Source organism: Jaculus jaculus, chromosome 1 (assembly GCF_020740685.1).
Source record: "Jaculus jaculus isolate mJacJac1 chromosome 1, mJacJac1.mat.Y.cur, whole genome shotgun sequence".
Taxonomy (NCBI): domain Eukaryota; kingdom Metazoa; phylum Chordata; class Mammalia; order Rodentia; family Dipodidae; genus Jaculus; species Jaculus jaculus.
This window is the reverse complement of record NC_059102.1, coordinates 244,782,319-244,922,750: the sequence shown is the minus strand read 5'-3', so window position 1 is coordinate 244,922,750 and position 140,432 is coordinate 244,782,319. Positions and strand designations below refer to the sequence as shown.

The window sequence follows — 140,432 nt, the reverse complement described above, 5'->3', positions numbered from 1 at the left end:
GGAGCTAGGACAGTTACCCATCTGGGCACCTTTCCCCCTAATTCCAGGCATGATCCTTCTGGGCACCTCCATCCCAGCTAAGGAAAGTACTAGACTGGAGCTGGGGGCTGCGGGCAGAGCCACAGTAAGATAGGGGTCAGCCTGTGAGAGGTTGGCTGGCCTTGCTGCTCCCCTAGCCTCACTTCTAAAGGGCTTACCTTGAACTTGAAGTCGTCATGGCTGGTGGAGCCTTTCATGGTAAATGACTGGGAGAAGCTGAGGAAAAAGTCAAGAGAGTTTAGGACTCTGATAGCCTGCACCGTTCCTCTAGGACTGGGTCCTGTGGGTCCCAAAGAGCCTGAAAAGTCCAGGCTCAGTCTTGGAACCCTACAGCAACCCCTCTTCTATCCCCAAGTGCAGTCTGTGAGGCAGCCTGTGGCTCCCAACTTGGAAACTCACCTCCCCTCAGAGAACTCTGAGACCTCCTCATCCGTACTTGCGTAGCCATTCTCTGGGGGAGGGCGGGAAGAAAGGAAGGATGACTGAGAGATTCCATCGGAGTGTGGAATCCCTCCTGCATCTCGCCCTTTAGAATCAGACCAAGATTTCTGGGAAAACAAATGCATCTGGGGGGGAAGGTCCCTTCAGAGTAGCCCTGGGAGCTATGGGACTTTCCCCACAGCCACGCTTACCTTGCTGGACATTGTAGATTAGGGCCTGCAGCTCAGGGTGCGCCTCGGCCTTCTCACGCAAAGCATCCAGGAGCAGGTGGTTCTGGGAGGAGTTCGCCATGTCTGTCTGCTTCAAGCGTCCCTCAAGCAGCCGGATCTGGGCCTCCTTCTGTGCTACTTGCAGCCCCTGATGGCAAGGAGTAAGACCTGGGGTAACCCTTTGTAGCCTTGGGTTGATGCTACGGCCTCCTTATCTCCCATACGCACGTTAGTGGATGTCACCTCAGGAAGATTCGTATGTTGGAAGTCTTAGCTCCTGTTCCCTCAGAATGTGGTTGCGTGTGGGGACAGGGCCTTTAAACAGCTAAGTCGGGTAACATGAGGTTATGTGGATGCACCCTAATCTAGCATGACTGGTATCCTTATAATAGGTTAGGACAGACCACATGGGGGAAGACTGTGTGGAGACTTCAGGAGAAACCACCTCTCCTGACTCTATGACCTCGGACTTTCCAATCTCCACAATGGGGGAAACAGCAAACTGCTGTTGCTCTGACCTCACGCTCTAACCCGCACACTCATGTCATCCCCTAAGACACAAGCAGCACTGAACGGAGTCACCGGGGGCTCGGTGAGGAGTCAGGCAGGGCAGCCTTCTGTCCTCTTTCCAGTTAACCAGGTGCTCACTAGGCAGTGTCTGTCCCAGAGACTGAGGCCCTAAAGGAGAAATCACATTCTCTGGCCGAGGGGCGGGGGGAAGAGAGGAGTCCAGGAGACACTGGCCAGATGATGGGTGGAATGTGATCTGTTTGTACGTCTCCTGCTCCCCAACCCCCTGTGTACACATACTTTCCCCCTCACTTCCAACAGATCCAAGCCCAGTCCTGCTGTGGATAGGCCTGGGCCAGACATACAGGCCACGGCTAATTGAGGCCCTGCCGTGTGCCAGAAGCCACGCCAACTCCCTTACATGTACCAGCTCGCCGAGGCCACGCAAGCAGCGGGCTTAGTATTGTCATCGCCCCAGTTTTATAGTCACAGAATCTGAGGCTTGGAGGTTCAATGCTTGCTCCAACCTGTGAGCGACGCAGGAGGGGAGGAGGCAGGTCTATGAGCTTTAGCACCAGGGTGTGTGACGCAGGTCCCTAGGTCCGGGGAGCTGCTGGTTCACCTTGTCAATGGACGCCTTGAGGAAATTGTCCAGCAAGAGGCGGGCTTCAGCCAGGGAGCACGAGCTGATGACCACTGATGTATCCGTAGAGTCCAGCTCCTCCTAGGACCAGGAGGCAGACAGCTCATCACTGGGGTCTGCCCAGGCCCACTCATCACTCCCTTCCCTGCCTGGCCATGCCAGGCCCTGTGCATGCCTTGGTCTCCTCCAGCTGCATGATGGTGGCTTGGCAGTCAGTGATGCTGTCGTTGATGTAGTCGATGTTGGCCGCTAGCACGTCGATCTCCTCAGCAAGTTCCTGTAGCCCCTTCTCCTCCTCGGGGCTCTCCGCCTGCAGCCGCTCGCGTCTCCTCCTCAGCGTCTCCTGCAGAAGGAACAGCTCCTCCCTTTTCTGGTGGGGGGGGGATGGTAGTGGAGAAGGTGTCTCAGGGGGCTTGCCCTGCCCTGTCCCATAGCTCCTACTTCAAGTCACCCACCCGCCCGAGGTCCTCTAGAGATCGAGCAGGCTTGATGAGCAGAGGGGAGGGGACAACCGGAAGGTGTGAGGAGCCAGGGAAGTGGTAAGTGACAGGATGGGTAGGAGAGTGGGGGTGGGCCAGGCAGGGAGACTGGGGCCCACCTTGATGAGCCTTTCCATGTCAGCCTCCAGGTTGACAATGGTCATCCTCTGCATGACAATGTCGATGATCCTCCGCTCCAGGGACTGCCACTTGAGCCTTGCGGCCTTGCTGAAGCTCTGGCTGGCCCCTTTCTTCTGGAACTTTTTCCTAGGATGCACATGCAAAGGTGACTGGGCCACTGCTCTGAACCTCGCTTGAGGCCCCACTCAGAGCCTGGAGCTGACAGTCTAACACACACACACACACACACACAGCACAAGCGACAACAAGACCACTTCCTAGATCTTTGCTCTTCCTCATCCTGGTCCTGCTGCTGAATTTCCACCCTCTGTCCACAGGCCAGGCTACTTCCGGGTCCATCTCACCTGGCTGGGCGGGTGCCATTGACGGAGGTTGCAGGGTGGTCCCCTAGGAAGTGGTTGATCTTGCGGTTCCACTGACGCACGATGCTGGAGACCGAGCGGGCCCCAGATTCAGCCTCTGATGAGGTAGTGCTGGCAGAAACCTCGGCCCCGGAATCCAAATTGGGTGGCTTCACTCCTACACGCCCTGCTACCCGCTCAGACATGGGCTTTGCCAGGCGCCTCAGTGCGGAAACCTGGAGGAGGAGGGGAAACAAGAAAAGGGGGGCTCAGTGAGCAGGGATGCCTGGAGCTACACAGGAAGGCCCAACTTGGGGCGCAGGAGTGAGAGAATGAGGCAGCTCTGTGCAGGCCGAGGCCTGGGGTGCAGAAGGGCCGATTAAACGTGTGATGTAAAATGCACAGGAAAGACGTAGCAATTTATTCTTTTCTTTTTGTTTATTAGAGTGAGAGAGGGAGAAAGGTGGGGGAAGGGGGAAGAATGGGTGCACCAGGGCCTTTGGCCACTGCAAACAAACTCCAGACGCATGTGCCACCTTGTATATCTAGTTTATATGGATACCAGGGACTCAAACCTGGGTCCTTTGGCTTTGCAGGCAAGTGCCTTAACTATTAGACTATCTCTCCAGCCCATTTTTCTTATTTTTTAAAATTGCATTTTAATTTTTATTTATTTGAGAGGGAGAGAGGAGAGAAAGGCAGATAGAATTTCTTTTTTTTTTTTTTGGTCCTTCCCACTTTTTAAAATATTTAATTTTTATTTATTTATTTATTTGATTAAGGGGAGAGAGAGACAGAAAGAGAGAGGGATAGAGAGAGAGAATGGGCATGCCAAGGCTTCAGCCACTGCAAATAAACTACAGACGCATGTGCCCCCTTGCGCATCTGGCTCACATGGGTCCTAAGGAATCGAACCTGAGTCCTTTGGCTTTGCAGGAAAATGCCTTAACTGCTAAGCCATCCCTCCAGCCCATTATTTTCTTTCTTTTTGTTTGTTTTTTATCTTATTTTTATTTGAGAGCGACAGACAGAAAGGCAGAGAAAGAGGGAGAGAGAGAGAGAGAATAGGCGCGCCAGGGCCTCCAGCCACTGAAAACGAACTCCAGACGCGTGCGCCCCCTTGTGCATCTGACTGACGTGGGTCCTGGGGAATCGAGCCTCGAACCAGGGCCTTAGGCTTCACAGGCAAGCACTTAACTGCTAAGCCATCTCTCCGGCCTCATATTTTCTTTCTTTTAAATTGACCAGTTCAGGCCTTTGGGGATGGAGTCTGTAGCCTACTCTCTAGCCTCGGCTCTCTGATTGCTAAGGCATTCCTCACAAATCTGCCAAAATTCAATGAGACTAGGTTTGCTAGCCAGGAGTGGTGGTGCAAACCTTTAATCCCAGCACATGGGAGGCAGAGATAGGAGGATCACCGTGAGTTCAAGGCCATCCTGAGACTAGATAGTGAATTCCAGATCACCTGAGCTAGTGTGAGACCCCACCTTGAAACACCAAAAAAAAAAAAAAAAAAACAAGACTGGGTTTGCTGTATGAAAGAAGGGAGAGCCAGGGCAGGGCCAGGGGCAGCACTAACTCCCCTCTCATCCTTCCCTGGGAGGAAGGTAACAGAGGGCCAAGACCGGCCTGTATATTCAGACTAGCCACTGCAAGTGCTCACCTCTTGAGTTTTCCTCCTCAGAACTATTTCCTGTTGCCTCTTCTGAGACTCCAGAGCCCGGATCTGAAACTGAGAGGGGAGGCCTGTGTCAACTCAGCTACTAACACTTTCACATTGTGGGGGCAGGGACAGCTTTGTAGCCACTAGCTCAGGATTTTCTCGTGTGGGGTGATTTTCAAGCGGCCAAACTACTGAGAAAACGGAGGGAGAGTTGCATCCTTCTTCCAGAGGTGGCAGCGGGGAACTCTCCTTGGTCTCATCTTCCACAGTGGACACGAACCTGGACTTCAAAGCCCAGCTGAGCCTCTGCTGCTGGGTCTGAAGCTGCTTGTGTTTGGGGCAAACTCTTGCCCCTTTTGGGGGTTTAATTTCTTCCTTGGACATGTCTGGGTGAGATGCTCATGGTGGTCCTATCCTTTTGACAGACTGAACTCTGCTCTAAGCATAACTGTCATCGCTCAAGCCAGCAGAAGAAGCTGGGGCCCACTTGACTGGGAGGGGCAGACAGGCTCATGAGGCAGCTGGGAGTTGGGGCCCAAAACGTCCTAGGATCCGCAGGGCCCCTACCTCCTGCCGCCTGTGCTCCTTCTTGAGCTGAGCAATCTCCCGGTTTCTCTTGGTCTCGGCCAGGCGCCGCCGCTGCTGTTCCTCCCGCATCTGCTTCATGAGGGCCACCTGGGGTAGCAGAGGTGGTGGAAAGGAGGTAAGGCTGGGCAGGGGTGGCCCACATGCTCCAGGGAGTCCTCTGGCTGTGAGGACATCATGCAAAGATGGTAGCCTTCTAGGCAGCACTGGGTCAGAGGTCTGAAGCTACAGGTCACCTTCCCACCTGGACAACCTGCTGAAAGGAGTGGCACCAGCCTTGCAGTACAGGTACCCCTAACTCTGTAAGCCCACCCCTGGTCCTTACTCAAAGCCACATCTTCAGCCTGGCTAGTCTAGGACAAGCTGGTTGTTGGAGGCTGGACTCTCCGGCTAACAGCCTGAGCTGTGGGCAGGGCTGAGGTGAAAGGTCAGGGCCAAATTCCAAGGCCAGGCTCATAATGATGACACTATTTATTGTAAATGGGCTGGATGCCAGGTCCTGGCCTCATGACCATCAAATGAGACAGCCACCTTCCTTGTTTTCTAAAGAAGGAAATGAGCCTTTGACAAAATGACTTAGAGTCATAGACCCAGATCAAGGCTGTTGCCTTCCTGGTCTAAGGCCCATTGGCACAACTTGCATGTACAGCCGTGTTCCTTGCTCTGGGAGGATAAGTACATCCGGTAACAGGATGGTGCTGAAATGGGCCTCAGTGCTTGAGCCCAATCTTGCGCTGCAGTTCTAAGATAGGCTACCATGCGCTTTCACCAGGAGACCCTGTAGCTGTGGGCCCTGACCAGTTTTGCTCTGCACACTGGCAGACAGGTCCTCAGGCACATAAACCCTGCTTAGACTCCTTGGCTGCTGTTCTCTATTCCCCTCCAGTGAAAAGCCTGGGCCTGCCAGGGAACCCCTGGGATGACCCAAGGCTGTTCTTTTCCACGTCCAGCCTTGGGATCACCAAGAGTACAATCACCTATTTGAACTGAGGCCCTGCCTGAAGGGCCTCGCAATCCTGAGGTCAAAACACACACACATGTATGTGGATCCTTCTGTCTTTTGACTATGCCCAGGGCATTAGATTGTTTTCCAGGCTTCAGAGCCCCATGAGAGTGTTCCTTTGTAAGGCTTTCCAGCTCTATTCTGGAAAGGTATGAGCTGGCAGGAGAGGCTGGGCCTACCCTGAAGAGGTACCAGCAAGAACTTTGGAGTAAGAATGAAGACAGGAAGACCCAAAGCTTCCCCAGCAGCATCTGCAGAAGGCAGAAGTTACTACTGTGGACGTGCTGGAGGGTAAGACCTGCCCAGTACCCGACCTTCCCTCTGCACCACTAGAGGGCGCTGGGGCCAAGGGAACCTGTGGGTCCTCAAATCCTAAACTGCTGATGGCATCTTGTCCACGGGGTGAATGCACTGAAGTAGAAGATGGAAATGAGTTTCTGTGGGGCCAAGCTGGTCTGAGCACAGCGGTGAAGGCATCTCTTCATTCTCAGCTAATGAAGGCCTTGGACCTGTGCCCCAGGCTAGGGTGCAGGTCCGCCTCCTCTAAGATTGACATCAGCCATGGCAATAACTACACTGCCTCCTTTCAGTGTAATCAGTACTTAACAGTCCTGTGAACCGCTAGGGGACTCAGCTGGCTGGGACTACCTACCACCTTCGAGAAACCTTGTAAGAAGTCTAGCCCCGGGGCTAAGGGTCAGGGCAGGAAAGCCCAGGAGAAAGGAGGACACAGAAAAGCATGGGTCTGTGAGCCTCAGGCAGGAGTGCAGACCACTTAGCCACCATAGGCCCAAGATCTGAGCCCATGACTTCAGAGGCACACTCCAGGCCCCGGAGACCAGCCATGGAAAAGTAGAACAGGGAGCCTCATGTCACTCAGAACACATACCAATTTGCAAGGCCAAGGACAGTTTGCACTGCAGAACGGCATTACCATCCGGTAGCAGGAGTAATCTTCCCTGGGCCCCAATTCTCCATGAATATAATGGCAACGATATTGAGTCCCTTTCCCAAGGGCGGGATATGGCCATGCTTATAAGTTGCCTTGTCAAGAGCCTGGCCTGGCCATTATTATTGATTAGAGGCAAGGAAGGGCTGAAAGAGACACAACCCCCTGCTTTTGTGCTGGAGGTAACTGTAGTACAGATTTCCACCACAGGGAGCAGCACTGAGCAGGGTATCTGCACTTGGGTCCAGCACTGGGATCTTAGCATCTTCTGCTAAGAGAGGAGTGTGCAAGCCTGGGACAAGGTTGTACCAAGCAATGCTGTGTGTCCAGAGCTTCAGCAGTGATTCTGTTTGACATGGGAAGTGGATTCTGAGACATAACCCTGCCCCTCACATGCTCAGCCTACCTTGGCTTTCTTCATCTCAGCCACCTCTGCCTGCAACTTCTTCAGTTCCCTCTCGTAGCGCGACTGGTTCTTGAGCAGCCGGGCGTGCTCCTTCTGAGCCGCCTGTAGCTTCTGTAGGTCCCGGTTCATCTCCCGTAGCCTCTTCTCATAGTCGGCCTTGATCTTGTTGGCCTTCTCCTCTGTGTAGCATTCCATGGTGCCTGAAGCAGAAAGAGGTGGTTATCAGTGCCATGGGCCCCACTGCTAAATACAGGCCCAATGGGGAGATAGAACACCTGGGTTCTAGTCTTACTGGCATTTACTGATATCTCCCTGAGCCTGTTTCTCTCATTCATATATTCATATATAATTTATTTGAGAGAGAGAGAGAGAGAGAGGGAGAGAGAGAGAGAGAATAGGCGCGCCAGGGCCTCCAGCCACACACACGAACTCCAGATGTGTGCGCGCCCCTTTGTGCATCTGGCTTACATGGGGCCTGGAGAGTCAAACCGGGATCCTTTGGCTTTTCAGGCAAATGCCTTCACCACTAAGCCATTTCTCCAGCCCCCTGTTTCTTTATTTGAACAATGATGGGGTAGGGTCAGCAGATTCCCAAGGCCTCTTCCTGCTCTGACGTTCTGTTAGGATGTGAAGGGGTGTTCCTGTCTTGAGAACTCTGAGCCCCTGGCTCCCACCTTCCCATGAGGACCTTGAAGCCTACTCAGGCTGGCTCTGTTCTGACCTATGCTCCAGTGTTTGAGGAGAGGGCAGAGCCAGTGGAAGAGGAGAGTTAATGAGGAAAAACAGAGTTGTATGGATTTCAGCAGAAGGAATAAACGGATTCCCCACCTAGACTCTTCCATCTGAACTGCAAACAGACATCCCTAACTGAACAGGTCCAACACCAACCCCTGACTTCAACCTCTCACCCAATCTCAGCAGACCTTATCACCTTCCATCCAGATGCTCAGACCCGGGGAACCCTTTGTCTCCCCTCTTCCCTGCCCAAGCATAGACAAAGCCTTTAGCCCAACTTTCAAAGTACACCCAGAAGTAACCACATCTCACATTTGAAAAATAATACTCATCAGCATTACTTCCCACCCAAGCCACTTTTCCTGGCATCTGTACAGCAGTTTCCTAAGCGGTCTCCACCTTCCACCCCCCTACATAGTAGGCAGGGTTTTAAAGATGCTTTCAAGCCTTGTGTTGCACACCTCTCTCAAAGGTTCATACTTTTTCATCTCCCTTAGAGTCAAAGTGACATCCTTATAATGACAGACATGACCTGTTCTTTGACTAATCTGGAGCCTGGTCATTCCAACATGCCAGGCACATGTCTGCCTTAGGGCATTGGTGTCTTCTAGTTCCTTGGCCTGGAAAGATCTTCCCAGTGTTCATCTGCCCTTGTACTGCCATGCCTCCTTCAAGTCTATTCCAAGGGCACTTCTCCATGGCTGCTTTTCGCAAGCACACAACTCACAGCTCTCTAGCCTCCTTCCTTGCTATATTTTTATTGACAACTTTTTTGGGGGGGAGGAGAAGTTAAGGTAAGGTCTCGCTTTAGCCCAGGCTGACCTGGGATTCACTATGCAGTCTCAGGGTAGCCTTGAACTCACAGCAATCCTCCTACCTCTGCCTCCCAAGTGCTGGGATTAAAGCTGTGCACTACCATAGCCAGTCCTTGCCCCCCCCCTTTTTTGTTTTTTTGAGGTAGGGTTTCATTCTAGTCCAGGCTGACCTGGAATTCACTATGTAGTCTAAGGGTGGCCTCAAACTCACAATGATCCTCCTACCTCTGCCTCCTGAGTGCTGGGATTAAAGGTGTGCACCATTATGCCTGGCTCTTGCCCTATTTTTAAAAACATATTTTCCCCTTTTTATTTATTTATTTGCAAGCAGAGAGAGAAGAGAGACAGACAAATGGGCATGCCAGGGCCTCCAGCCACTGCAAACGAACTCTAGATGCATGTGCCCCTTGTGCATCTGGCTTACATGGGTCTTGGGGAATCGAACCTGGCTCCTTTGGCTTCATAGGCAAATGCTTTAATCACTAAGCAATTTGCCCTATTTTTAAAAACAGTACCATATTGGCATTAGCTCTGCTAGCAGTTCTACTTATTTGGGGTATATCTGTCTTTCCCCACTAGTGTGTATACTCCATGTGAGCAGGGATTTTGCTCATGCCAATAGCTCTAGCATCTAGAGTAAGGTCTGCTCTAGGAGAAGACACATTCAACTAATATTGCTGAATAAGCAGATGAGAAATGAATCATGGAATGAATGGGCTACAAAGTACCATAAGGAGACAGAATTGGAGAAGGCATAAACTGAATGTAGGGTAAAGAAAAAAGTCATGAAGTATCTTGTACACATGCCTAGGTAAATAAAAGATTAAAGGCTTCTAACATCATAAGATGAAAACTAGAAAAACAAGTAAACTAAATGAGCGAGGTGGTGTATGCCTATGATCCCAGCACTCGGGAGGTTGAAATATTGCCACAAGTGTGAGACCAGCCTGGGCTATATAATGAGAATCTATCTCAAAACATCAAAACTAAAAACTAAACCTCAACTAAAAAGATGAACTGGCTGTGCATGGTGGCGCACGCCTTTAATCCCAGCAGTTGGGAGGCAGAGGTAGGAGGATCGCCGTGAGTTCAAGGCCACCCTGAGACTACTTTGAGTTCCACTGGGCTAGGGTGAAACCCTACCTCGAAAAACAAACAAACAAAAAAGGTGAACATAAAATGGAGCAGAACAACTAGATTCTACGTAAGAACTTCCAATGTGGGCCAAAGGGTCAGAAGTCCCTCGTGCAGAAAGCCAGGTATATTTCAAAGATGCCAGCTGCCACCTGTCTTGTGACAGGGCAGGCAAGGAGCGGGACAGAGCGGGCAGGCGGGGGCTCGAGGCTCACTGAGGTTCTGCAGCACCCGGTCGCGCTCCAGCTGCGTGTCGCGGATCTTGTTCTGCAGGAGGATGAGCTTCTCCTCGTACTGGTGCTTGAGGGTCTGCAGCCGCCGCTGGCTGTTCTCCAGCTCGTCAATCAACTTCTGCTTGATCTCGATCTCGCACGTCAGGTCCGCCAAGTCCGCCTGGAAGTTCACCTCTGCGGAACGGGCAGAGCTAGGCTCAGCCTAGTGTGAGGTGCCGGGTAAGGGAGCAGATTTGCCAAGACTGGGTGGTTGGGGGAGGTGGGTGGGTAATGCTTCCTCAGGTCAGTAGTGAGCATGTGGGTGGGTGATAAATTAAATAGCAGGCAAACTTTTAAAGAGCAGAAACTCATGGCTATAGGTCATGGAGCTGAGAGGGCGTCTATTCCTCTTCCCACCCCTGCTGGGCCCTGAAACCCATATCCATCCTCACAGATGACTCGGTTCTGTGACACAGGGAGCCCTTCAGGGCTGTGAGCCGGAGATGGCAGCAGGAGGGAGCTGAAGGACAAACGTCCCCACGTAGAGGAGGGGACCTTGGCACCTGGCAGGTCACAGTCAGTGCCCCGCTCTGCATGGACCAAACTGGGTCAGGAACCTCTCTAAGCATGTTCAGTGTGACGCAGGGAAACCCACCATCGATTCACAAGGCAGCAGTGAGTACCAGATGCACAGAGCCATGAGACGGGCTAAGCCACGGCAGTGGGCACGCAAAGGGTTCTAAGGAGCTGGCACCATTTGTCATTATAATTGATGCTGTCAGTTTCACATCTGGACGTCTGGGCCCTGGATCAGCACGGTCTCTGAGGACTCTAGTAGGCCACAGCCCCAGCCCCAAGCCACGCACCCTTCTCCTCGGGGTCTGAGTCTGAGTCCACCAGGCTCTCCTCGCTGCCCGAGTCCTCGTCCTCATCCTCACGCCCTTCCTCCTCCTCACAGCCACTCTCGTCTCGCTCTTCCTCCTCCTAGGCACCAAGTACCATTAAAGCTGTACCTGCCTCGTGAGAGGGAAACCCAGAGGCAGAGGCTGGGCCAGACAGGGCCTCAGGGGTGTCAGTAGTCTAGAAAGAGTGTCCTTCCCTGAGAGCTTGGGTACAGCCCCTCTGGAGGATCTGCAGCCCAGCGTCATCCACTTGGGATGAGGCTGAGGCTGAGCGATGGAGGTCACTATGGCAACCCCTTGGAGCTGCCAGGAAGCTCAAGGAGCAGCTGGAGGCAATCCTCAAAAGATGCTGAGGGAGTTCTCCCCAGACCCCCAACCCCCAACCCCAGCAGGGATACAGAAACAAAGCCACGGTAAGGAGGGCCAGGGGTACGCCTCACCTCCTCGGCCTCATTCTCATCAGTCTCCTCACTGTTTTCCTGTTGGAGTTTTGCCCTCTTTTTGAAGGCTTCCTTCTCTGGGCTGTTCAGGGAGTGAAGACAAGGCTATATTGGTGCTAACGCTACTTAAGCATGTGGGCAGGGGGTGGCAGGGCTGGGTTCTCGCTCTATAGGGAACTGGCTCCAATCTCTAGCCATTCACACCCCTCCCAGGATTAACCCTACAGGAAAAGCCAGGTAGCAGGAAATGAGGGGGGTTCGTGTCCCACAGTGAAAAAATTGTTCTATGAATTCTAAAGCCATATTGAGGAAGACCCTGGAGATGAGATGAGGTGAGGCTGGGCAGGGGGGGGGTCCCTCCTGAACCTGGGGTGGGCAACAGTTTTCCTTGGCAGTGGGTGGGGGTCCACCTGTGAGCTGCCTGGTTCTGGGGGAGATGGTGACACTCCACTCACCTCTTCCTGCGCTGCCTAACCTCCTTCTTCTTTAGCCGCTCCAGGTCCTGCTTGGCCCTGCGGATCACCTCAGAAGCATCCTCCATGGAGCTGGCAGGGCTGCCTCCAAAAGCTGGGCCAGCCGGAGACGCTCCCAGAGAATACGGGCTCCTAGCTGAAGCCCGAGAGAGGCTACGGCGGAGGGATTCGTTCATGGCCTCACTCTCCAAGAGCTTTGTCCTATGTGGGAAGAGCAAGTGGGTTGGGCCAGGTGAGCTGACATCACCCTGGCTGGACCAAGACTTTCCCTTTCCCCTGCCTGTCCATACAAAGCCTATAATAGGGTCACTCACCTCAGCTCCTCAATCTCCCGGATATAGTTCTGGATTAGAGCACCGATGGCCTCATTGCCATCTCCTGGAGGGGGAAAGCAGACAGAGGGTGCCATAAAAATTAGTAACAGAGGGCTGGAGACATGGCTTAGGGGTTAAGGTGCTTGCCTGTGAAGCCTAAGGACCCAGGTTTGATTCTCCAGGGCCCAAGTAAACTAGATGCACATGGTGGTGCATGCATCTGGAGTTCATTTGCAGTGGCTAGAGGTCCTGGTGTACCCATTCTTACTCTCTCTCCCTCTATAATAAATAAATAAAAATAAATTTTAAAGAAAAGTCAGTAACAGGGCTGGAGAGATGGCTTAGCAGCTCAGGCATTTGCCTGTGAAGTCTAAGGACCCAGGTTCAATTCCCCAGATCCACATAAGCCAGATGCACATGGTGGCACACCTCTGGAGTTTGCTTGCAGTGGCTAGAGGCCCTGGTATGCCCTTTCTCTTTCTTCCCTCTCTCTTATAAATAAATAAAAATAAATTTAAAAAGATCAGTAATAGAAAGGACTGGAGCCAGCACGCTAAGACTAATGGCATTTTCCAGAAAGTAATCTATTCGAAGGAAATGCTTGTACAGGAGCTCGGTCATAACCAAGCACTGTTGGTAACAGCATGAAATTGAAGACAATCTAAGTGCCCATTAACCGAGGCTGCTATAATAAATTACTCTGCATCACCTATGGGATGCCATGCAGTCATTTAGAAATTGAGTGGGTTTTAATATGGAGATTTATTAAGACATAATGCTAAGTGAAAAAGGGAAGTTATAAGTAGGATCTCATAGATGGAAAATGTGTGCATGACTACACACAAATACATTTTTACTCGAAACAAGTGTACAGAGAAAAGATGTGGGAAAACACGCCCTAAACTGTTCATGAAGATCCTCCTGAGAAGCAGAGAGGATGTGGGTGCAGTCCTGGCCATGGCATACTGGTGCTCTGAGCTGTCTTGGCCTGGCAAACTCCAACTTACCAGCCTTGGCCAGAAGCAGGTTGGCCTCCTGGCTCATGAGTTGTGTGACACGGTTGTTGATGGCGTCGATGGCCTCCTGCATGGCCTTCACCCGCAGCCGCAGGGCCCCGTTCTCCTTCTGTAGCATGGCATTCTCCCGAAACAAATCACTGTAGCCCTCGGCACCATCCTCCCCAATCACCCGCTTGCCCTGGGCAGGGAGAAGGCAGGAAAGAGTCAGATGTCAAATCTCACAGGAGGGGACAGAGTGACAGACTGCCTTTGGCCCTTCCTGGGATAAGGTGGCACTGGCAGTCTCCCTTTACCTAAATTCCCTAACACACAGATCCTGTTTCCTAAGGCTCAGAAACTTTATGCAGCACCAAGTGTGGTAGTTCATCCTTATAACCCCACTTCTGAGAAAGGAGGGTTATAAGTTCAAGGCAAGCTACATAGTGAGACACTCTCTTCAAAAAAAAAAAAAAAAAAAAGACAAAGCCGGGCACCACGCCTTTAGTCCCAGCACTTGGGAGGCAGAGGTAGGAGGATCCCTGTGAGTTTGAGGCCACCCTGAGACTCCATATAAATTCCAGGTCAGCCTGGGCTAGAGGAAGTGAGACCCTCCCCCCAAAAAAGACAAAAACTTTTAAATGCTTATGCTCACAACAAAAAAGTCCAAATTCTTGACTTACCTTTCTATCACCTACTTTCATTCTCCAGAGATGCTAACACAAGTGACAAAACCTTACCTGGGCCAGGCAATTGGCCTCAATGAGTCAGTCAGTCCCAATGGCAGACAGCAGGGCACGGTGAAGACTGGAGCTAACCGAGTCCTAGTCTGTCTAAAAGGGAGGCCTCTCTGCTACTCCCTGCAGGCAACTTCCTGTCAGATGTGGTAGAGCTTCAAACTTTCCCAGAAAATCTGGGTTTCTCTGATTTCAGAAAATTTGACAAATAGTCCTTCCTTCTCTCCTCTTGCTTGCTTTCTTTTCTCCTTCCTCCCTCCCTCCCTCCTTCCCTCTCTTTCTCAGAGTCTCGTGCACTCTAGGCTGGCCTTGAGCTCACTACTGTGCAGCTGAAGATGGCCTTTCTGATTCTCCTGCCTCCACCTCCCAAACGTGCCACCAGCTCGCCTGGTTTATGTGGTGCCGGAGATCAAGTCCGGAGCTTTGTGAATGCTAGGCAAGCACTCTATGAACTGAGGCACACCCCCAGCCCAGACTCCTTTTTTTTTTTTTTTCTTTTAAATACACAAGCCAAACTCAAAGCCATCTATGTACTAGACTCAGAATAAAAGCCATAAGCCTTGGTCATATAGAATTAGAAATGTCACCCAAAACACCCTTTTTTTTTTCTCATTTCTGTTCTACTGTATATGACTTGCTCCCTACCTAAAATGCCTGCCTGTCTCCTTCTGCGGATTCCTCCATTTGTTCTCCAAAATTCACACAAAGAGCCCCTTCCATGAAATCCTCCCAGGCTTCCTGCGGCCCGCTGACTCCTCCTGCATCCCTACTGTCAACAGTTTGACACCACAATGGAGCAATCTCATCTATCCAAATATGCTCACGGCCTTGCATCCATCTACTGAAAGTCGCTCACCCCTCGTGCTCGCATGGGCTCCACAGTTAAATACACTCACTGCCTTATACTCCATCAGCTCCATCTGCAGGCGTGCGATCTCCGCCCGCAGGGCGCTGATCTGCTGGCTGGTCTTGTCCTGGTTCACCACCACCTTGTTCTTGATGTTGCGAGCCCGATTGGCATATTTCAGAGTGTTGAGCGTCTCCATGAAGTCCCGATCCGAGGGGCTCACACAGGCAATCATGATGGTTTGGCTGGGGGTAGAGCCAGGCTACAGTGATGACGAGGGACACAGCCAATCCCCAGTGCACCCGCAGCAGAGGTCGTCCTCCTTCCTCTCTATACCCCTGTCTTAGCACCTGGAGAATGTGTGCATCTAGCAGGGTGGGACTTGGGGTTTGGAGCCGTGACCCACCCAATCAAGAGTCTCCATGGCAACAGAAGGCATCTCTCCAAAGTAGCATGGGAAGGGTGGCGATGCTTAACTGCTTGACGATAAAGGTATACATGTCCCCTCTGTTTTTCCTAACATTTTCCCATCTGTTGCCTCACTGGGCTATATAAATTATCTCTCCCTGCTGAGGAAATAAGGAAACTGAGTCTATTTGGCCAGAAGTTACAGAGACCCTCAGGATGCTTGCAACCTAGAATAGTAAAGGCCCCTCCTCCAAAACTGTCTCAGTTCCACATAGTATTCTCCCCCAAACTTCCCATCCATCCCTGGAAGTAGGTCTCCAGATACCTGTTGCCCCCCAGAGAGTCCTGGAGGAGCCGAGTGAGCTTGGAGTCCCTGTAGGGCACGTGTACCACCTTCTTGCTCTGGTCCCCCAAGGCACTGATCACATTGCCCAAGGACAGCTGCAAGACGCAAATGCCAAACTCAAGAGTCAAGCAGGGAGGGCAGGACAGATAGCCCAAACTGTCTGTAACTGGCCCTCAGGCTTCAGCAGCCCTCAGGCTCCTGGGTGAGTTTACAGGCTGGATGTGATAAACAGGGGGATGGAATGAAGACCCAACCAAAGTGACTTTGTTTCCCCCGGGCAGAAGCTGGTAAGAGGCCTGAGGAAAACTGGGCAGCCATGGATAGCACAGAGCCTGAATTGAGCCACAGCTGTTCCAGCTTCGAAGGCTGGTGTCCTTTCATGTGCCTACCAGACCACAGTTGATTGAGATGCCCTCCTTGGCCCGCTCGCCAGTAGCCCCTGTCCGCTTCAGCCGCTCGGAGCCAGCCAGGTCCACAAAGTGAAACTTAGCAGTGAGTGTCTCATATTCAGTGCTTGTCGGGGCTGCTCCATCTGGAAGCCCTGTCACCGTCTCATTCACCTGAAGCAGAAGGTGGCACCTGACTCACTTAATCGTCATCCACCTCATGTTCCTCTGGCCCAGCCTTCCACCCCACAGCACTGCCGTCCAGGAGAGTCTGTGCAAGATGCACAGCGGCTCCCCTCTGGCATATGTAGAATATGACAGTAAACGCAGCACTTGCATACCACAGTGAGGTGCTGTTGCCTCATTGTACACATGAGGTTGAAGAAGAATAAAGAATAAAGGGGCTGGAGAGATGGCTTAGCAGTTAAACGCTTGCCTGTGAAGTCTAAGGACCCCAGTTCGAGGCTTGATTCCCTGGGACCCACGTAAGCCAGATGCACAAGGGGGTGTATGCATCTGGAGTTCGTTTATAGTGGCTGGAGGCCCTGGTGTGCCCATTCTCTCTCTCTCTCTCTCTCTTTCTCCCTCTCTGCTTCTTTCTCTCTCTGTCTGTTGCTCTCAGTTAAAAAAAAGAAAAAGGAAAACCAGTAAGTGGCATAGGGTAAGCTCCAATCCTAGTATGGCAGTTTAGACCTATGGTTCTTCTCACCCTCCTCCCCGGATATACCTGGAGCATGTAGCTCCTGCCACCCCGACCCAGGGCTCCTTACCAGGTCGGGCTGGGCACACACGCGCATCTGGCACAGGTGAATGGTAAAGATGGCATGGGAGCGGGAACTCTGTACATTCATCTGGGTGCTGGCTGTGGTGCGTGACAGGGCACCCTGCTTCAAGCACTGGATCAGCTGGGGACAAATGCAGAGGAGAGGACTCACAGAGAGGACTTGGAGCCCCTGTGCCACTGGCCTCTGGCCTTTCAAGACGCCCATGCCTACCCTAGACGTCCCAGGATGTGCTCACCTCCTCCTGTGAGCTGATGAGGCGAGAAGTGACACCTGTGGTGTAGATGCCACCATTGGCATCTTCATGAATCTTGATGTTGGACCTGCGGTGGCGGGCATCGGGGTCACGGGTGCTATCAAACAGATCAAGGATCTCCTCATTGTAGAGCTGTGTTGGGAAGGAAACACTAGCTGGGTTCATAGGTCACACAGCACAGGCCCCGAGGGGCTTTCTCCCGATTATAAGCCATCTCAACTCGTAAGAGTGGGAAGTGAGGCTCTGGAAGCTAACTTCCTAAACACTTGCTCCACTTTCCAGGGAACCAGCATTCAGCAGCTCTCATTCTTGGTGAGAAGGCTAAAGACTTCAAGGAGACATCACTGTGAGGTCTGAGATATAGGAGATGGGGAAGCATGAGCAGTTGTTATGATATCAAGCTGGAAGAGGACACAGGGACACGATTCCAGATGATGGAGGGCAGAGGTGGCACTCAGCGGGGAGTAGAAGCCAAGCCCTGAGCTCTGAAACGCTGAGGCCTGCCAGTGGAGGCGATAAGAACTTCGAATGGGGGAGGGTGGCTCTGTGCCTCTCTACGCCTAGGGAAAAAAAAAAAAAGGGAATAAGGAGAAGGGGCACCGTGGGCTCAGCTTCCTAGGGAGACCATTGTAGCAGGTGGCCTGGCCAGGAGAGGCCAGCCCATTTCCGATGACCTCAGCTAAGAGGATTTCTATGACTGGCATTGTGGGGCAGTCCACCTGCTGAAGGGCTGAAATGTTCCATAGGCAGGGAAGTGGGGACCGAAAGTAGGAGAGAGGATGGAGCAGCTGGGGCCACGGCCAAGAGAGTCCGATGGAGCTAGAGATACGAGGGATTGCAGCCCTTCAACGTCCACGGTTCTGATGGCCTTCAAGGAAAAGAAATATCCCACAGGAAGGGCAATAGGAAACAGAAGGATGAGATGGAGTGCCACAGTGTCTGTCTGTGTTATGGCACATGGACACACAGCATCATTTAACCCTTTGTGGTTTACCCTTTCGCCTGTGTGTTCTCTAAGCTAGCCTGCTCTTAATCACCATAGCAACAGGATGGAGAGGCAGAGAAAACTGAGGAAAGTATCTACTGACATACAAGTGGCAGAGCAGGCACACAGGCACACAGAGGCAAGCAGTTTACCAAAAGCAGAAGTCCAGAAAAACAGAAGGATCTAAACTACAGGTCTGCCATGGGGACAGCAGCAACTCATATGCCCAGGAAAGAGTCACTGAGGCAGTGGGCATAGGCTGGAGCATAGGAATCTGTGGTCAGGGTTGAGGTCCCATCCCCTTTTCTCCAAGGGATACCAAGGCCCAGACAAAACAGTGGGGTTTAGGAGGAAGAGACCAGAGTGGCTCCAACAATCACCCTAGCAGGGGCTCTTGGAGTAGGGGAATTATTAGACACTGAGAATCAAGACTGATCAACCATGAGTCTCAGAGAGGAGTCTGGCTAGGGTCCTGTGAGAAATGCCAAGTTGGACCGCCTTACTCAACCCTCCCCCACCAACAGAGGGCCCTTTCCTGGAGGGATCTCCCACTTCCAGAGCTGCTGAGTTGAGGCTCCACATAGCCCAAATGTCAGAGCCCAAGATGCCCTCCTGCACCCCCTTTCCGCCATAGTTACAGATTATCTCCAAGAACCGGGGAGTCAGAGAGAAAGAAGGCCCTGCTGGAGATCTTTCCGCCCAGGCGTCCAAGAAGACTAGGAGGCCAGGAAGCATCTCAGCCCCAAAGGCAGAGCCAGAGGGAAGAGGCAGAGCCAGGGTTCTCAACAAGTGCCAAGCACAATCTTCCATGCCATCCTCACCAAGGAAGTAGACACACTCCCACTCTGTACATGAGGCTGAGGATGACATGACCTGTCCAAGGTCACATGGCTAGGAAGTGACTGAGCCAGAATCAATCAGGCTCTGAGGAGATGGGTGGCGAGTGACTCCAGCCCCATATGAAGCAGGAAACCCTCCAGGACCCACCTAGTGCTTCTCCATCCCCAGCTTGGACACCTCCAGCAGTGGGGAACTTGTCACTATAGAGGTCCAGATGGCACCCGAGGCTCATTCCTCAGCACAGAAGGAGGACTCAGCTTCCACAATCTTGTGTTCTACCACACTTCCTTCCTGCCCACCCTCCAAGGCCCACAGTACCTCAAGGAACTGAGCGCTGACTTTGAACTCAGGCCCAGCCATGCCCTGCTCCTGTGCCCTCCGCTTGCGCTCAGCGATGCCACTGAAGAGGTGCGCAATGGCCCTTGGGATGATGCCCTGTTCTTCCTCCGACGTGGTATCAAAGCCAGTGCCCATAGTGTATGTCTTCCCGGCTCCTGTCTGCATTGGCAAAGGTGGAATGCAGATGTTACCCGGCACCCGCTGGGGGCACCAGCAAACCTTGGGCTTGGGCCAAATCCCCTCATACATTATCGCCTGGTTGCCCTGCTGCTGTTTTAGTTCCAAAGCTTTTATCTCATGGAAGCCTCTGGTAACAGCCCTGCCCTGCTAACCAGCTATGTAGCAGCACCCTCAGACAGCATAGCCTTGAAGGTGGGCCCATCTCCCCCACTAGATGAGGAGCTCCACCAAGGTTGCGTTGCCAATGGCTGGGGTGGGGTGACTCACCTGCCCATAGGCCAATACCGTAGCATTGTAACCCTCGAAGCAGCCCTCAATGAGCTTGCTCACACAGGTGGAATAGATTTGTTCCTGCCATGTGTCCAGGTCAAAGACAAAATCATAGGTGAAGGCCTTGTCCTTCCCCAGCAGGACCTGAGGCTCCCCTGGGGTGACGGAGGTACAGATATGACAGCCCTCAATCTTCTCCTTTGAAAGCTGGGGCCGGATCCTGCCCGGAATAAGAACAGCCCTGGGTAAGGCTCGGCTGGGTGGGGGCTACAGGCCCTTTTCCCACATTTGCACCCATGCCTTCCATTCCCCCACAGGCTGGGAGAGGAAGGAAGGTGGGAACCCCCAGCAAACAGTTTGAATAATACCTAAAAGCAATGTCACCAAGGCCTGCGGTTGCTCACATCCACTGAGAACTCAGGGCACACTGGATGTGTTTGGTGTATTTTTTAAATTATTATTATTTTTTTGCTTTTTTATTAACAACTTCCATGATTGTAAGTAAACAATATCCCATGGTAATGCCCTCCCTCCCCCCTGGTGTATTTTTTAAAAAAAATTTGTTCGTTTTTATTTATTTATTTGAGAGTGACAGACAGAGAGAGAAAGAGGCAGATAGAGAGAGAGAGAGAGAGAGAGAGAAAGAGAGAGAATGGACACACCAGGGCCTCCAGCCACTGCAAATGAACTCCAGACGTGTGCGCCCCCTTGTGCATCTGGCTAACGTGGATCCTGTGGAATCAAGCCTTGAACCTGAGTCCTTAGGTTTCATAGGAAAGCGCTTAACCACTAAGTCATCTCTCCAGCCACCACCACTCCCCTGGTGTATTTTATAGAAACTGACTCATGCATTCTTCATTGTATATCTGTGAAGCACGCGTTTGCTTGATTTTACAGATGAGGAAACTGAGAGTTGAGAATGTTGCAGTAACTCGCCTAAGGTTGTACAAAAGAAAGCAGTGGAGCCAAACTCAGGCCTGTGTGATGGGTAAGCAGACATTCCTGGCTGAGCTGGGAGCCCTGGGGTTCAGCATCTCTCTTAGCAGGGAAGATGACAGTGGCCCTCTCTGAGAAAACAAAGTTCAGGATGTACAGGGAGAGGACAGGTCTTGAAAGTCCCCTCAACTCCAGATCACATCTTTCTGAACTAGAACAGAGGCCTGTGGGGGTGGCAAGGGTCCTCCAGTACAGCGGGCCCCTTCCAGATGCCAGAGCCTGGAGACAGTCGTAGGCATAAGCTCTGGTTCTTTCTAGATGCTGAGAGGCCAGACCAAGCATAGCTGCGCAGGCCAGATCAAGTGAAAAACTAACTGCCCGGGGAACTAGAATAGACACCAGGCCACCACAGGGTGGTTCCCACTGCCCAGCTACTGGCTCAGAGGCGGGAAGGTGGCATCAGTCGTGAGTGGAGAGGCAACCATGGGCAGGACTGTCTCCATCCAGCTACCCCTTCCTCCCATCACTATGATGCAGTCTCCATGGCAACCAGTATGAGTCAGTGAGCATGCGTGTGCAAGGATGGTCAGAAAGTATCTCCTCCAAACTCCCCTAAAGCGAAGTGGGTGGAGCTAGGCCCTACTGCCCATGGGCTCACTCGGGCCAGCTCCGTCGGCCGGGCACTCACAATGAGCTACTTGTCAGGCCCCTCTTCCTAAGCCAACATTTACCAAGAGAAGAAAGAAATGAGAGGGGCCAGGCCAGCACTCACCCAGGGCTCAGAGGCGCCTAGCTGTAGAACCCTAGGGCCTTCGAGTTGCCATTCTGTCCCTGTCCTAGTCTCCAAGCCCGCTCCGAGCCTCAGTGGGCAAGTGACTCAAGAGGCAGGGCACGGGGTGGGGGTCAGCTACTCCCCAGCTCCATTTGTGGGTCTGGCTTTTATTCTCTGAAGTGTGAACAGGTCCCCACAGGAGAACGGCTCTTTCTGGAAAGAAATGGAAGCCCAGGGAAATCCCTTGGGTGTTCAGGGCCATGCTGAACTGTGGACCCAGCTTCGCAGCCTCCAACCCGGATTGGTTTCTGACTGGGAGAGACAAAGCTGATTCTTGATGTCTGTGGAACTGCAGATCAGACACACACCTGGTCAGACCTGAGAGCCGGCAGGCTCCTACCTTGACCTCTAGTCTACCTGTGCCCTAATCACAGCCACTAACGCACACAGGGCCCTCTCCGCATGCCAGGCAGCGTCTGTGCACCGACATGTCTTGAACTCCTGACCTCATGACAACCCAGGAGGTTATGAGTAGAACCCCACTGACAGATGAGGAAACCGGGATGGTGTCATGCAGAGTCCCAGACAGTGAGGAGCCAGTCTCAGTCCAGACAGGCTTCCTGGACTGGCCCTTCTATGGCCCTGCCCTTCACACATCACCTCCAAGGACCAGGACTCTGAGGTCCAAGGGAAACAGACACCCCAAGAGAACCGCAGGTAGTGGAGAACAGCACTACAGAGGGACAGGAATCAGAACTCTGGTCCTCCGACCTCTGCTTGTGTTCCCTAACACTGGATGCTTCCTACTAAAGCATGTGGGCTCTTCCTCGTGGACCAAGGGTCAGTCCCAGGCAGCCTCTGAGGACTTTCCAGCTGTGCAAGCCAGCATGAGCTCCCGAGGACACCCTCCCTACAACAGGGCTGCCTGCGACGAGATTTCTGGATCCAGTTCAAGGACCATTTAATTACTGCAGGCAGATGGCAATGCTGGTGATTGGAGGAAATCGAATCAGCTTCCCTGGAGACAGTGATGGTGGTAAAGGCGGGTGGGGGTCAGCAGGCTGCTGCTAGAGCCATCTCATGCAAGGGGCGATGGGGTTCTCAGCAAAAGGCCCCGGGAGCACCTGGGGAGGCAGTGAGGGAGAGTGTGGGCAGAAGAGGAGTCTGGGAGGGAGGATGTACAAAAAGGTACTCCCCAGGGAGATTCAGGGCCCAAGAGTTGTGGGGTCAGCGGGGCGTTTGGCCTAGGATTCTTAGTTGGCCTCGTGTAACCTGACACGACGTGTCCTCCGTGGTCAGAGCCATCTATCCCTATGCCGTCCTGCGCAGGGTACAACGCAGGGGGAAGGTGAGCAGGGTCACCCAGAAAGACAGGTACCAGCTGGGAGACAGACAGGGGCTTTGCATGAGTCACTAATTCCCAAAGCCACTGACCTGGAAGAGGGAGAGAGGACCAGTTCCTGGGCTGGGACCGAATGAGCGCTGTGGGCACAAGCAGAGAAGGAGGAGGAGGAGGAGGAGGAGGATGATGACAAAGACGACGACTTCATGAATGCCTGTGTGCCTCACCTTACTTTCACAATGCTATGAGCTAGGAATTTTCAACTTCCATGACTAAGTCAGTCACACAGTGTCCAGTGAAACAGGCCAGCAGTCTGCACACTGGCTAACCCTACAGTACTCTTCTACTTTTCTCACTGCTTCCTCTCTAGAAAACTCTTTTTTAAAAAATAATATTTTATTTTTATTTATTTGACAGAGAAAGAAGGAGGGAGGGAGGGGGAGAGAGAGAGAATGGCCTTGCCAGGGCTTCCAGCCTCTGCAAACAAACTCCAGATGCATGCACCCCCTTTTGCATCTGGATAACGTGGGTCTTGGGGAGTAGAACCTGGGTCCTTTGGCTTTGCAGACAAACACCTTAACCACTAAGTCATCCCTCCAGCCCCAGAAAACCTTTTTTAAAAAATTATTTAAAAATATTTATTTGAGAGAGGCACACAGAGCTAGAGAATGGGCACACCAGCGTCTCCAGCCACTGCAACTAAACTCCAAACACATGCACCACCTTGTACATCTGACTTATGTGGCTCCTGGGCAGTCAAACCTGGGTCCTTTGGTTTTGCAGGCAAACACCTTAACCACTAAGCCACTCTCCAGCCCCAGAAATCTCCCCATCCTCAAGTTGCTAAAGAGACTTCCTCCCCAGCACCCATGTTAGAGCTGGAAGGAGCACCACATGTCCATCCCAGTCTGGGCACCGGGCTGCCTTGCCTTCAAGGGCATGTTGTCCAGCGGCAGCAGCGCTGTGTCCATCCTCATGAGCTTTCTCCTCACCATAGTGCCCGCTGGGGATTTGAACCCTAGGGCCCACAGGTCGGAAGGAGTCAAGAGACAAGGGTGCTTGTCCTGCTTCTGTCCTCTGTCTCAGCCTGCCCCTGGGTTATCCCAGTTTGCACGTTGTAAGAGCTGTGTCACCCCCCTCCAGCAGCTTCCCCCACTTTGGGCGAGGCCACGGGGGACTGTCCTCACAGTGGCAGTGGATTCTCTTTACACTAGAGCAGCGAGGATGTGGCTTTGGAAGAAGGGTCAGGGGTCAGTTGTTAGGTCCTTCCAACTACATCATGGGTCCTAGGAGCTCTAGACCAAGCCAGGACTAGGGTCAGGCAAGTAAGACACTCTCTTTAAACACAGAATGTAAGGAAGCAAAAAAAAAAAAAAAAAAAAAAAGACTCCATATGCAATAGAATATTATGTAGCCACCAAGAACAAAAAGTGATGCTATCTGCAGGAAATGAATGGGACTGGAAATAGTCATGGTAAGCCAGGCCAACGAAACTAAGCTACCACAATTTCTCTCTGTGTGGAATTCAGACTTAGGACTTCAGAATCCGAAATGAAAGCAGAGGAGGGACTGGAAAGAGTGAGGCAACCAGCAGGAGGAAGGGAGAAGGTATAGGAAGTACAAGGTCCAAAGCATATGATATACATGCATGAGAATGTCATTTTGTACAATGAATATATATCCCCCAAAATACACATCGCTAAGGAAAAGGGGGGGGGATGTAGTATTTAGAACAACCAAATTGGCAAACAATGGTCTGCAATGCCAGCTTCCTAGTTTTATCAATAAAGGTTTGAGGTTTAAAGATCCTGCGACATTTCTTCCCCGGGCACAGAGTGAATGTCACTCCAGACCGTTTTCATCCTCAAGCCTCCTGGGCTCTATCATGCAGCAGCAAGGACCGTGGGCTGGACAGCCCCGCTTTAGAAAGCAGCACCCCGCCCCACCCCCCAATCTCCTAGAACAGAGCCGGCCTATTTGCCACTTGGCAAATGGCAGGCTGGGTGGGGGGTGAGAGCTGGGAGAAAGGGGCCCGGGCTTTTCAGAGGCAGGATCTGGCCCGGTGGCAAGGTTGATGAGCTTCCTCCGCTCACAATTGAGCAGGGACTGGGGTGATGTGGGCAGCTGTCTCCACCCCCGGAGAACCCAGCGTTCCGCCAAGGGACCGCAGCCGAGCGTCCGGGAGCTTCCTCCCCGGGCTGCCCCCACCGGTGGCGGGGGACAAAAGCGACAGCCAGCCGAGCCGAGCCGGAGCCCAGGGCCAGAGCCGCGGGAAGAGCTGAGCTCAGCGGTTCCTGGGTTCTTGGGGGAGCCTGAGGACAGGGCGGAAGGGAAGAGTAAGAGGAATCAGGGAGGCAGGCTGGCGGGGATGCCGAGAGAGACTGCTATGCATGGAACAACTTTCTCTGTAAAGCCCACATCCGGGCACGTGCCTGGAGCCCCACACCCCAACTCCACGCTTTGGAGGCGGGAGGGTGTTTCCTTCCAACGCACCTCCAACCCTGAGTGACATCATACTGCCCGCCAATCACCCTCCCAAGGATCTCGGGCCAGTGACCTTGGGCTCCTAGGGGTTGGCTCTTCGTGGAATGAGTCCCACCCAATCAGCTGGCCTGGGCACCTCCCAAAGTTCCGAACTGACCCGAGGCCTCTAAAGATACAGCCCCAGGCTCCTTGCACTTAAAGGATCTTATTTCTCACTGATGAGACGATAAGAGGCTGTGGTATTCAAATAGCCAAGAGCTGTTCTCAAATCAAAGTACTTAAAGATGGTGCAGGGGTCTAATTCCGAACACCTTTTCTTTGCTGGGACTTCACCCTGGGGTACTAAACTTGCTCAGTTAATAACCACTACCCCACCTAAGAAGCAAGACTGCTTCTTGTTACATGCTTGTCTGGCCCTTTGCACAAGGTAAGTCATACCTTATATCATTTAGTTTAAGGTGGGTACTGTGTGTGTGTGTGTGTGTGTGTGTGTGTGTGTGTGTGTATGCCTCAAACCTACACAGGAGTGTTGAAATAGGAATGAAATAACTTGGCTGAAGGTTATGTAACTAATAAAAAAAATGCAGTACTCCCTGAAGATCACCTCCATGGGCCATCAGCCCTGAAGAGCTTATCCAGAGAGCCTTGGCCAACAAGCATGAAACTGCTCACTTGGGTGTGATTTGCACTTGGGGGACCTTCCTGAACACCCTCTCCCCAGACTCACCTCTGTGGCTTCCAGAACCAGAGACCTGCAGTGGAACTACCTGTCAGAGAGTCAAACAACCAGGGCCACTGGATCCTTTGGGAAAAGTACATCGCTTTTTTTTTTTTTTTTTTTGCTCCAACAAGACCCTTCTGGAGTCTTGAAAAGGAGCCCCCAGAAGCTGCTGGGATAGCCAGCAGGGGACTGCAGGGTCAGGAAGTCTATTACCCAAAGAGCCTATGGGGAAAGCCCAAGCCAGCCTAAAAGCCACCCAAGATCCACATGCCTAGCCCCAGCCATGGCAGGACAGAATGAGATTCCCAGGCTGCGGCATGCATCCTCCGTGGAGAGTGTGTTCATCTCGGTGTAGGCAGAGGACAGGGGACGGGACACAGGAGCCTCTTGATCTCTAGTCTGCCCTCCACATAGGGTCACTCTGCAGTACCGTGACCCGCCAAGGACCAGCTCTTCCTCACTGACGACTGTGCAAGATCAAAGGGGAACTTAGCTACAGAAGGGGGAAATTTAGATAAACTAGCAAAAGGGACTTCCTGCCTGCAAAGACTGTTAAATCCTGGAAAGAGGAGGCTGCGGGAAGTCGGCAGTCATCCCTTGCCATCCTTCCCTGCCTTCTCCCACTCCCTGGCCTTGTCTGAGGACACTGCTGCGTATGTGTTAAGAACCTGGGCGCCGAGTACACTAACACACAAATGCAGGTAACGTGTTGTGACAACCCTGTGAAGCAGGAGGCATGTGCTCCAACTTACTGAGGCTTAGAATGTGACATTTAACGAGCCCAGAGTCACACATCGTAATGGTGCCGAGAAAATTCAAAGCAGCTCTGCCTATGCACAGCCCTGCTGCACCCAGCAGGCAAACCCACACCAGGGTGGGAGAGAAGTCAAATTGGGGAAAATGATCCCCCCAGAACCTGCCTGCTGATCCCACCAGCAGCTGCCAGCAGTGCAACCAGAAAAGCATTCCCCCCCCCCCGCTCCCCCCCCCCTTTGTAGCCGAAGAGGCTGAGGCTAGAGATTGCTTCCCTCCAGAGGAAGGCAGGGCTCCTCTCTGGACCTCCCTAATCCTCTTCCTCCTCCTCTTCCTCCTTCTCCATGGCAGCCTGCCAGCTCTGGAGAAGGCGACTGGAAGCAAAAACCCCTGCTCTCTCAGGGGAGTCTGGCTCTCAGACACCCTGGGGCTTTTAGCTTTTAGTCCAGACAAGGCATCTTCCCACAGAGGCTGGTCTTCTCTCCATCAGGGTGGAAAGATCCAATTTGGGGTGCTGACACAGCTGCAGTGGTAAAGGTGGGAGAGACCCAGCACTACTGGGGGCAAAGCCACCAGCTTCTAGTGACAGCTAGTACGTCTCATTGCCCAACCACTGGACCCCTTCACTGACCTCTTGCACTTGCCCTGAGCCTAGCCCTCCAGCAGATGCCTTAAGGGAAAAGACTGGGCTGGCTCTGCACCCCCAAACAAGAAGGCTTTGTATTATGGGGGCAAAGGGCATGGGTTTATTGGACCCTGACAGGCTGGTAAAAAGGGGTCTATCAACTCTCTCTGCCTAACTTTTTTTGTCCCTTTACAGGTTCTGAGATTATGGGGAGGAGGCATGACATTCCACAAAAAACCTACGGGGGAGCTTGGGTGCTGGCCCTACCTCCTGTGGTGGTTTGATTCAGGTGACCCCCAGAAACTTAAGTATTCTGAATGCTAGTCTCCCCAGCTGATGGCAATTGGAAATCAAAGCCTCCTGGAGGCCGTGTATTGTTGGGGGCGGACTTATGGGTGTTATAGCCAGGGTCCCTGTGCCAGTGTTTGGCACACTCTCCTGTTGCTATTGTCTACCTTATGTTGGCCAGGGGGTAATGTCCATCCTCTGCTCATGCCATTGTTTGACCTGCCATCATGGAGCTTCCCCTCCAGTCTGTAAACCAAGATAAACCATCCCCTCCCCCAATGCTGCTCTTGGTCGGGTGATTTCTGCCAGCAACACCCTCCTAAGGGGATGTCCTCAGCCTTACTCTTTAGTTCATCCTGACCACTATCTTCTGAGTCATGCCTAGGACCAGGAGAGTCTGAAACACCTGGGGACAGCCTTGTGGTTTGTGGCCTCCAGAGCAGCAAAGGGCACTCTCCAGAACTGGAAGCAGGTAGGGGGAGGAAGCAGCAGACAGACCAAGATGTCAGAAGCCTAGGCGCGCAGGAGACTGGGAGGAGGCTAGGCCCTGTCACCCTACTGCCCCGTCTGCCAGGGGCAGTGGCTAGGCTGGGAACAGCGGGAGGAGCTTCCTGAGCCTGACTCCGCCCACCTCCAGAGCCTGGGAAGAAGGGCAAGCCCAGCTCAGGGAAGTGGCACTCAGCTGTGCTCATGCTGTCCACCCCCATCTTGGGGCATCTGGCAGGGGTTTCCCATGACCTCCCAAGAGACAGGAGACACTGTAGAATCAGCCTTTGCCCAGAGCCCACGGCACAGAGCTGTGCCGGCATCTGTGTCTGGTGGGGGACAGCTCAGTGGGGACTGGGCTCAGGGGACACTCCCCAGCTGAGGAATGCAGAGCAACAGGCAGCTGGCCAGAGAGGAGGTTGGTTTGAGCTTCTCACACCACACTGGCCCTGGCTTCAACCTCCACTGCAGGCAGCTGGCTCTCCGATGGTGTGCACCTCACTGAAGTAGGACCAGGCCAGTCTAGAGAAAGGACAGGCAGTTTGTACCGCTGCCTCCTCCCTGTGAAAGGCAGAACTTAGGGATTCAGGCATTTGGAGACAGGGACCAGAGCATGCCCACTTTCCACACCCCAAAGAAGCCAGAAGTCAAAGAGGGAGTCCACTAGAGCCCAGGGCAATGCAGACAAAAGGATGGAGGGAAGCAGCTGGGGGTGGGGGTCCCAGCTGTGCCAAGGAGGCGGCCAGTACTTTCCTCCATTGTCGGAAAGTACTGCAGTCCAGAGGCCCAGGGCACCTGGGCTCTGTCTTTAACTGGGGACAGGAGCGGTAGGAGGAGACTCGGCTACCCTAGAACATCCTTCTCTGGGGAGCGGCAAGGTGGAGCTCTAGCAAGGGACTGCTTCAGGGAAATTACGAATGCCAGGATGCTGGGGAGATAGCAGCTCCCAAACACAAAAAACAGCAGGGATTCAGGAGCTAGGGCCTCGGTGGTGAGTTCCACCAAGCAGGCAGATAAAGCACATTTGCAGAGTTTTACCTCTGCAGCTGCATAGCGGAAGGGCGTATTAACCGCATTCCCTCAAACAACAGTGTGTGGCAATAAAGCGTTCAAAAAGAGGGAGCGCACAGAGCCCTCAGCCAACCGGCAGCTGGAGTGAGACCTAGAGCCCCTCTCAGCCAATCGGTAGCTGAAGTGAGACCCAGACCCCTCTCAGCCAATCTGCAGCTGGAGTGAGACCCAGAACCTTCAGCCAATCAATCTGCAGCTGGAGTGAGACCCAGAACCTTCAGCCAATCAATCTGCAGCTGGAGTGAGACCCAGAACCTTCAGCCAATCAATCTGCAGCTGGAGTGAGACCCAGAGCCCTCAGCCAATCGGCAGCTGCAGTGAGACCCAGAGCCCTCAGCCAATCGGCAGCTGGGTTGAAAGGCAGATTAGGGCTGTCAACAGTGCTTGTGTTAGCAACCGACATTGCCCTGAGTTCAGATCCAGCCTCCTCCATCTGCCAGCCAGTTTTGCTCACGAGAGGAACATGAGTTGTTTGGTGGGTTTAGCAGGGTAACCCAGGCACCATACCTACTGCAGGGCAAATGCTCAGTAAACTGTGGTGCTTTAGCCGTGGCCTTGGGGGTGTCTCCTTTCCAGCAGTGTGCCTCTGCTTGAAATAAGTAGATGGGCTTCAGATAAACTTATTTTACTCCTCATTTCTTAAACTAGACAGACATCTCTTGGGTGCACTTAGTTTAGGGATTATTGTTTAAACATTTTATTCGTCCTCCACACCTCATTGTGTCTCCAGCAAGGGTAATACACCCCTCACTTCATCCAAACCACTGCGCTGCACAAAGAAGCCAGTCAGAACTACCCAGGTGTTTCCATTCTCCAATGGGTAAAACTGAGGTCCAGAGGACCAACAGGAAAGTGGCCCTCTGACCCCTCAGCAGATGAATTACATCGACTTCAGCCTTGCCCTTTGCTCCCAGAGCTGTCAGAGTTTAGGGTGTCACCTCTGTCAGCTCCCTGGCCCCAGCCCCACCCAGCCTCCACTCAAGAGGTTTTCAAAAGCTAAGATCCAATCAAATAGGCTGGCTGGGTAGTAAAGGGGGGGGGCAGTTTCCGGGGCCTGTGGTTACTACACTTCACTTCCTTGTGATGACATAAGCCCTATTTCTACAGCGGGAGGCCACCGCCACTAATTCTCACATCTCCACAGAGCCCATAGGAGGCCTGTCAGGGCCTCAGTTTCCTAGATCTATAAACAGCACAGCAGGAGACACAGCTGGTTTTGAATGGCACTGGCTTGCTTTGGGATCCTGAAGGCACTCCGCACAGCCACCCCACGCACTTTCTTTTCTCCTCTTCTTTACTTCTTCACTCTCCCTCCCCTCGCCCCACAAAGCTCTTGGTACACACTTTGGATAGTCATTGCAAGATTTCCAAAAGAGCCTAGAAATAGAGAAAGAGCTAGAGCAAGATATCCTAAATGGAAGAGAGCAGGAGTGTAGTGTAGCTCTGTCCCTCGGCCCCTGGCTGGTGCTTCCCCAGTGCCCACATGACCCTGATTAACACGGTAGTCTCCATCCTGGAGATGCCACCTCCCCAGCAGATTAAAGGAAGGAAGCGGAGAGAAACCAGGCAGAGGGAGATAAGGAGGAAGGGGTTAGGCAACACTAGGGGCTCCTCGCGGTGGGGCTCAGAGCTGGGGGCTTAAAAGGGTCTTAAATAAACTCACCATGTGGCTTGGCTTCCTTCCCCAATTTCAATTTTGCCAACTTGCACTTCTTAACAGTTGCCCCCCTTCTGCCCCTTTCTGCCAGGGCCATTTTCTACAGCAGAGCTCCCAGTTCAGCCTGGCTTCTCTGGCTGCTCACCCTCTTCCTCTAAATTCCAGGTAAAGGCCAGCTGCAGTTCAGCCCTTAGAGTACTGGGGATTAATGGATGAAAGGAGACAGACAGAAGGAGGGGCTAGCTGGGACTCAGACTGGCCCGAGTGCGGGAGCAAGCAGATGGGGACAGATTCCATCCAGCAGAGCACACCACAGGGCGAAGCTCTGGAGGCCTGCTCACACCTGGCCCTTCCTCCTGGGTCCTAAAAGTTTCCTCCTACTGGACTCCAGGAGTCCAGGTTTCCAAGCAGCACTTCACAGATAGCCAGCTTGATCTCGCTCCCAGATTAGAAGCTGGTAATATAGCAAGCCTAGGGCCCCTATCTCTACAGACCAATTCTGTCTTACTCCTGGCCTCCCTCTCCAAAGAGCCAGACCCCAGGGCTATCACAAGGCATTCTCATGTGAACTCAGAAAATGCTTCAGTTAGACAAGAAAGGACTTCCAGGAAGTCAGAATGATGGGCTGGGTCTAGCAGGAGCAAGGGAGCCTGGAGCTGGGCTAGGTCTAAGCAATCCAAAGTCCTTGGTCCTTCTCATAATGTGCCATTCAACTGCAGCTCCAAATGCAGTCCTTTAGGTGACACAAGTGATTTTGAGGGGTGGGAGGCAGAAGGAGATCCTGAAGCAAGGACTCCCCCTGAAGCACATCATTGGCACCATCTGCTCCCCCTCCCAACTCCATCCGTCCCAGTCCCACCCCCAGCACTGTGACTGGAACCTGGGTTCTGTCCAGGCATTGTCTGCCTTCCACGGCTGGCTGCCCATTGAGGTCTGGCGTGTGCCCGGCAGGATGGTCGTGTCCAAATGTGCCAGTAAGCCAGAGGGGAGAAGTGGGTGGAGCCCTCACCTTTCCAGAGCCTCTGGGTAGGGTGGCTCTTCAGATGTTCAACCCTTCCCCACGACACCTCCATGTATACCCCCTGAGTCTTGAGAAGAGGGTGCAGGGGCAGGCCCTATTCCTTCTCTAGGGAAAGAGTCCCAGGAACCTCCTGGTGGTGGTGGTAGGAAGGGAACACCAGCTTTCCCTTCATCTCTATCCAAGGTGTCCATGCCCCAGGCTCCCTAAGTAGGAACCCCCCCCCCCCACACACACACATCTTACCAAGCCTAGCCCAGTCTTGGGAGCCTGAACAGAGGAGGACAGCCTTTGTTTGGCTTTCTCCTGCTGCAAGATGGAGAGTCTGAAGGAAAGCCCCCCCCCCCCATGGACTCAGCACCCCATTCCCTGCCTTCCCAGCCCTGGTTCACACTGGGTGGGGGATAGAGCTTCATTTCCCTTTTATGGTTGTTCAGCCTCTCCCCATCTGCTGTGGATGCTGTATTTACATTTCTCACTCCTGCCCCCAACCATGCGCTTCCCTCCCTCCCCTCGACCTCCAAGGGCTCCTGCTGCAATGTCAGCCCTAGTGGAAGCCTGGCCCCGCCCCACCAGCCCACCAGGCACCTGCGGGGGCTCCTCTTTGTCTCGGGCTGTTCAGTGCCAGGAAGACTGCGCTCAAGTGATGCTCTGATGGCTTGTCTGTATGGCGCAGGTTGGGGTGGGGGTGGGTGGGTCTCAAGCTCCTTCCCTCAATCCGGGAGCTCTGATAAGACCCAGTGCCTCCACTACAAGATGCACGGGGCTGGCCAGGTGGCTGGAAGCATCTGTCCTGGAGCAGGAAGGGGAAAGCCACACATTGCTATCTCCTGACCCTGTCTAGAAGCAACTATCCCAGCCCCTGGAATCTGGGTCATCTGTGACCCAGGGCTCTGGGAATTTTGGCCTTAGAGATGCACCTACCCATTCAGAGACCCACCCACCTTAGACTTAGGCCAGTCCCCTCCCCCATCCTGCAAGATGAGCAAAGATGGATGTTCCACTCCACATCCCTGCCTGGGTGACCAAGCCTTACACTGGCAGTCTCTCAGCATGTCCTTCTCAAACAGAAAAACCACCAAGCCAAAACAGGAGAGATGGCGTGTATCGCTCTCCACCCAGCACAAAGAACACAGATGGTTCAACTTTGCAGTATTTCCTGTCCCTGCACCTCTGCGTGCCCCTCCCCAAAGAACTCAACCGAGTCCCCTCCCCTCTTGATGTATGTCAGATCACTTCCAGTCCCAGAACTGTTGGGAATGGAACCTCAGATAAATCCATGGGAGCCTCCCCCGTGTTTCATCTGAGTGTCTGTGGATGGGGCATCGGCGTCACACTTTCCCAGCTACTCAAGGTTAGCCCTTCAGATATGCTCTTCCTCCCTCCCCTAAGTCTCTTCTCCTCTTGGGACTGGACCAGCAGGGTTCTCTCCAAGAGCCACTGGCACCCCATGGAAGGCACCATTCCAGCCCTTTCATGGGTCCCACGACCGATCTTTGTCTGGAGAACCGGCTCCCAGGATAGCGAGCTGAATCAAGAGCCCAGAACTAGCCGACTAGGGTCGACGAAGGGGGGAAAAAAAATTTTCCCCTCCAAAACCCCAGTATGAGACAGCAGCTTCGTGGGGAGGTGAAGAGGAAACACAGACGCTTCAGCCTGGGCCAGGGCTGGGTGTGAAATACCGGATTTCCTTGTTTATTCGATTTTCTGATCATTAAGTGCTCCCAAGAGGGGCCCCGAAATTGCCACCCCAAACAAAGCCATCCTTTCTAAGCCGTCCGCGGGGACGCCGCCGTTCCCCTGCGGGCAGGCAGAGGGACCAGCGCCGGGCGCCCTGCAGCCCGGCCCGCCGCGGCCCCTCCTCCGGGACTGCGGGCTTCAGCTCCGGCATTGCCCGCGCCCCCCGCCCCGAGCCCACGCGAGACAAAGCCCGAGCCTTGTCGCAGCCCCTTCGCCACCCTCGCTCCATACCTGACGGCCACCTTGACGCAGCAGTCCCCTTGGCCAGCCATGGTCCCCGGGCGCTAGCGTGTGGGCGCGGATCAGGGGCGGGGGTCTGGGGGCCAATGCCCCGGGCAGCGGCTGCGGGAGGGCGGGGGCGCGGACACTGCAAGCGAGGGCGTCCGCGCCGGCTGGAGGTGACATGCTCGCGGGCCGCGGGCAGAGGGGCTCACCGGCGGGCAGCACCGAGGGGCCGGACCCGCGCGTCTCCAGGAGCCATCAGACGGCGGCGCGGAGCTAAGCTGACAGCCGGCGACCCGACCGGCCGCTCCCCAACCGCGCGGCACACGCGCGCACACACCTCCCACCCGGGGCCGCCGCCTCCCGCCGCAGCGCGAACAAAGGGGGCGGGGGCCGAGCCGAGGCGGGATCCGCCCCCAGCCCCGCCGAGCCCGCGCCAGGTCCCGCCCCCCCCCAGGGAGCCACCAATCGGAGACCCGAACCAGCATCAGGGGGCGGGACTTGTGCCTTTTAAAGGGACCTCTTGGCTGGCGTCCACCCGGTAGCTGGGGGCGGGGGGTGGGGGCGGAGAAGGGAGGGTGGCGGGCGGGATTGGGAAGAGGGGGAGGGAGGGTGGGGGGTAGGAGTGGCAATGCGGGACTTGCGGAGAAGTTGGCCAGGCTGGAACCTTGGCTTCAGGGGGAACCTTGCTTTCCTCGAAGAGGAAACGGGCTCAAAGAGAGAATAGGCCAAGGTCACCCAGAGAGTGAGTGGGTAAACACGAGGAGGCCTCTGGGCACTCTGCTACACCTCTAAGCATCCCTCCGCGATTAGCGGTTTACGGTTTGCAAAAAAAAAAAAAAAAAAAAAAAAAAAAAAAAAAAAATCCGGTAAAGCTTCCCTTCTGCATTTATTCTGGTAAATTCGCCAAGCTTTATTGAAGGGGATTCTTGCTGATGTCTGAGTAAATTCCCTCCACCTTGGGCTATTTTAAAGCGTATCTTTTGCTTCCTTGCTGGCCAGAGCGACCCCTCCTTACTAGCTAGACCACAGTCCTATTGACCTTTATGACCCATAGAGGCCCCACTGAGCCTAGCTCATACCCTGCTTCAGAGGGTCAGTGTGGGGGGCCAGAGCTGCCTGGGAAGAGGAGAGAACAAAGGAGCACTCAGCTCTGGGCACCTGGGAGAGGCCGGGGCACGCAGTGGGTAGAAAGGGAAGGAGAAGGCCAAGCAGCTGACAGTTGGGGACGGGTATAAAGGACAAGGAGAAGCCCTGGAGACTTCACCACAGGGCCAGCTTGGGAGGAGGACACCAGGGTTGTGAAGTCACAATCCCCTTTCCAGTCCGCCTCCCCTCCCTGTCCCTAGCCCTCCTCCCTACCCCAACTCCCAACATTGGGGCCATTCACAGGGCTCCTCACCAGCTGCCCTCTCTTCACCGGCCTCAACCAGCTCCCTCCCTTGGAAAGGACACAAGAGGATGACCCAGCTGCAGCTCCAGATGTGGATGGAGCTGCGGGGGGGGGTGGGGGGTGTAGGAGAGCAACAGGAGTCTGACTCCAAGCCTCTTGCATCACCCTCAGATGATGAAACCATGGGAGAGATTTGGGCAAAGGTGTGGGTTAGGGTCTTGGGAACACAGCTCTTGGTGTCCCTTCTCTCCCCGCCATCCCGTGACTGCTCCATCGGGGTGCCTGGTTAGGAGGGCACAGTAATGATGTATTCTGCACCTTTTGTTAGCATCTGAAGCCCAGGGCTAGTGAATCACCTCTCCCAGAGCAGAAACACCAGAGCGTTGAGGAGCTGGGCTCTAGATACTCTCTTCTCATCTTCCAAGCCAAATAAGAGGTAGGGAGCAGAGTACCCTGTGGACCACCTACAAGGCACTTCATGACCTTATGAGCTAGGTTTCGGCAGTTTTCAATTCTCCAAGTGCTAAAATGGAGTTTCAGCAGCAGCAGACTAGGGGAAGGTAGCTGGGGACCGGCCCAAGCTTTCTCTGCACATGCCAAAAGGTCCAGGTGTAGCCTGCCTAGATAACGCTGAATTTTGCAGAGCTGCTCTCCTGCCTACCCATTTGTGGACTTCAGGGCTCGGCTTTGGTCTGCTGCTTGTAGAAGGTTCACTCTGCGTTCCAACAGCAGGTGACTCTTCTGACTCACAGTTCCATTGGTGGGAAAAGCCTCCAGCGCTGTTGCTTCCCTCACCCCTGCTGTGCATCCTTCTAGGCTACAGGGTGTCTGCCCAGTCAGGGCAAGAGAGGAAGGAGGGCTGTGGGCTGCAAACTCAGGTCTCCTGGGGGTCAAGGCCTTCAGATTTCAGCTACCCCATCCACCTCAGTAGTGCCCTTCTGGGCCTACAGGGTGGTCAGGGTCCAGACCCTGACTCCTGGACTGTGCTGCTCTGAAGCGAGGGGCTAACTGAGCCAAGGCCACATGAGAATCCAAGGTGGGAAAGAGGCTTAAGCTACAGCTTGGGGGAGATTTAGGTTGGGTCAGAGGAAGCCAAGGACAATCTCGGCCCTTTTCTGGCTCTGTCCAGTGCCAACAGGCCACTGCTTCTCTTCTGTCTTCTTTCTGGCCCCTCTGCCTCCTCCTCCCAGCTTCTCTTGTCTCCTATCACCAAACGTAGAGGTTCCTCAGGGTCAGCTCTTATGTGCGTATGTAGCCCTCAATCCTTTCCCCTCCCTTCCTTGCGCGCATGTACACACACACACACACACACACACACACAGTCCTGAGCCCCTAAGTGGCTGGACTGTACTGCTTGCTCCAGCTCCTGTCCTGAGCCAAGTCCCTTCCGCAGGCTTCTTGGGCCCTCCATCTTTTCTCCTGACAAGAGATGTGGGCGTCTGGGCAGATGGGAACCCTGGGGGAGGTGTGGGAGCCCTCCTCCAAGTCAGGAAGCTCCCACGCGACTGCCGTTAAAATACCCAAGCAGCAGCTTGGCACAGCCATCTGGCTCAGAGCTCTCTTAGTAGGCATATCCCAGCTTGCGACAGCAGCATCCTATGGGAGCAAATCAAGCCAATGAAGAGGTACCCATATTACAAGCCCTAAGAATGTCTGTGAAGGGACCTGAACTTGGCCCTTCTTCCTTTTTATCTCCTTCAGGGTTGGCACTGGGCATTAGCATTGCAAAAATCTATTTGACTAGCCTTGATGTAAGTGCCAGTGGTGGGAGATGCGGAGCTCTAGACCTCAAGTCCCTATTCCCCAGGCTCATTCCAACATCTGTGCTCTGTTCACGGGTGAGCAGACCTTTGGTAAATGCCCAGCCACAGTCTCCAGTATTTATCCAGAGGCAGAGCCCAGTTCTGCCCATAAGCAGGAGTTCAGGACCCCAGAGAGGGTCTGCTGGGCTGCAGACTCAGGAGGTCTGAGCTCAGTGGCAGGCTTAGCCTCACTTCCTGTGTTTAAGAGGAGACAGACTCAGCCACAGAGGAAACCAGAGCCTGTTATAAATAGTAAGGAAGGCAGAGAACTGCTGTGGATTACCAACACCCATCATTCTTAAAACAAACCCTATTTTTGGTTTCAAATGATAATTAGGGTTTAATTAATGTTCTATATAACCTTAAACCTCATATGTTTTTTTTTTTTAAGATGATGTCTTTCTGTGCAGATCAAGCTGGCCTTGAAACTCATAATCCTCATGCCTCAGCCTCCGGAGCAGTGGGATTACAGATGTGTGCCGCTGTTCCTAGCTCCTAAACATGGGGTCTTTTACCTACCCTTCTATTTGCCATGTAACATAGTATTAGGGCCAGAGGCAGGAGCAGTTGCAGACTCCTAGACTTGAAAAGAACTTCCAGGTCATGTTGTTTAGCCCCTTTATTTTCAAATGAGAAAACTGAGGCCCAGAGACTGAAAGGAATGTGTCCACAGTTGCATCGTACAGACAGGTCGGGGCTGAGAGGTTAAGACTGAAAGCTTGGTCCCTGTGCTTCCTTAGCAGAGCAGGTCCTGTGGCAGCATGGTGGGACCTCCAGGCTAAAGTCTGAGACTGGGTTGTCATGAGTTTATAGTCCTGACAAAACTTTGGTCTAAGAGAAATAATGAAAGACAGCCCAGAGGCTAAATTGTGGTCATCTGAGTCACAGAGATCTGGGCTTAAATCCAAGTTCTTCCCCTTACCAGCTATGTAACTCTGGGACAGTTATGTCACCAAGGCAAGCATCAGCTCCCACATCCAAAACCAGGAAGACTGCTCTCGCCTCATCCCAGCGCCACTGAGATGTTGCAATGAGCCTGCTGTAAGCATTCAATTCAGTGCTCACCACAAAATAGATACCAATTTCCTTTGCATTTCCTTTGGATTCTTCTCCATCCTTTCTCTGATGGACTGCTCCTCTGATTGGACAGAGTGTATTATAAAGAAGTCTCAGGAGAGAGAGGATGTCTCCGAAGCGAGTGTGAATGAAGCTGAGAGGGGCAGGGTTATCAGGATGAAGTGTCAGTGTGAGGGCAGTGGACCTCAGTGGTAGAGCACTTGCTCAGCATGCATGAGGTCCTAGTTTTTTTTTTAATTTTAATTTTAATTTTTTTCAGAGACAGCAAGAGAGAGAGAGAGAGAGAAAGGGAGAGAGAGAGGGAGGCAGAGGGAGAGAGAGAGAATATTGGCACACCAGGGCCTCAGCCACTGCAGTCAAACTCCAGACACTTGTGCCACCTAGTGGGCATTTGTGACTTTGCGCTTGGCCTCACCTTTTGTGCGACTGGCTTACCTGGGATCTGGAGAGCCGAACATGGGTCTTTAGACTTTGCAGGCAAGCACCTTAACCTCTAAACCATCTCTCCAGCCCAAGGCCCTAGGTTTAACATTACCCAAGTAGTCAGTATGAGAGCCAATGAGAGGCAGATCTGCAGTAAGGTATCCATCCTCTGCTGACCCTACCTTAGTGGCACCTCAGGAACCAGAGTGAAAGATCATAGAGCCAGGAGGAAGCCTTGGCCTTGTTAGCCTCTCACTGTTCACAAATATCTCCAGAGCCAGCCTCACTGGGGGTTCCCTGGAAGGGATCTTGCACTTAGCTTATAACCACACTGGACCACAAGTTCTACATATGTTTTCTCATCTAATCCTCACAAAAATCTATGAGGTAAACACTGTTATCATTTCCATTTTGCAGAAGAGGAAATGGGTTCAAAGGTTACTTGGCTAGGGCCAGTAGTAATTAGTGCTGTTCACTTATTTCCGGCACTCCTCCTCCTAGCATAGGGCAGGACTGCATGTCCTCACTCTTCTTTGATTGTAAGCAGCCACGTGACATGTGACCAGGACTTTGTCAGCTGTGGTCAGGTGACTTTAGCCAAGAAAATATAGTAAAACTGGATGCGTCACCTCTAGGTTAAGCTTTTAGAGACACTGGTATTGTCATACCTATGCTATTCTTAAAGCATAAATTAGACATAAGCTTCTATTGTGTTAAGCCACTGAATTTATGCATTGCGTGTTGCCACGACATAGCCTAGTTTATTCTGAAACAGTTAGTAAGGGCATAACCAGAATCCAGAGTTCTGGTCTTTAAAGATGCCAAAAGGGCCTGAGCTCTTTCCAGGGCCTGCCCTACCTGCACACATGTTGGCACATGGAAGCCTTTTTGGGGTTCTGATCTCCTGAACTACTTGGAGCCTTCTGAGGCAGGTGTAAGAGGACAGAAATCTTCCACCATCTATTTCCATCCCTCTGTTTTAAGATCTTACCAGGGCCTGGAGAGGTGGCTTAGCGGTTAAGGCGTTTGCCTGCAAAGCCAAAGGACCCACGTTCGATTCCCCAGGACCTACGTTAGCCAGATGCACAAGAGGGTGCATGCGTCTGGACTTCGTTTGCAGTGGCTGGAGGCCCTCACACGCCCATTCTCTCTCTCTGTGTGTGTCAGATAAATAAAACTAAAATATTTATTTTTTAATTTTTTTAAACAAAATATATTTTTAAAAAGTCTTACCAGGGCTGGAGAGATGGCTTAGCAGTTAAGCGCTTGCCTGTGAAGCCTAAGGACCCCGGTTCGAGGCTCAGTTCCCCAGGTCCCACGTTAGCCAGATGCACAAGGGGGCGCACGCGTCTGGAGTTCGTTTGCAGAGGCTGGAAGCCCTGGTGTGCCCATTCTCTCCTCTCCCTCTATCTGTCTTTCTCTCTCTGTCTGTCGCTCTCAAATAAATAAATAAATAAATAAAAATTAAAAAAAAAAAGTCTTACCAGGTTTTCAGGTTGCTGAGTCCTTGTGAACTGAAGAAATGTGTGATGAGATATGAATGCGGGACCTCAGAGTTGCATTGGCTGTGTTGGGCTGCTCCTCAGGAATCTTTAGGACCTACTCTGAGAAGCCAAACTTCATGGGTCTTCCTCTTTCCAGACAGGTCACCTGATATTATCCTCAGTCAAAGACTGACCTTGTTCACATCATTTGTTCCTTTGGGACTCAGCTACTTCTCTATAAAATGGGGACACTATAAAGGGCTAATGTAGCTGCTCAGAAATTTCTAGAGGCAGCCCACTCTGGGGTGTAAAGATGTCCTCAGAGGCACACACAAGATAAACAGATACTGTTTCTGGACGTGTGCTAAATTTCAGAACTGTACCGTATAATGCTCACAACCCAAGAAGCAGAAATAGCCGTGGCTACACAGCTAACCAGCAAGTCATGCAGCAAGCTGTGGAGCAGGGCTCGGATGCAAGCAAGCTGGGGGTGATTTCATCCAGCGCTGAGCCAGTGGAGGGAAGGGCTGGGCCTGGCCCTTGGCAGCAGCTGGGCGAGCACTGGAGGAAGTCAGCTGCGTTGGGTACGAGCACAGAGACCCATGCAGGACTGGGCACAGCAGCTCTTCCATCAAGCACCCATCACACCCACACAGAAATGGGGATCAACTGTGTTGAAATCCTAGTCGGGAAAAACAGGGAGGAAGTATTGACACACAGTGTGGGTAAGCCTGAAAATTAACTGTGCCCAGTGAAAAAATAGACCACAGCACATGCCGCTGTAGAAGAACTCTGGGAAAATGTCAGTGAATCTTTAGTATCAGAAAGCAGAGCAGTGGTTGTCTCACAGGAGGAGGGAGACAGGGGCAATGGGCGGCCTGTAGGGGTCAGAAGGGGTTGGTTGCAAAGGGGTATGAGGAAAATATTTGGAGTGGTGAAGGTATTTGTCTTGGTGGGCATGATTTGACATGCCCATTTTTTGCCACTTTTTTTTTTTTTTTTTGAGGTAGGGTCTGACTCTAGCTCAGGTTGACCTGGAATTCACTATGTAGTCTCAGGATGGCCTCGAACTCACAGCGATCCTCCTACCTCTGCCTCCCAAGTGCTGGGATTGAAGGCGTAAACCACCATGCCTGGCCCATGCATTTTTTTTTAAAGATAAATCAAACTGTAGACTTTGGATGTGTGCAATTTACTGTGGGTCACTTTTACCTCAACAAACTGTTTTGAAAGAGTAACTTGTTCCAATTTCTTTGCACAAAGGGGTGCAGAGTGGCTTGTGACTTATGTGGGGTAGTGGAGACAGGTGACTGCGTGCCTGGTCACTGGAGGGGTCTACTTCTCTATCTCCTGCCTGTCCAGGGGGACAGTGACCTGGAAGCAGAAAGCACAGAGTGGGATAAACCAGGAGAGGGAGCCTGGAGCATAGGAAGAAGGCCAGGCAGGGTGAGAAGGGCAAGGGAAGGGCAAAGGAAGAGGGGTGTGTGGGGGGTAAGACAGGGCCCACTTAGACCCAGGGGTGAGCAGCAGCCTCCCACCTGGGGCCCTGGAGGAGGCAGCTCCCTTCTCATTCAATGCTACCCCTCCTTCTGATAAAGTTCATAAATCCTGCAGCAGCGCGTCCTTGAGCTATTGATTTTTAGTCTCCATGGATGCATCTTTTCCTTGCATCTTAGGAGACATTGCCTTGGCCAGGCTAATTGCCAGCACATGAGCACTTAACACTTTACACGCCAGGTTAACCTTGAAATTGTCGGCTTCACAGAAATGCAGCAAGCTCGAAGATGTTTCTTAGTGCGCAGGGGTGGGCTCCCAACCCCCTGAGCAGTGTGCTGAATCCCATGGGTGGGGTTGGGACTATTTCAACGGCCCTTTTGACTATGACAGTTGAGTTGGCCTGAGATGACATAAGTGTTGAAAAGCTTTTCTGTGTCCTTTCTCAGCTCCCTAGATCCTGACACTTGAACCCAGAGACAGAAGAGATATGTTGCCTTGAGCAGAATTGGAATTAGGGAGGTCAAGGGAGGATGCAGGGAAGGATGAAAAGACCTTCTTTCTTTCTGTAATTTCCAAAGTAAGTTGGAAGATTCAAGTGAAAGGCCCAGACTGGGTGGAGCAAAGACTTTAAAGTCACAACCCAAATTAGAAAAGCCCAAGGGAAGATCCCATCCTCTGTCTCCCATATCCTTTGGCCCAGGTTGAAGTGGGTTCCTTGTATTGGCAAAGAGGTGGAGGTTGGGGACCCAAGCTTTGTGGAATTGAGGCCCAAGTTGTCCCTGTGTGTGAACCTCTGCTTTCCCCCACTTAGAGGAGACTAACAGCCAAGCCCAGTGATAAAAGATACATTAAATTCCCCATCAAGCAGGGAATGGTAGCCCTTATCCAGAATCTTAGTACTTGGAAAGCTGAGGTAGGAGGATTGTAAGTTTGAAGCCAGCCTGAGCTGGACCAGTAGTAAGACCCTGTCTAATAAGGGAAGGAGGGAAGGAGGGGGAGAGAGAAGGGAGGGGCTTAAGAAAGGGAAAAGAAAAGAAGGACAGGAGGAAAAAGGAGAAGAGATCCTGCTATCAATTTGGATCCACACATTGCCTGCAGGGCACCCATCTTGGTAAGCTGCATCCAGGCCATTTTGTTTGGTCAACTGCTGTGAACAGCTTCAAAACAAAAGGTCAGGGGCAGGGGCAGGGGCAGGGCTGCCACCAGGGCAATCGTGGTGCCAGAAGGGAAGCTGGAGGCAGAGCAACCTGCCCTCAGGAGAGGCTACATAACACGAAACTGCAACTGAATATGTCAAAAGGGATAGGACAGCTGAGAAGATGGTTCAGTGGTTAAAGGCACTTATTTGCAAAGCCTGCAGACCAGGGTTCAGCTCCTAAACTGACCACATAAGCTAGCTGCAAAGAGTGGCAGAAGTATCTGGAAGTCATTTGCAGAGGCAAAGGGGGTACACTCCCCCCCCCTCATATTTTTAGAAAAGGGATAAAATGTTGGCAATTTTGGATGACTCCATAATAACACATATCATTGAGCAGTGTGGTCTCGGGCATTCTCCATTCTTTCCTTCTTCCCTCTCTTCTGTTTCTCCTTGCTTGGGATGCAAATTAACAAGGACTCAGTCCTTGCCCTTGAGAAACCCAAAGAATATGCAGAACAAGCAAGTGCAGTAAGTGCCATGGTAAACATTTTAAAGTGCTGTGAGCACACGAAGGGAGCAGCAACTAGGGTTACTTGGGGCCAGAGGAGGCCTTGGGGGGGGGGTGCTGCCAAGTGCTGGAGAGAAGGAGGTGACCTGGGTGCAGGAGGCACCATCTTGGGAGCTCATGGGATGCTGGCCTGTGCAAAGAGGGAGGAGCTGAGCTAATTAGCTAGGTTAGCACCAGGCAAGGTATACCAAAGGTCTCTGGCCAAGTTAGTAAAGGAGATAATAGGATGGGGTTGGGGAACGTTGTCCTACGATGGCTTGGGAATAGAATCCATGCTTCTGTTAGGCCCTGGCTTGGATGTTTTGTAGACAGGGGACTTCATGAAATGTGCACAGCCATTTTCTCTTTTTTTAAAAAAATTATAATTTTCTAATTCATTTTATGTATTTATTTAAGAGAGAAAGAGGCAGATATATAGAGAGGGGGCACACCAGGGCCTTCAGCCCTGCAAATAAATTCCAGACGCATGCACCACCTTGTGTATCTGGCTTACATGGGTCCTTAGGAATCAAACCTGGGTCCTTTGGCTTTGCAGGCAAGCACCTTAACCACTAAGCAATCTCCCCAGCCTTCTTTTCTTTTTTTTTTTGAGGTAGGGTCTCACTCTAGCCCAGGCCAACTTGGAATTCTGAGATTCACTATGTAGTCTCAGGGTGGCCTTGAGCTCATGGTGATCCTCCTACCTCTGCCTCCCAAGTGCTGGGATTAAAGGCATGTGCCACCATACCCAGTCTGCCACTTTTTTTTAAAGATTTATTTATTTTTATTTATTTATTAAATATAGAGAGGGGGTGGAAGGGAGAGAGAAAGTGACAATGGGCACACCAGGGCCTCTAGCCATTGCAAACAAACTCCAGATGCATGCGCCACCTTGTACATTTGGCTTATGTGGGACCTTAGCTCTGTAGGAGCCATTGCTCATTTTACACCACACTAACCCTGGCTGTGGCGATCAGTCTTCATTGTCAACTTGACTGGATTTAGAGTCACCTAGGCGACACACCTCTGGGTATGCCTGAGAGGGGTTTCCAGAGAGATTTAACTGAAGAGGAAATACTGATTCTGAATGTAGGTGGCATCATCCTGGGCTGTGGTCTGGGATTGAGTAAAAAAAAAAAAAAAAAAAAAAAAAAAAAAAGGCAAAAAAGGAGCAAGCTAGCTGAGCTGAGCTGAGCACCAGCATTTGTCTCTTGTTACTTTCTGGCTGTTTTATGCTCCCAGCTGCCATTCCTTTCTCGCCGTGACTGACTTTAGCCTCTCCGACTATAAGCCAAAATAAACCCCTTTTCCCTTCAGTTACCTGTGTCACAGCGCTAAAGCCCCTTCCTCTGGATCCTCCTACTTTCGTTGGAGACACCCCAATTCACACCACAATTATTATTTGCCCCTTGTACTTATAGCCAGTTTTCTTTTTCTAAAATGCCCCTGTGACTTGGTTTCCTCAAAGGAATTTTAAGTCCCATTTAGGGGCACACTCGTGCAGAGTAAGTAGGGGAAGTAATGGAATACAAAGCTTAAGACAAATCCTAATTCTGCCACTTACCGACTGTGTGATTTGCCCCTTAGTGCCTCCTAAGTGACATGGCAGAGGAGGAACACCCATGGTAGGTGTCAGGCAGGAGGAACAAGTTGCTAGAGCAGGGGCAAGTTTCTGTGAAATATTGAGTGGATATCAGTCTGCTCTGAGTAGCAGAGTCTCCTGTAGTGATCTGAGGCAGAAGCCTGCCTTTACTCACATCTGAGGGGTTAGGGAGAGCGCTGAGGGCCGGTGTGGGGACTATCCTGGTGCTGGTGCTGGGGAGCCCTGTCACCGCTCAGCTTCCCGTAAAAGCCCAGACTCAACCCCCCTCAGATCAGGTTCCTCCCATCTTCGAGGTCTGGCCCTCCCTCACACAAAGTAGTAGAGGCTTAAGACGGCTGTGTGAGCCCCCCGGCCCCTCGCATAACCTGAAAGTCAGGGGAAATGGGTCTTACAGCCAAAGCAGTCTGGCTGCCAAGGCTGCTTTTAACACCTGCAGAGCGGTCACAACTCTCCTTTATGAATCCCAGGCCATGGGCTGGGGGGACGTAGCTCAGCGGTGCAGCCCTTGCTTAACACGTGCCAGGTCCTAGATAAACAAACAAACAAACAAAGCAATATTCCCATGAGGGAAACCTTAGCAGAAGTGCCCCAGCCATATCCAGAGAAGGCTCTGGAAGACCTCCAGACCCAGAGCCAGGAGGAGTCGTGTCTGTGATGGGTTGGAACCAGGCTCATCTCTTTGGTCTTTGCAGGGAGCTTCCATCTGAGCCTCTCTCCTTCCAGATGGAGGTCTTCTCTCCTCCCACAGCCCTCATATGCAATTTTATGCCTACTCTTCCCACCAGTAGCACCCCGCCCCTTCTGGCAGAGTCCCTGCACAGCAGCTGGGCCTCAAATCTTCAGAGAACTGTCAGGAGCAGATAGGGACTTGGCAGACATTGCACCCTGGCCAGTGCCCCCCAGTGACAGAAGGCAGCCCCCACCTACCCTCACTACCCCCACAACATACCATGTCTGTCAGGTAGTCCTGCTGAGGGGTCATCTGTCTCATGTGAAACTTGTCCACTCCTTTCATCCCCTTCTCAGTCCTCCCCCCATCCTTTCCTCCTGGGCTTTATTTGAGTAGCCTGGACATCCTGTTAGGAACCCGCCCATCACGTCAGGTGAAGCTGGGGTAGAGCCCAGGTTTTTCACATTCTGAAGAATTAGAACACTTTATATGCTACAAAGGAAAGTGCCCAAACTTTTTGGTGTGACAAGGAGCTGGGAGACAGGGAAGTTTCCCAGAGCCTGTGTGTACATTATGCACCTGTCCGTCTGGGAGGAGAAGCATAGGTTTGGCAAATAGTATAGCAGCTAAGGAAATAGAATATGATGGCGAACTGCCTGGAGCTGGCTCTCTTCTTGGCCCTGTGACCTGCTGTGAAGAGTTATATGTGGGCTGGAGAGATGACTTAGTGGTTAAAGCACTTGCCCACAAAGCCAAAGGACTGAAGTTCGATTCCTCAGAATCCATGTAAACCAGATGCACAAGGAAGCACATGAATTTGGGATTTATTTGCAGTGGCTGAAGGCTCCTGGCACACCCATTCTCTCTCTCTCTCTCTCTGTCTTTCTCTCACTTAAATAAATAAGTAAATAAGCAATTGAAGGCACGAGCCATCCTGCCAACCCAGATGGGGATTAAGCAACAACAAAAAAGAGTTATATGTTACTTCTCTGTGTCACGTTTGCAAAGTGATATGATGATCTTTTTTTGATTGTTAAGAAGGCTAAGTAGGGGCTGGCAAGATTGCTCCATAGTTAAAGGTGCTTGTTTGCAAAGTCTACTGGCCTAGGTTGAATTCCCAAGCTATCCACACAATCCAGATGTAAAAAGCAGTGCAAGCTGCAAGAGGCCCTGGTGTATACATGCACACACACAGGCAATTTTTTAGAAAGAAGACTAAATATGTTAGCATATACAAAACTGTGGGAACAAAGCCTGCTGTATAGTCAGCGTTTTATATGTGGTAGGTATAATACAAGATACTCAGGGGGTTGTGAAAATGGCTCACTGGTTAAAGGCTCTTGCTTGCAAACCCTGCTAGCCCAGGTTCAATTCCCAAGCCACCCACATAAAGCCAAACACAAAAAGTGGTACAAGCGGGACTGGAGAGATGGCTTAGTGGTTAAGTGCTTGCCTGTGAAGGACCCTGGTTCGAGGCTCAATTCCCCAGGACCCACCTAAGCCAGATGCTCAAGGTGGAAGATGCATCTGGAGTTCGTTTGCAATGGCTGGAGTTCAAGGCCACCCTGAGACTACATAGTGAATTCCAGGTCAACCTGGGCTAGAGTGAGACCGTACCTTGAAAAACTAAGAAAAGAAAAAAAGATGCTCAACACCCTCGTCTAATTAAAATAGCCATTGCCAGACCCTTGCAGCAGATGAAGCACTTTTGTGTAAGTTGCACATTCGATCCCATAGAGACCAGGGAGGTGAGGGGGACAGAGCCCGGCAGTGTCAGGGGACAGGCACTCACGCTTTCGTGGGAGCTGTGTGGGGAACCTGGCCCATCACATTTGGACGCAGAGCTTTCCTCCCAGCTCTCCTTGGTCTTGAAATGGATGGCAGGGCTCAGCCGAAGACACTGAGCAGACAGGGTTCACACTTCTGAGCTCTTCCCTGCACTTTACAGAACAAGCCCCACCAGGGAGGTGCGGGGAGGGGCGACTGTGAAGTAGTCAGCGCAGCTCCAGCTTTCAAGGAACTTTGCCTCTGGTTGGGGGAACAGGCAATTGCAGCAAGGTCGCAATCCCTGCTGGGATGGGAACGACGCCATCCATGTTTCTCGGCAACACTATAGACAGTTTGGGAGTGTCTAGGCGAATAGCAACAAAACAGATTTGAAGGATGACTAGGAGCCCGTTAGATGGAGGGCTCAGGGAAGTTTCCAGAGCAAAAGGGCACACAGAGGCAAGAGTGGCTCCCTCTCGGGTGAGCAGGAGAATCACCCTGGTGAAGGTGCCTGGTGAATCTGAGGCAGAGTTGGGAGTTGGCAGGAGATTCTGAGGACGTTGTGGGCACCATCAGGGTTGTCAGCAAGATTGGAAGCATGTTAGAGGAAAAGAAGAGGCGGGAAGGACAGTGCAGAGGCCACTGTAAGGGATGGGGGGTGGGGTACAAGGTGATGGGGGAACTGGAAGTGGCTGGAGGGAGCCTGTTCCTGTCAAAGGTGAGAAAAGCGTCAGGTAGGAGGGGGGTCTTGAGGCATTGCAGGGAGGAGACAACACACACTAGGGCTGAACGAGGAGTGGGTTTGTGGAACAGCAATGCCAGAGGAGAAGCAGCCTATGGGGACAGATGAGAGGCCCCACTCGGACAGAGAGCTTAGGCACAGGTGGCACGTATGTGTCCTGGGAAGTGCAGGACACACAGGCCTGGAGAGTAGGAGAGCTTTGGTCTAGAACCACTGGCACAAGATGCCTCTTAGATAAGAAAGTAGATGAGATCACCCAGCGGAGCCAGTGAGTGAAAAGACAGGGTCAAGGGGACAGAACCTCCCGGAGAGCTAGGAGCGAAGGGAAAACATGCAACGGGGCTTCGTGCAAGTTGGAGCTCGTGAGAAGTTGTAGGACCTTCTGGAGACATGAGACATGAAAGCATTGCAAGAAGGAAGGAGAAAACTGTATCTAATGCTGCCTGGAAATCAAGTGAGAGAATTCTGAAAGAATCTTCTGGTTAGCAGCAAGGGTTAGCCATACTGGCGAATGTGGAGAAGGGGTCACACGGGATGAGAAATGGAGAGCAGACAGAAATGTAAACAAGGAGGATACCCAAGAAGTTTGTCAGCTTTCAAAAACGGAGATAGGGGCTGGAGAGATGGCCTAGCGGTTAAGGTGCTTGCTGGCAAAGCCAAAGGACCCAGGTTTGATTCCCCAGTACCCACGTAAAGCCAGATGCACAAGATGGTGCATGCATCTGGAGTTTGTTTGCAGTTTCTAGAGACCCTGGAACACCCATTCTCTCTCTCTCTCTCATAAATAAGTAAATAAATTTTAAAAGAAGAAAGTAGAGATAGATAATAGGACAGAATAGGACTACTGCTGTTTGGGCTACATAGCTATGTTGTGCCTAGCACGTTGCCCTGTAGATATTGGTGTGTATGCTCATAGAGTAGTGCTGCTTTCATCTTTGGTCAGAGAAGCTTCTTTTTGCAGATGGCGGTGACCAGTGGGGAGACTTGAAACCCATCAAAGTGCTGAGAATGAGGGAGCATTGAGTGCTCAGCACTAAATGAGGCATCTCTGTCATGCTCTCCAAGGCTCAGGGAATACTAGGGAAGAGGGGGACAGAAAGAATGTAAGAGCCAGAGGATGGAGAGGAGTGCTTTGAAATGCTGTCTTCCAGACATGACACGGCCATTGCATTGGTGACCCCACAGTGAGTGCCATTACCCTTGCATACTGGTGGGCCCATCACCATCCTGTCACGAGTGGTAAAGGACAAAAGCCCCACATCAAAGTAGATTAGACTAAAAGGTAGATGAAAGATTAGATAGATAGATGATAGGCAATAGAAGATGGATGATAGATAGATAAAAGGATGGTAGATACAAGATAATAAGATAAATGAAAGATGGATAGATGATAGATGTTGGATGGATGGATGGATGGATGGATGGATGGATGGATGGATGGACAAACAGAATACTGGCAGAGTCATTTCAAGCTGGAAGGACCTGGAATGTATTACATACATATCAATGGAGCCAGGACAGGCACAGGGAGAGACAATTCTGGATGGGGCAGGGAGAAGATGGGAAAGAAATAGAGACCCAGCTTCCACCCAGTTCAGAGGAGGTAGTCATCAGAGTGGTGGTAAGAGCTGAGCAGAGGGACCTTCTGGTGGCTTCTGGTTTTTGGTGAACGAGGCACAGGGCAAGCTTTCTTGGGGAAAGAGGGGAGTTAAAACTGTGGCTTTGAGGAAGCTTTGGGGTCCATCTGAGCCTGGGGTCTCTGGATGCGCAGGGCCACCAGCCTTCATCTCTTCCTGGTGGCACTTGCACCCTGGGGCAGGCCTCAGAAGCTGGGCAGCTCGCTGGCGGTTGCCAGGAGGCCACGCAGCAGGCCAGCCTGGTTACCACAGCAACAGCCATGGAGCAGTCACTTGGCCCCACTCTTAATGAAGGGGCGGCCAGAAGGAAGGAGTGTCCCACGAAGGAGGAAAGGGCACAGTGGGGGCTCTAGAAGCCCGGTGCAGAGCCCCAGATTTGCCTCGCCCCAGCTTCATGACACAGGTATGTCCTGTCACCTCTCTCTGTACCTCCATCTCCTGATTCTGAACACGGATTCAATGTCTACGTCACAACTACAACTGGACTTTGTGTAAAAGTGCTTTGTAAGCACCCAGGAAGCCCCCTGGTGTGCTAGATGAAGAGGACACCCAGGAGGAGCTTGGTAAACACCAGCCGTGACCCGTCATTAGGCCGTGTGGCAAAGCGAAGCCACTGAGACTGCGAGCTGTGATAACCGCAGCCATAAAGCCAGTGCCACTGACACCGAGGGCTGCGTTGTCAGTGAACTCTGGCCAAAGACACACGGTCACAGCTTCAAAAACATAAATCAGCTTGGCCATGGTATGAGCAGGGTGTGGGGCTCCTTCCAAGGCCACCAGTCCCTCCTCGGGCTGCTCAGCCCAGTCAGGGACTTCCAGAACTCTGCTCTCCGCACAGAGCGGCACTGAGCTGGCCCCTTGGTTCTTCTGCTTAGGCCCAGGCTCTCTGAGGAAGGAAGGAATGGAGGAAGGGGCAGAGGAAGGATAGAAAGTTCCCCCAAAAAGGAGACAGGACCGGACCAGGTGTCATGGCGCATGCCTTTAATCCCAGCACTTGGGAGGCAGAGATAGGAGGATCGCTGAGAGTTCGAGGCCACCCTGAGACTCCATAGTGAATTCCAGGTCAGCCTGGACTAGAGTGAAAACTTACCTCAAACAAACAAACAAACAAAGGAAACAAACAGAATACAGGTGCCAGTATCACAGGCCTAGAGACTTTAATATCCTGCTGGTGGGCGTGGCCTGGTGACCGACACTGGCACTGACCAGGTCTTTTTGAGCGACAGAAGCTCCACCCAATCCCGTTCCTTGCTAGAGAGGGCAAGGGCCTGTCCTGCCTACCTGTGGTCTCCTGACTGGTTGGGGTGGTTCCTGACCACTCCTCAAGCCGGGCAGCTGGCTTCCAAAGGACAGAGGTTGCTAGTCCTCTCTACCTGAGCACCCTCCACGCTTTGGTCATGCCAGCTCTAAGCCTGTGCCATTCAGTGTGGGCCTCACAGCCTTGAAGAAATAAGGGTTTCCTGGGAGCCTTGATGCTGGTTGAGGCTGTCCAGGGAGGATCTGAGGACCAGGTCTCCTAAGACACGGCCCTGGCCTTCCGGGGACTCTCGTTCCTTCAGTAGCTCTGCTGCTGCCACCTCCACTTCCTCTGGTTTCATCTGACAGGCATCTGCCAGGGCCTGGCCTGTTGCCATGACGAAATGAGCATCTGCTGCTAAGGAGTTCAGTCCCCCTCGAACTAAGGCCTGCAGGGAGAAGGAAGGAAGGGCTGCGTAGGGTCCTTCTGGACAGGGCCTTCACCGTTGACCCTACCCTCTCTCCATGCCAGGTTGCCACAGGGCCAGCCCTCAGTGTGGACCCCGTGGCTTGCTGCTCCGTGCCCGGCTTGCCTTGCCTCACCTCCCGGATCAGCAGGGTGGTGGCTGGAGCTGCGCACCCAGCAGCACTCTCCTCAGAGCTCCTGTCATGAGGTGTTTCCAGAGACCTTGGTGTGGAGCGCTCCCTCTCCTCCAGGGAAGGCTCTGCCCTTGGGTTCTGTTCCAAATGCACAAAACAAAGTCCCCAGTGGGGTTGCTGGGTCCCCTGGATGCAGCTCATCCAAGGGGCCCAAACCAAGCCCCACCGAGTAGGTGAGAAGGTCCTTCTCCTGCCGCACCCCGCTCCCAAGGAAGGTTTGTGTGGTGCTTTGTCCCAGCCCTCTCCCCTGTTACCTGGTAGGGGGAAGGAGGTGCCTGGCCTCTAGCCGCTCCCATCTGGGTACACTGTCCTTTCAGCTGGGCTGTAGGGGGCTGTCTGTGCAGTTCTATGGGCAAGGGGAGACAAAGACAAAGAGGGGCAAATGACTCCTAATGGGGGGCCTCAGGTTAACAGGGCCTTGCTTGGTCAGCTGTGGAAGGTGACTTAGAGAGGATACAGGTTGAAGTTGAATCAACTTTAGGTCCAGCTCTCTCTGTCCTTGTAGTGTGGGAATAGCTCAGGGCCAGAGTCACCAGCTAAGCTTTCCCTCAGTATGTTAGTGTGTGCACATTACAGGGGGGTTGGAAACTAAAGAAGTACCCTTATTGTTATTGCATTCCAGCTTCCTTGGGGCTCTGACTGTCACACAATGGTCCTAGACCCACCAGGAGACTGCAGAGTCACCTGCTAAAGAACCCTAGAGCCCAGGTGTCATGTGTCCAGGGGCCTGGCGGAAGGGACACCTAAGCTGGGTTGCACAGAGGGGACAGCGAGTTTCCTGGCCAGCCCGCAGGAGACCTGTTAGAGCGCACACATGACCCCCACTCTCACACCTCATTCAGCTTCGCGTCTGGAGTCCTTCTCAGCCTGATGCCAGTGCCCCCCTCCCAGGGCCCCGCTGGCTCCCACTGTAAAGTTTCTGAGCTGCCCTCCTAGACTCTGAGGAAGGAGGCAGAACCCGTGGGCACCTTAGGAGAAAGCTCAACTTCATGGTACACAGAAGGGACTGACCCAAGCTCCTGTGGGGTTGGCCAAAGGCTCCTTCTCTCGTAGCAGGCGTCTCTGTTTCTCCTGGGAACCCCCTTTCATAGCAGGTGCTGCAATGGAAGCAAAGCTTGGAGTTTACTAGTGCAGGCTGCTTCCCCTCCACGTCCCAACAATCTTCTGGCCCAGGGTCTGGATCCGCAAAGCACAGTGGCCTTGACTCCAGGGCTGATGCTGTCTGCCCTTGAGTCTAGCCAGTTCTGACTCGGGCAACAAGCCAAACGCAAGGCCGCCCCCACTCCTGCTGAGACACTCCTTCCCCTTCCCACAGTCTGCTCAGTCTCACTACCCTCAGGACCCCGGTCCTCATGTTTGGCTGCAGACAGGGCCACCCAGCGTGTTTTAAAGACCAGTGACTGTGACCTATCTTCAGACATGGGTTTTTTGAAAGCTCCCAGGTATTTCTAATGGGTAACTGAAACTGAGAATTGTTCTGGACCTTTCTAGCCCATGGTCATTAATGGCCTCTCTGCATTCTCAGGACACCTAATCTCTGTGATTTCTTGGTCATAATCCTATCATATGGGACATGTGGCCCAATATCAGGACCCAGGTCTAACGCTTCTGTATTTCTACACTGCCTAGCACCATGGTGACCTGAAGTCATGTGTACCCTTCAAGCATTCTGGGCTGCATTCAAGAGGCCTCTTCAACTGGAGTGAGGTGTTGACAGTCCTGGGCAGGGAAGTTCCTGCTCAGCTGGCTTCTGCCTTATTCTGCTAAGGAGACCTCCACTCAGCCAGCCTCCTCTCTAGAACGGAAGCTCCAATTGGAGCCCAGTCCCTGGGTTGCGATCGTTGAGTAGCACTTAGGCAACCACAGATGATCTACTTAGCTTACAGCCTGGAGCTGGTGAGATAGGAGCTATCCAAACACTACGCCTGACCTTATCAGCCGGAGTTCCCTGCGGTCCCTGCAGCTGCCAGAGCCCTGTCCTAACCTGTAATATGCCAATACATTACAGTGGCTATTTGCTGAGGGTGGTGGAGTGAACCGCTCACTCACCGTTAATGCTAATGCCGACAAGAGGCTGCCCCCTGCTGACCACAGGCACCTCTGCAATGCAGGTCAACCTCACACTAAGGGTGAGAAAGGATCCCAGAGGACACAAAGGCGAGCAAAGGACATTCTAAAAATTTCAGTGTACCTTCTTCCTCAGTCTTATCTCAGTATACCCACTTCCCCTGACATGGCAGTTGCCATCCTTACCTGGAAAACACCTGGCTGTTGCTATGGCTGCTGTTGCCGTAGGCAACGTTGGCATTGGCATTGTTGGTGTTGGCACGAGCAAGAGGGTGGGTGCTCGGGTCATGTGGGAAGTCCTCCAAGAAGACAGGTGACTCCAGCTCTTCCATCTCTATCTCAGCAAATTGGAGGGGTCTTTGGTTGGCCATGACAGGGGGCAGGGAGTTAGTCCTTTCCAGGAAGTTGTCCACTTGGCCGAACAGGCCTCCGGTTCTCTAGAGGCAAAGAGGAGAGTGAGAGCAGAGGCAGGAGATGAGGAAGGGCATGCGCTGGGAGCTGCCATCCTGGGAGGACGGTGCTGGGACCAGTGATGGGAGCAGGAGTCAAGTCAGCAAGGCCTGGAGAGAATGGACACAGAGAGAGCAGAAGGTAGTCCTCACCTTCAGCCAGGCCCCATTGAGAAGGGGTGGACAGGACAAACCTTAGGAACCATACAAAAAGACACGGACCCACAGACATGGAAGTGTGGCACACTGAAGCCAGTCTGCAGAGCTGGATTCTAGCTGCCCTCTGAAATGAAGCGATACTGGACACTGCACATTATCTCTTTGGGCCACTATTTCCTCATGCATCTTTCCAAAAAAGAATTCTAGGTCCTGAGAGAGATGGGTGGGAAGGTAGAGAGGGGTCTCTTCAGTTCCCACATCCCCTTCCTGCGTGGCTGGGTTCTTCTCTGTTGCCGCTCGACCCTCACTCACCCGGAATATCCCTTCCTCCATAGCAGCCTCCACCATGGCTCTCTCCAGCTCCTCCTCTGCCGTCAGGTCTCCCGAGATGGTGCGGTGGATCTCAGGAGCTGCTTCTTCCTCGATGGTCCGTAATCCAGCCTGGGGGTGAAGGAAGCCGGTGACCCTCCCAGGCCAGGAGAGGAGGCCAGCACTGCTGCTCCGGCCCTGCTTGTTAGTATTCCTGCACCCACAGGTCCCCTGAAACCTATTCTTCCTCCTCCATCAATGTCAGTGGGCTCAGGGAGGGCCCCTGGTCCTGCTGTGCCCTATGAGCAATAGATAGCCTTCACTCCAATGGTTCCCAAAGACTAGGGCAGAGTGGAGACTTTTTAAAAATTTTATTTATTTATTTATTTGAGAGCGATAGACGGAGAGAAAGGCAGATAGAGAGAGAGAGAATGGGCACACCAGGGCCTCCAGCCACTGCAAACGAACTCCAGATGCATGCGCCCTCTTGTGCATCTGGCTAACATGGGTCCTGGGGAATCAAGCCTCGAACCGGGGTCTTTAGGCCTCACAGGCAAGTGCTTAATTGCTAAGCCATCTCTCTAGTCCCAGAGTGGAGACTTTATACCCTCTCTGGGCTTCTTAGTGGAGAAATTGCCTTATTAGTATGTGTGTTAATTTTTTTTTTTTATTTTAGGGAGAGACATAGGGAGAGAGAATGGATACACTAGGGCTTCAGCCACTGCAATAAAACTCCAGACATTTGCACCACCTAGCGGGCATGTGCAACCTTGTGCTTGCCTCACCTTTGTGTGTCTGGCTTATGTGGGATCTGGAGAGTTGAACATAGGTGCTTAGGCTTTGCAGGCAAGTTCCTTAACTGCTAAGTCATCTCTCCAGCCCAGAATGTGTGTGTTTAAATATTTTATTTTTATTTATTTACTTGAGAGAGAGAAAGAGGCAAAGAGAGAGAGGGAGGGAGAAAAAATGGGCACATGAGAGCTTCCAGCCACTGCAAACTCCAGATGCATGCACCACCTTGTGCATCTGGCTTACATGGGTCATGGGGAATCAAACCAAGATCCTTTGGCTTTGCAGGCAAGCATCTTAACCACTAAGCCATCGCTCTAGCCCCGGGATGTGTGTGTTATTTTAAGCACATCAAAAGTTCATATTACAAGCACTGAAACAAATTTGCATCACCCAATCATTTCCAATAGCATCACTTCTGTGGTATTCTTACTTTAAATGCTTATTTTATGTCTAGCATGAGAAACATCATACTGACCCAACTTGAAAAAACTACCTGGGTTATAGTTATCAAAAAAGTCATGTTAAAGAAAACCTGAGAAATGGTTCTAGAAAGAAAGATACTAAGAAGAGATGGAATATGCAATATATTTGCAATGTGTGAATCTCAACTGGACTTTTGTCTATGAAGAACATTATTGGGGTAATGGGTGAGAGTTGAACAAGGGCTGAGGATTAGAGGGTAGTGATATGTCAGTGTGAATTTCCTGATTTCAACATGGCTCTGCAGGAGAATTGTGTAGGGGAATACCATGTCTGCAGGAAACACAGGTTAAAGTGTTCTGAGTTGATGGAGCACTGTGTTATGGTCATTCTCAAATGGTTCACATAAAAGATTTTATATCATACTTGTAACTTTTTTCAAGTATAAAGATTTAAAAAAAAAAACAAAGGCAACTACATTCTTGAGCGTATACCCAAATGAATGTGTATTTCTGAATTAACAAATAATGTGTATTACATTGTACACAAAATAGAAATAAAAGCTAAAGGGATAAAATATGACATTCTAGGGCTGGAGAGATGGCTTAGTGGTTAAGGCATTTGCCTGCATGGCCAAAGGATACCAGTTCAATTCTCCAAGATCCATGGAAGCCAGATGCACAAGGGGGCGCATGCAGTGGCTGGAGGTGCTGGTGTGCCCATTCTCTCTCTATATCTACCTCTGTCTTTCACTTGCTCTCTCAAAATGGATAAATAAAAATAATAAAAGAATGCCTAATTTTAAAAAATCACATGATGTTCTAGAGATTTCCTTTCATACTCATAGAGCATGAGGGATCTGCTTTCTTTATAGAGACCACTGCTCTGGTTTAACTTCTTGGAAATCCTATTTTCTTTGGTCCAATAATCCAGAAATGAGGCACGCCTGGTTCTTCTCCTGAGGTTAAGATGCCTTCGACCAGCGGACTGTTCAGAACTGTCATCTCATTTCCTATTCCTCTAGGTTCCTTCTTTCCTCTTTGGCTCTATTCCTGGCTGAGGATGAAGACCCCAGAGAAGGGCCTGGCCTAAGAGGAGAGTCCCTTGAAATCTGCCTGAGTTAGATTTACCTGTATTTGAACTGTGTCCTTTTTGGGCCGATACCCATAATATTCCTCCTGACGCTTCATGAACTTCCGGAAGTGTTCCTGGATGAGGAACGTGGCATAGAACTTCCCCACTGTCACCTCATCATCTGCAGAGGAGCCAAGAAAGGACGTTGTGAAGGCTGGTGGGAGTCTGCCCATGGATTCAGAGTGGGAGACGGGGCAGCAGGACCTAGGCACCCAGCTCTTCCCTATCTGGCTGGCTTGGTCAGTGAGCCACTTCTATCCTGAACTGGTGCTGCCCTGCTAGACACCCATAGGGTCTGTCCAAGGTTTTTTTTTTTTTGGAAGTAGGGTTTCAATTTCACTCAGGCTGACCTGGAATTCACTATGTAGTCTCATGGTGGCCTAGAACTTGTGGTGATCTTCCTACCTCTGCCTCCCGAGTGCTGGGATTAAAGGAGTGTGCCACCCTGCCTGGTTTGTCCAAGGCATTTATAGTGTCTGAATGCCTGGGTTCTTGTGGGACTGCTTGGAGATGTGCCTCATCCTTTCTGCACCTGCTATGAACTTGCATCACTTAAAGCAGCACCCACCTCCTATCGGAGGGATAACCTGGTCCAGGAGCTTCATGCTGGTTCTCTTCCAGATCTTCTTGATGATGGCTCGAAGCTCCTCATTGGCCTGCTCAAAGTTGCCTGGGTCAAGGGAAAGGCAAGAGTGGCCCCATGCACTTGACAAAGCCTCTCCAAGAGCCACCATTGATCCAGCACATGCTGGCTCAGTGGTCTTCATGCCAGCTGCTGTTCAGTGTGTTGGCAGAGGGGCGAGGGCATTACTGTCCCCACGAGCAGCCCAAACCTTGGATCACACACTTACTCCCCACAGGCCTTGACATCCAGGGCTTAGCATGGTTAACTATGAAGGCTGTCATGCCTTGCTCTCTCCCCCAAGCCTTCAAGTCCCTACATGCTATGTCCCAAGGCACCCATGTAGCCCTTTCTGCTGCTCGACCTTGTTCCTTACTGACTCCTGGCTTCCCTTCTCTTGTCCTCCAGAGAACGTGCCCATGGCTGCCTTGGGCTATAATTGGTCCTGATACGGACAAACTATGTGAAGGCTTAGGAATAGCACTCTGATTCCATCCTCATTCCTTCTGCTCCCACCATGGCTGTCTTTCTGAATGGAGACCTACAGGTGGTCAAGGGTGGACTCCTATGCCCACCGAGTACCACCCAAGTCCTGCCTCTGCCTCCGCCCACAGCCTCACTCATATGCTAGCATTGGCACTCTATAGGCGAAGCACGCGGGGCAAATCCTCAGTGGCCTTGCCCTGCAGGGAATTCTTAGCCTTCCTCTGATCCCTGAGGGGCACGGGGACTTGATGGTCACAACCTGGCCTCCCCTTGATTCTGCCTATGGCTCTTGATGCCAACCTTTCACTCCAGGAATCTGGGAGAATCTATGTCAGAAACAAACCTCTGAGAGGAGGGCACCCACAAAAGACCCTCACCTTGTGTCTTGATCTTGAGGGCCGTGCGCACCAGAGCAAAGAGTGTGGCATTGAAGGTGACCGTGCCATCACTGTTCAAGGGCATGTTCATGCCCACCAGCCGCTGTGTGAGGAGAAGCAGTGGCTCAGTGCTGAGCTAGGACCAGGCCGAGCTCAGCAAGTCATCATCACCCTGTTTGGGCTGGGTGTGGATGGCATGTGTGGGAGTGGACGACTGGGGCATGGGTGACAAGGAGGCATCCATGAGACTTTAGGTCAGTAGGGAGGTACTTGGGGACTGGTCTAGCTAGGGTCTGAAATGTGTCTTAAAGACCCATGTGTTAAAGGTTTGGGCCCCAGTCAGGGTGATGCTCTGCAAGGTAGAGGTGAGATAGTAAAAGGTGGGCCTAGGGGGAGGTTTTAGATTATTGGAGGCATGTCCTCTTTCTCTTATGGGTCCTGGTCATGAGCTGAGCACATTGTTCTACTGTATGCTCCCACCATGATGCGCTCTACCTGCCTCCTCTCAACGTGAGGCCTAAAAGCAACGGGTCTGCCTGATACGTGGGCTGTAGCCCCTGAAATGGGATCTAAGAAACCCTTTTCTGTTTATAAGTTATCTCAGTGGCATTTGATACTGAGGAGACTCAAAACTCCTCAAAGCAGAAAATAAAAGGCCGCTGAGAGCTCAACACTAAACACAATATCTGTTATGCCCTCTGAGGCTCAGGGGATATTGTGGAAGAGGAGGTGGAAAGAATGTTAAAGTCACAGGGTGGAAAGGAGTACTTTGGGGCATTATTCCCTGACATGAACAGAGTAATGCATTCATGACCCAACAGTGGTTACCAACACCCTCACAAGACCCGCACTGTTCAAAGCCTGTCAACCTTTTGACATGGAGGACAGAGGACAAAACGAATGTGACAACAAAACAGAGGAAGGACTACCTATAAAGAGGAGGGTCCTCAGTGGAATAGAGACAGAAGAGAGGGGGCAAAAGACTTTGGATGGGAATATGATCATACTACAGAATATTCATATAGTAAAGTTCTCAATAAAAAATAATCAGCCAGGTGTGGTGGTGCACACCTTTAATCCCAGCACTTGGGAGGCAGAGGTAGGAGGATCGCCATGAGTTCGAGGCCACCCTGAGACTATGTAGTGAGTTCCAGGTCAGCTTGGGCTAGAGCAAGACCCTACCTCAAAAGACCAAAAAATTAAAATTAAAATAAATAAATAAGAATAAATGACCTCAGGTGTTTGTTACAGTGGTGGACATTTGACTGGCAGACAGACGTAGGAAACCATTACTGTCAGCTCTCTTCCTTCCCAGACCCACAACTGTCTGGTTGTGCTGGTTACCTTGCATGCTACCCGGTGTGGACAGAACTTTCCAAAGCCCAAAGGAGGTTGGATCCTCCTCAGCAGAGTCACCACGTCCAGGTGTTTGATCCTGCCCCTGAGAGAGGACATATAGACCTGTACATCTGGTAGCTTCCTCCCCCCCATACCCACACTCCCCCCCGCCCCGACTCAGAGTGGATAAAGGGGAAGGGAGCCAAGGGATAGGGGAGACTTCCTAGTTTCTAACATGTTTAGGAAGTGGGAGCCTGGTACCATTTTAAAAGAAGAGACAAGGTTTAGCTTACTGGAGCCCACTCCAGAAATGGGCTGTTTTGGGTAACTTAACCTTTCTTCACCTCAGTTTGTAAGATTAAGATAATCAGAAGACCTGTGTTATAGGTTGTTGTAAGAATGAAATGAGAGAGCTGGAAAGATGGCTCAGCAATTAAAGGCACTTGCTTGCAAGGCCTGATGGTCTGGGTTCAATTCCTTAGGACCGATTAAAAAAGCTAGATACATAAAGTGGCTCATGCATCTGGAATTCATTTGCAGTGGCAAGAGGGCCTGGAGCACCCAATCCCTCTCTCTTATTCTTTGCACATAAAAATATTTTTTATATTTTTCTCAATTTTATAAATGTTTTCCATGATTACAAAAAATATCCCATGGTAATACACTCCCTCCCCACCTTTTCCCCTTTGAAATTCCATTCATAAAACTATTTTTAAAAAAATTAGAGCTAGGCGTGGTGGCACATGCCTTTAATCCTAGCACTCAGGAGGCAGAGGTGGGAGGATCATAGTGAGTTCGAGGCCACCCTGAGACTACATAGTGAATTCCAGGTCAGCCTGAGCTAGAGTGAGACCCTGCCTCGAAAAACCAAAAAATAAAAAATTATTTTTAAAAGAATTAAATGAAGGCCAGTCATGGTGGCACACGCCTTTAATCCCAGCACTCAGGAGGCAGAGGTAGGAGGATTGCCAGGAGTTCGAGGCCACCCTGAGACTACATAGTGAATTCCAGGTCAGCCTGGACTAGAGTGAAACTCTACCTCGAAAAACAAAATCAGGGCTGGAGAGATGGCTTAGCGGTTAAGCGCTTGCCTGTGACGCCTAAGGACCCCAGTTCGAGGCTCCATTCCCCAGGACCAACGTTAGCCAGATGCACAAGGGGGCGCATGCGTCTAGAGTTCGTTTGCAGTGGCTAGAAGCCCTGGCACGCCCATTCTCTCTCTCTCTCTCTCTCTCTCTCTCTCTCTCTCTCTGTCACTTTCAAATAAATAAATAAAAAGAAAAAGAAAAGAAAAACAAAACCAACCAAACAAACAAAAAGAATTAAATGAGATAATACCTATAGTGTTTAGCATTCGGCCTGACACCTGGGAAACATTCAGTAAATATGAGCTTATAACATTTTTTTAACAGAAAGGATGAAAGAGAACAGTGCAGGGGGCAGGGAAGTGGTAAATGATGGTACCAACCCATGATGTGCCCGTACAAAGTAAATACTTTTTTTTTTTTTTTTTTGAGGTAAGGTTTCCAGGCTGACCTGGAATTCACTGTGTAGTCTCAGGGTGGCCTCGAACTCCTGGCGATCCTCCTACCTCTGCCTCCCGAGTACTGGGATTAAAGGTGTGCTCCCCCACACCCGGCTACTTAATTTTTACAAAAGAAACAGAGCAGTGCTTTTCAAGCTTCAAGGTGCAGATCAATGCCCTGAGGATTAGGCTAATGGCCTTGAGGTCTCTGACCATCAGGTGAGTGGAACCTGGGACCCTGAGTTTTAGCCAGGCTCTGATACAGCCGGCGAGCAGTGCCCACCCTATCTGTGGAGTGCCCAACAGACAGCCTGCACACTGGACTCACTTGGCCTCGGGATCATACTCGGCCCAGATGGCCTTGAACTCATCTAGGTGGTGAGGGCCCAGGATAGACCAGTCCCGTGTGAGGTAGTCAAAGTTGTCCATGATGACAGCCACAAAGAGGTTGATGATCTGCAAGAGGACAAGCACTCCCACAGGAAAGGCAAATGATACAGGGATTAGGGGGTCCCTGGCCAGTGGGGGGCTGTGGCCCCTCACCCCAGTCCTCTTGCATGGCCCGCATTCCATACACAAGCAAATTGGAGCCCCATCTCTGCTCCTGCCTGGCAGGCACCCTTCCAGGGTACCTAAGACCAGCTCTTATGGGATCTAGTCTCCACCTGAGAGCTTCTCTGTCCTCCTCAGAGCCTGGCCACAGCCCTTTCACTGCTCTGGCCTTTTCTGTCCATGCTGAAGGTCCTTTGGATTGCCAGGCTTGTTCACACATGGGCACCCTTTGTGTGCCATGAGCGCCACCAGGGCAAGGACTTTGTCTCACTGGTCTTTCGGTCTTCAGCACCAGACTCAAGGCCTGGCACATGCTGGACACTCAAAGGTTTTGAGTGAAGACAGGAAAGAAAATGGAGTGGCAGCATGATGTCCTGGTGGGTACGCTCCTCGTGGACAGACAGTGGCCCACTGTCTCCACGTGACCTGATGCTGTTTCTGCCCCTAAATGGGGCCTCCACTGAAAGACTGATTTCCAGAGTCTTAGCCTCCTTGTAATAGAGCATCTTTCTGTACTGAGGAATAGTTCAGGGTAAACATTTTGAGAGGAAGCTTCTGCCTATTCAGGACTGGCCTCATCATATTCCTCTTGGTTATAAATTGCTAATATGTAAGATACATTTATATAGATATGAATGACATATCATCATACACACAGTGAAAACTTCCAGTCCCTCTGGAGCAGGAAAAAGCACTCACAAAGCAAGAACACCCTAACTGACCAGAATCAGAGACAACCTAGCAAGAACTTCTGAAGCTGGGCCCCCCACCCTGGCCAGCACCCCCAGGCCTCTCACCAGGAAGGCGCAGAGCATATAGAAGCTGATGAAGTAGTAATAGGCGAAGCTGGTGCCACACGTATATTCCTCACCCGGGGCGTAGTCCGACTCGGGATCACACAGCTTCCCATAGCTGCAGGCTAACAGGATCTCCTGCCAGGCCTCCCCTGTGGCACACCTGGGCAAAGAGGAGAGCTCCTGTTGACCCATGCGCTCTTGCCTGGCCTTCAGGAACATCAGCCAGGTGGGGAAGCGTGATGAGCTTCCCTATCTACAAGCAGAACTACAGCTTTCATGGATGGAGGGAAAAACTCATTCATGATTTGAGCCCCAGCAAAGGGGAGCACTACTGACTAAGGCAAGACAGGGACAAGGGTCTTAGAGACCTCATCACTCTAAGGAGGGACATTTGGCCTTTGAACTCCTCGTCAGTGGGTGACAATGGAGGAACAAACAGCATCCCACTCAGGAGGGACTCAATGCCAGATGGCAATGCGGTCTTCACAACTGTGACAGCTGGACGTTAAGCAAGGCAAGGGGACCCTGTAGTCAGGGCCGACATGGGGCCAGCGCGTTCTCGAGCACAGAGGGAGCCGAGCAAAGGCTAGCTGGGGCTCGTGCCTGAAGAGCAAGAGCACGGCTTGAGGGAAGGTCTGGAAGTTGTTGTTTCTGTTTATTTGGGTTCCGTCCACCATGGCAATCTTCCCGAACATCTGTAAAGCACAGAAGACTCCGGCTTTGGACCCTAGATACAAGCGTCCCTTCAGCTCATCTCCCCGCTGATGTGACCCCCACCTTCGTCACACCCGTCCCCAACCCCCTGCACTTCAGGGCACATCAGATCTGAAGTCTTTTCTAGATTGAATTCATATCCTTCTCATCAAATGGAAGAAAAGTGAGAGGGTAGACCAGTTTCCTCTGTACAACCACGAGATGTCAAGATGAGGGGTCCCAACTGAGGGCTTCGAGACAAGATCTGGCCCCTCCTGTCCATCACAGGCCAGGGTGGCTCAACACTAAGACATCTGTGGCCTAGGGGCTGCCTCTGTCACCTGGCCCTTGGCTGCTGGGATACACAGGATCCAGCCTGCATGCTGACTACGCCTCCCTACGGACGCACCCTCTAGCGTGGCCCCAACCCATCCTGTGCCTCTCACCTGCATGCCAATGACAGCATAGATGAAGAAGAGCATGACAATGAGAAGAGCCACATAGGGCAGGGCCTGCGAGGAGAGGACGGGCGTCAGCCGGGTGCTCACCTGCCCGCCCCGAGCTCAAGCTCCCTCTGCTCACCAGGGCCCAGCCTAGCCACAGAACACGCCTGCCCCTCCACGCCCACCCTGGGGTGTGCGCCACCCTGGGCTCAGGTTCCTGCCCCGAGGGTCCGCCCCAGGTGAGTGCCGTTTCCAGGGTCACTGTTGAGCTGAGCGCGGGCACCTGGAAGGACTTGATGAACGTCCAGAGAAGGGTGCGCACTCCCTCCGCGCGGCTCAGCAGCTTGATCAGCCTCATGACCCGGAACAGGCGGAAGAAGGCACTGGAGATGCGGGCGCTCTCGTCTGGGTCCTGCGGGGCAGCGGCCCCAGAGATCAGTCTGGGGTGGTCCGCGGGCAAGGGGCAAGGCAGGGCAAGAGGCGCCATGTGTGGGCTCTGGGGAGATGTCCAGCCGCATCTCACAGCCCCTGCTCCCCCCCTCCCACTAACTCTGGACCACCCTGGGGTTCAGGGCTCCGGGTCCATTTGGCTGAGGAGGGTTGGATATGGGGTGCAAGCTCTGCTGGGAGCAGCGCAGGGGGCTCTTCCTGGGATGAGGCTGTAGCCAGGCCCACGGCCAGCCACTCTAGGGTTTCCTGTTCATATCCTCTTCTCTGTAAGCTGCCACTGGGCCCAGCGGCCGGTGGCCCCTAGTGTCGTCCTCCAGTGCAGAAACGCTCAAAGGCTTGGCTGAACAACAGCCATAAACTCACGCTCCACTTGCCCCATCCTAGTTTTGCGTGTTGTAAGCTAGGCAAGCCCCTGCCCTTGTGCCAGCCTTAGCCCTGTGCCCTGTGCCTGCTGAACTATCCCAGAAGTCCTGTGCCAGTATAGCCCCCCTAGATGGGGCTCCCATTTGTAGAGGGGCTCCTCACTCCACTTCTCAGGAGCCTAAGGAAGCCGTTTCTCCCATGCACATTCTACCACAGAGCTCCCGCCTCCACCTAGGCCCTGACCCTCAGCAGGACTGTTCTAGGGAAGAGAGCCCTGAGTGCTGGGGCACCCCATGCAATCATCCATGCAGCCAGCTCAGCATGCAAGCTGCAGGGCACAGCGGGCAGGCTCATGCAGCCTGGAATTACAACGTTCCCGCAGCCTCCACCCAGGCAATAGAGTCCCCCGCTGGAGGCCAGGAAAGTCTGTGGAGAAAAGAGACGAGGAGGAGGGAGGAGAGGGGAGAGAGGAGGAGGGACACATGGGAGGGAGGTGAAGAGAAGTGTCAGAAAGGACAGACACGGGGAAGCGTTAGGGAAAAAGAGAGGCAGGAGATGGAGACCCCACGTGGTTGCAGTCAGGGGCAGGGGGTGGGTGGAGTAAGGAGGAAGCTCCGTGGGATTGTGAGGCAAAAGGCCTGGGCAAGGGAACAAGAGGGAAGGGAAGACCAGACATAGATAAGTCACTTGTCATCTCTGAGATGCATCTATAGGTGGCAAGGGCTTGGGTCTGGGCTTTGTGATACTGGGGCCAACCCTACCAAGAGCACAGTGGGAAATACCTGCATGTCACTGGAAGTGGGTCACCCCTATCACCTCAGGCCAGGGTTGAGACCCTCAAGAAAGTCTAGTTCCCAGTGGCAAAGGCCCTGAATGGGGCCTAGGGGCCCCTTTCCCAAGCAGGGACTCCTCCACCTATGACTGTGACCAGCTCACTTCTCAGTGGCCTGGCTCAGGAGTAGGAGGCCGGGTAGGTGGGAATGGCCATGTTTCTCCAAGGCCACGTTTCATGAGAAGCCTGTCCCTGGAGCTTGTGGGTAGAAAGAAGTCATTGTTAAGCTCCCTGATGTCTGCAGGTAGACTGATCCCAGGACACCAGCGTCCTGTCATGCAGATTGGGCAGCTTCCCGCTGCACCACTGGCTCTCGATCCTGGCTGCATGTCAGATTCATCTAGAGAATTCTGTTCAAGACACGCCATTGCTGGAGTCCTGCCAAGCCAATGAAGCTGGCTTTTACGGGAGAGGGTCTGGCTTCAGAGGGTCAAGTGTTTCCCAGGTGGTTCTCATGTGAGGCTGGACGACACCTGTGTTCTAGAACCATGACCCATGTTGTCCCCTACACCAAGTGGCCATGTGAATTACAATGAGATTCAAACAAAATTAGAATCAGTTCCACTAGTCACACTTTAAGTGACCAGGAGGCATATGGGGACAGGGCAGAACATGTTTAGCATTGCAGTTCTGACCAACATGCCACTGGACCTTTTGTGTGTCAGGAACATAAATCAATCTTAACACAACTTCAAGGCTATGTTCTTGGTAAGGGACATCGGCTGGTCCTGAAAATCAAATAATGACTGGTGACACTTTCTTGTCCTATGCAACTAAAAAATGGTTTTGATTCACGGGGGCCTCCTGTACACAGGCCTCAAATTTCAAGGAGTGACTATTTTTTTTTTTTTAATTTGAACTATTAATTTTGGCAGTTTAGTTTTTCTTCTGACTCTACTGATGAAAAGTGCACATCAGTCACAGGCCCCTTTGAGATGCTGTTTTCCCAGCAAACACTGAGCACGGGTGGAAACACAGTGCACGCACACACACTCACCCACTGTTTTTGCCCAGAGCCTACCCCACCACTCATAAGCCTTGAGCAGATGGACCTGTGTCTGTCACTCTCTGTTCTGATGGGGTGAACAGGGTTCCCACGGCCCTCTCCTACTATGCCAGGCAGTTGGCATGGCAGCCAAATCCCCAGAAGGTGCCAGTCCCTGCCAGGGCTAAGCTTTTGGACCCTCGGCCCGGGGGCTCCTTCCTCACACCAGCTTTTCTTCAGCTGCTGCCCCTCTTTGCCTCCCTCAGGCATCTAAGGACTGCCCCTCTCATTAGCCTGACGCAGCCTAGAGTGCTTTAGATCAGAAGTAGGAAGTTCAGAGGAAAGCCATGCTATGGTAAGTCTCCTGGCTCAGTGGGGCCCCCAAAGTCTGATTTAGCCATCCGTTGGGTTGGCTAATCCCACCACAATCCTGAGGTGCTGACAGACCAGTGTCATTTTCCACCTCCTCTTCCTCCTGGTTCCCTCCATTCCTGCTTGACTCCAGGATTCTACTTGGTGATGAACCCAGAAGGAACCTGTCTTTTATTTCTGCCTCTGATCCTTGGATCACCTCCTCTTGGTTCCCTTCCCTTACACCCTCAGCTCCAGACCAACAGCAAAGCCATCTGGAGGATGGCTTCTGAGCCCTTGTGGGTGACTTCTCTGGCCAAAGCCTCCTCCTTCCTCTCCCCTTCCCTACACAGACCATCCCACCTCCTCCAGACCCACATCCCTCCACCTGGATCTCTTGGTTTGTTTTCCATTCGCCTTCCTGTCAACTCAGCTTTCAAAACACATCCAAAGCCAACCACCTCTCCCGTCTCCGCAGCTGTCACTCTGCCGCCATCCTCTGTCATGTGGACCACTCCAAGCCCCCCCGACTGCTCTCCCTGGGTCAGCCCTACAGCTGTCGCTCTGCCGCCATCCTCTGTCACGTGGACCACTCCAAGCCCCCCCTGACTGCTCTCCCTAGGTCAGCCCTGTTGCCTGCAGTATGAGCTCAACACAGCAGCTGCAGTAACGATGCTTGAACTCTCCAAAGGGCTCTGCTCTTTCTTTCAGAATAAAACCCAACATTGTAACCATGGCTTTCAAGAGTCTAGGTGATCTGACTCCTGTCTTCTCGTCTCTGTTCTTCATTCCAACCATAAATGCCTCCCGATATTCCTCCAATTCAGCAGGCATGATCCTATCACAAGGCCTCTTCTCTTCCTACAACACTGTCTCCCGTAGCTACATGGCTCAATCTTTCTTCATATAATCCATCAGGTGATACATTTATTTAGTGTCAGCTCTCCCCAGAGTTTTGTTTCCTACTGTATCTCTAGCACCAATAGCCATACCTGGCAAGATACACAGCGAGTATTTAATGAGTGGCATAAATATGAAACTTTTAATTTTTTTGAGGCAGGGTTTCACTCTATCCCAGGCTGACTTGGAATTCATGATGTAGTCTCAGGGTGGCCTCAAACTCATGGCGATCCTCTTACCTCTGCTTTCCAAGTGCTGGGATTAGAGGTGTGTGCCACCACGCCTGGCTATGAGTGGCATAAATGAATGACTGATTTTTAGTCATTCCCACCCCCTGCCCTTCAGGTTAACATTTCAAAAGTAGAGTTATGTGGTAGTATGAATAGATGGCCCCCAATATATTCGGTGTTTTTATGCCAGTGGATTTGCAATTCCAGTCTAAATATATGCAAAGTGCCTGGAGTTTCTGAAGTGTGTTTGTGGTGTGACTTTTAGGGTTTTTTTGTTTGTTTGTTTGCTTTGCCTTGTGGTTTCTCTCTCTGCTTGGATCTGTAAGCTTCAATAAATATTCCTTCCTCCATACAAAAAAGTAGAGTTATAATCCTTCCATACCCTGTTCCCTGTAGAAAAATCCTCTGGTGACTTTCCGCGAAATGCGTGGTCAAGATAAAGCCCACCCCACTTTGTGCACCCCCCATCTCTTCTCTGCATGTTTATATGTTCTACTGAGACTCCCAGCCAGTCTGACCTCCACACATCCTCTACCACGCCCCTCCTGCAGCAGCCCCCCCCCCCACGCAAGGGCCTTGTAAGCCCTTCTGTCCCCACTGACACCCCTCAAAACCTTCCCTGACCTGGCCACAGATGGTCTCTGCTTGCCACTGAAGATCTTGCTATCTGATGGGCTGGTACACTCATGGTGCCCTACTGATACCCCAGGTCTATTCTGCTCTGCGGGACTAAAGCTTCTCAGGGCATAAGACCTGTCATTTCCATTGTTAGAACCCTGGAGGTGCCATGTGCACTCTCAATGGGTCCTCTGTGAGTGTCTGTGGACTGAACAGTAGGTTCCTGCTCTACCCTAGTGAGGGCTCCACCCACCCGATACTCACATCGATTTCACTCAGGATGACATCAATGATGCTGCCAATGACAATCAGGAAGTCAAACACATTCCAGGGGTCTCCAAAATAGCCCTGGGAGAGAAAGTCATGGGAGCATAGGGGTGGGCTTTGGGTGCACAGAACTCTGGCAGCCAGCACGGCCCATGGTCTTGTCTAAGGTGCCTAAGCTCTACCTCTCCCTGATGCTCCAGTGGGCCCACCCCCCGGTTACACCTCTCCTGTTGGCTCTCCTATAAGGATAAGATGGTGGGAAGGCTGCTGGGCACTCAGGATTTGTGGCCCAGTTTAGGTGGAGAACTCTTTCATGTCTAGATCCTGGAGGCTGGCAAAACAGAATTGGGCCTGACTGGGATGGAACTGAAAGAGGATTGAGAACTCAGGAAACAGAGCAAGGTACTCCCCGCCAGCCCGGGGCCACTGATTCCGAAGCTGAAAGGAAGGAAAATGTGAGTTCATTCAGTGAAGATTGGGCAGCCCACGTCTATTCTGCCACCAGTCCATTCTGGCAGCTGGAGGTCTTGTCTGGCCTGCATCTGATGGTGGTGGGGGCAGAGGCATGAACAGCTTCTGGAAGAAGGGCCTTTGATAGAACCCCAAGTAGATGGTCCATGAGAAGACCCCTTCCAGCCAGGAGACCCTTTACTGCACCCACAGACTCATCTGTCCCTATGACCCAGGCACTCACCCTGGCTTTGAACGCCATGAGCTTGAGGACCATTTCCAGGGTAAAGATGATGGTGAAGGCCACGTTGAGGATGTCTGAGATGTGGTTCATCTCTTCTGACTGGTTGTAGTGCTAGAGAAGCAACATGAGCGAGGTGAGCCAGGAGAGCCAGGTTTCCTAGCTGTAGATCACATGCCCAGACTCCTGCTCTTCCTGGGCAGCCTCCAGCCATCCTTAGGCCCCCTTCCCACCTGTTATAGCTCAGAAAACTATGAGCTTACTGACTTCCACCATGACTTAAGAATATCCCTTCTCCCTGGGCGTGGTGGTGCACACCTTTAATCCCAGTATTTGGGAAGCAGAGGTAGGAGGATCGCCATGAGTTTGAGGCCACCTGAGACTACATAGTGAATTCCAGGTTAGCCTGAACTAGAGTGGAACCCTACCTGGGAAAAAATAAAATAATATCCCTTCTCATCCCCAAAGAGGTGCATGAAGGAAGGGAAGGCAGAGGGTCTACAAGTCCAAGTCCTGCTGAGTGGGTCTCAGGGCTGCAAGGCCGGAGGTCATTTGTATATTGGTGTTGGTTGACCAGAGCTGGCAGTCCCCAAGGAAGCGTCCTGAGACAGGTTCAATGTCTTAGTAGAGGAGTAGAAAGAAGACCCTGAGTTGGTATCATCATTGCTTAGTGGGAAACAGCTTGCCTAGCTTCCTGTATGTGAACACTGCCCCAGTGATGGGAAGGTACTTCAATCAACTTTGGCCTTGGTGACTAGGCCCTCCTTCAGCCCATGTCCTCTCAATTTTTCTGGAAGTCTCACATCTTTCTTAGGAAGTTGGTGAAGTTTCAACCTCTCCCAGGAAACCTTCCCAGGTAGGTCGGAGGGTCTCGTGATTGCCCTACTCCTCTCACCCTGGCAGTGCTGCCCAGCTCTCAGCCCAAAGCTAGGGAGCCTGGCTGTGCCACCCTACTTATATTGAGCCTAGACAAACCATTGCTCATGCTCCTCTGCGTTACCAGGGCCGGCTGGTTCCTCAGTTCTGTGTCTGGACTCTTGGCCCCCCAGATGGTGGCGCTGTCTTGGGAGATTGTGGAACCTTTACCAGGAGGAACCTAGCTGAAGGAAGTGGGTTCCTGGGGTTGGAGAGGGGAGGGCTTGAGTTTATAACCCAGCCCAGCTTCCTTTCTTCTCTCTTTCTTTTTTTTTTTTTTTAAATTTTTATTTATTTATTTATTTGAGAGCGACAGACACAGAGAGAAAGACAGGTAGAGGGAGAGAGAGAGAATGGGCGCGCCAGGGCTTCCAGCCTCTGCAAACGAACTCCAGACGCGTGCGCCCCCTTGTGCATCTGGCTAACGTGGGACCTGGGGAACCGAGCCTCGAACCGGGGTCCTTAGGTTTCACAGGCAAGCGCTTAACTGCCAAGCCATCTCTCCAGCCCTCTTCTCTCTTTCTTTTGTTCAGATGTGACTAAGCCGCCATCACATGCTACCACGGTCACAGAGCCCCCTGCTGCCTGTCTTCCCCACGCTAATGGACTACAGTGAATTCTCTCAAATCATGAGTCAAAATAAACCTCGCCTCCTATGTTTCTTGTAAGGTATTTGGTCACAGTGACAAGCAAAAGTAATTAGTACACATTTGGAGTGTCTTGGGCTCCTAGGACCTGGGAGCTTAGCTGTGCAATTGTATTTACATCAGGCTTAGGAGATCACATGCAGCTTCTCCTTCCAGATGGCGATGACCACTGGGATGACCCAAAAGGCAACATAGTGCTGAGAAGAAGGGACGGAGGAGTCTCCAGCACTGAAACATCTCTATCACACCCTCCAAGGCTCAGGGTCCATTGCGGAAGAGGTGGCAGAAAGAACGTAAGACCCAAAGGAAGGGTACCACTCCTTACATGCAACTGTCTGGACAGAAATTGGCCTCGATATCCATGACCTCACAGTGCCTAGCAATACCTACACAAGACCCTCATAATAGGAGTAAAGATGATGATATCAAGTCAAAAGAGAGACAAATGGAGAGAGGGCAGGGATATGATGGAAAGCAGAGTTATGAAGGGGAAAGTGGAGGAGGAGAGAGGAATATCATGGTTTATTGTCTGTAAGTATAGAAGTTTTATATACACACACACACACACACATACATATATATTTAAAAAAGAGATCACATGCTGATTTAAAGCTTGATAATTATGCTGCAGGTTATGAAATAAAGGTTGCCCAACTCCTAAGAGAGACACCTGCCTTGTTAAACCTAAATCTATTTTTCTTGGGACCAGAGCCAAAGTTCCAAACGACTCAACCATCTAGATTTGCAACAGCAGAAGAAAAATAGAGAAAACCATTCTCTACTTCCCTTCCTTCCTCCCTCCCTCCCTCCCTCCCTCCCTCCCTCCCTCCCTTTCTTCCTTCCTTCCTTCCTTCCTTTCTTCCTTCCTTCCTGCAGTAGCCATCTTCTGCTTGCAGAACTGCCACCCTATGTATCTGTACATGTGAACTGGTTCCTTAATGAATAAGTTACAAATGTGTAGCAACAAAGCCTGGGACTGTCTGTATCCTTCAGCACCTGGTGCTATTGGGGTGGGGGGTGTGGACCTGAGGATTTCTTCCCTATCCTTCTTGCCCTAGCCTGAGCCCAGGCCTCTTGTCCCCATCTCCCTAGAGGCCCCTTACCTGCATGCCCAGGCAGATGGTGTTGAGCATAATGAGGGCAAACATCAGGTACTCAAAGTAGGAGGACGTGACGACATACCACACCTGGTACTGGTATGGGTTTTTGGGGATGTAGCACTTCAGTGGGCGGGCCTTCAGTGCATACTGGACACATTGGCGCTAGGACACAAAATAACAGGGCAAGTCAGCTCCAGAAGGCCACTCTCCGTCCCTCTCTGCACCTATGTCCATGGACGTTCAGGAACCCTTCATTGTGAGCAGGGCAGGAGCAGCTGTGGCCAAGAGGTGGTGGCTAAGAACTCTGCATTACTTAGAGTATGGGCTCCATTGGGTCCTTGGATTCCCTTTGGATTGTCATACCTCTGTCTCACCACAACTGTCTCTGGGCACCAGGTATATTCTACGAGAAGACCCTCGCTCCACCAACTTCAACTGCTTCGTGTTGGAGACAGGTGCATGGACCGGGGCTGAGCCTCAAACAGAGGTTCTGGTTGACTAGTCTCGGATTCTCTTTCTCTCATTTTTTTTGTTTTTTTGAGGTAGGGTCTCACTCTAGCCCAGGCTGACCTGGAACTCACTATGTAGTCTCAGGGTGGCCTCGAACTCATGGGTGATCCTCCTACCTCTGCCTCCCGAGTGCTGGGATTAAAGGCGTGTGCCACCATGCCGGGCTAGCCTCGGCCTCTCTTTTTAGGCCTGCTGGCCTCTGCTTTCCATCTCTGGCTGAAGGCTCAGTACCTGGTTCTTGTCCAGCTCACAGTTCTTGTACTCAGTCTCCCCCTGCTCCTGGAAGGTGACAATGACGAAGCCCACAAAGATATTCATCATGAAGAAGGCAATGAGGATGATGTAGATGATGAAGAAGATGGCCATCTCAACTCGGTTGTTGTAGATGGGACCCACATCCTCCTCGTTTGCGTCTATGGCCTTATACAGTAACCTCGGGGTGGACGGAGAGGAGAGGACGGTTGTGGCTGGGACAGTGAGAACAAGGGCCACGCCAGACAGTGTAGACATTAACCCACTGACCACTGGACAACCAAGGGACGGCAGAGAAGGTAGGACTGAGCCAGCGAAGGCTTTGGAGCCCATGCTTGAATGGCCTTGCTCCTCCACGGGGCACTTAGTCAATCAGTTTGGCACAGAGGCATGCGCTTAAAAAGGGACTGGGCACATTCTGTCAGAGCCCTCTGGGCAGGCTCGCTCTGGAGTGATCCATCAATATGTGAATCCTACATTAAGGCGATGGTTTCCGACATAAAATGCCATGTGAAGGGGTGTTGATACCCCATGTGCTCTCAGGGCTGGGAAGGCGGCGTCTTTGGGCTTTGGATGAGACTAGAGCACAGATATGAGGTGTCAAAGGGCCATTCTTTTGCCTGGCATGGCATGGTGGAAGCTGCTGGTGCCCTGGCACCATCCCAACGGTGCCTGTGGGGGACCCGGATTCCAGCCCTCACTCACTGAGGCCATCCCTCGAAGGTGGAGACTGTGAAGAGCGACATCATGGCCGAGAGCACGTTGTCAAAATGGAAGTCATTGTGTGTCCACTGGCGGCGACGCAGCTCTATCTGCGTGGGGTCGTCATCCTTGTACACATAGTAGTAACCCCTGACACAGGGAGGCTCAGTCACTCCGAAGCATGGCTGAGGGGTCTCCACCCCACCCAGATCCTCTGGGCCCCAGCCAGGGAGCGTGCCAGGGAAATGAAGACCCACAGCTGGGACCAGGACAGCCCTGGGCACTCCCCAATCCACCCCAAATTGGGGGGAGGGGGCGGTGCCATGAACAGGTCTCCCAGTTCTCAGCCTGAAGGCCACCGTACCCCTCACCTGGGGCCCCCTCCCTCGCGAGCCCTCCCATTCTGAGCTCCAAGTACCTGCACTCTTCCTCGGTCATCTTAGACAAGTCATTGCAGCTGAAGAGCTTCCCCTGCAGCCGGGAGCGGGAGGGAGACACGAGTCACGCAAACAGGACAGAAAGTGGGCGCTGGAGGTGTATGGGGAGAGGGAGAAAAGAGAGCAGGCTGCCTGGAGTTGGGGGGGGGGAGCCTCTCTCCTCTTGCTCTGAAGTCAGAGCCGCCACGTACAACCACACAGCTCCTCCACTGCTTCTTACACAGCCTGACTGCTACCAAGGCTGGGAAAGTAGGGTGTCCCATGGGTATTTGTGGATGCTCACAGTCAGACCTGAGGGGGCACAGATGCAAGTGCAGGCTGACCCTGTTTCACTGAAAGTTGTGTAACCTAGCCCCCTACCTTTCTGCTGCCCCTCCCCCCCGCTTGGTCTCCCTATTGTACAAGGAAAAGGGTTTGCCCTATGCCACCTTCCTTCTGCTCGTGGGTGGCCCCTGGGGCTGCTGGGCAGGGCTCTGACAGCTCAACTTCTCTTCACAGTTGCACAGGGGTCCTAGCATGCACCCCACAGGGTCTGAGCTTCCCCAAACTGACTTGAGCAGGAGCACATTCCCACTCTGTCTATGTCACGTATTGGATACTCGCAAAACATTTTGTTTGTTAGGTCTGAAATCTATGGATTCTGGTCCAGCTCCTGGGAAGACAATGTCTCAGTCAAGGACACTGGCCTAGCTGAAGGCTCCACTGTCCTCCCCCGGGCAGGGTGGTACTATTCCTGGGTTGCCGTAGCAGAAAGTGGCAGGGAGGCAGGGGACAATAGGGACGGCCACTAAGCAGTCTCCCGGGACCTGGAAACCAGCACCTGAATAATTTAACATGGAAAGCCAAGCAAGGACGTGGAGTCTAATGACAAGCTCCCAACATACAGTGCCATGTGAAGGGGCAGTTGTGCTAGATTGCTCATAGTACTGGGTAGGCAGCAACTTAGGGCTTTGGGGGAGACTAGAGCACAGACATGAGGTGTCAAAGGGCCGTCCTCTTGCCTGGAAGGAACATGGGAACCAAAGGAAGGGTGGTTCCTGATGGGTTTACCTTCAGGACATGTGTTGGTGGGCTTCTGTGTGCCAGGCCCTGAGTAAGTGCCACGGTACTTTGCCCTCAGCAGGATTTTGTGGCCGCAGGCTTGATAGATGAGGAGGCTATGAGGTGAGCATCCCTTCCTAGGTGCAGCTGGCTGGCAGAATGCCCAGGCACTGTGAGTATTGTGGCTCCTCTAGGACAGTGACCAATAGAAGGACCCATCCTCCTGAGGGGCCTCAAGGAGGACTACCCTGACTACTTTCCTCAAAGCCTGTTCCCTATTCTCAGAGAGGGTCATGGGTTTGCCTTGTGATTCCCTCAAGCCCAGCAGAGGCCTTGGCTCATGTACAGAGAAAATGTTTTCTATATATCGGTTGGTTGAATGAATGAATGATGATGAAATGATACCATCGCCTGTTTAACACTGCCCGAAGTTACATCATGACGACTTTAAAAGGGCATGCTTTGGGGGCGGGAGTGGACTGATTGGGTCATGGCACGGCAGCAAGGGTGGTTGCGGTGTGCTCAGGTGTCAAGGTTCTTGACCTACAGATGACTGAAAGCAAGAGGTATTCAGACATCAGAGTTCTAGGCTGGAGAGATGGTTTAGTGCTTAAGGTGCTTGCCTACGAAGCCTAAGGACCCATGTTTGACTCTCCAAATCCCACATCAGCCAGACACACAAAGGTGAGGCAAGAACAAGGTCACCTGTGCCCACTAGGTGGCATAAGCGCCGGGGGTTCAATGGCAGTGGCTGAGACCCTGGTGCGCCCATTCAGTGGGAGGAAAGTCCTAAAGAGGAGCTGAATAACTGTTCTCCCAGGGAAGTAGGAGTAGGGTAAAGTCAGCTCTGGAGATGAAATGAAGGACAGATGCCCCCTGAGGCTCCTGGTGGTGACCTGGGTGATGCCAGATATCCCAGCCAGGACCACGGGCTGCAGTGAAGGAGAGGAGATAGGGTGAGGCTGGGGGGGGGGGTGTTGTAGGCAGGGTGGGAAGAGGTAGGTGAGGTGCTAAGGGGGCCTGGAGGAAAAAAGCAGACATACTAACAATGGCGGTCACCCAGCCAGAGGCCAGTGATGGGCATCACCTAGGGAGAAGTAGTGGCTTTTGCCATGGCCTGCAAAATGACCCCGGGTGAGACAGGGAGGGGCTGCCGGGTGAACAGGACCTCACCTTGAAGAGCTGGACTCCTATGCAGGCGAATATAAACTGCAGCAGGGTGGTGACCAGCACGATGTTCCCAATGGTGCGGATGGCCACGAACACACACTGCACCACGTGCTGCAGGTGGCATGCAGGTAGGGAACGGTGGGTGGGAGCCAGGTTTATCCCATCCCACCCCATTGTCCCAGCCAAGGGAACCCCAGGAACAGAAGATTTGCTGCCTCTCAGCAGAATGAGATTCAGAGGGAAGCCAGGCTGACCTGCCCCTTGCTCACCCCCACATGTGGACAAGATGGGCCTCTGGGCTGAAGCTCTGGAGTCAGGATGGCATCCCTCCCCCACACCTCACCCCCGAGGCCCTGCATGGCCCCTCTTTTACCTTCAACCCTTTGGCCCTGTTGATGGCTCGCAGCGGGCGCAGGACCCTCAGCACCCTCAGGATCTTTACCACGGAGATGGCACTGGACCTGCAGGAGGCGAGCAGCCAGTGGAAGGCGGACTCTACCACCTCCTGCCTGGATGTCTGTGTGTGGGGCTCCCCTTCCCCCAGGGTGAAGGTATTCCCTGCTCAGAGGTAGGGCTCATAGTGGCTGCTTTCCTCTCTGTGGATATTGGTTCCCTCTCTCCCATCACACCAGGGATAGCCAAAGCTGGGTTCTGTGCTCCCCCCCCCCCCCGCCATAGGGTAGAGGGATGCTTCTCTTCTTTGCCTCCCCTCCCAGTCTCCAGGACAAGGCTCTGACCATTTGGCCCTGTCACTTTAGGGCCACCCAGTGATGTCTCCATCCACAGCCCTAAGGCACCCAGCCACCCAAGTCATCCACAGTGGGAGGATGGTGCTCCTGCTCTGAGGCCCTGAGCACAAGGTACCCATGCACCAGCTGGCCCCTGGCACTGCTCACTCAAGTCCCATGGAGATGAGGGACACGGCCACCACCACCAAGTCCAAGATGTTGAAGTAATTGCGGCAGAAGGAGCCCTTGTGCAGAAAGGCGCCATAGGTCGTCATCTGAGGAGAGAGGCAGCATTTGGGGGGAGTAGGCTTATCCTCCCTAGAGAGGGGCTTCCCACCTCAAAGTGTTCAGGAGACCCCCACTGAGACAAGCAGCCCATCGGGGCTCTCATGTCACCCAACTCCCTGCCATGCGCAGGGTGTTCTTGCTGCCCTCTGTTCCAGGTGAGGCAGACGTTGTCCGCTGAAAAGGAGTCCTTTTCTTCTGATACTTTAGTGCACCCATACTCCTCGATGGAGGCCCAGAGCGGGAAGCCCTGGCCCTCTCCCCCCAGCCCTGAGGGGCAGGCTGGAAGTTCTCCCTTTTCAAGAAGTCCCTTCGGAACTTGGAGAGATAGCCCAACGGGGAAGGCGCTTGCCTGCAAAGCCTAACAACCCGGAGTCGATTCTCCAGTACCCATGGAAAGCCAGGTGTACAAAGTGTCCCAGGCATCTGGAGTTTGTTTGTAGTGGCTGGAGGCCTTGGCATGCCCATTCTCTTTTACTCTCTCTCTCTCTTTCTCTGATTACAAATAAATAAACAGAAAAATAATTTGAAATAAAAAAGTCCCTTCTGCCCAGGGCCCGAGGTGGCAGGACTCCAGATCTTTGCCAGATCCCTGGACAACCCCCTTTCCCTCTGCATCCCTTGCCAGCCCCACCTGCTGCTCCCCTCTCTGTTTTTCTTTGGTTCTCAGATAATCTCCAGGCCCTATGCACAAATACACTTCCTTAAATTCTCACTGGGTGGAGGCTTCCCCTGCCACTCAAGGTCCTGTGGGACTCTGTCTCATCTTGCCCTCCCAGGCCCGGTTCCCAGGTTTCCCTGTATGTGTGGCACATCCCTGTCTAAGGCTGCATTCTCATCTCCCCGAGCGTGTCCCCAGGTCTTCTCACAAAGCTTTTGCCTTCCTGGACTTCCCTAGCCATCTTTCCTCAATGAGGCCCTGCGTGACGTCAAGGTCTAAATCCAGTGTCCTGACTGTGAAGTCCTCCTTAACCTTGGGGCAGCGGCCACCTCCCTCTGCTCCACGCGTTCAGTCGCCAAGGCCTTGCAAAGGGGCCTCCTCTGCTTTGCTCTGGTCTGCTCTCTGCTCCCCTCATTGTTGAACTGAAGTCCCACACTACTGGGTTCCAATCAAGGATGGGACCTGCTTCTGCTTCTCAGAGCCCCTCCAACTGGGACTGCCCAGGCCCATTGTGCCCACCTCATGAATGGATAAAGAGGGCCATGCTATGAAACCCAAGCAAAGGCAACAGTCAAAGCTTCAGATGGGTACTTTGTTTTATACCTTAGTCAATAACACAAGACCCCTTTCTTCTATTTATTTATATTTATTTATTTTGAGGTAGGGTCTCACTCTAGCCCAGGCTGACTTGGAATTCACTCTGTATTTTCAGGGTGGCCTCGAACTCATGATGATCCTCCTACCTCTGCCTCCCGAGTGCTGGGATTAAAGGCATGCACCACCATGCCAGGCTTTCTTTTTTTATTTTTGAGAGAGAGAGAGAGAGGCAGAGAGAATGGGAGCACCAGGACCTTCAGCCTACTGGAATGGACTCCAGATGCATGCGCCCCCTTGTGCGCATGTGCAACATTGCACACTTGCATCACTGTGCGTCTGGCTATGTGGGACTTGTAGATATGAACATGAGTTCTTAGCCTTCGCAGGCAAGTGCCTTAACCACTAAGCCATCTCTCTAGCCCCCAAGACCCCTTTCTATACAAACTTGCATGGTAACTTAGGTTGATGGAAGCTCCCAAACCAAAAGTTTTCCTAAACCTTTAAAACGTATTGTTATCTATTTGCAAGGAGAGATAGATGATAGATAAATAGTAGATAGATAGATAGATAGATAGATAGATAGATAGATAGATAGATGAAAGAATATGGGTGCACAGGGTCTCTGGCCCCTGCAAACAAACTCCAGATGCACCACTTTGTGCATCTGGCTTACATGGGTACTGGCGAATCAAATTTGGGTCCTTATGCATTATAGGCAAGAACCTTAACCTGCTAAGCCATCTCTCCAGCCCAAGATTCCCTAAACTTTTTGTGTGTATATGTTTGTTTGTTTTTTTTTCCAAGTTAGGGTCTTGCTCTAGTCTAGAATTCACTCTGTAGTCTCAGGCTGGCCTCAAACTCATAGCAATCCTTTTACCTCTGCCTCCTAAGTGCTGGGATTAAAGGTGTGTGCCACCATGCCTGGTGAGATTCCTTAAACTTTTTTAAAAAGTATTTTTATTTATTGTAATAGAGAAAGAGAGAGAGAGGGAGGGAGGGAGAATGGGCACACCAGGGCCTCCATCCACTGCAAACAAGCTCCAGATGCATGTGCCACCATATGCATCTGGCTTATGTGGGTCCTGGGGAATAGAACTGAGGACCTTTGGCTTTGCAGGCAAACGTCTTAACTGCTAAGCAATCTCTCCAGCTCCCTTAAACTTTATTTTTAGTTTGAGAGTGACAGACAGACACGGAAAGAGGCAGATAGACAGAGAGTGAGTGGGTGCACCAGAGCCTCCAGCCACTGCAAATTAACTCCAGACACAAGCGCCACCTTGTGCATCTGGCTTACATGGGTACTGCGGAATTGAGCCTCAAAGTGGGGTCGTTAGGCTCGACAGGCAAGTGCTTAACCACTAAACCATCTCTCCAGTCCCCCCTTAAACTTTTTAAAAAATATTTTATTTTTATTTATTTATTTGAGAGATACAGAAATAGGCAGGCGGAGAGGGAGGGAGAGAATGGGTGCACCAGGGCCTCCAGCCACTGCAAACAAACTCCAGATGTGTGTACCTCTTTGTGCACCTGGCTTATGTGGGTCCTGGAGAGTCGAACCTGGGTCCTTTGGCTTTGTAGGCAAGCGCCTTAACCACTAAGCCATCTCTCCAGCCTCTCCTTAAACTTTTAATAACAACTTTTGAAAAGCTGAAGGAGCAATGTCATTAGTCCAGAATTTATATGGCTGAACAAGGTGTGGCCTTAGCAGCCCTCACCCCAAAGCCAGGGCACAGTCCCAAACCTCTAGTGCATTACAGTCCATAGCATGCAATACAGAGTACAGCAGCTTTGGCCATGCTAGTGGCTGAGGCTATGGGATTCACTCGGGGACACTCCACATGGTCCCTTCTCTGGTGTCTTTTGGAAGCCAAGCCCTAGCCAAGTTCTCAAAATGATGGTCTGGGGAGAAATCTCAGCTCCTCACATGTACTTTTAGGTTAATTGTGTCTTCCATAGAAGATGCTGGGCTCTTCTGAGAAGTGACCAGAGCAGGGTTGTACGTCGTATCTCCAGCCTCCCACCCAGCCGCTTGCGCTGCAAACCTGTATAGCCTGCTGGATCCCATGTCTTTCCCGCAACTCTCCACCTCCTTCTTGATTTTCTCTCATCCCTTAGCAGAGTCTCTGATCAAGTCAGTGTATTACGTCAGCGCCACCTCAGCCCAGAGAAGCTCTACCTCCAGGACTGTCTGTTCTACAGCCTTCACTCACCTTGAGGACAATCTCCACAGTGAAGACAGAGGTGAATACGATGTCAAAATACCCCAGGATCTAGGGATGGAACACAGGAGGAGCAGCCCGTGAGTGAAGGGATGGGAAAACAATGGTACCACCATGACGACCATCGTCAAACACCTTTATCACCACCACCACCCTCATCACCACTGTCTAGCGTCTTAATCACCACCACATCATCACCACCATTTAGAGCAAGTCAGAGCCTGTCTCACTCCTGTTGTCATAGCACTGTCCAGAAATGGGGTACCGGACAGTCCTGGCATCTCCAGGAATTTAAACTCTAAGAAACGCTGATGCTTATGTCCATATAGAGGATGCAACTGAACTTGGCCCCATGGTAGAGTGGCCAAGCCTGGAGTGGAGAAGGGGTGCTGAGCCAGCAGATGCGGGGGGCTGCCATCACCTGATTCCTCATGGACTCGGCCCGGATGGGGTCCTCGGCCGCCAGTGCAGCGCTGCTCAGCAGGATGAAGAGGAGGATGAAATTGGTGAACCAAGTGGCATTGACGATGCGGTGACAGAAGACACGGATCCTGTGGGGCAAGGGAGAGGGATGGGAGCTGTGAGCTTCTGCAAGCTCAGGCCCCAGCGGCCTCTGTTCCAAACAGGGACATTGGATCCATTTCCTGTCCTCTGTCCTCAGGTCAAGGGATAGTATAACCTTGCATCTGCATGGTTCTTGGGTGGATATGCAGGGGCTTGCTCCCCATTTTGTTCCTTCAGTCTTACTCCCATCATCCAACTGAGCCCTTGCACCACTTGTCCCCTCTTTCAGTGACCATCACCCTGAGGTTTCTCCAGCACAGGATGGAACAGGCTGATCGCCTTTTCTGAAGCAGATATGAAACTCCATAAAGTCCACAGTCTGTTTAGTTTTAAAGTTGAAGATTATAAAGCTAATTAAAACTAAAGATTTTGGGCTGGAGAGATGGCTTAGCAGTTAAGACACTTGCCTGAGAAGCCTAAGGACCAAGGTTCAATTCCTCAGTACTCACCTAATCCAGGTGGCACATGCATCTGGAATTCATTTTGCAGGAGCTGGAGGCCCTGGCACACCCATTCTCTCTCTCTCTCCCTCCCTCTCTCTCCATACATACATACATACATACATATATGTATATATATATAATTTGTCTCTCTTTCTCAAATAAATAAGATAAATAAATAAAAAACTACAGCTTTCCCCAGCTTTCATCTTTTTGCACTGTATGAAAATGCTGTAAGAAAGAAATCAATAATCATGGTCCCTCTTAGGTGTAAGTAAGATAAGAATTAAAAGCATTACTTCTTCCAGAAATACTAGCATTTTATTTTATTATTAAAGTCTTTTTATGTGTCATTTATTTATTTGAGAGGGAGAGAGAGAGAGAATGGGCACACCAGGGCCTCCAGCCACTGCAAACACACTCCAGACACATGGCGCCCCCTTGTGCATCTGGCTTACGGGATCCTGGAGAATCGAACCTGGGTCCTTTGGCTTTGCAGGCAAACGCCTTAACCACTAAGCCATTTTTCCAGCCCTCAAGTTTATTTTTTTAATGGTACTGTGGATTAAGACCAGTGCCTCATGCACACTGGGCAAGCATGCTACCGTGGAATCTACCCAAGTCCAGTACTTGCATTTTAGTCAGAACACAAGATCATATAAGCTGAAGTGATGAGCTTCATTCACATAGTGTAATGGCAGGTGGGGAGTATCAAGAGAAGGTCTTTGCAGGGCAGGCAGCGCTATCTCTGAGAGCGCCTCCGTCACTCCACACAGCGGCGAGCGCACCACTTACTTATTGGTGGGGCTAAAGATGAAGAAGGAGCTGGCTTCTGGAATGGGCACTGCCTTCTCTTTCAACTGCAGCTCTGCCAAGGGGCGTGGTCGGGGGCTCACTGGGATCTCAGGCTCGTCTTCCTCGTCATCTCCTATGGAGAAAGACACAGAGAAATTAGGGGTGGGTGTTTTCCAAGACCCTTGGTTTTTGCATTCGGAGCCTTTAAGGAGTCCATGAAGCTAGAAAACAAAGCCTCGGGGCACTAGGTGATGGTAGGGTCTAGCTTGGGCCTTGCATAGAGCAGACATGAGCTCAGAAGACTCAGAACCCTCTGGCCAGGAACAAGTCCAAAGGGTCGTTGTTGCTGTGTCTTCTGCCTCAAGCATCTCAAACACTAGCTGGGGACGAGGAGGACCTTGCTTCGGGAGACAGGGGCTGTGGTTCTGGCTCTGCCACTCCTCCCTATGGAGCACCAGACAGTAGCTTCTGCATCCCCACTCATGAAACTGAGGAAGGGGAGGAAGGGTGTGGAAAAGCAGACTTTGAGCGCCCCTCCTAGGCTAGGATTCTAAGAATATTTTCAGAGAAACCCCTCTATTGTGAACAAAAAGGAATCAGTATTTCTTGGGCTTTGACCAATCTCCAGGACAGCAGCTGGTGTAGGGTGGAGAGGAAGGCGGAGGGGAAGCGACGGATAGCCCAAGCCCATACCTAAGTATGAGTTCCTCTTGTCCCTCTCCTGGCAGTGCCACCGCTCCACCCTGACATCCTGTCAGAGACCCTGATGGAAGCCAAGAGCTCCCTATATCTCACTCCTGGACATTTTGGGGGTCTTCAAAACCACATCCTCACTCCCCTCCGCTCCTGAGAATTCTGCCCTCTTGCTTATCGTTCCGCTTCCCACCCTGCCTGGATTGCCACAGGCCACTTAATTACAGGCTCATCCTTAGAGTTAGCATCTTGTTTCTCCCTTGTCTGTGACCATTTTGTTAATTTTGTTTCACGTATCTTTTTTCCCCCCCAGTACTGGGGGGCGGGGGGCTCGAACCAAGGTTCCATGCATAGAAGCAAGCACTCGGCCACTGAGTTTTGGCCCCATATCTCAGCCTCCAGAGTAGCTGGGATGACAGGCCTGCATCATGAAGCCCAGTTTGCACACATTTTTGTGTCTTAAGTCGCTTGAAATCAATCTTGAAAAGAAGCTGGATCTAAATGCGTTCAATCACCTTGGTAAGACCTCTCTTCAACCCACCTGCCCTCCACCCTCTGCCTCATTTCTCTTTACCCCTGTCTTTGTGCCACACCTTAGATTTACTACAACCCCCCCCACCTCCCCCCCCAACCCTGCATACCAGCCACTTCCACGTCATAGGTGATAATTAGGCGAGACAGCTCCAAGTGAATTATCCCCGGGATTCCTTTCTGCTAGGCATTGGAGGCACTTTTATCAGCCTTACGTATACCCTTCCCATGTTCCCCCTACTTCGCTTTGCATGTGTTCATTCGTTTAGCTCACTGACTTATGCCTACGTGTGCCAAACACTGCGGCACCCGGAGCACAGAATGGCCCCTTGGAGCCCCGAGTCACGGAGGCCAACAAGCCCAGCAGTGACTGCACAAAGCCATGTGACCCTGTGCTCGTTGTCCTGGTGTGCAGTAGAGCCCAGGAGTGAACGGGGCAGGGGGAGCCGAGAGCTCTTGGGCCCCTCGCTCTTCCAGAGTGCCTTTTGCATTAATGCAGCCTGGTTCTGCTTCCTTCGTGTGTCCCCTGGGTCCAGATGAGTTGGCGCAGGCAGAAGGCAGCAGCCACCGGCGAGGCACACTTAGGAGATGCTTGCTGGGGATCGCTGGCTGGGTCCGTCCTCCCTCCCATGCCACTCTGGTGGACTTTCATGCAATGGTGACTGTGGGTTTATTCCAGACACAGAGGGGGGAGCAATGTACCCTGTCACCACGTGCACAGCTTGGCCCTGCTTTGCATCCATTCTCTGTGGCTGGCAGGGAGGACTCGTGTGCCCGCCAGCTCTGTGTTCTTGGAAAGCTACGCCTTCAGTATTGACACATACAGCTGGAACTCAATAAAAGTAAGTGAAGGGCTGGAGAGATGGCTTAGAGGTTATGTGCTTGCCTGTGAAGCCTAAGGACCTCGGTTCGAGGCTTGATTCCCCAAGACCCACGTAAGCCAGATGCACAAGGTGGCACACGCATCTGGAGTTCATTTGCAGCAGCTGGAGGCCCTGGCGCGCCCATTCTCTCTCTCTCTTTCTGCCTCTTTCTGTCTGTCTGTCGCTCTCAAATAAATAAAAACAAACAACAGTTTTTTTTAAAGTAAGTGAAAACACATGTGGGGTTTCCTACTTTGTGTACGGCAGAGATGGGGAGATTGGCAGATGGCCTATCTGTAAGGCGAAGTGAAAAGCGGATGTCTCCAGGGTCCTGACCTCCAGTGGCAAGGTCCAGGTAGAGGCCACACAAAAGACACCCGGGGAGAGAACTCAGCACAAGCTCATTTCCTTCAGTGCCGGCGCCCTGCGTCAGCCAGGGTCCTCACCTGGGAAGTCAGCTGAGGGGTACGGGTCCTTCACCTCGTTGACATTAGATTCAAACTCATCGATTTTCAGCTGCAGAAAGGAACAATGAAGAAGGTGAGGAAGTAAAGCCTGCTGTTTGCACATGAGGCATTCAGCTTCCTGAACCTTCTCTGCAGCCTGAGGGGATAGCAGGATCTTCTTGCCTTACAAATAAGAGGGCAGGCCCAGTGAGGTAAGGAACCTGTCCAAGCCTCCACGGGGCAAAACCAAGACCTGAGCCCTTCCTTTCTATGCCCTCTGCTTGGTTCTCCATATGAGACTTGAGCTCCTCAGCCAAGATGCCCCCCCACCGTGAGTGAGCCTAGCAAATGTGGGAAGCCAGCTTAGGCCCTTCAGCAGAGCCGTGGACACCATGTGGGCGGGCCGGTAGGATGCCTTCTTGCTCTGCACAAGAAGCTGGGACTTGGAGAAAGTCTGACTCCCAGGTAGAGGGGCCTATGCCTCCCCGCACAGGAGTCCCTGGAGGCATATCCACCAACCCTCCCTCTTACAGAGGGTGTCCTTTCCTGGCAAATAATCATGGTCCCGCCTCCCCTTGTTTTCACACATGCGCTCACCTTAGCGGTGGTGGGGATGCCTTCACCCTTGAGTTTCTGCTCGAGCTTCTTGGCCACTATGGACTTCTCCTCCTCTGTCTTGTCTGGGAGGCCCCTGAGATGGGAAACCAAGGAAAGCTGGGGTACAAGCCCAACTAGAATGGTCTCAGAGATCTGCTTGGCCTGACAACACCCTCAGGAGGATCCCACACCGAGGCTCAGGGAGCTTGGCGGGGGTGGGGGTGAAGCCAGCAGCAATGGCTGTCAAGTGGGAGAGAAAATGGGCCTGGGCAAGACTTTTCTCTGTGGTCAGAGGAGTGACACTTCACTCAGGCCAAAGGCTCACTGGTCAGCCATATTCATTGTTTGTTGATTGGCTTTGTACTTGGTTCCTACAGGATTTCAGAGAAGGGAAGCATAGCAGGTCTAAGACAATTCCAACTCTTTGGAGCTGTCTGATACCATGATGGTCTCTGTAACTTGCTCTTCTCATCTGCCCCCATGGGAATGGCTGTTCCATTCCTGCAAGCAGAGGCAATGGAAGAAGCAAGCCTCCAACTAGAACCCCGTTACCACAGCTGTGATCCTCCAGTGACCACCCACATTGGTACCCCTGAGAACTTGACAGAAATACACAACCTTCATTCCACCCTGGCTCATACCAGCTTAAATCATCTACATTTTACTAGATCTCCAGGTGCCTCATTTGCAGCTTGAATTTCCGTTCCGTTGTTTAGAGGACGAGACTTGCTTCTCCTCCCCCAAGGCCCAAGCACAGAGAGTGACAGGACACATCACAGAGGGACAGACCACAGAACACTGAGAAGTCAAGCCTTACTTCAGAATGCCTGAGGTTCGGCAAAGGCAATGACTTTCTCCAAGAGGCACCATGATTCGGTAGCAGGATTGGGAGGAAAAAAAAAATCCCAGAACCCACCAAGCTTGTCCCTCACATTGACTGAAGCCTGGCTACATGGCCCACTGGCCTCTATCCCTGCCCAAGGAACACCTCACAGGACTTGAGCAGCTCTGGGCAGATGCACTGCTGGCAGAAGCTTGCCCGCTGGAGCAGGTGCCACATGGCCCTTGCTCACGTGGCTCCAGGGAAGACCCGCACCCAGAGCCAGGAGGCCACAGCCACAGCCCAGCCCTCCAGCCCCTTCTCACTTAGACATCTTCCTCCGTTTCCTCTCCTCGGCTTTGGCCTTCTGGGCAGAAGTCAGGCTCTCCGCCTCCGCGAGGTTGTCCACGGCGATAGCCAGGAAGACATTGAGCAGGATGTCTAAGGGTTCGCTAAGGAGCCTTGGGTTGAGGGTGGAGGGCAGCTTGTGGGGCAGAAGTCTTGCCTGCCTGTGTATTTTCAGGCTTTTTTTAAATTATTTTTTTGTTTATTTATTATTTGAGAGTGACAGACAGAGAGAAAGAGGCAGATAGAGAGAGAGAGAATGGGCACGCCAGGGCCTCCAGCCACTGCAGATGAACTCCAGATGCATGAGCCCTCTTGTGCATCTGGCTAATGTGGGTCTTGGGGAATAGAACCAGGGTCCTTAGGTTTCACAGGCAAGCACTTAACCTCTAAGCCATCTCTCCAGCTCTTTTTAAATTTTATTTTATGTATGTATAACTTTATTTACATGTGTGTATGGGTTTTCCAGGGGTTGTTGCAAACCAACACCAGACACTTGGCCACTTTTTTATATGTCCAGTTTACACAGGGCGCTTGGGAATTGAACCTGAGTTGGAAGACTTTTCAAGCAATCATCTTTAACCACTGAGCCATCTCTTGAGGCCCTAATCTCTGCAGGGGCAGTCAGAGTGTCTTTTGCCAGAGCTATCCTATGGGAGGTTATAAACCTGGGGGCATGACAATTCCTCAGGGAAGCTTGCCTGCAGAGGGTGTTCATGATAGGGTCTGAATCCACAGTGGATTTTGAGTTCCATCCATTTCTTACCAGAACTGACCCAGCTCTCTCACAGGGCTGCCTGGAAGCCAGAGAGGCAATGCAAGTGACAGCCATATTGGACCTATGAGCCCATGAGCTCAAGGGACAGTGGTTTCTTGAGGACGCCTTGCCATGGCATCAGGTTCCACTGTGTAGGTATCAGTACCGCCAGTTTATCTCTGTCCACATCCTCCTCACCCTCCTATCTACTTATCTAACCTCTCAGCCTGTCCTGGCTTTGTCTTCCAGGTCCCAGAACTCAGACTGGCCCCTGACCATGGCCTAGACTCCTTCTTGCCAGGCTGCAGGACTTTGGACCAGGATGCCCCACCATCTTCACTGTTCCTCAGCTAAGCCCTGGGCTCCTTCTCACCTGCTCCACACTCACCAATCTGGAGGGGTGAATGTCTCCTCTGTAAGCAACTACTCTCATGGTTCTCAGAGCTTTTGGTTGGAAGGAATTATCCTGTTTCTGTATCTGACTTTGCTGTGACCCATCCTACCCTTCCCCCCAATCCCATGAGCCTAGGAGCTTCCATCTAGCCAGGGAGCCTGACTGCCCATGGGTATCCTTGAGCCTCCCTTTGAAACCACCTTCCCAAGATCTTCTTTGCATCCTGGCCCCAAGGGGATACAGTTGCCACAGACAAAAAGGATGACGAAATAAATGCACACAAGCATGCCAGGGTAGGACGGGCCTCCATAGGCCATGATCCCATTGTACATCACAGAGTTCCAGTCTTCGCCCGTCAGGACCTACAGGAGAATGAAGAGATGAGAGGATTCCTTTCTCAAAAGGCCTCTGCCAACTGTCAGTTCTCCCAGACCTTTTCTCTTCAGCTCATGCCCCAGGTGACTAGTCTCTGCTCTCCCTACTGTTCCTCTTCCAGTTATCTAAACTCTGATAACTACATGGGTAGGCTTAGGTGATGGTATTAAGACTGAAGGGTTACACAGGGGCTGAAGAAAAAGGCACTCTGTGTACCCTATACACAGAGATTACAGCCTGAGGGGGCTAAGGAGATAGTTCAGTGGTTAAAAAATTCAGGTCTGGGCTGGAGGGATGGCTTAGTGGTTAAGGTGTTTGCCTGCAAAGCCAAAGGACCCAGGCTCAATTCCCCAGGACCCATGTTAGCCAGATGAACAAGGGGGCGCACATGTCTGGAGTTGGTTTGCAGTGGCTAGAGGCCCTGGCGTGCCCATTCTCTCTCCCTCTTTATCTGTCAAATAAATAAAAATAAAATATTAAAAAATATATTAGGCCAGGTGTGGTGGTGTATGCCTTTAATCCCAGCACTTGGGAGGCAGAGGTGGGAGGATCACCATGAGTTCAAGGCCACCCTGAGACTACATAGTGAATTCCAGATCAGCCTGATCTAGAGTGAGACCCTACCATGAAAAACAAGAAACAGAGCAAAACAGAACAAACAAACATATATACGTATATTTAATATCAGGTCTAATCCAGGCGTGGTGGTACATACCTCTAATCCCAGCACTCGGGAGGCAGAGGTAGGAGGACTGCAGTGAGTTCGAGGCTACCCTGAGACTACATAGTGAATTCCAGTTCAGCCTGGGCTAGAGCGAGACCCTACCTCAAAGGATCAGAAAAAGTAAATCAGGTCTCTGCAGGGCCAAGGAGTTTGACTACGGGATCACCACCTTCCCTCTCTATTCCTAACCCCCAGGCTGAACTCGACTGTACCCACCTGGGCCCCTGTCATCCCAACCTCCAGCAAGAGTAACCAAATGCCAGGTCCCTTGGAAGGCACAGTGAGTGGCCAGCCAGTAAGCTGAGCGGAAGAGAGGATAAAGCCACGCCTAAAATGTCCCCTCCTGCTGGCAGTGCACGCTAGAGTGACTTGGAACTACCGGCGACATGGAAGGGAACGCCTCTCTGCGCCACTCTATGAACGCTCCTCTGGGACCCTGTGGCTGCGAAGGCCTCTCGCTGCACCACAGCCAGACTCCCTTAGGTAGCTTCTAGTAAAGAGGTGGCGCATGAATCCAGAGGGAGAAGTGCTTCTCAGGTCTCTGGGGCTTTCCCGGTCTTGTGGAGACGTGCTCATCTTGTCTGGCTTTTCCCTCGGGGGCAACAAGCAAGTATGAACCCGGGTGATGTGCAGGAGGAGAAGGACGCTGAACTCCGCCTGCAGGTCGGGGAGGCGATGCTGCCCTGGTTCAGCAGCTCCCCGGAACTGGACGTGCGCAGGTGCATGGCTTACCTGAAAGACACTGATGAGGGCCTGGGGGAAGTTGTCGAAGTTGCTCCGTCGCACCTCGGTGTCCTCAAAGTCATACCTGCCTCCAAAGAGCTGCATGCCCAGCAGGGCGAAGATGATGATGAAGAGGAACAGCAACAGCAACAGGGAGGCGATGGAGCGGATGGAGTTGAGCAGCGATGCCACCAAGTTGCTCAGTGACGTCCAGTACCTGGGGGAGAGCAGCAGCGCGGGAGGGAGCCGACAGTCCCGTTGGAGGTTGGGGTGGGGGAGCTCTGAGTCATTGCTCAAGGTGGAGGGACACACAGGGAGGGGCTGCCTGGGGCTGGAACCCCCTGGATTCGTGGTGCATGCCTCTCACTGAGTTTTTATCTCAGTTTGGGTTCCACACTCCTCAGTGGGGGGTGAGGATGAACTCCTGGCCCCACAATTACACACACAGTGAGAATTAAGACCCAGGCTCATGCTAGGGCTGGGTACACGCTTATACATGTAGTAGAGCCCTTCTTATCTGCACTCTCAATTGCCCGCGGTCTATGGGAGACAGCCTGGAATCTTGCTTATGCAGTACAATGGGATTATTTTCTGAGACAGACCACATTCACGTACGTTCTGTGACAATATATTGCTGTGCTTGGTCTATATTATTAATGGTGCTGGTCATCTCCTAGGAAAAGGCCTGGTAACATAGGGCTCAGCCCCATTTCCAGTTTCAAGCATCCACTGGAGTCTGAAACATATGTGTACAGATCAGGGGCAGAGCCGTGGCTGAATACGTGGCCTTTTCCCTCTCCGCCTTCTGATTCCTCTTCTTTGTTCTCTTTTCTTTCTTACTTCTATCTCTTCTTCCCACTACCTTCTACCTCCTTCTTTCACCTCCCATGATTTTCTTTCTGTTCTTCCTTCCTCTTTTTCGTCAATCCATATGCAACAGTGAGACCAAACGAGAAACAGGCTTCAAGGGTTGCGAGTATGATTTCTCCTCCCCAGACGGGGGTCGTTTAAGAGGAAGGGGGAATCCTAGGCTGTGGCCACACGGAAACTTGCCAGACTTTACATCACAGGACACAAAATGGGGATGGGTGCTTAGGAACCAAGAGTTGGGAGCCCAGCTACCTGCACTCACTTGGTGATCTTGAAGAGCCTCAGGAGGCGGATGCAGCGCAGCACAGAGATGCCCAGGGGTGTCATGGCGCCCGACTCGACCAGCAGGATCTCCAGGATGCCGCTGCACACCACGAAGCAGTCAAAGCGGTTGAAGATGGACATGAAGTACTGGCGCAGGCCCAGCCCGTACATCTTCATCAGCATCTCGATGGTGAAGAGCGTCAGCAGTACCCGGTTGGCCACGTCTGTGGGTGGGCAGCACGGCCTGAGCATGGCTCCCTTCCTGCCTCCCCAGCTGAGCCTCCACTCAGCACAAGTTTCCCACCTTCCCAAGGCACCAGCCTCCTTAAATCTTCAAAACCTGGGAAAACTACATAAATTGAACTCATTGAAAGAACTCCAATGTAGATTTGTAGCAACATAATCCACATCATATTTATATTTATTTATTTGAGAGGGAAAGAGGGAGAGAGAGAGAGAGAGAGAGAGAGAGAGAGAATGGGTGCACCAGGGCTTTCAGCCACTGCAAACGAACTCCAGACGTGTGCGCTGTATGTGGATACTGGGGAACTGAACCTAGGCCATCAGGCTTTGTAAGCAGGTACTTTTTTTTGGATTTTCATTTAGGGTCTCACTTTAGCCCAGGCTGACCGGAATTCACTATGTAGTCTCAGAGTGGTCTCGAACTCATGGTAATCCTCCTGCCTCGCTCTCCCAAGTGCTGGGATTAAAGGTGTGTGCCACCACGCCTGGCTATGCAGGCACTTTTAACCACTGACAAATCTGTCTAGCCCTTGAGACGAGCTTTTCATGGCTCTATATTAGTTTATTTATACTTGTGCTGTGAAAGGTAGTAAAACTTAGACCCTACATCCATACAGAGCAGAGACTCAAGTTTAATTTTTCATGAGATATGTTTCCTTCCTCCCAGGGCCTCCAGCAGAGATAAACTTCTGGACATTTTATCTGCCCCAATGGGCAGTGCAATTTTGTCCTTCCTCATGTAGGGGCAGCTTTTCCAGGCCCTGGCTCCATACAGGTATGTTTTTTTCCAGAACTCTACCTTCTGGCAGGCCCAAAGCCTTGTTTCAGGTCCTGGGACAGACATTAAGAGTCTCTAGTTGCCTAGGTTTAAAAAGTTTCTGGAAGTGAGTACATATGCGCACTGCTCTCCTTGTTTTTCCCATCCAGAAACTTCCTTCTCATTTACTTACATACTCACTGCACAGTTGGTGAAAGATTGCTGTTTCTGTACTAGGAACTGAACTTGGATGCTTGGAATGCTAAATTACCGATAGTCTTATGTACCATAATTTTCAATGGAAACAATTCGCCCAGACCCTTGAGAAAGCACTTGGAAGTTGGCCCAATGCATTGTTGTCTCTGCCCCTGTATAGTAACAATGCCATGAGGTCTCTATTTTTCCACTGTAAAAGTAGGGGGTCAGGCCAATGACCTAGCAGCAGTAGTCCCCAATTTCTAGAAGGTGATAGCAGTATCAAGGTGACCTCGTTTACATACCCTGCTGTCCCCTTGGCAGGCTTGAGCCTCAACTTTCCATGTGCCCTTTCCCAATTTCATTCCCTCTGACTCACCTTGCAAATGGGTCAACCAAAGTGGCTGGTTGTGGTGTTCTGAGGCAATAGACAAGGTGTTGAGGGCAACGATCAGGATCACCAGCCAATAGAAGACCTTGGACTTGATTATGTCGTGGCATTTCCAGCGGAAAACTCGGTTCCACTGCCTCCAGTGCCGGCTGTGGAAGGAGACACAGGGAATGGAGGCCAAGAGCTGCTTGTTCCCAGCCTCAACTTTATACCATTACTTTCTTTAAAAAGAAATAAACTCCTTTTTTTTTTTAAAAAGAAAATATTTATTTATTTAACAGAGAAGGAGGGAGAGAGGGAGAGAAACAGAGAGACAATGGGCATGCCAGGGCCTCCAGCCACTGCAAACGAATTCCAGACACGTGTGCCCCCTTGTGCATCTGGCTAACATGGGTACTGGGGAATTGGACCGGGGTCCTTTGGCTTTGAGGGCAAGTGCCTTAACCACCAAGGCCTCTCTCCAGCCCCAAATAAACTCCTTTTTATATGTACACATGTATATGGGGTGGGAAGAGTTTGCAATGGCCTCTTCCTTCTGTAACAAACACCAAATGCATGGCTTGGGAATTGAACTCTGGCTAACAGACTTCACAAGCAGGTACCTTTAACCTCTGAGCCATCTTCCCAGCACCTTCCCCCATTACTTTCAGCGGCATTTCAGCCCTAACGGGTTGATCACCAACTCTCCTCTCCAGGCGTGGGAGAAAAGCTTAGTGCTGCCTGACTGATATAAAACTGGGCCTTGGGCTGGAGGGATGGCTTAGCAGTTAAGGCATTTGCGTGCAAAGCCAAGGGACCTAGGTTCGATTCCCCAGAACCCACATTAGCCCGATGCACAAGGGGACACATGTGTCTGGAGTTCTCTGCAGTGGCTGGAGGCCCTGGCACGCCCATTCTCTCTCTCTTTCTGTCTGCAGGGTGGGGGGGGGGGGGGACTGGGCCTCTTCCTAGCAAAGCTCTGTCTTCCCAATGAGAATAATGATGGTATCAACTTTCCAACTAATTAAAGGTGACAATGCAAGCAAAATGTTCAGCACAGCACTTGATATAGAATAAGGATTCCATTCATTTTTATTTCAGTGAAAGCAACACTGAGATCATTCCACCCACTTCAAAGGAAGTCTACTGAATTAAAGGGGAAGGTGTTAGGATGAGTGTGGAGAAAAGGTACTTTCATAGGTTATTCAGCCTTTTTGGTAGGTGACCTTACTGCACTTCCCAAAGGTCAAAGTTCATATATCCTTGATGTAGCATCTTTACTTCTAGAATTCTGCCTAGAATTGGTCAATTGTTCTCTGCAGCACTACTTACGCTGCAAAACCAGGAGAGATGAGTTAATGTATTATTGTGCATGTGTACTGCGCATGAAAGCCCAGCAAAGATCTTAGAGGGACACAAATCTGTTGCCATGGTTACTGCTTTGAAGGGCAGTAGGGACCTTCGTCTTTGCTTTGCTGCATTTCTTTGTTGTTTGATCTTTCAAAAGTTAATTCTGTATGCATTTGTGAAAGGACACAACCTTCCTCTTAAGACAAAGACGAGAACTTGAAATATCCCCTTGTGGCCGATTCCTGGGCCAAGGCTGCCTCCTTCCTGTGGGCCACCTCCACACCCTTCCTCTCGTCTGGAATTCTCTGACACCCAGCCCCACTCACTCAAAGCACATGGGCAAATGTACCCTGCCCCTAAGGGCTCCCATTCTCCCTTGTGCTGCATATAAATAGGTCACCTGTTCATGCTCTCTGGGCATCTGGCCATTGCCAAGTCCTCTGAGCAAGAGCTGGCCCTGTTTCCTCAGACTGACCTTTCTAAGTGCCCCTCGAATTGTCTCAATGGGAGGTAACTGGATTCTGACCCCGAATCCCAGTGACATGGTCAGATACTCACATGAACTGGATGACTTTGGTCAAGCCCTCGATTTCATAAAGGCTCTCTGTGTCAGAGCCTCCTTCCTCCAAAGACAGCTTGCCTGGGGACAGGACACGCATCACTATAGTCAGCAGGTATCAGTGCCCCTCTGGGCCACACACCTGGCTAGGCACCCCGGGGCTAGGACACCTGGGACAGTGGGCCCTCACTGGCTCCTGCGTGCCTTCCTGTGACCCAGATTCCTATGAACTTGAGAGTTCCATCACAACGGGTGGGCCAAGTGGCTATTTGGGAAGTGCCCAGGGCACTTGGATCTACTACCTTGAGGTTCAAGGCTTTTGGCCCTTGGAGGCAAGAGTTATGCCTGTTCAATGGGACATCAGGCTTCCAGGGGGAGGTATAGGGACTCATGCTTTCCAGGGGAGCCAGGCTAGGAAGATGCTGACCACAGCCTCTGGATCCAAACCTTCTCTCAAGTCCTCCACGTCCATGACCTCTCCCTGTGTGATCCAGCTCATGTAGCCACGGAGGTCTTCCTCCAGCTGCTGCTTCTCTCGGAGCTTTTGAAATGTTCCCCTGGACTTGGCCTTCTCCCGCTCCTTGGTGAATTCCCTGAAATGAGTCAAGGGAGGTGGAAGGGGAGGAGAGGAGGAGAGACCAGGACCCACTAAGCTTCCTCAGGACAGTGGGCACATCCCATGCCTGGAGGTATTGCCCGGGTTCAGGAACCCCTCAAAGTGACTTGAGAGGTGGCTCACCTCCTTCCCTTTCTCCAGCTCTATCCTTCAGACACATTTTAGAGATTACCCTGACTTCTTTCTTCTCATCATCTCATTTTCTCTTTGGGGCTCCCCTTGGATGTTAGAGGCTACTGACAGGACAGTCCCTTTCCCCAACTGAATCAGCCTGGGATCCTCAAATCTGCCCTATTGTCTGCTCCTTTAAGCTACTCTAAAGATGATTTCTTCTCACAGACCTAAGGCCCAAGGAAATCCTCCCTGGTTGAAGGGAAGCCGGGCTCCATCACTAGAGGGAAAGGACCTGGGGGTCACAAGGGACATTCAGGCCAGCAGAGGGCAGCCCTGGGCCACCAAGCAGAGGCCTGCGTGCACCAGGAATAAACTAGCACAGTTGCTAAGTTCTTAGGTGGATCCCAAAGCCAAGAGGGGTAGGCATACCAGCTAGACATCTCACCCTGGCTCAGCAGTGTCCAGCTGGGGGGTCTGGACACATTTGTGCCATGGACTCTGTCACTACAGCAAAATCTACAGCATAAGGTCTTCAGAATAATGTCACAAGGCACACAGAATGACCATCCCAATACAGAGTGCCGATTACATTAAAATCTAGTTACAAGCCAGGCCTTGTGGCCCATGCTTTTAATATCAGCAACTCAGGAGGCAGAGGTAGGAGGATCATTGTGAGTTCGAGGCCACCTGAGACTACATAGTAATCCCAGGTCAGCTTCTGCTGGAGTAAGACCCTACCTTGAAAAAAAAAAAAAAAAAAAACTAGTTAGAGAGACAGAACAAATGCTGATAGAGGAATATAGGAGTCTGTTCATCAGCTGCCAGGACCAAGCTGCAGGCCTAATCACCATCCTCATTTCAACAGCAGCAATGAGTATGAACAGGATTGTAACAACTATCGTATGATATGATTTGGATTAGGACAGACTTTTCCTAATGCCACTGTGGGGTGTAGCCAATACTCACTATTTAAGGAAACCCAGTAGTTAAGTTAGTACAATAAAAGAAAAGATGGGTTTCACCTAACTCATTTCACAGAACCCCCCTCCACCCCTGGTTCTGTCGACAGGCTGCCTGGGGGAGGAGAGAGTTCCTGGAGGGCGGTGATGCCAACAGGGAAAGTTGCTGAGGACCACAGCTTGCCTGCCTGACCCCTGTGGCTGGGGCAGCCCTCAGTCTGTGTGATTAGCCCAAGGGCAGTACTGCCTCTTGCGCCGATCCCCTGAGCTGCCACCAGGGGCGGGTGGCTGTGGCTGGGGGGCTTCATGCAGGAAGATGGGAATGCTACAGGGTAGAAGGATGCAAGTGTTAACAAAGGCTAGAAGAGGAGAGTACTGCTCGAATCTTCTGTCCTCCTCGCTAAGCAGGGAGAAGTGCTGCTGGCCCAGAGGACTGACAGGGACTCAGAGGTAACTGAGGGCCTAGCCCATGCCTCCCGCCTGGCTCTACTCCCCACTGCCAGCGGCTGCCTTTGAGCCTCCTTACCCACTCAGGACGCCTAGGATCAGGTTGAGGATGAAGAAGGAGCCCAGCAGAATGAGGGTGACAAAATAGATCCAGGGCCACTCGTTTCCAATGGCATCGTTGACCTGGTCCAGACAATATGTGAGTCTTGGCCTCTGACTTGAGGGGAAATCCTGTCATAATTCCTTAATTCCTGTCTCTAACACTGTCTGTTCACCCAGACTCCAGCCAAGAAAAAAGAGAAGCTGTCTGGGCCCATTGAGGAGACATTTTCTAGCCAAGATCTGGGCTGGAATGTCTTCTCAAGGGGGCCTTGCTGATGGCGCCTTTGGTTAAGGTAAGGCAGACTCACAGTCCCTTCAATCACTGGCTTCTCTCACCTGCCTCTAGACCCCACTCCCAGTTGGTATCCTTATAGCCAAATCTTTTCAAAATGAATGACTTCTAGGCTGGAGAGATGGCTTAGTGGTTAAGGCACTTGCAAGGACCCAGGTTCAATTCCCCAGGACCCACATAAGCCAGATGCACAAGGTGGTGCATGCGTTTGAGTTCATTTGGTGAGCCCATTTGCTGTCTCTCAAATAAATAAAAATAAAAAATAAAATTTTAAAAAATTCTTGGGCCTGGAGAGACAGCTTAGCGGTTAAGGTGCTGGCCCACAAAGCCTAAGGATCTGGATTTGGCTCCCCAGGACCCATGTAAACCAGATGCACATGGTGGCACATGCATCTGGAGTTCATTTACAGTGGCAGGAGGCCCTGGTGTGACCATTCTTTCCCTCCCCTCTTCCTTCTTTCTCTCTCAAATAAATAAATAATAAATATAATGTTATTTTTTTAATTCTCAAAAAAGAAAGAAAGAAAGAAAGAGCGCCGGGCATGGTGGAGCATGCCTTTAATCCCAGCACTTGGGAGGCAGAGGTAGGAGGATCGCCATGAGTTCGAGGCCACCCTGAGACTACATAGTGAACTCCAGGTCAGCTTTGGCTAGAGTAAGACCCTACCCCCCAAACAAAACAAAACAAAACAAAAAAGAAAGGAAGAAAGAAAGAAAGAATGAATGAACACTTCCGTGATGCTATGCAAGTCGCCTGATGTCTCTGAGCATTTTCCCACCTGTCTGCTGAGAGTAGGACACGCCCTCTCTTTCCAGGCTCGCAGCAGTGTGGACTAGCATGTGTGACATTCCTCTGACACATTTAATCACTTGCCTCCCTAATGTGAGCTTGTAAGAAATATCTAGACTGATCCTTTATATTTGCAAAGCATTTGACAGTCTTACAATCTCCCCCACAGGCGGCACTGCATTGTGCTCGGCAGTTCTGGATCGGAGCCTGACCAATGGCAGCTCCACCTTCAGCTCTTGGTGACAGAGGCCAAACAACCTCTCGGAGCCCCAGTTTCCTTGTCTGTAAAAATGGTAGCAATGCCTTCCATTGTTGGAGAATCAAATGAGAAAAAGCAACTGAGTGCTTCAGAAACGCCAAGAAAGGAATGCACCCCAACAAGGAATCTTCCTGCGGTGTTGACTACATGCCAGACACCGCTGTAATTTAGTGAATCTTCCCACTGGCTCTATGATGTGAGCAGACTTATCCTCCTTACTTTATCAATGAGGAGACTGATGGATAGTGATGTTACTGTGGGATAGTAGTCTTGCCCATTGGCAAAAAGAAAGACCTAAAGGGCCTCTCATCCCTCAAGTGTCAGAGACTTGGGTCATCAGAGGCGCCCTGACAACCAGCCTTGAGAAAAACCAAGGATTGAGCCGGCCATGGTGGCGCACGCCTTTAATCCCAGTGCTCAGGAGGCAGAGGTAGGAGGATTGCCGTGAGTTCAAGGCCACCCTGTGACTGCATAGTAAATCCCAGGTCAGCCTGGGCCAGAGCAAGACCCTGCCTTGAAAAATCAGAAACCAAAAAGCAAAACCCAAAAACCAAAAAAAAAAAAAACCCAAAAAACAGGAATTGAGATGGGAATCCACAGAGCTCCTGGTTCCTATTCTTCACCCCACTCCTGAGTCCTGCTGTACCTTGTACCACGGGGACAGCCCCAGAGGATGGTAGACCATGCCTAGAGATTGAGAAGGAAGCTGTGTGCCCACATGGGTGGCCAGAGAGGGCAGGACAGAGCAGCTGACACTACCAGCAATGTCTGGCCTCTGGGAGAGGGATGGGGGTTGTAAGCCCTCCCTGTCTGTTCCTCTGGCCAGCCTATGTAAGAGACGGACAGTCCTGGGTTCTGGGCCTAGACCCACCCAGTACAGGACGTCAGTCCACCCCTCCATGGTGATGCACTGGTACACGGTGAGCATGGAGAAGCCGAAGTTGTCGAAGTGGGTGATGCCATGGTTGGGCCCTGGCCAGCCACCCCGGCATTCACTACCATTGATGGTGCATGGGCGTCCAGAGCCCGTCCTGGCACAGGGCGATGGCTTCTCATTCTCCACTGTGGCCACAATGTCTGGAAATAGAAGGCGGCAGCATGAGAGAGGTGGACGATGACAGGAGGATAAGGGCTCTAGAACAATTTAAAAGTGTAGAGCTATAAAAAATGCACACACGTGCCCGGCGTGGTGGCGCACGCCTTTAATCCCAGCACTCGGGAGGCAGAGGTAGGAGGACTGCCATGAGTTCAAGGCCACCCTGAGACTACATAGTGAATTTTAGGTCAGTCTGGGCTAGAGTGAGACCCTACCTCGAAAAAAACAAAAGCAAAAAAAAATAATAATAAAATGCACACAAGAAAATACAAGAGGCCACTTTCCTGCCCAGCTGTTGGCTAGAGATGAAGGGTTCCCAGGAGAAAAGACTGGCAGTGAGCAGCAATAAGGTCCATTAACTCTGTCTTGGGCCCCAGGGCCTTTCTAGAAGGTCTGCTTCTAGCGTGAGCTGCCGTGACCCCATGCACTAGGAGTGACTGGTAGGACTTTGAGCCTTCGGAGAGTGGACAGCTGCCTGGTAGGAGGAGGCAGGGCGGGGGGGGTGGTTCTTGTATTCTGACCTAAGGGTTATATCTAGGGTGCCAAAATGGAGCTGCGCCAATAGCACTGGGCTGAGCTGTGCAGAACACAGAGCCCATGGGGTGAGGGAATACCCTCCAGAGAAACTGCCATTGGGCATCAGCTTGTGCCCCTCTGTGTACCCATAGTGGCATGTTTTTTTTTTTTTCTTTTTTCGAGGTAGGGTCTCACTCTAGCTCAGGCTGACCTGGAAGTCACTCTGCAGTCTCAGGGTGGCCTTGAATTCACAGCAATCCTCCTACCTCTGCCTCCCAAGTGCTGGGATTAAAGGCGTGTGCCGCCATGCCCGGCTTGAAGCGTGCTTTTATTCCCTCTAAAATCTGGCCATGTTGATGACATCCCAGACCATCTTTATCTAAGGATGTTCAACGGCCGTCCTTTGAGTTCTGAGATTAGGTTAGCCTCAGAACCCAGCACCTTGCCTCACCCACATTTCCCATGTCAGCTCAGAGCTCTGGAGATGGGGCGGGAAGGACACTGACGATTGGCTTGGGGTCCTTGGCCCTAGGAAGCTGGTAGCTCTGACCCGAGAGGGGCGGTCGAGGGCTGCCGCTCGGGTCAAGTTCCCATGAGAGCTCACATTTGGCCTAAAGGTTGTGCTGGACAGAGTCCCTGCTGTCTGCCTGGGAGCACTGACTGCAGGACGTGGCTGGCCCTGGTGACGAGCGAGGCCCGAGTGGGAGAGGACTAGGAAGCCACCAAATGAAAGCCAGAGCGGGTCCCACTCTTTGAAGCTAGGCTCAACCTGCACTGATGACTGTCCACTGGACTTCCGTTCTTCCAGTGGAGGGGGGAGCTGTCCAGAGGTCACATGGCATGTGGCATCAGACCACAGGCAGAAGCAGACACGAACTATGGTCAGGCATTAAGGAGGCTTACAAAAAATGGCAAAAATAGTGCCTGTCTTCTCGTTACATAACTTTTTGAAGGATAATATAGTTATTTTCATAAAAGTGCATATTCATGCTCTCACGTTGTTGTGATTTTATCACTGCGCCTTAAAAATTAGTGAATAAATTTTTGCCAGGCTCGGTGGTGCACGCCTTTAATCCCAGCACTCATGGGGCAGAAGTAGGAGGATCACTGTGAGTTTGAGGCCAGCCTGGGACTACGTAGGTCAGCCTGGGCCAGAGCAAGAGCCTACCTCAAAAAAAATATTAGTTCATAAATTAACACAATGTTATTCTTTAGTTTCATATGAATATAAATAAGTCAATCATATATAAAAGCAAAAGCTGTTTGGGGTGTTTATTACTTTGTGAGACTGTAGAGAGGCCCTAAAGCCAGAAAGTTGAGAACTTCTGGTTGAGACATCCTCACTGGAGTCCATCTGGGTCTCCGTGTGGATTATTTATGACAATCTGCCAAATGTCCCTTCTGTATCTAGGGCATGCTCTTAAGGTCTTGTGCAGATGCTACCTTGAGGGCCTGATCTAAGAGGCATCCCAGACTGAGGTAACTATGGCCACAAGAAAAAGTAGAGAGAGAAATTCAGGCTCGTCTCAACCCTGTATCTCAATCCACAACTGGCTCAGTAAGCCTAAAAGGTCCCACATCCTATAGGGTGGAGCCTCAGAGCCCACTGTGGCCAGAGCCAGGGCTTGATTGCAAATCCTGACAGGACTATCTTTCATCCCACTCTCCCAGTCCAGGTCATGGCCATTTCCAAGAGGGAAGAAGCAACGGCCTCACCCCAGAATTCCTTTTTTTTAGGTGTGATGCCCTTGTTTGGAGCTGACCTTGGACATCTCCTACTTGGAAGTTCTCTGCTCACCTGTGCCGATGAAGTAACAGGTTTTATGCATCTTGCCCTTGAAGAGCTCCAGCCCTATGATGGCGTAGATGATGACCATGAAAAGGACAAGGAGGGCGATGTGGAAGAGGGGAAGCATAGCCTTGAAGATGGAGTTGAGGACCACCTGCAGGCCTGTCCAGCAAGGAGAAAAGAAGAGTCACCGCCTGTCCCTTGGTCTCTGGTCCCTCCCGCTATAAACCGTGGGAAGCATCTGGGACAGCAAAGTTGGATGGGGCAAGGGAGAGGGTTGGGAGAGGAGAAAGGTATCTGCAGAGGCTCTGCCACCCACTGGGCACCCCTGACACCAGTCGCAGGGGTCTGAGCACGCGGAAGGCTCTCAGGGCCTTGACGTCCAGGCCGGCTCCTTTGCTGCTCAGGGGGGCCGTATTGCTTTGGATGACATTAACCTGCTCCAGAATCACAGTGAAGACGCTGGAAGGAGAAGAGAGAGGAGGGGGCGGTGGTTAGACGAGAATAAGGCAGATACTGTTCACCAACTGCCAGCTTTGATGCTTTGTAACTGCTGGTGAAATATTTTATTATAAAAGATCCTGAGGTCAAGTTCAGACTCAATGAAAACAATGCGGTGATCTGTTGGTGGTGTCTGCTCTGGGTGTTGATGGGAGTTTTGAGATTGAGGTACACATGTGCTAAGGAACAGTCCCTTGTCCCAAAGCTGAGTTCACCCTTAGTGGGCTGAACTGTGCCCCCAACTCAGTGGTGACCTGGAGAAAAGGAGGTTCTCCTTGGGTTCACCCTGGGACTGCCACTCCTGCTAATGACCGACTACGCCCCTTCCTGCTTGCCTTCCCCCTCTGGGTTTACTCAAGCCTCTATTAGCTTCTGAAGCCCCCTCAACTCTCTCGGATGAACCTTTCTTCTACAGCGACACCCCCAGTCCACCATGAGGCTGTGCGGCTCTGTCCTCTAACACTTTGTTCAGTAGGTATCCACTTGGCCTCCAACCATGGAAAGCTCACTAAGAGCCAGGCTGAATCACAGAATTCTTATATCTGCCTCCTTGGACTGAAAGCAGCACCGGATAGCCAGCAGATACCCAATATAGTATTCATTAGACCGAAGGACAGCAGCGCGGTTAAGTGTGCAGCCTCGGGAGTCAAGGCCACTTTGATGTGAATCACCATGACTTTCAGCAAGTTGTTTGGTTTCTCTGTATATTAGCTCCCGCATCCATCAAATGGAGAAAAGTAGAGCATTGCTGGGAGGACATGAAGTATTGCTGTTATAGTTAGTAACTATTGAAGGTGATGTTAAGGGCTGAGCAGAATTCCTATGTTGCAGCTCTGCCCCTCCCCACCCCAGTAACTCAGAATGATTCCAGGCATAGGGCTTTTTAAAGAGTAAATTAAAATAAAGTCACACAGGTGGGCTGCAATCCAATTTGATGTCCTCATAAAAGGAAATCTGGACACACAGAGACCCCAGGGTAGCTATTCACGGACAGACCATGTGAGGATACAGTGAGAAGGTGACCATCTACAGCCAAGGAGACAGGCCAGGGGACACCAAACCTGCCCACACATGGACTCAGGACTCAGATCTCTGTCGTTTAAGCCTCCAGCCTGTGGACTCTTATGGCTGTCCTAGTGAGGTGATGCAGGTCACTAGATGTGCATTTTTGTGAAGAGGTACACAGTGTTGGTGTGCGTGACCAATGAACAAATGACAGAGATGACCACTGGAACCATATGCATTCTCTTCAGTGTGATGGGGGTGGAGAATGGAGGAACTTACAGCTCCTGGTTGGCAGAGAACTGTGATCTACAGGCAGGGGCCGAGGGGGGCATGGTTGCATTTTCCACCAACACTGACCACACCCCTGGGGCAGTCAACACAATGTTGGGGTCCCACCCCACCTCTGTGATCCTGGTAGTGTGGTTCATGGACAGAGAATCCTGGGACAAATGTGACTCCTGTCTCTGATCCCCTCCCTCAACCAGGCCTCACCCCAGGAAGACAATGGTGAAGTCTAGAACATTCCAGCCGCTGCGCAGGTAAGCGTCTTGGTGGAACAGGAAGCCGTAGGCAATGATCTTCATGGCAGCTTCGATGGAGAAGACGATGAGGAAGAAATACTCCAGTTTCTCCTGGTAAGGGGAAGGGTAAATGTGGCCACGCCTCTCCTTTCCATACTCCCAGCGTCCCTCTGCTCCAGCGGTGCGCACCTGCCAGCCACCAGATCCCCGCGGTTCCTCAGCATGCCTGCCTCACTCAGGCTGTTTCCTCTGCTGCCCGCACCCTCATGCCCCATCAGCTCCCTCACTTCCCTGGCCTTCATTCAAAAGTGTCCCTTCCGGACTGGAGAGATGGCTTAGTGGTTAAGTGGTTGCCTGTGAAGACTAGGGACCCTGGTTCGAGGCTCGCTTCCCCAGAACCCATGTTAGCCAGATGCACAAGGGGCGCACGGTCTGGGGTTCGTTTGCAGTGGCTGGAGGCCCTGGAGCACCCATTCTCTCTCTCTCTCTCTCTCTCTCTCTTTCTTTCTCTCTCTCTCTCTCTCTCTCTCTGTCACTCTCAAATAAATAAATAAAAATAAACAAAAACAATTTTTAAAAAGTGTTCCCTCCACAAGGACTTCCTTGGTCACCAAGAATATTTGAGATACCTCTAGCATTTCATGTTTCTCTTCCCAGCCTCATGCACTTACCCATAACTAAAATACCACACACATGCTCAGGTCATGTTCACTAGCTCTTTTGTCCATTAGAACTCCATGATATGAGGAGATTTCTGATGATTTTTTTTTAAAAACAAAAATCTATTATTTATTAATTTATTTGAGAGAGAGAAATGGGCAGATAGAGAGAGAGAGAATGGACACTACAAACAAATTCCAGACACCTGCTCCACCTTGTGCATCTGATTTACATGGGGGATTCTGGGGCATTGAACCTGGGTCCCTAGGCTTGGCAGGCAAGCGCCATAACCGCAAAGCTATCTCTCCAGTCCTTTCTGTTGATTTTTGCCATCCCTTCTAGGGCCTAGATCTATCTGAACTCATCAGTGATCTCCAGGTGGGTACCTTCCTTCTTCCAGGCCCCAGTGGACTGTTGGTAGGAGGCTTGGGTAGGGGGACTTCCCAGCACCCTAAGTGGCTCTTCTTTGCTGGTGATAGTCTTGCTCTCACATTCATTTCCCTGGCACCTTCTTGCCCACATCACCTGCCCCACTCCAGCTCCCTGCAGGCAGCTACCACTAGTCAGGGTGATCTCCATGTGGGGCACACTGGGTAAGGGGAATGCACTGCCAGGAAGAGGCCAAAGTTTCAGCTCAGTCTCACCGGGCAGAAAGCCTTAATGACTCCTTCATCCCCCTTCCCCCCAATCCTCTGGCTCACCCTGTGCCTGGCCAGGTCACCCTCCCCCTTGCTCTGGGTCCAGACCAGAGCTATTTCTAACTGAGAAAGCAGGTCCTTTCTGGTTGGGCTCCAGGCTGAAACTGCTCTCCTTGCAGCCATCTGAACCCGGGCTTGGTGGCTTCCAAGAGCTCTGGTACCCTAGGCTCTCCAAACAAGCCCAGTCTCTTGACGGGGTGACAAGCCAGCCTCACTGCTCAGCCCCAGGAGGCAGCTTCACTGGTGCCCACAGATCAGTGCCACAAGGGGGGGGGGTCTGTGCTCACAATGCAGCACCCCCAGTACCATTACTCCCCAGTACCTAATTCTATGATAGCCCCTTGGGACTGTGGCCTCTTTCGGGCACCCAGTGGAGGGCTCACCCATACATATTGTGATGTGCATTCTTTTACTGTGGGCACCGCCAGATTGGGGACCTGGCCACCCATGAGTGATTTGGAAGATAATTTATCTTTACTTCTAAATGTAGGAGACGAAATAAGGGAGATCTTCCATCTCATTAATAGAGATATGCCCCAGCAATCTCTAAACTGGTTGTTCAGAGAGTTATTTATTTATTTAATTTTATTTTTCTAAAGGGAAAATTTATCCTTCCATGTGGAAGAGGAAATGGATATATATGAGCTAGACCTGCTCTCCTTAATTTAATTAATCCTACTACTATTTTGTGATCTCAAAGCTTTCTCCTTCTTTTTCAAAAATTATTTATTTATTTGCAAGCAGAGAGAGATAGAAGAGAGACAGAGAGAACGAGTGTGCCAGAGCTTCTAGCAGTGGTAAATGAACTCCAGATGAATGCACCTCTTTGTGCATCTGGCTTTACATGGGTACTGGGGAATCGAGCCTAGGTGGTTAGACTTTGCAGGCAAGTGCCTTAACCACTAAGCCATCTCTTCAGCCCACTTTCTCCCTCTTCCAGAAATGGTGGTATGATGATGAAAAGGCCCTGCTTGCTATTCTGCTAAGGGGGCTACTTGCTAGGGCCTCTGGTTGCATCAGGGGGTGAATTGGGACAAATCTTGCCTATATTCAAGGGAACTACAAGGGGACATCTGGGTGCCCTTGATGCTGAGAGGAGTCGGGATGGGAGCTGCCACAGAGGGTCTCCTGGTAGTTGGCAGGATGGTGTTTCCGTGTGCAGAGCAGGTTTTGGGGAGACTGCCCCGCTTTTCAGGGAAAGGTGTTTGGGAAATCAGCATGGAAGTTTTCAAGCTGCTGCAGCCCCAGGGGACAGACAAGAGAAGCTCTGAGAAGGGGAGGGAAATGGGACCTAAAATAGTCACCGCGCTCATAGGCTGTGCAGCTAGCCGTGTACACCAGAGAACTGCAGACACCTGCTGCAGTCGGTCTGGCTGTCACTTGGCCCAGAGCAAGGTTTTCAGGGGCTGTGGGCCTCAGGGGTCACTTGGGTTCCACATCCCATCAGCTTCTCTCCACCGCCACCATGAAGCCTAGTTCTGGAGTGCATACAACATGGCCCTTGCTGGGCAGGCATAGACCAGGGACGTGTCTATTCCTGCATGGTAAGGACGCTATCATCAGGGTCATACTGTGTTGGCTCCAGGCCACTCTAGCTTGGGCCCTGTCTTGCATAGAGGAACAAGGGCTGTTCATTTCCCAGGTATTTGTTAAGCTCAGGATTGGATCCCTGGGCAAGACCTGGTTGTTGTGCCAAGATTAAAGACATCAGACTTCCCAGAGCCTCACAGTTCCTGCCACCACCTCTCTAGAGTCTGCCCTCCCCAGTGGCAGGCAGGGAGCACGTGGCATAAGCATTTTCACCGGCTCTGTTTCTTTGGTCAGGTCTCTAAGCCTCTGGGAACTTCAGTTTCTTTGCCTGAAAAACTGAGTTAACTGAAACGCCCTTGACGGGTTGTCCTGAGGAATAAACGGGATTCCATAAGGATGTGTCTACCACTGCCTGGTCCAGAAGCAAGGCCTAGTAAGTCACAGGTGTTCTATACCACATCTGGACCTTTGTGGAGGAGTTCTTCTGATCTTAAACCCGGCATACTTGAACCTGCGCTTCTCTTCCTCTTAAACCTGCTGTTGCTACCTATTCACCAACCCAGGCCCCAGGAGTCTTTCTAGACTCAAGTCCCACCCGTCATCTGCCAGGTCCATATGTTTCTATTCCCAATGCCCGCTAAATCCATCTCTGCCCCAGTTAGAAGTGCCACTGCCCCGGCTCGTGCTCTCTGATCTGAAGTCACCTGCTCCCTCTTCTCCTGGTCCCTCTGAACTCATCTAGGCATCTTCCTTGCTCCTAGGCTGCCGGGACTGTATGGCTCCCCAGGCACACCTGTGGGCTTTCCTACAGTGGGGGGCCCTTATGACATGACCCCTGCTGACCTTGACCTCTGTCCGGTCTCACCACTAGCCTGCTGGGGACCAGTCTGTCAGGTGGAATGACGAGTTCCCCAGCTGCCCCATCTTCTGAGCTCTTCTGCCTGGAGTACCCCTGAGGTGCACCATTCACACAGCCTTATATGATCTCTGACACTCCCTCCCCGCCGCGCCCCTATACACACCCAGGAAGAATCTGCCCTGGGCGCCTTTGCATCGCCTGGGACCCTATACCACTCTCCACTGCCTCTGGGGACACCATGCTGTCCTCTTGTGTCCTGTGGGAATCTGAGTGCTTTGGGCTTGAAGAATAGGTGAAAGGGGACATTTCCCCATCAGCAGTGGCATTGGAGTAACGGACCAGGGTCCCTCATAGGATGGCTTCTCAGAGTTTAACTGCTGGCAACAGGAGAAGCAGGGTCTGAGCTTTGGAAAAGTGTCTTGCTGGGGACTCAGATGTCCTTCCTTCAGGGGTCCTAACTGCACCTCATAACCTGCTGCAAGAATTTTGGACGTTGGGGCTTAAGCCTTGCTGTTCCTTCTGCCTGGAATGCAATCCCCAGATGTCACCCGGGCTCCTGGTCTTCTGTCTCTCTGATCTCAGCTGATCATGGAGCCCTTCCTGGTTGCTCCTCCCCAGTGATCTAGCTTCTTAGTGAACACACACCCCACTTTGGAGTTCTATTTAGCAGAGGCCAAGACTTAACTTGCCAACTACTTGTTTATTACCTCAACTATCTCCTGACACGAATATAAGGGGGTTGCTCTGGTCCCTTCTATGTCACCTGCATCTAGAACAGCCATATGACAGATAGTGTCAGGGCCTTACTGCCTAAGGAGTAGACTGTGGGCCAGGGTAGGCCCATTGGTGGAGCGCCAGGAGAATCTCATTCAATGCGCAGCAACTTCCCGACGCATGCATGACCTGTAGACAAACCTGGATTTGTCAGTCACTTGGCGAATCCCACACTGCATATGGCTCTGAAGTTATCCGACACAGGAGGGCCACATATCAATCCACAGCAGGCAGGAAGTTACAAATAATAGATGAGTCTTTCCTTACAGATTGTCATCTGAACTCTGTTTCAGACGCATCATACTGCCTGGCACGTTGAAAGCACTCAAGAAATATTTCCTGACCGAGTGAGCAATGGTAAGTCGTGATCTCTTCTGTGACATAATGTAGAGACAAGTACAGAATTGGAATCTCCCTTCCTAAGATGCTGGGCTTCAGGCTGATAGCAGAGCAGAGGTGACAGACAGATCCTGACTCCAACCCCCAATCTCTCGGTCTCCTAAAAACAGGGGAGGACCAGGAGACTGGCTAACTTTGTGGGGTGAGAGTTCCATTGCTAACCCTTTCAAGAGCCTTCATTACAATGCAGCAATTGAAGGGGGTCTGGTTCCCCACCGTCAGGCCTGTAATGGAGCTCCCAGCACCACGCTTGGCAGAGGGTGACTGGTGTGTGAACCTAAGCCCATTACAACCAGGCACTCCCAACGTTCCAGGCTGAAAAGAGGTCAGAATGCACATCCCCTCGGCCTCCCACTGCCTCTATTTCCATCCCTAGGGGTTAGCCAGGCCTGAATGACTCCTGCCCTGGCGTGCCCCAGGCTTTGGGGAAAGATGGTGGCAGCCAGCCAGGGTCTCCTGCAAGGATATCTGCCCAGGACTGTCTGTCTGGACAAAAGGGCAGCTGTCCTCATCCCTCCCTCCCTCGAACCCCTGCCCCAAACACTGTGAGTTGCTCTTGTTGTTTTTTTTAATATCTGATTTAAGTAATTTATTTATTTGAGAGAGAGAGAAAAATGCAGGCAGAGACTGAGATACAGAGAGAGAGAGAGAGAGAAAAAATTGGCATGCCAGGGCTTCTAGCCACTGCAAATGAACTCCAGATGCATGTGTGCCACCATGTGCATCTGGCTTACATGGGTACTGGGGAATTGAACCTGGAACCTTTGGCTTTTCAGGCAAGTGCCTTAACTGCTAAGCCATCCCTCCAGCCCTGCTCTGTGGTTTTGTTTGAGAGTCTCACATGACCTCCATGGAGAGGTCTGGGAGCTTTGGAGCCCTCAGAAACAACCTCAACGAGGCTCATGGAGAGGAGCCAAGAGGCACCAGAGCTACAGAAGGATTCCTTCCTAGGGCCCAGGCATGCGACCTGCATAGACGTGAATACTTAGATTCCCGGGGGAGAGGGTGCAGGGTCACTCTCTGGGGCCTGTTTGCTTCACAGAGACCAAGACGATTTGGATGATGGCAGCTGGGGTTCAGGCTGGTGTGGAACAGAAGTCAGCGAGGGTGTCCCCACACATCCCTTTCCTTCTGGGACCTCCCAAGGTGTTTGGGATAAGCCTGACTAGAAGAAACGTCTACACTGGTAATGGCTTCCTTCTCCACTGACTTTTCCTCCTTTCTTGATCCTAGAAGTAGACAGGCCTCCTTGCCTCTAGGGAGGTCTGTGGCAGGATACCTGGCTTTTGTTTCCTAAGGCCTGTGAATCATCCCAGGGGTGGACCTCACAGTGCCATGGCCTTGGGGTTCAAAGAAAGCAGGGTCTATCCAGCCTTGCCTGGATTCCTGTCCCAATAAAGTACAGAGCACCTGTGACCTCTGTGACCTTAACACTGTGTGAGGCACAACCCAGGGCAGTCAGGTGACTGGGTGGCAATCTGGGTGTGGTGGTGCACACCTTTAATCCCAGCACTCAGGAGGCAGAGGTAGGAGGATCGCCATGAATTCGAAGCCACCCTGAAACCACATGTGAATTCCAGGTCAGCCTGAATTAGAGTGACCCTACCTTGAAAAACAACCAAAAAAATAATGGAAAACCAAACAAAAAAAGAACTGTGACAGAAGATGATTCCTGTATCCCAGGGAGAAGTGAGCTAGGAATACAAGTGAAGTGAATTCATAGCCAATCCCTTAAAAATTCCCTATAAGCCGGGCGTGGTGGTGCACACCTTTAACCCCAGCACTCGGGAAGCAGAGGTAGAAGAATCACCGTGAGTTCGAGGCCACCCTGAGAACACAGAGTGAGTTCCAGGTCAAAATAAGAAGGAAATTCCCTATACACTGCAGTGTGCCCTGAGACCCCCTGCTGCAAAGGAACTGTATTTTCTATTTTGTAAATGAGGAAAACAAAACTAAGAGGGGAAGGGAGTTGGCCAGGGCCCAAGTCAACAACTCTTCCTGTGTGCCAGCCTGATGGGTTACAGCTTGGCTACCCTATCCATGGGGTGTCTCAGCCTGGCATCTCCCTGATCCCTCACCTCAGCTTCCAGGTTTGGAAAATGACTTGTGAAGAGTGAGAGGTGTAGCTATAGTTAGCTCAATGAACTCTTTGCCGAAATGGACATCATTTGGGTGGATCTCCTGTGACATCAGAACCTCTTGGGCTTGTCATCCCATTGATTCTCATCCACACTGGCAAACCCGGTTCGCTCAGGACGAGTGAACAAACATGCCAAGGCCATTAAATAGAGAAGTGGGACTAAGGCACAGGAGGGAATGCAGGGGAGAGCGGAGGGCCGAGCTGAGAGGGGTCAGGACCATCACTGCCCTGGGTAGTAATGAGGGGAGCAGCTAAGCCTTGGTAAGCAGCTACCTATGTGCAGGACCCGTTTTAACTGCATTCCTCACTGGCAGAAGCCCTGTGCAGCAGGCCCTTTCACCCCACTTTACAGATAAGCCAATGGAAACAGAGGGAGGAAGGTCTCCAGGATCCCACAGCTACCAAGGGGCAAGCCATCCTATGTAGTTACAGTTTAAACTCCATGGTCTCAATCACCGTGCCATGCCTTGGGGGTGGGGTGTGGAGAGAAAGGGCAGGCTCAGCACTGGAGAGATGGATTAACGGTTAAGACATTTGCCTGTGAAGCCAAAGGACCCAGGTTCAATTCCCCAGAACCCATGTAAGCCAGATGCACAAGGTGGCGCATGCATCTGGAGTTCGTTTGCAGTGGCTGGAGGCCCTGGTGCACCCATTCTCTCTGTCTGTCTCTCTCTGTTTGCAAATAAAAATAAATAAATAAATAAATAATTATTTTAAAAAACTTAGCTGGGCGTGGTGGCACATGCCTTTAATCCCAGCACTGGGAGGCAGAAGTAGGAGGATTGCCATGAGTTCGTGGCCACCCTGAGACTCCATAGTGAATTCCAGGTCAGCCTGGGCTACAGTGAGACCCTACCTCAGAAAACCAAAATATATATATATATATATATATTTTTTAAAAAAAAAACCCAAATTCCTAAAAAAAAAAAAAAAGGTGGGGGCGGGCTCACCACACCTAGATAGATGTGTTGCCTTGTGCTCAGAGCCCCATAGTGCCCTGGCAGGCCTGAGTGCGGCCTGAGTGAATTGACTGCGGGCTGTCCATGCCAGCGGGGCAAGAAGGGAAGAGATGAACTCTTATTTACTGCACAGCTCCTGTGGGCCAGGCGGGACATGAGGTCGTGTCACACAGGGATCTAACAGTTCTGAAAGGGGAGGTACGGGCTCCCCTGATCACGCAGGGGACAATGGAGGCTCAGTGTAGGAAGCTGTCAACACACGTGCAGACTAAAGACAGGCTGGTCCTGATTCGAAAGTTCCATGCTTCCCCCATACTTACCCCCCCCCCCGCCCTGCTTCCTCTAAAGGCGTCTCAGCTTGGCACAGTACCTACAGTTTTCCCTAAGCTTTTATTGTTAAGCCACAATACCTGTCCCTGGTGTGCAGGGGGCAGATTTGATGGGGGTGCTTAGTGCCCTAAAAGGGAACTGATCCCTTGTGTCAGGGAGAGGTAGGGGAGGGGGGTTGAAGCAAGGCATCTGCTTTACTTTCGCAGACTCTTGGGGATGGCCGGTGCTCTGCACAGTGGCCCTGGCTCTGACCACTCTTGTGATCTAAAAGAAGGCAAGGCCAGAGTAGGGTCGTTTTGAAGGTCCGGTCTACCCACATGGCAAGGCAGAGTGGGCTGCTGGCTGCAGGCGTGGGCAGAACATTCCAGACCCTATAAAAAGAGAAATGTCCTGGCTGCCAAAGGCTTAGCCTCTCACCTCACAGAGGACACTGGGTGGCAACCCGAACCCCAGGAATGTAGCAGAGGGCTAGAGCAGCCCATGATGGCTTAGGGACAGTGAGTGTCCTGGAGCCGAGGAGGGGCAGAATTAGAAGCATTCTGGAGCCCACTTAACACTGCCCCACATGAGCAGTAGGCAGTGCCCACTATAGCTATCAGGAAAATTCTTCCAGAGCTCGGAAGGAAGGAAGGCAGACACCATACCCTTTTACTGTCACGGTGGAATATTCTATAACAATCCTGGCCAAGGTTATTTAACTGTCTAGGACAGTGTTTCTCAACCTCAGCTGTAGTTGACATTGGGACCAGATACTTCTGTGTTAGGGGAAGGGCAGTCCTGTGCTCCCTACCTCTACCTTCATGATTTTAGGCATTGCTAAAGGTGGACAGAAGTCCTCCTCCCTCCCCTGTCCTTTGAAAACCACCACCATCCTGCAGGGTGCTCCTGTATTGCACTCTCGCTGCTGGGTCCTGTAGAGGCAGGCTCCACCTGATAGAAAGACAGACCAGCTGGCTAGTTTTATTGCCCCATGGGTGGAATCTACCCTGCCATGCCTGCTTCGTCCTTTCTCCTCCTCTATCCCTAAATTCTCTTCCACCAGTTCTCTGTGAACCAGCTTTACCTTCCTGCCTATTCTCTTATGACCCAAATTAATCTTTGACATTTGTTCCTTCTGTATTTTTATGGTTGATACTTTTTTTTTTGAGGCAGGGTCTCATTCTAGCCCAGCCTGACCAAGGACTCACCCTCTAGCCCCCAGCTGACCTAGAACTTGTGGAGTCTGGGATTAAAGGGACACACCACCATGCCTGGCTCCTTCTGTATTTTAATCAGTTACACTTCACTTTTTGAAATGCATTATTTGATACCGCCTTGAGGATTGCCTCAAGGATGAAAGAAGTGATTATAGCAAAAGAACGTTTCTAATCAATAATTAGGAGCTCTGACCATTGCTGTTGGATCTCATAGGTCCCCTTAAATTGAACAAGGTTGAAATGATAGCCCCCCAAATCTCTTTAGTTTAAGTAGGGTCTTCCCAGCAGCAGCCTCCTTCATATCTTGGGGAGCAGGCAGGATATGAGAGTCTAGGGCTGGCTGAGAGACAGGCCCTGGGTTCTAGTCTTGGCCCCAGTTTCATTTGAAAATGTTGCTGCCCTTCCTGAGGTGGGGCAGTTTGATGTCTAGACCCATTTTGCTACTTTCCTGACAATGGAGCCCCTTTGTGATCTCTGCTCCAGTTCCCATCCTGTTCTCCTAGGAGACTACTGGGGCCTGACTGTGTTAGCACCTAACACCTATGTCAGACTTCTCTCTTGGGTGAGTGTAGTCAGGCCTCCAGGCCAGAATGGACAACTCTGAATATCCCTTTTGGCCTGGACAGCAGCTCTACAGTCAAGGGAAAGCAGGGTTATGGAGAGAGGCCAAGGCTCTGTTCAGCCCCTCCTCCACAAAGGGTCCAGGGCTACCCATGAGCCAGCTGCGCCTGTGCGGTGGACATGAGGTGTGATGCTACCAGAAAAGCATCTGAAGTGTGCACAATAGAATGTAAGCCTCAGAAAATACTAGATGATGTTGCTTGAGATGATGAGACGTGCTGGTTGCTTCAAAGAGAGGAGAAAGAGCTAATGAGAGCAGGGACAGCTAGCGGGGGGAGCAAAGAGGGATTCCTTTTTATCTGAAACAGTCCTTTGGCATAACTGTTGGGGGTAATGATCTTGGACTCTAGAGCAACCTGGGGATGCCACTGACCAGGGACTGAGGGTCTGGTCACCCACTCTGAGTGAGACCCACTAGAGAAAGTTCCTAATGTTGATGGGCAAAGCACCATAACCTAGAAAGCCATTATGCATCCAGAAACTTCTCAGGCCTATGTTATCCCACTTTATAAAGGAGGATGCTGAGGGAAAAGAATAGATAGATCACATGTCCAAAATAACACAGCCAGGCTATGAAGGGAGTGGAGACTCAAGACCACGTGTTCCAGCTCCCAGATCCATTTTCCTAATCACCATGCCACGCTGCTTCTCCACTGTGGCTGACTTCAGAGCCCACACCCCCACCCACTGCCAGATCATATGACTGGCCAAGACATCAGCACCCTGGTCCGCTTCTTGCCACTCTGTGGCCCACTGTGTATCACTGGAATTCTCTGCCCTCCCTGGGCCTCAGTTTTCTCTTCTGTTCAGAGAAGAGCCCTGGCTTCCCCACTTCAGAACAGGCAGACTGGGGGGAACACCCCACACCCTAAGAACTGTGGGTCAGCTGTCCTCAAAGAATGCTACAAGAAAGAGGGCAGGCAGGAGAGGGGCGTCCTGGAGAGTCCATTCCCATAGAGAAGTGTCAGGGTTCCCGCCCACAATCATGGTTCCAGCACTCTAACTCCGCTTGCACATAAGGAAGGCTTCCTGAATTGGCTTTACCTAATCTATTCCCCCATCCCAAATAACATGGCACATGCCAACATGGAGAAACTCTGTCACCAAATGTTCAGGCCTGCAGAGCCATTGCCCAGTGGGTAGCCATGGACGCCAACACTCCCACGTGGCTGAGACAGAACTCACCTTGTTCCCGATGCTGCCTCACTGAGCGACACCACCATTCTGTCTCCTACCCAGAGACGCCTGGGGCCATTCTCGCCCTCCCCTTGCCTCCCCAAGGCTTTGTCCTCACACCTTATGCAAGAGGTCAGTCACCAAGTCCTATCCAGCCTGCTAGGCTGCCCTCCTATCCATGGCTCTGATTCCTGCAACCATAGCTTCCTGTCCCTTTCTCTGCTCCCATCTCACACCAGTCCATGCTGTGGTGGCCCATTTTGAGGCCCCAACCTTGCCTCCAGCCTTTTGCCTAAATGGCTTCCTCCATCCAGACCCTCTTCTTGCCTGGCCCTTCTGCAGTGCTATGAGGAATGGCCCCGCCCCTCAACAGGAACCGGCTATATCACTGGGAAGACCCAGCGCACATGAAAATGGGAGCTTCTTGTTCAAAAAGGAGATCAGCCGGGCGTGGTGGCGCACGCCTTTAATCCCAGCACTCGGGAAGCAAGGGTAGGAGGACTGCTGTGAGTTCGAGGCCACCCTGAGACTACGTAGTGAATTCCAGGTCAGCCTGAGCTACAGTGAAACCCTACCTCAACCCCCCGCCCCCCCCCCAAAAAAAGGCCTTTTCCTTCTCCCCCTCATGCACACAGCCTTTCTCAGGCATTGACAACTGACTTGTTGCATGGCCCTCACAGATCCTGCTGCCAACTCCTCTCACGGCCATTATCACCACAGGCACGCTTCTATCCCACCATGCAGCCAAGAACGACTTCGAACTTCTGCACTTCCTGCCCCTACCTTCCAAGTACTGGGATTATAAGAGAGTGCTACCATGTCCTCGATGTGCCCATTTCATCTTAAGTACCTGTTTAACTGGTTTAATTGTAACTACCTGCATAAGCAACTTACTTAATTAAGCTCTGTGAAGATGGAAACTATGCCTGCTTGGCTCTCAGTGATATCTCTAGTGTATGCCAGGGACATAATAGATACTAAGTATATATTTATAAAATGGATGAGAAAAGTTAATTGAGAATTACATCAGCCTCCTCCTTATAAGCTGTGGGTTAGTTTAAATAACTGGAAAGTCCCCAGCTTTCCTAGGACTAAAAAGTAGCTGATAGTTTAAGGGGGAGGGAAGTGCCTAATCTCACTTCCTCCGGCTATTATGTCCCTCTTCTGGGCATTGGGGAGATGACAAGATATGGTCACCTTAGAGATGGCCTTCTCTCTGAGCGTCACACAGAGGGATCAGCTAAGTGATCGTCCTGGAGTGACTGGCCCCTGAAGCTCTGGCTGACCTGGAGGCACTGGCTGCTTTGGAATGGTTACTGGTCAGCTTTCCTCTTTAGGGTACCATTTTTCTGAGCTCTAGACCTAATGTCTGCAGCTCCAGCCCACAGACAAAAGGAAGACACCACAAGGGCCATGTGAAAACTATGAGGTAGCCATTGTGTCTCAAGATGGAAGTCCACATAACCACCACGGTGTAATTTAATGTCCTCCAAAGAGGACAGTTTCTTGCAAAAGTCGTCAACTTCTTAAAGAGTACACATGGATCCAAGGCCCCGCACTGTGTAGTTCTGTAACGCAGTGTAAACCCAGTGTCCTCCTCAGATCCATGGACTTGGGGAGCTAAGCATAGGCCTATGAGCGGTCCAGGCTGCACACGACGCCTTCCTCAGCAGCATGAGCAGCACTGCACTGGCTGTGCCCTCTCCTTCCCCCGCAGAGCTTAGTTTCTTCCAGTCATAGCAAACACACATTTAGCATCCAGCTTCTCCCAGCTCAGGACAGATCCCCATGGAAACCAGGCTGGAAGAAAGGCCCTGGATGCATGCCGATGGTCTCTTCTCCCTGACCCCTGCGGCTCCAGCGCAGGGAAAGCCCTGGAGAAACAGAACTCCATCGTCTTGTCCTGTTTGTTGATTTGATGGTCCTGGGGATTGAACCCAGGCCTCCAACAGGCTAAGCGAGTATTCCACCACTAAGCCACATCCCCAGTTTCTAGGTGGGCTTTCTCTCTCTTTTTTAATATTTTATTTTATTTTACTTTTGGTTTTTCAAGGTAGGGTCTCACTCTAGCTCAGTGGCCTTGAATGCACGGCGATTCTCCTACCTCTGCCTCCCGAGTGCTAGGATTAAAGGTGTGCGCCACCATGCCCGGCTTAATATTTTATTTTTATTTATTTATTTGAGAGAGAGAGAGAAACAGAAATAGGCAGGTAAAGAGAGAATGGGCACGCCAGGGCCTCCAGCCACTGCAAAAGAACTCCAGGTGTGTGTGCCCCCTTGTGCACCTGGCTTATGTGGGTCCTGTGGAGTTGAACCTAGGTCTTTGGGCTTTTCAGGCAAGCGCCTTAACCACTGAGCCAGCCTTCCAGCCCATAGGTGGGCTTTCTCTATAAGACCTCATTGTTACCACCACCTGGGGGAACCCAGACAGGTTACAAAGCCAGTAAGACCCAAGTGTGAAGCCCTACTGCAGGGCTTAGATGGGGGTCACACTGAGCAAGGGACCTAAATTTCTTCAACTCTCACAGTTAATTTTTTTTTTTTTGTCTTTTAATAGGGTCTAATACTATACCACAGGATTTGTTTAGAGATTCAACAATTCAATAATGAGAACTACTTGGCCCAAAGCCTAATAGCTAATAAGCATTAACTAAATGCTAGTCATTTTTTTTATTAACTAGCATTTGGGTACATCCCTGAACCTTACTAAGCCTCAGTTTTCTCCTGCACAAAACAGAGTGAGGGCTGAAGAGATGGCTCAGCAGTTAAGGCACTTGCCTGTAGAGCTGAAGGATCTGAGTTCAGTTCTCCAGTACCCAAGTAAATCCAGATGCACAAAGTAGCGCATGCATCTATTTGAAGTGGCTGGAGGCCCTGCCATGCCCATTCTCTTTTTTTTTTTAAATTATTTATTTATTTATTTGAGAGCGACAGACACAGAGAGAAAGACAGATAGAGGGAGAGAGAGAGAATGGGCGTGCCAGGGCTTCCAGCCTCTGCAAACGAACTCCAGACGCGTACGCCCCCTTGTGCATCTGGCTAACGTGGGACCTGGGGAACCGAGCCTCGAACAGGGGTCCTTAGGCTTCACAGGCAAGCGCTTAACCGCTAAGCCATCTCTCCAGCCCCCCATTCTCTCTATCTCTCTTCTACCTCTCTTTGCTTGCAAATAAATAAATAAAAATGCTTAAAACAGAATGAGATTGGGAGGAGGAGATGGGCATCAGCTAATTCTTGAACATCCCTTCCAGCTCTGGCATTGGATGGCTCCATGGCCGGGCTGCTGGTGTAGGGGTGGGAGGCATGCTATTGGAGAGTCCTAAAGCCCGTTCTCTCTGCGGATTCCTGTATCAAATACCCCGGCAGACAAGCTCAGTGGTAGCAACATTCTTCTAGATTCTATCGAGAGAAGTTAGCATTCAGCCTCTCTGGCTTGCCTTGCCAAGGCTCAGCTTCCACATCTATCAACTGGCACTACTTTTGGGGGGGGAGGGGAGGCTCTTGGGAGGAGTTCACGAGTTTGCTCCTGTTGGGTGCTTGCTACAAAGCTTGCGCATACTCAGGCCCAAAGCTTGAGTATGCCGGTGTCGTCTCGCAGCCTAAGCTGAGCAGGTTTACTCTGCGAAGCTGCAGGGCCACTCATCGCTCTCGTAGTTAGTTAGGGCATTGGAGTCTACGTTATCAGGACCTGAATCACCAAGCACCTCTCACAGAACAGGATTCCTTAGGGGCGACTCCCGGCTAGGGCTGTGGGGGAGCCCCATCTTACCAGGCCGAGGTTCAGAGTGTTGTTGTCGTCTTCAGGCATAGGCAGGTACACAGCCAGAGCCACACAGTTGGCAAAGATGGTGAGTAAGATGATGGTCTCGAAAGGTCTGGTACCGAGGTTAAGGAGAACCCTGAACGAGCTGTAGGGTTTGTGAGGTGGAAGGGAAGCGAGCCCCGAGAGGCAGTCTGGACTGTTACTATAGTGCCAGGAGACAGACAGGCTCAGGGGGACTTGGCACACGAGGCTCCTTCCCTACTTTCCTATAAGTTCCACCCTAGGATCTGGCTCCTTCCTTCTACTTAGACTCTTGGGACAGGGAGAGGTTGGTACTGGGCAGGCTGAGGGATCTCATCGCCGCTGCAAGTGGCGTGCTAGCCTGGGAAGGGGGAGCTGTAGAGGAGAAAGCTGAATTTTCGGAGCCACGTGCACACACTAGCATGCACAGACCTGCACTCGCTCCATGTACCCCCGTCAGACACGCCCAGCCCTACACAGCCATTCCCAGGGCACTGGGGCTCTGCTTTTCTTGACTTGCTTTAGAAAGCAAGCCTGTGGCAGGGAAGGAGAGACACAGTCCTTGGTGTATAGTTTGGGGTGAGGAGGACTCTCGCTTTGTGGTCTACTTGAAATATCCCATTATTTTCCACTAGTGTTTGAAAATAGGGCTGGAGAGATGGTGTAGTGGTTAAGGCACTTGCCCGCAAAGCCAAAGGAACAAGGTTCAATTCCCCAGAATCCATATAGGCCAGATGCACAAGGTGGCACATGCGTCTGGAGTTCGTTTGCAGTGGCTGGAGGTCCTGGTGCACTCATTCTCTCTCTCTCAAATAAATAAAATACATTTAAAAAAATAAAAATAATTTTATTTCTACTTATGAGAGAGAGAGAAGGAAAATGGGCACACCAGGGCCTCTAGCCACTGCAAATAAACTCCAGACACATGTGCCACCTTGTGCATCTGGCTTACATGGGTACTGGGGAATTGAGCCTTGAACTGGGGTCCTTAGGCTTCACAGGCAAATGCTTAACTACTAAGCCATCTCCCCAGCCCCTATTTAATTAAATTAATTTATTTATTTGAGAGAGAGAAATAGGGAGGGAAAGAGAGAAAATAAGCACACCAGGGCATCCAGCCAGTGCAAACGAACTCCAGATGCATGTGCCATGTGCATCTTGCTTACATGGGTCCTGGGGAATTGAACCTGGGTCCTTTGGCTTTGCAGACAAGTGCCTTAGCCATTAAGCCATATCTCCAGACCAAAATAAAATATTTTTTAATGTAAATAAAGAAAAGAGGGCTGGGGAAATGGCTTAGCGGTTAAGGCATTTGCCTGTGAAGCCAAAGGAACCAGGTTTGATTCCACAGACCCACGTAAACCAGATGTACAAGGGGCACATGCATCTGGAGTTTGTTTGCAGAAGCCCTGGTATGCCCATTCATTCTCTCTCTCTCTCTCTCTCTCTCTCTTTCTTCTATCTCTATCTCTTTCTGCTTGAAAATAAATAAATGGGGCTGGAGAGATGGCTTAGCGGTTAAGCGCTTCCATGTGAAGCCTAAGGACCCCGGTTCGAGGCTCAGTTCCCCAGGACCCACGTTAGCCAGATGCACAAGGGGGCGCACACGTCTGGAGTTTGTTTGCAGTGGCTGGAAGCCCTGGTGCGCCCGTTCTCAATCTCTCTGTCTCTCTCAAATAAATAAATAAAAAATGAACAAAAAAAATTAAAACAAAAGAAAATAAATAAATAATTAAAAAAGAAAAGTGAGGAGGGCTGCAGGGCAGAGGTCTACGGGAGGAATGGACTCAGAGGAGGAGAGGATGAAGAAAAGGGAGAACCCACCGGGCCAAGCTGCCATCATAGTAAACAGGTGGGCAGGGAGGTGCGTAAAGGCAATGGGGCCTGGTGCAGTGCAGCTGCGGGGAGCAGGGCTGACCCCCCCCAATCTCCACATATCCCATGTCTCCCTTATTCTCCCTACTATCCCTCATTCTCCTTTCTTCCAAGGAACAGCTGGTGGAATCCTACTCTTCTAGAGCATGCCAGAAATATTTCAAATATTCCTGACTCTCTCAGAATCCATTCCACAAAGGCCTCCTCTCCCCTCTGTAGCTTCTCCTTTCCCCAAATAACCCAGATATTTTCATCGTTCTTTCTTGTAGAGCTCAGGTAAACACAGAGATGGATTTGAAGTCCCTGTACCCAAGGTGCTATGTCTGAGTTAGACCAGCCAGGCTTGCTCACCTCTACCTGGAGCCACTAGGAACAGGCCTAAACCACTTTCTCCTCCCATACCCCCTGCAGCTGAGACCCGCCCCAGTGGGAGCCTCCCTTGAACTGTCACTCTTTGCTCGCATGTATCCCACCACCAGAGATTTTCTCAGATGCCACTTCTCCTGCCACCTTCTTCCAAAATGGGACTGTCACTTCAAAACACCCAGTGGCGCCCCATGATGGCTGTAGACTTGGGCACGGCTGGAAACAGTCCCCATGAATTCAGGCCCTTTCCACAGATGGTCAATAGCCTCTCTGGCTGTTGCCCATGCCTGCGGTGGTCCACTTAGGGAGCCCTCTCTCCAGTGTGGTAGAGGGAGGCCTTTCTTCCTCAAAGGGGTCTGCTGCTGTCCTGCGGTGGTTCACCTCATTCTAAGTCCCCAGTTGCCCTGACCCTCCATGTCTATGCTCTGTGGACCCCAACCCATGCTCCTCCCCCACACCCTCACACTCCCTCCTGCCCAGGCCTTCAAGGATACTTCCATTCCACGATGCTGATGCAGGCCTTCCTCAGGGGGTTCTGGAGGGTCAGGCAGAACAGGGCGCGGGGTGGCCTTGGCAGGATCTCAGGAACAGGCTTCTTGGGCTGCTTCTTCCTTGAACCCTCGTCCTGGGGTGAGGCTGGCTCCATGGCTTCCCTGACACCTTCACTTTTCCCTGGTCCCCCAGCCCACTGCCCTCTCCTCCCTGTGTCCCCAATGCCCCCACCACGGGGGACTGGGCCTGGTGGAGCCTGTCCTGCTGAGGCAGCCAGGCAGGCGGGGCAGGAGCGGGGGTGGGAGGATTACTCTGCTCCCAGCGTGTAAAATTAGCCTGCACTCAGCCCCTGCTGCCTGGCCCAAGCTCCTGAGGCCAGGCAGCTGTCATTACTTCCAACCCAGTCAGTGGCATCCTGGTCTGCCCCCAAGGGGTGTGTGTGTGTGTGTGTGTGTGTGTGTGTGTGTGTGTGTGTTACTTACAGGCAGGATTGAAGTGGGCAGGGGCAGTGGGAGACAGGATGGAAGGTTTCAAAACTGGGCAATGGGCTGGAGACATGGCTTAGCGGTTAAGGCTCTTGCCTGCAAAGCCAAAGAACCTAGGTTCGATTCTCCAGGACCCACAGAAGCCGGATGCGCATGGTGATGCATGCATCTGGAGTTCTTTTGCAGTGGCTATTGGCCCTGGCTTGCCCATTCTCTATCTGCCTCCCTCTCTCTGTCTCTCTGCTTCTTTCTCTCCCTTTCATCTTAATAAATAGAAAATATTAAAAATATTTTTTTAGCAAGCTGGGCATGGTGGCACACGCCTTTAATCCCAGCACTCGGGAGGCAGAGGTAGGAGGATTGCCATGAGTTCGAGGTCACCCTGAGACTCCACAGTGAATTCCAGGTCAGCCTGGGCTAGAGCGAGACCCTACCTCGAAAAACCAAAAATAAACAAATAAATAAATAAAAATGAAAAAAAAACATTTGAATAAAAAAAGATTGAGCAATGAAGTTCAGGAAGGGAACCTGTGGTATGGAGCTATAAACTTCAGACAGGTCCCTCATGCCAAGAGTAGGTTCACCACTCCTACCCCATCCCCATGACACTGTCCAGAGAAGGTGCTAGGTGGCCCAGCTCAGCACACTTCCATCCCCTTCCCATTCAGTACCAGCCAGGGTCAGGCCAAGGCCCCTCCCCCCATCCCCACTGTGTCCGCCTCTTCTCTACTGGAGAGAAAGGCTCTCAGACAACCTTGGATGTACACAGCTCTGGAAGGGCACCTGTCACACTGGGCAGTGACCCTATGCTTTACGTCACTCATTCTTCACCTCTCCCACCCCTCATTATGCAAAGGTTTGCGTGCCTTCTCTCTGGAACATTGTGCCTATCCTGTGCACAGTCCCGGCAGATACTAAACGCTCTGGAAATGGTGGTTGGCTGCACGAGCTAACACCTCCTACGCCCGTGTAGCAAGCGTCCTGAGCTGAAAAGGTGGATGAAGGGGTACAAGTAGAATAAGGATAGACAATGATTTAGCAACCACAAAACTCAACAATCCTTTTATTTAGCCCTTGATGCAAACACAGTGCCAACGGAGCCTAAAGACTTACAAGTCTTAGGGCAAAAAAAAAAAAAAAGAAAAAAAAAAGAAAAAGAAGTCCTTCACCTGGGGAAAGATGAGCAGGCTGTCCTGATAGGCGAGAGAAGGGAGGTCATCGTCCTACCAAGGACATCAAGGAGTATTGCCAGGGTACCCCCCGCGTCCCCCTCCCCGGCCTCCTTCCATATCTATGGGCTCCAACGGGGCACCCCCCGAGCGCAAAGGGTCCTCCGTAGCCGGGGACGAGCGAGCTAGCTCCCGCTTAGCATCCGAGGCCACCTCGTGGACGGACCCAGGCAGGGCGCTTCCAGGGGGACTCGGCAAATCCAGCACGGCTGAGGCCACGCGGGAACCCGACCCAGGGGAAGACCGTCCTGGGCTGCGGCGCGTGCGCTCCGAGCTGTCCCAAGCCCCCCGCCCGCCGGTGACCCAGCTTCCCCCCCACGCAGCTCCCGCTCACTGGCCCGATTCCCCGGACTCCGGGAACGGCGCCGAGGCGAAGGCGGAGGAGCCGGCGGGCTCGGGCCGCGGCGGCGCGTCCCCGGGGCCGGGGCGGGCGGGCGGCGGGGAGGCGGCGGCGGCGGCGGGCGGCGCGCTGTCCGGGGCGGCGCCGAGCAGCTCCTGCAGGTACTTGATGTAGCGGATGGCGGCGCGCAGCGTCTCCACCTTGCTGAGCCGCTTCTCGGCCAGGGCGCCGGGCAGGTGGCCGCGGAGGCGCGCGTAGCCCTCGTTCACGCACTTGACGCGCTGCCGCTCGCGCTCGTTGCGCTTCTGGATGAAGGCGGGCTCGAACGGGTAGTCGTAGACCCCGAAGGCGCCGGCCAGCGGCACGTACGGGAACACCCCCGCGCAGGCGTCGTAGTACGGGGGCTCGCCGGCGCCCGGGCACAGCAGCAAGGGCACGTTGCCCAGGGGCTCGGGCGAGGGCAGCGTCGGCCCGGGCGGAGACCCCAAGCCCAGTTGCACGCCGCTGGGGACCCCCACGGGCCTCCTCTCCACCAGGGCCCGGCAGAAGTTAGGGTTCATGGTGTCGCGCGCGGCTGGACCCACAGTGAGACGCGTCCACCCGCCTGGGGACGAGTCACATCGCCAGCGGCCGCTCTTGGGTGCCAGGGCTTGCTCGGGGCCTCATTTTTGCCGTCTGGGGTAGCTCCCCTGGGATTCCCAAAGGGGAGCCATAGCTCTGGACCAGGGTGACACCCCCCCGCCCTCCTGCTCATAGACTCCCTCCGTGGGTACCCTCTGCGAGCCTGTCGTGGTGCCAGGCGCTGCTGATCGCCGAGGACTCTCGCCCTCCTCCGCGGCGCCTGTGAGCTGCGTGCCCAGCACGGTGCCCCTGCCCCTGGTGCTAGCCCCAGGCCTGCATGCTGGCACCTCTCCGTGCCCGGTTCGTGCTCCTCAGGGCCCTCGAGTTGGCAGTGCTGGTAAAACTGTGCCAGCTCAGCAGAGGAGGTCCAGGAGTTGTTTCTAAAGAGAGGAGAGTGAAAATAGGAGTGACATGAGGCCCGTGTTAATGCGTTTCTTTGTGGCCCCTTCCATCCTCAGAAATGATCGTAGCTTCAGGAGGGAGACCCGGTAGCTTTTGGAGAAGAGTCAGTCGGAGCTCTCATTGACTCAAATCTACGTTCATATCTTAACAGATGACTTCCTTGACTTGTGGCCTCCATATTTTAATTTTTTTTTGTTTATTTATTTAAGAGCGACAGACACAGAGAGAATGGGCGTGCCAGGGAGGGCTTCCAGCCACTGCACATGAACTCCAGATGGATGCGCCGCCTTGTGCACCTGGCTAACATGGGTCCTGGGGAATCGAGCCTTGAACCGGGGTCCTTAGGCTTCACAGGCAAGAGCTTAACCACTAAGCCATCTCTCCATCCCACCTCCATAATTTTGATATATTGAAACTTCCTTCACAGGACGTTACTAAGAGGAAAATCAAATAATATGGGGGCTGGGGAGATAGATCAGTGGTTAAAAGCACTTTTTGCACAAGCATGAAGATCTGATCACTCACGTAAAAATCTTGGCATAGGGCTGGAGGGATGGCTTAGCGGTTAAGGTGCTTGACTGCAAAGCCTAAGGACCCAGGTTTGATTCCCCAGTAACCATGTAAGCCGGATCACAAGGTGGCACATTCATCTGGAGTTGGTTCGCAGTGGCTGGAGGTCCTGGCATGCCTATTCATTCTCATATTCTCTCTCCCGCCCCCTCTCTCTCACACACACTATCTTTCTCTTTCCCTATCAAATAAATGAATAAATAAAAATTTAAAAAAATCTTGCCGGGTGTGGTGGCATATGCCTTTAATCTCAGTACTCAGGATGCTAAGGTAGGAGAATCACAGTGAGTTTGAGGCCACTCTGAGACTACATAGTGAATTCCAGGTCAGCCTGGGCTGGAGTGAGACCCTACACCCCCCCCCCAAAAAAAAATCTTGACAAAACATTACAGGCTATTACCAAGCCTCTTGGTTGCACACCAGAACTAAATAGTAAGACCCTATTGCTAAAGACTGCACATGCTTGTGCTGCAAGGTCACTGAGAAATCAAGCTGGAGCTGAGCTGGACACCTCCCCCCTGTTGACTGGCTGTCAGGATGCTGGAAAGATGGAAAGAGCTATGCAGCATGCAACCTTTGGGGAGAGAGAAGTTATCAACAGTGCTAACCAGCAATGGATCCTGCAAGCCTTACAGCTGGCCAGCTAACTGGTACAAAAGTGGCATGTTGTTATGGGGGAAAGCAACTGCTGTCTGATTGGACTAGGCTCGCTCCACATGAGGGAACACATGACTGGAACTAAAAGCCTAGTCAAAAGCCTATAAGGTGGGGGAAGGTCATGAGTTCTAGGGGAATAACGACTACTTATTGTCTGGCTAAATGGTATATTATACCCACCAAACTGCCCTCCAGATATTCATATTGCTGCCCATATAGTAATGCTACTCTCATCTTTTGGTAGAGAAGCTTCTCTTTTCAGATGGCAGTGACCACTAGGGTGACTCAAAACTCACAAAAGTACTGAGAAGAAGTGACAGGGGAATGTTCAGCATTGAGACATCTCTATCATACCCTCCCAGGCTCAGGGACTACTGCAGAAGAGGTGGTCGAAGAATATAAGAGCCAATGGAAGGGCAGGACTGCCTACGATGTAATCTTTCAGACACAAAATGGCCTGGATATCCATAACCTCACAGTGCCTGACACAAGACATCATAATAGGAGGGGGAAAATGATGACATTAAAAGAAAGACAGGGCTGGAGAGATGGCTTAGCGGTTAAGCGCTTGCCTGTGAAGCCTAAGGACCCCGGTTCGAGGCTCAGTTCCCCAGGTCCCACGTTAGCCAGATGCACAAGGGGGCGCACGCGTCTGGAGTTCGTTTGCAGAGGCTGGAAGCCCTGGCGCGCCCATTCTCTCTCTCTCTCCCTCTATCTGTCTTTCTCTCTGTGTCTGTCGCTCTCAAATAAATAAAAATAAAAATAAAAATAAGAAATACTTCATTCTTCACCTTAAAAAAAAAAAGACAAATTGGAAAGAAGTAGGGATTCAGTGGGGGGGGGCGGTGGAAGGGAATTATCATGGCTTATTGTCTGTACTTAGGGGAAATTTTTAACTTTTTTTTTTTTTTTTTTTAAAGCTTGGCATCTGGCATGCTGGTAACCTCAGTACTGACGGTGACAGAGACAAAGATGGCTGGGCTCCCTGGTCAACTAACCAAAAAATGGTGGGAACAGGTAGTCCATGCCTTTAATCCTAGCACTCAGGAGGCTGAGGTAGGAGGATCCTTGAGTTTGAGGCCAGCCTAGGGGAACAGGGTAAGTTCCAGATTAGCCTGAGCTAGAGTGAGATCCTGCCTTGAAGAAAAACAAACAAAACAGTGAACTCCAGGTTCAGTCTCAGAGAAGCAAGATGGAAGAGGCATAGAGGGACACCCAAGGTCCTTCTCTGGCCCTCACACATGGGGCATGCAGGTCTGTACATACGGGCATACATCATGCACACACACATGTTACTGTGTGCCATGTACACTGCACTACACCACACACATACACCTCCCATCTGGTCTGGCTGATACAAATGCTTCATGTCGGCGAGGCATATGGTGGCACACACCCTTAATCCCAGCACTCTGGAAGCTGTGGTAGGAGGACTGCTGCGCATTCAAGACCAGCTTGAAACTACGTAGTTAGTTCCAGGTAAGCCTGGGCTATAGTAAGACCCAACCTCAAAAAAAAAAAAAAAAAAAAGTAATAATGGGGCTGGAGAAATGGCTTAGTGGTTAAGGCACTTGACTGTGAAACCTAAGGACCCAGGTTCAATTCCCTAGAATCCGCGTAAGCCAGATGCACAAGGTGGCACATGCATCTGGAGTTCGTTTGCAGAGGCTGAAGGCCTTGGCACATCCATTCTCTCTATCTGCCTCTCTCTCTCTCTCTCTCTCTCTCTCTCTCCCCCTCCCTCCCTGCCTCCCTCCCTACCTCCCTCCCTCAAGTAAAATAAAAGAAAAGGAGGGATGGCTTAGCAGTTAAGGCGCTTGCTTGAAAAGCCAAACAACCCAGGTTCAATTCCCCAGGACCCACGTAAGCCAGATGCACAAGAGGGCACACATGTCTGTAGTTCATTTGCAGTGGCTGGAAGCCCTGGCTTGCCCATTCTCACTCACTCTCTCGGTCTCTGACTCAAATAAATAAATAACAAATAAAAGAAAAAGAAGTGATGCTCAACATCCACTTCTCAGCCATTTTTGCTAAAATCCAGTATAGAAATGGCCAGCGATGCCATTTCCTCTGAGAGTCTCATCACTCGTATTTTCTAGGGCCTCAATATAAAAATGGGCTGCTGGGGGAGGAATACAAAACAGTACAAATCCCAACAGCAATCACAGGTTAACCCAGGTGTCTGATTCTTTGTTGAAGAAAATGCATATTTTGATTAAAAGAAAAAAAAAAAAACTCCTGTGTTATTGGCACTTTCAAGCTGTCTACCTGGCAGAGAGAAGTCACCATCTTTCCAGGATATACCATTTTGTTCCCTCTTTGCTTTTTCCTTCATGGCACCAAACGGTGGTGTCTTTTGCTTCTATCTGCCCAAGCTCTCAGCCCCTGGCATGTAATAGATGCTCTACAAGTCCTGGTTGAATAACTGAAAGAGAGGATTAGACCAAAAGCTAGGCTTGTCAGGGCGGGGCTTAATTACACGTAGCCTTTCCCAGGTTTTAGGAAGCTGTTATTTCAGAAATAATGGGCCTGTGTCGAGTTTAGGTGCCACCAGGCCTCCTCACCGATGGTTATCGGATCTGAGGTAAGTGTCATTTCTTCTAGGAAACTGGCTTCTGATCCTGCAGACCACTCCTTGTGTGTGCAGCATCCTTACACACCACTCAACCCTCTCTTACTCTCTCCTCATGGAAGGTGTTCAGAGTTTATGTGCGTAATCCCCCAAGCCAGAGCAGTGGGGCATTTTGAGGCCTTGGACAGTGGGCCAGGCTTCTCCACAAGGCAGACGGGGATCGGACCACTTCCTGTCAGGGTGCTGGATGGTGGCAAACGCAGATTCCCAAGTGTCTTCTGGGCCCTCACACCTTTGCCCTTTCTTCATAGTCTACGTCTGTCCCCAGCCAGCTTTTTCCTCCATATTGAACAACAACAAATTAACAAGGACTCAAAGCATCCCAGACACTGATTTTAGAAGAAGATTCTAGAATTTTTTTTTCTTCCAAAGAGACTTTCGGTTCTGCCAGGGCAGTCTCCTCCAAATACTCTGTCACATTCCTCCCACACCTTGGCTATCACCAGTTCCGGTTGTAGGACCCCCACATGCCTCTCTGCTTTGCCAACCCTGCCGTCTACAAGGAGTGCTCAAATACAGCAAATCCTGCTCGCACTGTCTGAGTTTTCAGCTCCCTGCCTGGGCTTTCCAGGTTGGACAGCGGAGGCACCCCAGGGTGTGGGCATCTAGGGGCAGTGCTAGGCTCTTTCCTCAGAAGGTATTAATACCCCCAGGTCCCTCGCTCAGTTCTAGGCAGGCCAAGGGTGCTCAAGATATATGGCAGCATCGTTCTTTTCTCTGACGACATGGGGTTCGAGCTGTGCCCCCGTGATCTTCATCAGTTCATAGTTCACTCAGTTACTTACATTTGATGTGATCAAGGCCAAAAGTTTCTTTACTGACAATTGCAAATGCACAGTTTACGGGGTTGGAGAGGTGGCTTGACAGGTCAGAGCACTTGCAACACAAGCATGAAGGCTGAGATGATCTGAGTTCTACTGCCAACACCCATGTAAAGAGCTGGACAAAGCCATACACACCTGTACCCCCCATCCTGCGGGGAATGGGGGTGAAGTGCCAGGGCTTGCTGGTCAGCCAGTCTGATGAACAACAGCAGCTCTGGTTTCAGTGAGAGACTCCATCTCAAGAAAATATGTGGATGGGTGTTGGCAGAAGACACCTGACATTCACCTCTGACCCCTGTACATGCACATCTACAAACACACACACGCGTGCACATCTCACACATTACACACAAAAATTAATGTTTGCTCATGTTGATTCAATAGTCATAACCTTAAATAAGTAGCCCATGTACTTTTTTCATAAAATTGTTTATAAAAGTGACTCAAACAAGAAGCCTCACCGTGGGCCCATGTATTTCTCAACCAATTCTATCTACACTGTCCGTAAAACATAGCTAAGCTGCCAGAAGCACTGCAGTGAACTACCTGTGTCTTCTCATCACAGATTCCCGCCCTGTACCAGAAGCTGAGACCTGGTGTAGCTTGTTAGCAGTAAGTGGCATGATACTCAGTGATGGTTTTACAAAGGCCATTCTGCATACGGGGACTGCTCCAGTCAGCAGGCATTGTAGTCAAAGAATGACAATGATGCTATTATTATTTTTTTTGAGGTAGGTTATTACTCTAGCCCAGGCTGTCCTGAAATTCACTATATAGTCTCAGCCTGGCCTCGAACTCACCATGATCTTGCTACCTCTGCCTCCCAAGTGCTGGGATTAAAGGCGTGCACCACCACCCCCGGCAATGATGCTGTTATTATTTATGATGTGCAAGGCATTGTGCTAAGTACTGTTCTTAAACAATCTTGAATCCTCACACCATTCCTCTGAGGAAGTTAATATAATCCAACTTGGAAGGTGAGAAAAGAGAGGTATGTAAAAGTTAAGTCATTTACTCAAGACCCCATAATTAGTGATCATGAACTAATAAATGCTAATTGACCATACCCAGCTTCCCCTTCTTGTATTCCTAGTGGCTTTGCACCTCACCAGTAGGCTTCAGTGACGTCACAAAAGGCTCTTGGTATCATTCCATGTTTTTATACTTTATTAATACATGTACTTAGTTTTAATTAGCCCTCTTTCCTTCTCGCCCCCATCTCCCTGAAAAAGGGATCTTATTAAATTATGGTTCTTGTTGGAGGGAGGTCCCACTGCAGATTTAGACACAGCACTGGCATTTAGTTTCTCTGGTGAGAGAGGTACTGCAGGCTACTTTGCTCATTCTTGGGAGTGTGTCTTTCCAGGGTGGCTCATGGGGTTCTGCTGCTGGGAAGACAGCTGAATCAGACACTGGAAACTTGCCCTTCTGAGCCTGATGAAATGCTCCCTTGCCTGAGCTTAGAAAACGGAGGGGGGGGGCAGGCGCTGGAGAGATGGCTTAGCACGTAAGGCACATGCCTGTGAAGCCTAAGGATTCAGGTTCGATTCTCCAGAACCCACATCAGCCAGATGCACACGGGTGGTGCATGCGTCAAGTTTGTTTGCAGTGTCTAGAGACCTTGGAGCACCCTCTCCCTCACTCCCTTACTCACTCCCTGTCTCTTTCTTTCTTAAATAAATAAAATATTTTAGAAAACGGAGCAGAGTCCTCCTGTCTCCCCTCCCCCCAACCCCTTTACAGGATCTGACAACCGCAAAGAACCTGCTCCTGGACTTAGTTCTGTAGGCTGGACAGAAATAGCCATCAACAGTGCCACAATGTGGTGATGAGAAGAAATGCAAGTAGCAGGTAAAATTCTAGCTCTTGACCTCTGGGAAGTTACCCTAACTCCCTCTTACAGCTCTCTTTGGAGACTGAGAATCTCAGGTCTTTAGGAAAATTCATGGGGAGGAAAATAAGGAAGAGCTTCAAGAAGTCCTGTCAACTCTATTTGAGTTTGTTAAGCAATTCACATCACTTGAACTTTCATTACATGTGTACATACATATATTCGTTTTGAATAAATATGTCTACATTGTGTTGGTATTATGCCTCTCACTAGATAAAGGGGTGGTTTTGGAATTGTGTGCGACAATTTTCCGTGCACATGCTGCCCAATGGCCACTATTGAAAGAATGTGACAGCATGTCACAGTTGAGCTACATGGATTGCCTCAGGAGCAAGACTATTGGCCAAAGCACTGCTGTCAACCTGTGAAGGGGTCCTGGCTCCTGTCTGGGTCTGGGGCGGCTCACCAGCTCTGCACCACAGGATCCCTTTTCCCTGAAGAGTGGCAAGGCAGACGCCCTTAGCAAGGAGGTACCTACGTTCTTCCTCAGGTCTTTCCCTGGGAAGCCAGCCGCACTAAGCTGTCCCTCTTGTGTCCATGATATGTGCACAGATGGACAGTTGTGTCATATACAGTTAGTCCTGGAGGGCCAGCTATAACCAGATGTCCAAAGGACTTTGCCATTTTTATTTTATTTGAATTTTTTTTTTTTCTTGAGTCAGGGTCTCACTCTAGCACAAGCCGATCTGGAATTCACTATGTAGTCTCAAGGTGGCCTGGAAGTCACAGTGATCCTCCTACCTCTGCCTCTGCTGGGATTAAAAGCATGTGTCACCACACCTGGCTGGCTGTGTCATTTTTAACCTAACGTTCAGCGGAGAAAAAGAGTTGCCAGTGAAATCTCTCAGACCTCCTTCCCAAAGCCTGGCCACTTCTAATTGTGCAGCATGCTAGGTCAGCCTCTCCATCAGCCCCTTCCTACCACAGGATGCAGGAGGCTCTTCCGTGCATATCCTTGCCCCCCAGGATGGATGGTGCATTAAGAAACTTGTTAAAGACGGTTAAAACTGGCCTGATGATCCAGTCCCAGCCCCCTCCCTACCGTTCTGTATTCACCGAGTTTCTACTCTGTCTTATAGTCTTATAGTCTCCGTGGCTCTCTCCCCAGAGCTCTCCTAGGCTGTAAATTGTAAGCCCAAGAACTCTCAACTTACATGTCATCTTTGACTCACCCAGTACGTATTTACTGACCGACACTGGTGGAAACCCCTAGGAAGGGCTCAACTGTGTGTTCATCAAAGGCAAATGAGAGCTTTGAACAGACTGGACAGGCTGAAGAATGAATAACAAGATTCTACCTGCCTCTCTTTTCGCAGTCTTCACCAGGACTGGAGCCGGAGCTAGGAGTCTGAAGGCAGAAATCGGCTGAACGTGTCCCTTCCAACAGGGGAGCCTGTTGAGGAATGTGAACTTGGCCTATGGCTTTGAGAGACCCTTGGCCCATGCACAGCCCACGATGGTGCTTCCTGGCAGCAAGAAAAGGTACTTCCAGAGCCTCCCCTCCACCCTGTCCCCCCCAAGTCAGAAGAAGGATGCGACGGGTTGAGGTCACTGGCTCTCAGCGTCATCTCCCCCATCTCCTTGCCTCTGAGCAAAGTGTTCACTAAGGCCTGCCTCAAAGGGCTCTATGGTGAAATGGTCTGAGAAGCATAGCCTATGTCCCCAGTCATGCAGATCCACAGGACACTGGGAAGCCCGGCAGTAAAGAAACCTGTTTATGCTCAACACAGAAATCCAAGCGAACAACAGGACACTTCAAGAAATTCTTAAATGTACTAGCAACAAACAGAACACACTTTGGAAAACTCTGTCTAAAATCTCTAGAATACATACATCAGAAGACAAAAAGAGAGCTGGGCATGGTGGCGCACGCCTTTAATCCCAGCACTCGGGCAGCAGAGGAAGGAGGAGCACCGTGAGTCCGAAACCAGCCTGAAACTACATAGTGGATGCCAGGTCAGCCTGGGCTAGAGAGAGACCATACCTCGAGAAAAAAAAAAATCTTAAAAAAAGAAAGAAAAAAGTAAAAGAAATGTCACAATTCCACTTGTGGGGAGGAGGGCTGTCTTTTAGCCTGTAAATATTTCTAGAAGGAGAGCCTAAATACATATCAACACCGTCATTTTAGACTGTTCATGACACTACACAGACCAGGCTGAAAGCATGAGCAGCCAGACACCAACACTGGGCTCTTACTCCTTCGGCAGTTAGGGAAACGCAGGCCTGAGTAGGCTGCGCTCAGCCCCACTTGCCCTTGGCCTGCACCAAATGAGGGCCAGTGTTCTGTGAGGGCCCCGGCCCCCCAATTTGCTCAGCCTTCATGCTACCCTTTGTGCTTGCTCTTGCCTCAGGGTTGGGGAGTTTCCCAGGCCTGCTACTTTGCCTAGAGCTCCAAAGCCCTCGCTCCTGTACGGAGCTGGGCATCCCTGTTTCTTCACCGAACAGGAAGCAGGCTCCAAGAGGCTGAGAGAGCAGCTCAGGGTCACACAGCTTGGCTGCAACTTACAAGCAAATGGTTGGGTTGACACATGAGGACCTCTGTGGCTGGACAGGGGTCCCCAGATTTTTATAGGAGTCATGGCTCTTATCACAGGATCCCTTAGGACCAGAGTTGAGTAAGGAGCCTGGTCTCTCCTGGTCCCCTCATGTTTGTACTGTTGGGAAGTCACAGGAAGATGAGCTGAGAGGCACTACTCCCCCACTCGCCAGGAAGGGCATTAGACTTCTTCCTTGCCCCCCAAGGAAGTGCCTTCTGCCTAGGAGACCCTGTAGGGTCCACAATCTGATGAGCAACAGCCTGAGCATTGGGTGTCCAGCTGGAGACTCCTGCCTCTGCCTGAACTGGCCACATAGCTTTAGCCTGGACAGATTGCTACAAGCCCCACTGTCATCACCTGCAAGATGGAAGTGATGCCACCCGGTTACTGCAAAGATGAGGAAAATTGTGTGAGCCATGTGGCACCCTTAGGACTGAGCTATTGTGCTCTGGGTCAGTAATGCAGATGACCAAGGGAAGAGCTCCCGGGAGCTCTGGGACCCCTAAATATGGCTATGAAAAGCCCCAAATGGGAATGCCCACTACCAGCATTATAGCTGGCAAGCCCTGATGCCTAATACTTTCATCAGTCCCATCTCTCTTGACAACCACACAAAGGGAAAACTACATGTAAGGCCTGATTTTCACTTCCAATGTTTGAATGAAAAGGGGAATGGGCCGGGCATGGTGGCGCATGTCTTGAATCCCAGCACTCTGGATGCACAGGTAGGAGGATCACCATATGTTCAAGGTCACCCTGAGACTACATAGTGAATTCCAGGTCAACCTGAGCTACAGTGAGATCCTACATTGAGAAACCAAAAACAAAGAAAAAGAAAAGGATAATGGGAGCTGGAGAGATTATTTAGCAGTTAAGGTGCTTGCCTGCAAAGCCTAACAACCTGGGTTCAATTCTCCAGCACTTACATAAAGCCAGATGTACAAAGAGGCACACGTATCTGGAGTTCATTTGCAGCAGCTAGAGTCCCTGGCATGTCCATTCTCTCTGTCTATCTTTTTTCTCTCTATCTCTCCCTGCTTACAAATAAGTAAAAATATCTTTTTGTTGTTGTTATTTTTTTTATTGCAAGATAGGTTTCACTCTAGCCCAGGCTGACCTGGAATAGTATATATATATATATATATATATATATATATATATATATATATATATATATATATATATATATATATATATATATATTTAAGGGTAATGAAAGCCAGGCATGGTGGCACATGCCTTTAATCCCAGCACTCAGGAGGCAAAGGTAGGAGGATCACTGAAGGTTGGAGGCCACCTGGAGACTACATAGTGAATTCCAGGTCAGCCTGGGCTAGAGCAAGACCCTACCTTGAAAAACCAAACAAACAAAGAAAAGTAATGAGGGCTGGAGAGATGGCTCAGCAGTTAAGGCACTTGTCTGCAATGCCTAAGGACTCATATTCTACTCTCCAGGTCCCACATAAGCCAGACACACACTGACACCTGTGCACAAGGGGGCACACACATCTGGAGTTCAATTGCAGGGGCTGGAGGCCCTGATGTGCCAATTATCTCTCTTGCTCTCTCACATAAAAAATAAGGCTTGCATCAAAAAAAGGGGGGTAACTGGGGCTGGAGAGATGACTTAGTTGTTAAGGTGCTTGCCTATGAAGCCTAAAGACCCTAGTACCCACATAAGCCAGATGCACAAGGTGGCACATGCATCTAGAGTTTGTTTGCAATGACTAGAGGCCCTGGAACACCTATTCATTCTCTCTCTCTCTCTCTCTCAAATAAATAAAGAAAATATTTTAAAAGGGTAATGGAATTCACCAGATTCTGAGTCAAATGCATACAACCATGTGACCTCCTGCCTGTCAATGTACTCCCCCCACCCAGTGGGCTGGCTCAGTGTCCCCTGAGCTCCTCCCAGGAGTCCTCTCATGGGTTGGGGTGCAGCAGAGGATGGTGCTGTGATATATCAGGTGTGAGCTCCACCCAGAGGTCAGGTCACTTCTGGAGATTCTGACGTGCCCTCAGCTTCGTAGGAGAAGGCAGGGCCACACAGAGCAGCTGTGCCTAGCACTCCTAGCATTTACCTGCGTGCCAGGCACACCTAGCACTTACCCGCGTGCCAGTACCATTCTACGTGTACTGCAGAGCTCCCACTCCAACCCTGTGGTGTCAGCACTGGTACGATACCCAGCATGCTGACAATGAGGAGGGCACCAAGGCGCAGAGTACTTAAAGCCACGTGCACAGCGTCACACGGCTGAGATGGGGCAGGGCTGGGGTTCCTACCTAGGCAGTGGGGCTCCTGAGTAAACATCGTTCACTCTACATGACAGAGAGAGACCAGCCCCACCCGAGAAGTGAAAGCAGGAGTTGAGAGGAGAGAATAAATTGCCCAACTCAGTGGGAAGGAAAGTGTCCTGTGTCCCCCTCCCAGTCCCACTCCTGACTTCCAGTGGTGACAGGACGTGTGGACAGTGCCATGTGCCCAATATGCCCAGGGACCCAAGACCAGTGAGTGAGCTGACCAAGTTGTTTTGTGAGTCATGAAGTCCCAGTCTAATATCAAAGGACTAATTCTCGTGGTTGTCACCCATCCCAGGCAGCCACCAGTCAGGTGCCATTCCCGATGTGTGTTAGGAACATTTCTCAAATGTCCTTTCAACACTGCAATGAGATTTTGAAAACAAAATATTCTTGTGTTTATCACTAGAGGACCTGCTAGACTCGTCCACAGAAACGGTGACCTGCTGGCTAAGGAGCCATCAAGAGGTTGCGATTTGAAGCCTGCCTGGACCAAAAACACAACAGCTAACCTTAGAGCTCAGGATCTCCCACGCCAGTCAGTATTTTACTGGCGCACATGCACACACACACACACACACACCCACACACACACACACACACCACACACACACCACACACACACACACACACACACACACACACACCACACACACACCACACACACACACACACACACACACACACACACACACACACACCATTAACTCTCACTACACGGCAGGTACTGTCTTACAAGATAGGGAAGTGGAGACAGAGAGGAAGTGACTCCCATAAGCTCACAGCCAGTGACCACCGAATGAGGATGCAAAGAACCCTGTCTACACCTGGGGACAAGCCAACCGCCATCCTATCTATCCAAGGATGAGTTTTTCTGGGCTCAGGCGAGCGGGTAACTCTGAGTTTAGAGGAGAGAAAGTCCCTACCACCATTCCATCCTGAATGCATCCCATTTTATCTAATCTCAGCGGAAGAGAGTTCTGTGTCTGCTCTCATTCCCGTGCCCAGCCTGCCCCTGCCAGCCACCATATCCAGAATGGGGAGGAAGAGACTATGGCTTAGGATCCGGGACATCTGAATTCTCGTCCCCCAGTCCCTTCCCTTGCCTTTCCGAGGTAGAATTCCCTTCACAGGACCCCAGTAAACTCATCGGGGTGTGTTGGGGTGGCAGGGCACTGGAGAGAGGGAGAGAAGAGGGCCTTGGAAAGTTGGATGTGGAGCTCCAGGTCTGATCTCTGGGTTAAGGTGACAAGGTAAGAGGTCACAGCACTGCTGGCACAGGGCAGGCGCTCACCAGAGCTTTTGCATGCATCTCGCTCATCTCGAGGACCAAGAGGAAAGAAAGCCATTCCGTGATGGTCACTGAGAAGGCAGGATCAGGTCCAGCCAAGCAGTTTTCAGAAGTCAGCTTGGTGGGCTGGAAAGATGGCTTAGCGGTTAAGGCGCATGCCTGTGAATCCTAAGGACCCCGGTTCGATTCTCCAGGTCCCACATAAGCCGGGTGCACATGGTGATGCACGCATCTGGAGTTCATTTGCAATGGCTGGAGGCCCTGGCATGCCCATTCTCACTCTCTCTCTCCCTCTCTCTGTCTCTAATAAATAAACAAATAAAAACAAAATCTTTTAAGCCAGGCATGGTGGCACACGCCTTTAATCCCAGCACTTGGGAGGCAGAGGTAAGAGGATCACCATGAACCCTGAGACTACATAGTAAATTCCAGGTCAGCCTGGGCTAGAGTGAGACCCTGCCTTAAAAACTCCCACCCCCCCCCAAAAGAATCTTTTAAAAAGAACTTGAAGAAGAAGAAGTCAGCTTGGACCCCAGAAATGTTAGGTCTACTGGAGCGTCTCCTGATGTGCACAGTCAGCCTGCAAGCTTGGGCCACAGGTGGGAACCAGGTGCTGGGGATGGATGCTGCCTGGGGGGGGATGCCCACAATCATTGTGGCTGCCTCCTCCATGAGTGTCCAGCCCTGGGTCCAGTGCTTCCCTAGCATGGACAGCAATGCTCTGGGGGGGAGGACATCCTCACTCTCTACTCCACAAAGGACATCAAAGGTGGTATTTCAACAGACAACTACTTTGGGGGCTACAGAGTAAAGGTTTGGAGTTCCCTAGGGAAGATGTAAGATTCTCAGAACTTGTCAATGGAAAGTGCCCCCCCCCACACACCCTTGCTCTGGGGCTTAAGGGGATCAGAAGTCCTTGACCTCGCATGGTGGAGCACCTGGACCCTCCTCGCCGGTGCTCACCTGCACCTCAGGGCGTCGCTGTGGTGTCTTCAGCACCCGCCACAGGAGGAAGCAAGGCTAGCACAGCCAGGACCTGAGGTCAGGTTCTATTGCAGTCCTGGCTTCCCCAGAACCCCCACTTTGTCCTCACAGTTGTTCCCCACTCGCCCAGGCTGCCACTGGATGCTCTGATCTGTCCCCTGTGCCCGCTCACCGAGACCTATGATGGTTTAGGATTCTGGAGCTAGCCAGATGTGGCCTAGAATCCTGGCTTTGACTCTTCCCAGCTCCAGGAACTCGAGCAAATCTCTTCTTGGTCATCCTCTGCAGGGTGGGGAGAGCCGTAGCGCCTGCTAGGAGTGAGGATCAGGAAACCAGATGTCCAAGGGCTGTGTGGCTGCCCAGCTCAGTAAATAGCAGTTGCCATCAGTGGAGGTGTGAGGTGGTGTCCTGGCTTTAAAAGCTCCAGAACATCTTCCTCAAGCCCTGATGTACTCATGGTGCCCGAGAGAGAGAGCGCGAGAGGGAGGAGAGCTGATACCTCCTGCAGTCCCTACTCCTTTGCTTGGCACATCCGGGTCTCAGTGAGCTGCTGCCACCCTTCTCCCCCACCTTTCCCTCGCCACAGTCCCATCAGCCCCCAGCACCAGCTCCATGCAGCTCCACTCTCTTGGGTCCTCCGCTGTAAACCTGTGCTCACGGGATGCTACCTTCCAGGGCCATCAGCCGCTCACCTCTCCACGCATCCACCCTCCCTCCTCCATCAGATCTGCTGGGGCCTCTGTCCTGGTCTCCCGAAGCCTTGTCAGCCCTTTTGTGTTTCTATTCTTCCTCTTTCTCCTCCCCCCAGTCCTAAAGTCTTTGCCTATGGGCTCCTCACTAGGAACTGTCCATCTGGGGCCCTCGGGCAGTGAGTGGCCTCTAGGGAGAGTTCCTACGAAGGTAAGCTCCTGCCTTATGCACCTCCACATCCTTCGGACCCTGGCATTGCGCCTGCCACATTGTGGTGCTCAAGAAGTGGCCTCAGGCAGAGTCGCTTTCATGACTAGGTGCGTCCCTTCCTGAGTGAGTGTCACTGATCTGTACGTGGTGAGAGCCAAGCAGGCAATCCCTGCAGCCATGTTTATGCCCCACGCCTGTGGAAGAGCAGCCACGCGGAGGCTCAGGGACCTGAAAAGAGAAAACTCACCCACTCAAAACAGCCCAGGCGTCAGTGGAGGGAGCCTGGAGTGTCTATAGCACCCTATCATGGCTCGTCCCAGGGAAAGGCAGCTACTTACTGAGCGAGCTCCGACCACGTGCTAACAGCTTATTTAATCCCCTCGACTCCCTCGTAACTTTTTACCTCGCCTTACAGATGGGGAAACTGTGGGTCTAAGAGCTTTAAGGGAGCTTCAAGCAGATCATATGTCTAGTAAACAGGATTAGAGACAAAAAACAAATCTGTACAGAACATTCACCTTGTGCTAGGCACTAATCTAAGCCCTGCTTATTTCATTCTTACAGCAGTGTTGTATGGCAGATACTGTTATTAACCCCAGCGAACAGGTGCCGGAAGAGAGCTAGCTAAGCAAGTGTCCTGTGGTCACAGGACTGCTAGGTGATGGAGCTGGGATGTGAGACCACAAAGTGTGCTCCACAGGTCTTGCTCCTAACCTCCTGGAACCGGTCCTCAAGTTCAGACCTAGGTCAAAGCTCTCTCCTGCCCATACCCTTTGCAATTTAGGTCCAAGAAAGCTTTTCCCCAGAGAAAATCCATGACATCATCTCTGGATACTGTCAAGCATCAGGCCAAATCCAGTGGTCTCGGCAGGGACAAATCCGGGGACAGAGAAACTGGCTGGTGGCAGTGACCCTGGCAGGCCAGCTAATCCCACCTTCTCTCCTCTCAGAGGTGGGTGCTGCAGCCCCGCCAGCAGGTGGCTCGGCTAGGCTTCCTCTCCTTGGAGCAGCAAAGCCAGCCGTAGGGGGGTGACTAAGCCCTGTGTAAACAGCATTCACCGGCCTCCTCCTCCTCCGACTCTATTTCAGGATTGAACCCATCCCTCAGCAACTATGGCAAGGTTACCAGTTAGTTCGGTGGGGTTCGCTCCTCCCGCACTGCTGCTCCTGCTCAGTGGCTCCCGACGGTCTGGGGGACTTGCAGGACCTCCGTGTGGCCCACCCGCCCTACAGCGCAGCGCCTCCGGCCGGCTCTCCTGCCAAGGCACCAGGAGCCAGGTACACTTTACCGGATTCAACTTCAAACGCGGGACACACCCAGAGGAGGAGGGAGGAGGGGAGGGGGCTCCCAAGGAGGAGAAAGGCCACTCCTGGCCGGCTGTGATTGGCTGCCCTGAACCCGGCCCGGAGACTGGCCCCTCCGGGCTGGGGCTTAGAGGGAGCAGTCCTCGGGGCACTGTCCAGCTGAGGGCCACAGGGGAACTGTACCTCGGGCCCAGTGGTCAGGGCTTAGGAAGAGC

At 51.6% G+C, this 140,432-nt stretch overlaps 3 protein-coding genes across 4 annotated transcripts in view; all 3 read right to left on the bottom strand.

Annotated features, from left to right (window-relative positions):
* Window positions 1-34,075, bottom strand: part of Kif21b (kinesin family member 21B) — a 50,971-nt gene extending 16,896 nt beyond the window's left edge. For both annotated transcript variants that reach the window (XM_004661647.3, XR_006636825.1), the window contains exons 1-24: window positions 33,930-34,075; window positions 19,803-20,025; window positions 19,335-19,514; window positions 17,174-17,323; window positions 16,924-17,058; window positions 16,157-16,327; window positions 15,747-15,862; window positions 15,063-15,258; window positions 13,442-13,631; window positions 12,435-12,498; window positions 12,103-12,321; window positions 11,648-11,729; window positions 11,172-11,289; window positions 10,309-10,500; window positions 7,410-7,609; window positions 5,034-5,141; window positions 4,467-4,535; window positions 2,807-3,039; window positions 2,441-2,588; window positions 2,018-2,212; window positions 1,822-1,923; window positions 672-837; window positions 439-490; window positions 198-255 (exon numbers count right to left, since the gene is read on the bottom strand). In XM_004661647.3, coding sequence (XP_004661704.2) covers window positions 198-255; window positions 439-490; window positions 672-837; window positions 1,822-1,923; window positions 2,018-2,212; window positions 2,441-2,588; window positions 2,807-3,039; window positions 4,467-4,535; window positions 5,034-5,141; window positions 7,410-7,609; window positions 10,309-10,500; window positions 11,172-11,289; window positions 11,648-11,729; window positions 12,103-12,321; window positions 12,435-12,498; window positions 13,442-13,631; window positions 15,063-15,258; window positions 15,747-15,862; window positions 16,157-16,327; window positions 16,924-17,058; window positions 17,174-17,323; window positions 19,335-19,514; window positions 19,803-20,025; window positions 33,930-33,970 — 3,408 coding nt within the window. In that variant the 5' untranslated portion in view covers window positions 33,971-34,075. The remainder of the gene's footprint in view (window positions 1-197; window positions 256-438; window positions 491-671; window positions 838-1,821; window positions 1,924-2,017; window positions 2,213-2,440; window positions 2,589-2,806; window positions 3,040-4,466; window positions 4,536-5,033; window positions 5,142-7,409; window positions 7,610-10,308; window positions 10,501-11,171; window positions 11,290-11,647; window positions 11,730-12,102; window positions 12,322-12,434; window positions 12,499-13,441; window positions 13,632-15,062; window positions 15,259-15,746; window positions 15,863-16,156; window positions 16,328-16,923; window positions 17,059-17,173; window positions 17,324-19,334; window positions 19,515-19,802; window positions 20,026-33,929) is intronic.
* A 16,896-nt stretch (window positions 34,076-50,971) lies between these two features.
* On the bottom strand, window positions 50,972-121,503 carry Cacna1s (calcium voltage-gated channel subunit alpha1 S). The gene is made up of 44 exons (XM_004661550.2): window positions 121,254-121,503; window positions 118,504-118,609; window positions 103,364-103,503; window positions 101,685-101,827; window positions 101,375-101,527; window positions 98,836-99,041; window positions 96,601-96,704; window positions 94,833-94,978; window positions 94,385-94,466; window positions 92,486-92,646; window positions 90,910-91,135; window positions 89,787-89,994; window positions 88,197-88,317; window positions 86,786-86,900; window positions 85,640-85,733; window positions 85,043-85,112; window positions 82,510-82,642; window positions 81,132-81,261; window positions 80,702-80,761; window positions 77,117-77,223; window positions 76,594-76,681; window positions 76,224-76,331; window positions 73,991-74,043; window positions 73,576-73,722; window positions 72,850-73,051; window positions 72,112-72,270; window positions 69,450-69,560; window positions 68,753-68,836; window positions 64,942-64,998; window positions 64,043-64,171; window positions 63,763-63,828; window positions 63,227-63,318; window positions 62,624-62,783; window positions 61,603-61,730; window positions 59,756-59,852; window positions 58,412-58,514; window positions 57,495-57,596; window positions 56,923-57,047; window positions 54,584-54,712; window positions 53,850-54,100; window positions 52,608-52,693; window positions 51,851-51,942; window positions 51,540-51,674; window positions 50,972-51,385 (listed from the first exon to the last, which is right to left on the bottom strand). The coding sequence occupies exons 1-44, from the start codon at window positions 121,403-121,405 to the stop codon at window positions 51,134-51,136; spliced, it is 5,613 nt and encodes a 1,870-aa protein (XP_004661607.2). The 5' UTR covers window positions 121,406-121,503; the 3' UTR covers window positions 50,972-51,133.
* Window positions 121,504-123,295: 1,792 nt separating this feature from the next.
* Window positions 123,296-123,865, bottom strand: Ascl5 (achaete-scute family bHLH transcription factor 5). Its single transcript, XM_004661549.2, has one exon. The coding sequence runs from the start codon at window positions 123,863-123,865 to the stop codon at window positions 123,296-123,298; it is 570 nt and encodes a 189-aa protein (XP_004661606.2).
* Window positions 123,866-140,432: the final 16,567 nt, after the last annotated feature.

Excerpts from the sequence above, each read along its gene's own strand:
- Cacna1s (XM_004661550.2), bottom strand. The coding sequence starts at position 121,405 with ATGGAGCCAGCCTCACCCCAGGACGAGGGTTCAAGGAAGAAGCAGCCC. Across the intron at positions 63,319-63,762 it reads ATGCTGTCATTGGCATGCAG|ATGTTCGGGAAGATTGCCAT; the intron begins GTGAGAGGCACA and ends TGTGCTTTACAG. Across the intron at positions 54,713-56,922 it reads AGGACACAGTTCAAATACAG|GCTGGATTACGGACCATCGA; the intron begins GTAAATCTAACT and ends CTTCACCCCCAG.
- Ascl5 (XM_004661549.2), bottom strand. The coding sequence starts at position 123,865 with ATGAACCCTAACTTCTGCCGGGCCCTGGTGGAGAGGAGGCCCGTGGGG.